This window comes from Carcharodon carcharias, chromosome 34, assembly GCF_017639515.1.
Source record: "Carcharodon carcharias isolate sCarCar2 chromosome 34, sCarCar2.pri, whole genome shotgun sequence".
Lineage (NCBI taxonomy): Eukaryota > Metazoa > Chordata > Chondrichthyes > Lamniformes > Lamnidae > Carcharodon > Carcharodon carcharias.
The window spans coordinates 3,609,647-3,753,825 of record NC_054500.1 but is presented as its reverse complement, the minus strand read 5'-3'; the positions used below and the strand labels follow the sequence as shown (position 1 = coordinate 3,753,825).

Below are 144,179 nucleotides of genomic sequence, written 5' to 3'. Positions count from 1 at the left end.
TGATCTCAATTTAGTGTTTGTTTAATACATGTACATTTGGTAAAATATACACTTCTTTTTAAAAAGGTTAATAGATTTTCTTTTATTAAAAACCAAAGCATGGCCGTTGAAATGAGAACAACACAAAACAGGTTAACAGCACCAAGTGCAGGTTAGCAATTTTGAATCTATTTATTACCCCACTAGTTTCACTGTTGTCTGTTACACATTGGCAGGTACAATCACTCAATTTCCAACAAGACCTCAGCATTAAAAGATCTGATAACTTTTGGCAAAACAGCAATTGGGACTTGATGTTCCCAGTTCAACAATCAGCAGTTCTGATTCATCTTTGACGGACTCCAGCAGACATTCCAGTGAACCACACACTTTGGCAATGCTCCAAGAACAGGTAACAGAAGGACTAATTCACCAATGATCCAGAAGCCTCAGGTAAGAAAAAGCATGGCCCATTTTAGTGGCTAAAAGGGTCAACTAGCTAAATATGCTCAACAACTTCCATTGCAAGACAATGGGATTATCTTATTCCCTTCAGATGAAATTAAAAGAGGGATGGAGTATGGGTTTTCATACAGATCGCAGATCGAGTGAAAACTAAACAGAAAACCGTTGGCATCGACATGTCATGGTACTGAACAGTTGGATTCCAGCTGTGTAAAGAGAAAGACTGACCAGACTGACTAGACTGCTCCACAGTGAGCCATTATGGCTCTATGATCAGCTCCATGTTGGATGGGTCTCTGGAAACGAGAAGGGTATAAGCTCAGTCTGGCTTAGGGCATATCCTTCAAAACCTCACAGGGTGAAGGAAATGCATTTTCAAATTCCTGATTCTGGGACCATCGCACCTTTTGCAACACCACCCGATCTTTGCCGGGTCTCATGTTTTAGGTAATGGAAAAAGGCTGCAAAGAAATCATAGGAAGCGATACTGGCTCTTGGTGCCATGGGATCATAAATTTGTTTATACATTAGAAATAAACCAGCAAGATCCAATAGCATTCAAACAGATGACAGCATTCCATAGATCAGTCCAGATGGATGACAGCAGTTAAAGCACCTTTACGATTCCCCCAGAGCACAGGATTGCAAAAATAAACTTGACCTTTCCAAAGCTCCAATTACTAGAGGGAGAGACCTGGTCTCAAACAATTATGCTCTTCCCCTTCATTAATGCTGCTTGGCACACAACATCCCCCAACAGTTTAAAAGAGATACGCAGCAATGCTTCAAAACTGGCTTCCCCACAAAGAGAGACCAACAAATGTTCAAATGTGAGAGGGGACAGGGTAAAACTACAACTTTACATATGACAAGTGACCTTTGCATTGTTTAAAAAGGTTGACTTCCTCAAAAAGGCATCGCCTTTTAGGCACGCGCACAGAAACGTTGAGGTTAGCAGATTCAAACAAGAGATAAACTACTGCAGTCGCTGGAATCAGAAACAGGAAATTCACAAGGAGGAGGGAAAAAAAAAACAGCAGGTCTACCAGCGTCTGTGGAGAGAACAGAGGGGACCTGATCTGTGTTTCCAGCATTCCCTGTTCCTTCACCTCCCATTTTCAAAGCTCTCACAGAAGGACCTTTCCCCTCAAACATGGTTTTTTTTTAAATTTTGGCAATCGCAGCCATCAGGAAGGAAGCAGTGCGGAATTTCAGAATGGTCAAGATTAGCCACCAGCTTCCCAACAAGCTGACATTCGCAGATATCTCCGTAACTATAAAAAGCCGACATGCAGAAAAATATAATTTCACCCCCACCCCCCCCCACCCAGCCAAACGAAGGACCGTTTCTCCAGCTCTCTGATAGATGAGTAGCAAATGAGGTCTTCCATTCTCTTTGAAGGGCTGATCCCGAGACGAGTGCTTTAAGAATACATGGTGAGCTGCAGCCACTGGAACAGAGAATGGGAAAAGTCGTTAGCCACCAGTGTCTATTTGTAACATCCTCAATGCTCATTTTCCATTAATCATGGTGGAAAACCATATATGCATATATGCTGAATAGTGTCGGTTATATTTACCAGATTAGCAATCAAGAGACCAGAACAAAAAAAAAATGCAGAGAATCCCACCATGGTAACTAGAGAATCTCAACTCAGTTTAAAATAAAAACCAGGAAATAAAATTCAAAACCTGGCAGAAGTCACCAAAGCTTTTGGATTGTTAAAGAACTAACTGGTTCACTCATTCCCTTTGGGAAGGAAATCCGATTTCCCCATGAGACTCCAGTCCCACCCCCACAGACTCTCATCTGTCCTCCAAAGTGCCTAAACAGCCACTCAGTTCTATCTAGGGTGAACTAGGGGGTGAAAAATAAATCCCAGCCTTACCCACACACAGAAAAGTAAATTAAAAATATAAAAACAAACTCCTATCCCTGAAGGAACAATCTCAATGTTATGGACAATTTGACACCAACTTCCTTCTGTCACACCCTAGTTTATCTTGGTCAGGTGTCTGACTGGCAGCAAACCCATCACCATGTTTGAGCCTTCAAACGGAGTTACCAAGAATTTTGTGTTTGACAATGTGGAATGCACACACTCCCCTAAAGAGAGGTTCCCTGTTTACCCTCCTATACAGTTTGATAAAGCCAAAGATTAGCAGCCTTTAATGCAGGAGGATCAAAGTTTAGAGCTGTGATAGGACAGTGAACAGACCAGTCAAATTCTATTGGTTGTAGATCAAGCACCTACACCAATGATGGCTGTGACAGTCCAAACTGAGTCTCCAATGAATGACTTGAGTCAAGGACGATCCATAGAAACTCTACACTTGACTGGGCAACATTCTCTTTGACTCCAGTGACTAAACACACCAGCCAAAATAGCATTTGCATGAGCTAAGCCAAGGTCTCATAGCAGAATCATAGAATAGAATCAGAGAATGGTTACAGCACAGAAGGTGGCTATTCAGCCTGTGATGTCTATGCCAATTCTCCGAACAAGTAACTCATTTAGTTCCACTCGGTGTTATTCAGTAGCCCTGCAAATATTTTCTCATCAGATAATTAACCAACTTTTTTTCGAACCCATGGTCGAATCTGCCTTCACCACACATATGCAGTGAATTCCAGATCCTAACCACACATTGCGTGAAAAAGATTTTCCTCATTTTGTCAAATCACCTTAAATCTGTGCCTTTCGTTCTTTCTGCCAATGAGATCTGTTTCTCCCTATCTGCTCAGTCCAGAACCCTCATGCTTTTGAATACCTCTAGCAAATCTCATTTCAACCTTCTCTTCTCCAGGAGAACAATAGGAGTGAAGGAGTCTAGTCAGGGTAAAATAGAACCAAAAACAGACAGGAAAATCTGTAACAGAACAATAGGTGTTCTTTAAGGAAGAGATGCTTCAGATACAGATTAGGTACGTTCCAACAAGGACAGAAGGTAGGGAAACCAAAACCAGAGTTTCTTGAATGATCAGGGAGGCAGAGATTAAGATGAAACAAAAAGAGGGTGCATGATGCATGTCAAGTGAGCTCTTCAAATGAAAGCCAGGTCAAAAGGAAAATGAGCATAACAAAGAGTAGGAGAATAGAATGGCAGTCAACATAAAATGGAACCCAAAAGTTCTCTACTAGCATGTAAATAATAAGTGGATACTAAGTGAGTGGAGTGGGTCCCATTCGAGACAAAGAGGCTGATATACTTAGAGAAGCAGGGCAAGGCTAGAATATTTACTGAATTCTTTATATCCATGTTTACTAAGTGAAGGAATTGAAGTATCAGTAGAAGGAGCGATAGAGGAGGCAATAGATAGTGTGAAAATTGGAAAGAGGTAGTACTGGAAAAGCTGGCTATGCTTATAAGTTACTCGGCCCAGATAGCTACATCCCAGGTTGTGGGGTTGGAAATAGCAGAAGGGTTTGCCGCCTTCTTTCAATCTTCCCTAGATATGGGGGAGGGCCAGATGATTGGAGAATGGTAAATGTGACACCCTTATACAAGGAAGGGTGTAAGGAAGTCCTTGCAGCCACGGGCCAGTTAGTCTAACATCAGTAGTTTCATCTCCCCCTCTGGAGTCTTTTATATTTCAGTCTGTTTCAATTGTAATATCCATCCAAAAGCTTTATTTTGCACTTTTCTCTGCTTTCATCTTGCATTCTCTTTCATCATCCAGGGAGCTTTGGATTAGTTTGTCCTACCTTGCCCCCTGTACTCGAGCTCTCTCCTCTTTAAAAGGCAGCCCACAGCACCTTTAATAGTTTTGCCTGTCAATCTTTGACTCTAATTTATCCTGGGTCAGATCAGTTCTCAACCCAATTCATTATTTTTACCCTGAATTGCTCCTTGTCCTTTTCCATATTACCTTATGATTACTCTCCTGGAAATGTTCCCCTTCACACTTTGACCCACCTTGTTCCCCAGAACCAGATCCAGCAAAGCCTCCTTTCTCATTGAACTGAAAACACACTGGATGTTGAAAATTCTCCTGAACACGCTCCAGGAACTCCCTACTCTCTTCCCTTCTGTCCTATTAATTTCCCAGTCTATATTAGGATAAGTCCCCCATTGTGACTACTCTAATTTTTGGATCTTTCTGTAATTTTCACTGCAGATTCATTCCTCCGCATCTTCCCATTAGTTGGTGGAATAAGCAAAGATCAGCTCCAACAGGTGCTAGGTGGTTGAATTGTAACACGGTAAAGGATGACCTTACCTCCACTATGTTAACTTTGATGGAGCCATTGTTGTCCTTATCCAAAGTTTTGAATGATCCTGCAAGTGAAACAGAAGAAGAAGTGAAGCCCAACCAGCTCTCCGCAACAGTGACTCACATTTAAGTAGCATCTTTAATGGAATAAGATGTCTCAAGGTACTTCACAGGAGCAATCATCAAACAAACCTGACACCGAGCCACGTAAGGAGATGACCAAAGAGGTAGGTTATAAAGAGCTTAAAAAGGAGGAAAGAGGGGTGGAGAGGTTGAGTGAGCTTAGGGCCCAGACTACTGAATGCAAGGCCACCAATAAAGGAGCAAAGCAAACCAGGGCTGCACAAGAGGCCAGAATTGGAAGGGCACAGAGATCCCAAGGTTGCTGGGCCAGTGGAGGTTACAGAGACTCTAAAGGAGCGAGATCACGGAGGAATTTGAAAACAAGGAGCGAATTTTAAAAATCAAGGCACTGCCTAAGAGTTGATGTCGGAGTCTTTATCTGTCAGTGAGGACAGGGTGATATATGAGAACTGGACTTTTGGTGTGAATTAGGTCAGACAGACAAAGTTTTAAATGAAACAAAAACAGAAAATGCTGGCAAAACTCAGCCGGCCTAACAGCATCTGTGGAGAGAAAAAGAGTTAACGTTTCAAGTCCTTACAACTCTTCTTCAGCTCTGAGTCATACTGACTTGAAACATTATCTTGTTTCTCTCTCCACAGACGCTGTGAGATCTGAGTTTTCTTCCAGCATTTTCTGTTTTTGTTTCAGACTTCCAGCATCTGCAGTATTTTGCTTTTATCTTAAAGTTTAGAATGAGCTCAAGCTTATATTTTTATTTTAAACACAGGGGCTAATTAGTGCTGTTCAGAAGCTTCTAAACCTGAAAGGTACAGTGATTTAAAAACTTTTAAAATGACCAGACTGGGGAGGGAAACGGGAACAGGGGAGTGAAATAGACGAAGAATTGTAGTTTAGTTTAAAAATTCTTTAAATTAATCTTTATGGAATGCACTGTTTGAAATGGAAGCAGATTCAATTATAGCTTTCATAAGAAAATTGGATAAATACTCAAAATGGCAAATTTTGCAAAGAGCAGGCAGAGGGACTGGGACTAATTGGAAAGCTTTTTCAAAGAAGCACAGATACTATGAACCGAATGGCCCCCTCCTGTGTTCCAGGATTAATAACCCAATTATTTTTAAAAAGCGACTGAACACAGCAGCTTGGACTGCTGCTGTTTGCAGATTTTAGAAGTTCTATCCTTCCTCTCTAAACAAATTTAGACAAAAAAAAAAGTTTGAAAAAAAGAGTCAACTCAAGGTTGCAATTAAGAGTACAGCTCACTGCAGAAAAATGTGTCTTTTTAACCACATACTTCCAGTAGGTTGGATAAAACTCAGAGCAGATGTGAAACAATGGCTCTGCTAACAAAAACAAAAACACACAATTCATTCCCATTTGGGGAAATCACATGCTTTGGATCTCAGTCAACCCCTAAAAAAACTCAACAAACAGGCAGGGTCCGTCACACAGCTTTCCCTCCCTTTGAACCGGGTCCCCAACCTTCAACCTATGAGTCCTACTAGAACCTCTGAACCCTGGCACCTATTGACCAGCCAAGGAATCCTATATATGATAGGGTTCTGTCCGATTTACAAGAGGAAAACTGGCTATTCGGGCCAACTGGTTTATATTCCACATGGTTCCTTCGATTCCTCCACACTTAACCCCATCAAAGCATCACAAACACCAAAGCAAAATACTGCCGATGCTGGAAATCTGTAACAAAAACATGAAATGCTAGAAATGCTCAGGAGGTCAGACAGCATCTGCAGAGAGAGAAACAGAGTTAGCGCTCCAGGTCGATGACCTTTCATCAGAACTCAGACCCGAGGCGGTGGGCAGAATCTCCTGCTCCTGGAGGTGGCGAGCTCGGAGGCAGGAAGGGCATTTAATTAGGCAGGATGGTGGTGTACCACCAGAATTAAGTTCAGAGTTAACACAGTGGAGGTAAGGTCATCCTTTACTGTGTCACAATTCAACCACCTAGCATGGCGGTAGGGCAAGAAGGTTGACCGAGACTCTTAAGTGGCCAGTTAGTGACCACTTAAATGGCCTCTTCCAGCTGCTGCTGGGGTTAACCCAGCTCCAAGCAGCGCTGCCGACGTGCAGTCTGGACAACCGGCAAGAGAGTGTGCAATACCTGCCACCTGGACTGGGGGTTCCCTCGATCAAAGGCACTCAATGCCTAATTGAGGGCAAGGGCATCAGGCAGGGAGCTAGCTGCAAGAGCACCTGCACAACCACCACCACCACCACCCCCACCCCCCCAAACCAACCCCACATCGCTTACCTTTCTCCTAGGACTCCAGCAGGGGGATGCTGTTCCAGCAGCAACCACAGCCACCTCTGTGGCGCTGTTGATCACAAGCTGCCAGTTTCTGACTTACCAACTGTTCTGGGTGAGCAGCACTTCCACCTCTGGGGACAGGATTCTGAGAGGAAGGCCCAGTGGTGTCCCCAGATCTGCCCGATTAGCATAAGATCCAACAGGCCTTCCAATGAAGAGTCAGTGAGCGCAGGTCTCCCACTGGCTCTCCAGCTGGCAGGGGGGGACCCTCGCCACCAACAGAAGATTCCGCCTGTTAAAACTCTTTCTTTCCAAACCTGCTGAATGTCTCCAGCATTTTTCTGTTTCCATCAACAAATCCTTCTATTCTTTTCTCTCTCATGTACGTATCTAGCTTCTCCTTAAATGCATCTATTCTATTCACCTCAGCCTGTTCCACGGTAGCAAGTTCCACATCCTTACCATTCTCTGGGGTAAAGATATTTCTATAGAATTCCCCATTGGGAATATTGGTGAGTGTCTCATATTTAAGAGGGTGCAAGGGGTGCTTTGGACACCTGCACAAATAGAAACTTGCTCAATAACTTTTAAAGACCTCTTTCAGGTCACCCTGTCTTCCCTTATTAGAGAAAAAAAAAGAGCACCAGTCTGGTCAGACTTCCCTGGTGACTATAACATCCCAGCTTTGGAATTATCCATGTCAATCTATTTTGCACTGAGACTAGCGTGCACAGTACCTGAAACAAAACAAACTAACATACATGTTTCGAACACAGCAATAACCCACAAATAGCTTCAATAATGCTGCCCTACAAAATCCAAAGACAATTTCACAAGACTTATTTCAGTCCGGATTGCCCAGCGCCCATATAATTACCAAATATTCAATAGGTGACAGAACCCCACTTACTCAGCATTGCGTCCAATCGGACTAAGCAGGCAATGTAGTTGTCAAAGTCCATGTCACCAGATTCATTGGCATATCGGCGATACAGCAATCGGTAAAGTTGATCATTCAGAGGATATCCTGAGAGGAGACAAAGAGAAAAAGGTTAACTGTCAAACCCACTTCAGAGTTCCAACCTGCAGTCATGATATATAAAGACACTTCTAAACCACATAGGTACATTTGTCAGTTTAGTCTTCACTGTTGACTGCACTCCTCTGAGAATCCATGCTAGGGTACACTGCCCTTCCAAACCTTATCAAAGCACAAGTTCTTTGTTTGGAAATTGACAGTGTGCAGACAAATATAAGTGGCATTTTTTCCGTTTCGGCTCGAGGGGCCGAATGGCCTACTGCTGCTAGTTTCTATTCACCTGAAGACACACCAACACCCTTTCCAATAGCAGTCATGTTTGCAAGAACCTCGGCCGTCAACTCTTCTCTGAACAGTACAACACAGATCATTAACTAGTCGGCAACCCAAGGTACAACATCCTGCAGGGGGTGGGGGGGCGGTTCAGCTTTTTATTTTAAAAATTCTATTCTCAGGATGTGGGATTCAATAGCAAGACAAGCATTTATTGCTCATCCCTAGGCTCCCTTGACAAGCTGGAGATGAAAGTATGCCCACTGTGCTGCTACGGGGAGGAAATTCCAAGATTTTGACCCAGCAAGAAGGAACAGCGATATGTTTCCTAGTCAGGATGGTCAGCGTCTGCTGCCCTCTAGGTGGAGGTTACAGGTCTGAGGGGTTGGGGGGTGTTGTTGAAGAAGCCGTTGAGAGTTTGGTACTAAAACAGCCAGATGGCTTTGGGGAAGTTTTTAATAGAATCCACTAATTTATCAAATGGCTATTATAAATACCTATGTTTATCTTAAGGGCAGAGGATAGCAGGCATTCAGAATGGTCACAAAGCAGTTATGTTGAATCTCAAATATTGCTGAGATATTTCAATTAGTAGAGGTGGGCTGCCTGTTTGATAATGTTTCAATTTACAGAAATCACTTAAGGTTCCACTTGAAAGGCTTTTAAAGGATTAGGGTACAGAGACATAATAAACTAGCTGGATAAAGGATCATTTGCAATTGAAGGTAGAGGATTCATTCATGTTACATTGGGAAGTGTTGAAAAATGCTGCAAAATGTGCCCTTGGTACCACCTTCTCCCCAATGCCCCATCGTGGAGCTGCTGACCAGCCGGTCACACATCTCACCTGCAGCTTTGAATGCCCCAGGCAGCTCCTGGCTGTTAATTGTTCCCGATTTGTCGGCGTCGAATCTTTTGTAGATACCCTGGGGAAGTGAATCACGCAGTTAGTTTAAACAGCACAAGTGGCCAGAGTAGCTCATCAGGGCACAGATTCAGTGGAAAAACAATTACATTATTCACCCTAAATCATACCTCAACCCAAATGTCTACACTTAACACGTTCTACCTCAGTTTTTGCACACGTGTAACGTGGCATTTGATTAGGGGATGTGCATGTCTCAGCAGGGCTCAGTGGACAGTCATTAATAGAAATGCAGCTCCATTTCTACCATTCAAAAACGCCTGGAAACATTTCTTTACAAAAGGGAAATGGAAATCTGGAACTCTTTCCACCCAAAGTTGCTGGGACTGGGGATAGTTGAAAATGTCAAAAACAAGGCAGAGATTTTTGTTGGAAGAGGGTTTTAATGAGATTTGGAACCAATGGAGTCAAGATACAGATCAGCCAAGACAAAAGTGAATTGTGAAGCAGTCCAGAGAGGCTAAATGAGCTCCTATTTCCATGCTCTCTTTGTAAAAATTGTGGTGTTAATTTTTATCAGAAACATGGTGCAGCTTTAAATATCAACACTTTGAAATAGTTAATCCATGTGAAATTTGAGAAATGGCACATTAAATTTAATGCAGAGAAGTGAGAAATGATTCATTTGGGAGGAAGAATGAGGCAAAGCAATATAAAATAAAGGGTACAATTGTAAAGGGAATGCAGGAGCAGGGGGACTGGGGCACAAGTCATTTAAAGGCGGTAGGGTAGGTTGACAGAATGGTTAGTAAAGTACAAGGGATCCTGGGCTTTATAAATAGGAGCACACAGTACAGAAACATTATGGTGAATTAAAACAGAAAATGCTGGAAAAACTCAGCAGGTCCGGCAACATCTGTGGGGAGAAAAACAGAGTGAAGGTGACAAATCTGTACAACTTCTTCAGAAGTAATGGCGAATCTTTATAAAACACTAAGTTTCAGCCTCAACTGGAGTAGTGTGTTCAACTGTGGGCAGTACACTTTAGGAAGAATGAGAAAGCGTTAGTGTGTGCTCAAAAGATTCACAAGAATGTTTCTAGGCATGAGGAGCTTCAGTTTTTCCTTGAAGAGAAGGTTCAGGAGGGATTTGATAGAAGTGTTAAAAATCAGGAGGGGTCTGAATAGAATAAATAGGGAGAAACTGTTCCCATTGGTGGAAGGATTGAGAACAAGAGCACACAGGTTTAAGACTATTGGCAAAAGAAGCAATGGAGCCACAGCGGCAAACTTTATTAAAATAACAACCCAGTGAATACACTGCCCAAGGATGTGAAGGAGACAGATTCAACTGAGGCCTTCAGAACAGAATTGGATCATTGTCAGAAAAGAAAAAAATTGCAGCACCATGGGTAAAGGCAGGGGAGTAACACTGGGTGAGCAGCTTTTGCAGAGTTGGCAAAGACGGTGGGCCAAACAGCCTCTTTCTCTGCTGTAACCACTGTACAATTCCACGTCTAGAACATTTAGTGATGGCACTTGAGAAAGAAGCCCATGGAGACAAAGATCGAGCGCCAGTAACCTGGTGGGAAGCACTGAGGTGGATACATGAAAGGGGACCTGCATATTGAAAGGATCTCAAAGACAAATAGTTATCAGAGGGAGAGAATGTGCTGGGTCAAAGACAGTTCAAGCTTTCAGATGCTAATTGCAGGGATACCAGTGTATTGTTAGGGGGCTGCTGACTGAACAAATTTATCAAGATTCATGTAGACCATGAGGAACAAGGGATTTGCAATGAAGCGGTAAAACAGAAGTGATGAAAAAGGGTATGAAAGGAGAAGTGCTACACTTAGATAGAAAACTGCAGCAAGTCCTCTACATAAGAAAGTTTGTATATTGTACTGTTTAAACTAACACATGCTGAACTGCAGGCAGCCATTATTGAATAACTTTATTTACAGAAAGTAACCTGCTTGACATGGTGCCCGTACAAAATCTGTGTCCCGAGTACTTTCTCCTACTGCTAGGGTAAAGCTTTGCCGATATATTTGAAATCAGCCTTTAAGATTCACTTAATTTCATTTTATGCCAATTGTGCACAATTAAGTGAGTCTGAGCCTAAGTTATATTTAAAAGCAAGGTGATTGTTTTGGTTACCCATCGAACACGGAGCTTTCTAATCCGTATGGCTTAGCAACACAATGTGCCCTGGTTATACTGTGATTGTGGCCAATGAGCCCAAGAGAAGCAATTGCCCAGCATATACCGAGCCAGATATAGACACATGTACATGGCCTTAGTTACTTACACATTCTGCTGACATATACATACCTGCCACATCTTAATCTTGTTCCAAAGGAACTTAAATTCTTCAAATCCCAGCCTCCCAGTGCTGTCAGCCTGAACCATTTTGTTAAGGCAAGCGTAACAAACACAATCAGACACTCAAACAAAGTTCAAACAGGCCTTGAGCTGGAGTTCTCCTGAACTTCAATACAAAAGACAGGCTTGCATTTATATAGTGCTCTTCACAACCACCAGACATCTCAAAACATTTTACAGCCAGTGCGGTACTTTTGGAAATGTAGTCACTATTGTAATGTTGGAAATACAGATACAAGCATATTCATACTTGAATAATACTAGCCCAGCCCCTTTCAGCACTCAATCTCCCTAGTCAGCAGTTCAAAAAGCAGATTTCTGAGAAGATCTCTTCACGGTTCTGAATGGATGCCCAATACCTTACCCATAGAAGCATTTACAGGTAGAACTGGACATCAAGTGTCAGCAAGCTATTTGATAAAGGGAGCACTGACTGCAAAGGGGTCAAGCTAATCACTGTCAAGTCCAATTCAGTCCCGGCGTCTGGATGCAAGTTCAGCAGAAATCATTACACAGAACTTGCATTTACATAGCAACTTTAATGGAGAAGGTACCAAGGTGAAAAGTGAGATAGAGAAGCAAAGAGGTTAACAGAGAATTCCAGAGCTTAGGGCCCAGGCAGCTGAAGACACAGCCACCAGTGGAGGAGTGATTACAATTCTGGATGCTCAGGAGTACATTAGAAACTCACAACAGAAAGTTGTGGGTTCAGAGGAGATTACGAGGCCATGAAGGGATTTGAAAACAAGGATGATTTTAAATTAGAGGCATTGCTTAACCAGGAGCTAGTGTAGGTCAGCAAGCAAGGGCTGATGGGTGAATGGGATTTGGTGCAAGTTTAAGACATAGATAAGGGAGTTTTGGATGACCAAAGGTTCGAACATGGAAGTATCAAAGACATGAAGAGGGGTTTGCACAGTACGTTAACGGAGGCATGGCAGAATTGGGTGATTTGAGAGATTGAAGTAGGCAGTCTTGGTGACAGCACGGATATGTGGGCAGAAGCTCATCAGCAAGGTCAAACATAACACCAAAGATAGCAAACAGACTGATTAGTCTTGCACTATTCCCAGGGAGAGAGATGGAGTTGCTAGGTAGAGAATGGAGTTTGGAACAGGAAACCTAAACAATAGCTTCAGGCTATCCAATATTTAACTGGAGGAAATATCTGCTCATCCTAAACGGTGTGATAATTTAACATTGGCAGAGCAGAGAGAGGTGGTGGCGAGGTAGAGCTGGATGTTGTCAGCACACATGAAAACCAACGGTGTTCCTGGATAATGTTGCCAAAGGACAGCACATAGATGAGAAATAGGAGGGAACACCAGAGCTAACGGTTCAGGATCAGGAAGAGAAATTCAAAAATCGAGGCGTTGCTCAACCAGGAACCAATGTAGGTCAGCGAGCACAGGGGTGATGGGCAAGTAGGATTTGGTACGTTAGCACCTCTCCAGCTACAATTAGAGAAGAATGGAATCAGGCAGATGCAATTCCACCAGCTGGACAGTGGTGAAGAGGTGTTGAAGGAGGTTGGTGTAAACAACTGGATTAAAAGCTGCAGGAAGCTCAAAGAGGAGATGGGTTAGCTTACTTTTGTCACATATGATATCATTTATGACTTTGGTTTATCCTAGTTAAACTACTCTAACCTAAACCAGCTTTGATTCTCTCTCAAGGAAAATTCCCCATACCCACCATCCACAACCCCCCACCCCCTACTTCCCCTGATGAAAATCAACTGGCTCAGGACAGGCCAGCAATGAAACATGGAATCATACATCAGTATTCAATCCCTCAGGGGAACTTAAAAACTGGGATGTTAGGAACAGGCGAGACTCTCGGCTCATTTTCTGGAGCTGAAAGTTAGTTTTGCTTTTTGCAGGAGGATACATCCATAACAGCAACCATGCTGCGGCAGGACTCCAGGCTGAAGCCATCAGTCTTTAGGTCGGCATCTGTGGCAGAGAACAAAACATCAAAATTAAAACCAGGAATCTGTTCCATCCAAAAAAAACAATTGGGCCCACAGGAAAGGAGGAAACCAGAGATCTAGCCAGATCAAAGATTGGCATCTCTGAATACTGCATTGTTCAAAAATAAACTCTGTTTATCACTTTACTTTTAGTGAATCCTTTGCCAAAATAACCAGTGTAATCAAACAAGTGTCCTTTTTCAATAATTTTTTTTAGAAACCAATTTAAAATCAACAGTTGGGCTCATAGTGTGGCTCAGTTACACTTGCTGGAAGCTACATATACTCATAGGCTGTGCTCCATAGGTAAAAGAAACACATCAGTCATTGTGTCTTTTTTTGAACTAAACAAATGCACAGGGTTGGGGGGGGGGGGACAATAATTCCCTTGTGCATTCGTCATGGCAACACCTCAACCAGAGTCAACTTGCCAGCCAGTCAGTGCCCTTCTCATGCAGTCTCAGTCGTTGTTCCCTTTGAAATTTGGCATTCTTGCATCTATCCCAATGAATGCAAGACAGAAAGCTTTGACAGCATGTTTCCTTTTTCAGGAACTTATTGTTCCAAGCTTTGGAGTAGCCTCCCTGAACCTTGCCACCCTCCTCTAAGACACTCTAAAATGCATATCTTCAGCTAAGCTTTCAGTCTTCTGAACTAATATCTCCTTCTGTGGCCTGGCATTACGCGTAGCTTTATGATGAGTCTGTGTACATTTCATCACATTAAAGGTGCTTTGAAATACAAGTTGTTCTTGTTGTTACTCGCGTCCACTATTCACTCCAGTCTCCACATTGAGAGGTGGAGTAAATTGGGTCTGTATTCTCTGGAGTTTAGAAGAATGAGAGGTTATCTCATTGAAACATACAAGATTCTGACAAGGTGGATGCTGAGAGGTTGTTTCCCCCTGGCTGGGGAGTCTAGAACATGGGGGGGGTGGGGGGCAGTGTCTCGGGATGAGGAACCAATCATTTAGGACCAAGATGAGGAAAAATGTCTTCGCTCAAAGGGTTGTGAATTTTGGAATTCTCAACCCCAGCAGGTTGTGGATGCTCGACCATTAAATATATATAAGGCTGGGATAGATAGGTTTTTGGGAGCCGAAGCCCAAGATCAGTCACCATCGTACTGATTGGCAGAGCAGGTTCGACAGACTATATGGTCTTCTCCTACTTCTACCTTGTGTTCTTGCAGATGATATCTAGTTCATGGTCATGCATTTTAGAATACATCTTTGCATTTTAGAATATAACTTGTAGTCAAAGAAATTTTAAGTAAGGGATAATTAATCTAAGGTCAGTTCAAGGAAATCCCAGAGCAGACGGTGTCATTTGGAGGTGAGTGGCACTTTGGAAGGTTCTCTGGTTTCAGTTTATCTGGGTGTTTGCTGAGAGCGCTTTTAGTTGCAGCTTGGAACTGGTGCATACAGTTTGCAGCTCACAGAAGAAGGTAGTCAAAGGAATCGACAGTTAGTCAGACGTGCATTGTAAGCAGAGTAAAACACTAACTTTCTCATTAAGCCTCGCCTGCCTTCAACACAGTGTGTCAATCTCAGTTTGAATCTTGAGGGGACAGAAGCTGGAAGATTGCTCAGTTTGAAATTGGTGGAAGAATCTACAGTGGTCCTCAGCATATTTTTACTTTCTTTTGCAATCAGCTGAATTAGCTTGCAAGTAGTGAAAGGTAACCAGGATAAGGGACTGAGGCTTCCACAGTCAAGTGAGGGTAAATGAAAGTTTTGCTTGCGAGAATAGCTGGAGTGGAGGAGAATTCTCCAGAGAACTATGGCATACCTGTGGGTGGTCCCTACAGAAGTAAATAAATTTAAGATTGATGTGTCTTAAGAGAATTCTTGGGGAATGTAAGAAGTAAACCTGAGTGCATAACCTATATAGTTATAAGCCATATTAAGTTAAGTGCTTGTTTAGTTTAACAATTTTATATTAAGTTTGCTGGGTTTTTTTTCGTCTAAAAAGTGAAATTTTGTGGCATAGTTCTATTGGTTAAAACAAGCTATTTGAATTCCTTTTAAATGTTAATCGTCCCTAACCGGATTGTAACATTATGTTCATTGGCCACTAGTTGCAAAAGATGAACCCTATTACATCAGCTATTCTCGAGCTGTCTTCCGGCCAAGTATTAGCCAAACTCTTACCCTGCTTAGCTTCAGATCAGGTTCTTTAAACATTGACACCATTGTGATCATTTCTCTGTACCACGCAAATCACTATTTTATAGTGTTTAGCTACTGAAATTAAAAGCACATTCTATCATGCCAGACAATCTGTTACCATTAATTAGCTTTAGAAATTAAAGAAATTTAATTTGTTGCCCATGACAATAATCTATTGTACTTCAAACACTGGCCAGAGTCCTAGCCTTAAAATTATTTTCTGAATAGTAATAGGTTATTCAACAACAATAGGCAGTGGGTTCTAAATAGTCCACAGTGCTCTTTTAGTCTACATATGAAATACTTTCAGGTTTGTCCTTCTTCCCTTATTAATGTTTCTTCATGAAACAGGCTACACTGAACATTTAATAGCCTGTCAGATTCAGGCTGACAAGCCCCATTTTCTTTCTTTTATTGTTTTCATGGGATCTGGGCATCATTAGCAAGACTGGCATTTGCTGCCCATCCCTAATTGCCCTTGAACTGAGTGACTTGTTAGGCCATTTCAGAGGCCAGCATCAACCAGTGTGGGTTTAGTGTCACATGTAGGCCAGACCTTGTAAGGATGGCAGATTTTCTTCCTTCAAGAGGACATTGATGTTATGAAAGTACAATAATTTTCATAACATTTTTTCTGGTTTATTGTAAAGTGGGTTTACGGAGGTAAGTATGGCTGGTTCTGTGTGTGATTTAATTACATTTGGAGTCAAGTAAACTGCAGGCTTTAACTCAAAAGAAGCTAGGTGCCTGACATGCTGAGCAAACATGGATGCTGGCTTAGCATGTAAGGTGTAAAGGGAATTTGCATTTTTAGATAGATGAAGGGAGATTTGGATTTCAAAGGAATTTCAGTCTGTTTACAACTAGCCAGCTAAGGAATGTGTTTACTTTCCCCCAAAGGTTATTGACAATAAATAGCAGTAACATTAAAGTTTTCATTTTGTGAGAAAGATAGTTTCAAAGACATATGAAACAATAGAATTTACATATTAAAAGAGAAACGTGTATAAAAGGAGAATGAGGCAGAGTGTCAGGAGAGGGCCATGTCAGATCAAACAGAAGTGCATGAAATAGCCTTAATGAAGCCTCCAGTATTTGTGCATAAGTCTGCTGTTTACCGAAACTGAAGCTGGAGAAAAGCCATTTGGAATTCCACTGTCCAGGATAATGCGTTAATTTGCTGGATCTGTTTAAAATATAAAATCTATGTTTTGACTGTTGGCTTAAAGGAGGTGTAACTGGGAGTCAGGTTAAATAGGAATTGTAGTCTTATGTATATGCTTGACACCTTTTATTTTGTTAATAAATATTTTAACTTAATTTTTTTAAATCTCAAGTCTTGGTGGACCAATTAGTTCTGAATTCAGTGCACACATCTCAAAATAGATACAAATTGCAAAACCGTTGTGATAGCACGACCAAGTTTCCCTCGTGGATTTGGTCTGCCTGGCACACATCATTTGTTATCGTCATAACAATTAGTGAACTCAGTGGATTTTAAAACAACAATCAGTGACAGTTTCATGGTCACTATTACTGAGACTACCTTACAATTCCACTTTTTTTTTTAATTAATTGTATTTAAATTCCACCAGATGCCGTGGTAGGATTTGAATCTGTGTTCCCAAAGCATTAGCCTGGGCCTCTATTATTAGTCCAGTGACATTACCACTATCTCCCTTGAGCATCACAGAAGTCAACTAGCTTTAGTGAAGCAAGCAGACACACAACCTTAAGGCTATGTTAATATGCTGGTCACGTAACTGGACCTGGAATGCAAAGATCTGGACTAATGATCTGGAGGCACGGGCTAAAATCCCACCATGGCAGAGGGCAAATTTAATTAAATCTAGAATAAAAAGCTAGTGTCAGTGAACCAGATGGGTTTACTAACACCCTTTAGAAAAGGATAGCCATCATTCTCATCCAGTCTGACCTACATGCTACTCCAGACCCACAGCAGTGTGGCTGATTTCAGGATTGGATGTGGCAATGGCACAGCTAGCCAGATGTAATTAAAAACCACTATCAGCCAAACATTCAAGGCTGCAGCTCATCACCACCTTCTCAATTAGGGATTGGCAACAAATGCTGGCCTTGCCAGTGACATCCACATCCAGTGAATGAATTAGAAGAAATCTGCTTCCAGAATAACTACCCTTTTAAAGCAGTGATAATTAAACACAAACTTCCCCCCAGAGACAGGGCTGTGAAGATCAGAGACTCCAATAGGGTGATGTACTGTGTACCCTATTCCCCACACTTCCTCTGCCCTAACAAAAACAGAAACCCTCTTAACCTTTTGAATATTGTAATTCTCGAACATGTCAAAATACTTAATTATTGCCCAATTAGGGTTGCCAACTGTGATTAAATGTATCCCTGGAGGTTTCATCACACGATGAGGGGGAGGTGGTGACATAGTGGTATCACTGGACTAGTATCCCAGAGACCCAGGGTAGTGCTCTGGGGATCAGGGTTCAAATCCCACCCAATTGATTGAATTTGAATTCAATAAATATCTGGAATTAAAAGTCTGATGATGACCATGAAACCATTAGTGATTGTCATAAAAACCCATCTGGTTCACTAACGTCCTTTAGGGAAGGAAATCCGCCATCCTTAGCTGGTCTGGCCTACATGTGACTCCAGACCCACAGCAATGTGGTTGACTCTTTAAAATGCCCTCTGAACAAGGGCAATTAGGGATGGGGCAATAAATGCTGGCCTAGTCAGCAACCCACACATCCCATAAGTGAATTTAAAAAAAATTGCTCCATGCTCCAACACTTCGATCTGTGTGACATACTGCCTTCCTATGCCAATTAGAAAATAAAACATTCATTATGCAATTGAATGATGCTTGACTATCAGCCAAATAGACTTCCCCCCCCCCTCCATTTTCATATTCGGTAAAGGAGAAATGCTCAAAGAAAATTGAAATGTCTTTTTGAATCTCCGGATGATTTTTCTTCAGGATTGCACAAACAGCGGTGTCCTGCAGATTGATCTTCAATCCTGGAGGGCTGGCAACTTATAGTAATTGCAGATACAGTCACCACATTCCTTAGAGCTACAATTACTGCACAACCCTATGCACAATAATGAGAATATTCATTACAATGAAAGCAACAGGTCCTCATCAAGCTCTGCTCTGAACTGCAGAGGCCAAAAGCCTCTGCCCATGACTAATTTACTCAGACAAGGTTTCAAACAAGATTTCAATTTTGTTTCTACAGAAAATCGTGCTTTTAGAACATTTTCAGCTAATGAATTTGAACCTCAGTCACTGTGGGCAAACAGTCAATTAAAACCCCACCATAAGCAATCACCAGTGATTCTGTTTGATGCTGGTTTGGGAACAAGTGTTGGTCAGGATGCCAAAAGGGCATTTGACATCTGATCTGAAAAACAACACCTCCAAAAATGCAGCTCTTCAAATGTAGTGTGGTTTTACTAGAATTATACCTGGACTCGAAGGGTTAAGCTATGGGAAGAGATTAAACAGACCATGGTTGTTTTGCATTTAGGTTAATGGGTGATTTGATCAAAGTTTAAGATATTAAGAGGAACAGATTGTGAGAAATTATTTCTGCTTGCTGGGAGGTCTAAGGCTAGAACAAAGAACAAAGAAAAGTACAGCACAAGAACAGGCCCTTCGGCCCTCCAAGCCTGCACCGATCATATCGCCTGTCAAACTAAAACATTTTGCACTTCCGGGGTCCATATCCCTCTATTCCCATCCTATTCATGTATTTGTCAAGCTGCCTCTTAAACACCACTATCGTACCTGCTTCCACGACCTCCTCTGGCAGCAAATTCCAGACACTCACTACCCTCTGCGTAAAAAACTTGCCCCGCACATCTCCTCTAAAGTTTTCTCCTCTCACCTTAAATCTATATCCCCTAGAAATTGACTCTTCCACCCTGGGGAAAAGCTTCTATCTACTCTGTCCATGCCACTCATAATTTTGTAAACTTCTATCAAGTCGCCCCTCAATCTCCCTCGCTCTAGTGAGAACAATCCATGTTTCTCCAACCTCTCCTCACAGCTAATAACCTCCAGACCAGGCAGCATCCTCTGCACCCTCTCCAATGCCTCCATATCCTTCAGGTAATGGGGTGACCAGAATTGCACACAGTATTCCAAGTGTGGCCTAACCAAGGTTCTAAACAGCAGCAGCATGACTTCCCAGCTTTTATACTCAATACCCCTGCCGATGAAGGCAAGCATGCCATATGCCTTCCTGACTACCTTATCCACCTGCGTTGCCACTTTCAGTGACCTGTGGACCTGTACACCCAGATCCCTCTGCCCGTCAATGCACTTAAGGGTTCTGCCATTTACTGTATAGTTCCTACCTGTATTAGACCTTCCAAAATGCATTACCTTGCATTTGTCCAGATTAAACTCCATCTGCCATTTCTCCGCCCAAGTCTCCAACCGATCTATATCCCATTGTATCCTTTGACAATGCTCTTCACTATCTGCAACTCCTCCAACCTTAGTGTTGTCTGCAAACTTAATTAGCCCAGTTACATTTTCCTCCAAATCATTTATGTAAACTACAAACAGCAAAGGTCCCAGCACTGATCCCTGCAGAACACCACTAGTCACAGCTCTCCATTCAGAAAAGCACCCTTCCACTGCTACCCTCTGTCTTCTATGACCAAGCCAATTCTTGCCAACTCACCTCTGATCCCATGCGACTTTACCTTCTGTACAGTCTGTCATGAGGGACCTTGTCAAAGGCCTTACTGAAATCCATGTAGATAACATCCACTGCCCTTCCATCGATCATCTTTGTCACTTCCTCGAAAAACTCAATCAAGTTAGTGAGACACGACCTCCCCTTCAGAAAACCATGCTGCCTCTCACTAATATGCCCATTTGCTTCCAAATGGTAGTAAATCCTGTCACGAAGAATCTTCTCCAATAATTTCCCTACCACCGACGTAAGGCTCACCGGCCTGTAATTTCCTGGATTATCCCTGCTACCCTTCTTAAACAATGGAACAACATTGGCCATTCTCCAGTCCTCTGGGACCTCACCTGTAGCCAGTGAGGATACAAAGATTTCTGTCAAGGCCCCAGCAATCTCCTCCCTTGCCTCCTTCAGTATTCTGGGGTAGATCCCATCTGGGCTTGGGAACTTATCCTTAATATTCTTCAAGACGCCTAATACCTTTTTTGATCTTAACATGATCCAGGCTATCTACACACTCTTCCCTAGACAAATCGACCGCTAAGTCCTTCTCTTTGGTGAATACTGATGAGAAGTATTCATTTAGTATCTCTCCCATTTCTTCTAGCTCCACACACAGATTCCCACCTCTGTCCCTGAGTGGGCCTACCCTTTCCCTGTCTACCCTCTTGCTTTTTACATATGTATAAAAGGCCTTGGGATTTTCCTTAATCCTGGTTGCCAATGACTTTTCATGACCCCTTTTAGCCCTCCTGACTCCTTGCTTAAGTTTCTTCCTACTTTCTTTATATTCTCCATGGTTAGGGGGCAGTCGTCTTATAAAATAAGAGTCAGACTTTTTAGGAATGAAATTAGGAAACAATTCTTGGAAAAGGGTGGTAGATGTTTGGAACTCTTTTCCATAAATGATACTAGATTAATTATTAATTTTAAAGGTAGATTTGTGTTAGCCCTAGATAACAAGGAATAACAAGTATATAGAATTAGATCACAGTTCTGGAGTAGCACTTAAACCGATAAATTTCTGTTTCAGACTTGAAAGGGCTACCACCTGAGCCATGTTGATACCTACAAGGCTGATTTGGTATTGTAACATATAACAGAGAAGCAGCTGTGAAAAACAAAACCGCTACTTACGTCTGCATACAATTTTGTTGAGGATGTTCTTCAGCTCCACTGGACTCACCTCCATGTCCTGCAAGGAACCAGATCCTTCTTAGATCACAACAGACACAATTTATTCCAAGAGAATATTCCGACTCTCATCGCTTTACAGGAGGGACACAAGGACCAGGTGGCAAGAATTTCTCCTAACCCCAGAACATTGCATTTTCAACACTAAATAAACATGAATATCCATATTGAGATATCTTGCTCTCTCTTCGCTTCCCTACTCCCAGTAACGTCTTAATGAGAAGTTATCGTTTAACTGGAAAAACTGAACAGGATCATTTCTCCTAGGCCTACAAATTTACAGGTTTCTTGTAATGAAATGTAGAATTAGTCCAGATGCTGCTATTGGATGTCATCTCGATGCGATAACTGAAATTCAACCCTACAGAAATCAAGAGTCTGGTTCGCTATTCCCTCAGGCTAGCTCCCTTACTAGTCAACCCTGACCACGACTCACCATCAGCAACTTTCTCTCAGGCATAAATCTTCTAACTTTGTTGGGTCACTAGGATGTGCAAAGAGAATCCAGTTTTTTCCCCACCCCCTAATCCTAACCAAAAGGAGCTGGGCCTCAGCTTAGTATCTTCCTGCAGTAATGCACAAGCAGCAAGGAACCCAGGCAGTGAGGGGGGCAAATAGAAGCCACTGGATTCATGGTAAATTATTGTTTGGGAAAAATGAGAAGTGGAAGCAAACTGGAGGTAGCCTGGGCGAGAAGATGTTCCTCACACACAGCCCCATGTGACTGTTCTCCAGACCTGCCAGCACGAGAATTGACCACAAGTTGCGATTTCAATCAAACTCAATCACATGAAGGGCTGTGAAAACTCAGGACTTCATCCCAGACATTGATTGGATCTCTCTCTTTCTACCCCCACCCCCGCACCATCCCAGGAACACAGCAAGTATGCTGTATCAGGGTTGCTTCATTAGATATGCAGCGCACCGGGAGGAGAATGAGATAGTCAGCGATACCACCACCAGCTCTTTCATTCCTTGCCCTGAGTTATACTGATAAAACAGCTCTAGCTGCACTCACACCCCCACCACCTCCTTCCTTCAGCAACAAACAGCAGAATTCCAAATCTGACATATGATGATGCCCAAAGTCTCACGCCTGGCGTCAGCAGGAGAAAAGTGCTGCTTAACCCTATATATGCCAGGCTCATGAAAACCCAAAGGCTGTTGCACTAATGCTGAAACCATAAATTACAGCATCTATGTTAATGCAGGCCTAGGGTTTCTAGTAGGTTGGCAATTCTGGTAGGAAATGTTGCTGGAGGTCAGATGGTGCAATGTCTAATCATGTGATACATATTACATGACACTTACAAATATTATTTTAAAAAGGGTGTTTTAGTACTCCAGTGCCTTTGCTCATTGTTTCTTTCCACAGGCAACTGAAATCTGTCTGCTGATAAGCAACTTGGTTACGGAGTTGCTGCCAGAGCTAACACTGACTCTTATTTCTGAGAGAGCCAAGCATCTCACAGGGGGAGGGCTAGAGGTGATGAGCCGAGGGTCAGAGGGCTGGGCACTGCATGTCTCTCTCTTCGGCTCAATCTAGGAATGTCTTGCAGCATTAACTGAAATTTCTGGCCTAATTTTCACGTTTCTGTACGCCTCTAACACCGAGCTTAGGAGTTTTTTTCCCCCACTTCACTATCGATGGTGCCACATTTAGTCACTATAGTCCTGCCCTCCCTTCAGTTTTCACCACACTCTCCTGTAAAAGATATTCTAAAACACTTCTCTATTGTGCCTTTCATTGCCCTACTCCAATTTTAAAATTTACCCCACCTGCTCAGTGTGCAATGTTTTGTACTCCTCAAAGTGAAGTTCTTTCAGGTGCATCTCTGCATTAGGAGCACTGTAGAATTGCAAATTGTCTACTGGTGAACAATTCTGCTGCTCCTTTGGTTATCAAGTATTTACTGTTCTACATTACCACGTCCATTTGTTAAATTATTTTGAGATGTCACAAATGAGAATAATGATTAAAACTGATCATTGAAATTTATAGGTGTGTAGCACAGTGATACACTGGGTATCACAAGTGTGAGAGACAGGTGGCTGGACCAGCCAGTTATCGTATTCACTTGACTGCCTTCACATTTTGATGAACTCCAGTTTGGAGGCAGTTACAGTACAAATAAAAAGTATTTTTAATGCATTAAGCTGGGCCACGTGGGTTAGGTTGCATAAGGAGGCAATGTTTCAGCCAGTAGTGACTGTGGGAGGGCAGCAGATGCCTATGTTAAAGGAAGATAACAGGTATATAGAGTTTTTTTTGTGTAAAGCATTGCCAGATGCAACAATAGTTTTTTTGAAAAGAGCTCTAACCCACCATTGAGATTTATGAACCAACTGTTAATCTATATTGGTTGATGTTTGAAAACAAAAAGCAACTTCATTTAAAAAAAAAATCAAATCTCTTCATTTTTAAACAGTTTGTCCCTCGATGTGAGGCATTGGCGTATTTAATTCTCTCAAATCACAGGAAAGCGATCCAAAACTAGGATCAGACAACTCTTTCAGCAGCTGAGGACCAATGGGTTTGTGACCACACCTTAGTGAGTAGATATTTAGGGCAGACCTGGTGGTGAGTCACCCACACACACACACACTTCCAAAATGCTTACCAGTCAACTATTGCTGCACTCCAGCAACATTCACCCCTCCCTCTTGAAGTCGATGCCCTAACTATTGTTGAATATCTCAATTAATTTTGTAATATATGTAAAAGGCGAGGGGAAGGCACTGACTGGGTCAACTGCAATGGTCGACAGGTCCCCCTGAGGTCTCTACTTTCTAACAGAAGAAAAGGGACATGCAATTGGAGCCCATCATTTCCTCTCCTTCCTGCTGCCCCTCATCCTCACTAACACGAATAAGAATCGGACCAAAAGTCTGGCAGCTCAACGCAAAAATAGTTGAGTTGGAACCCCGAGATGATGGGCGTGGAGGGGTTTGCTGAATGCCATCACCACCCCCTCCTCCACCACCCCACAAAAACTCTCAACATGTCTAACAGCAGCCGACATTCCCCTTTTTAAACACCAGGCCTCAACACTCCTAATCTGGGAACCAATACTCCAAAAGGTATAGGTTCGAGATTTTTTAAACACAAAGACTTTATAGAGATACATTTTAACATAAGGGAACTTGCAAAACACAACCCAGAGTGACATCAAAGTGAAATTACATCTCACTGCCCAGCCTAAGTGACCAGAAACTCAGGTCAAGATCAGTACAAATGTGCATATATTTCCATATTGTTTGATGCACTGCAGTCAAAAAAAAATAACCCTGACAATCTAAAAAGAAAAGAAATGAACAAGGAAATATCTAGTTTTAAAGGTGGATCTTTTGAGAGAAATCCAGCACAGGAGAACCCAAGGGATACTCTAGAAGAGGCAGGGATTAATACTCATTCAGAAGCACACCAGCAAGTCTGGGTGGGGCTTCGAAGCAAACCAACAAAATTGGTTCAATCACAACTGTAGATAATGGGCGAGGCCTTAAATCTCTACCTCGAGAGAGAGTGAAAAACAGACGAGGAGAAAGAGAGAAGGTGCTTTAATTTACACAAGGAGACCAATAAATTAATTCTTCAATGTCATAGGTCAAGGTGCCAAGACACAACCACCACCACTCCCTCTCCTTAAAAGCAGACCATTCAAAGATAAAATCCACCCCTGCTTTAGACTGGCACACAAACTCAAGGTATGAAATTGAAAGACAAATAAACCCTGGTATCTTGCACAGGGGGTCATTATTCATGCTTAAGCCTCAGTAAGTGCTGGCAACTTGCTGCACCGTATAGGGGAAGCTGAATCATCACAGCTGGCCCCAGTGTGCCCCACACACCTTTTGAGCAATGGTGATTGGACAATTTTGAGCCCTAACCAATTTCTCTCCCCTCTGAACCTTTGGGGAGTACAACTGTAGAACCCTGGACCAATATCTCCCCACGCCTATCCTGGTCCATGCAGTTCAAGTGAAGATACTGGCTGAGTCTCCCAGGTGTAAGAGTTATTTAACAGAAACTTAGTATCCAAAACTTTCAGTTAACTACAGGAAGTTAATTTGGGAGAAACCTCCAAATGCACAAATAGTTCACAAATACGCTTTTAACGCTTACATCTCCAGCCAGACTTTTGAAGATCTGACGAAACTTTCGTTCTTCATCGTTCTCATAGGCCTCAACCTGTGAAACATGGCGCGGCTGCTCAGCCTATAAAAAAAGTCAACAGATTGTCAGAAAGGTCAGAGCCCAACTCATAGGCCCTTTACATAATGTCAAAAAATTCCAGACTAGAGTGTCATTACAAGAAACTTAGTTCCCCATTGTCAATAATCAAAGGTACAGTTATAGTTTTTTTTTTAAAAACCTTGAGAAATTTACTTAGGCCCAAGGCTAGTGACTGCCAGCTCTGGTTTGATCTCTTCCTGGAGACTATCACACGACCTGCCCACATGCACCCAGTTAAACTTGTTTTTTATTTTACCCATCTATAGTATTTTGATAACAAGTGTTCAAAAATTAATTAATGGCCCATCATGGATTTTGCAGAATAATCTTTAATTCTTGGACAATCCTAGAGAGTGTTGGCAGCCTTAAATGCAGGACAGGACAAGAGCTGAATTACCAGCATCAGTCAATGGAAAACAGATTCTCCCTCGCTTTATCAAAACCATTCGTAGTTTTGAACATCTTTATGAAATCTCAAGCTTCCCTGCTTCAAAAACAATCCCAGCTTCTTCAAGTAACTAACATCCTTCATCCCTGGCATTATTTCCAGAAGGAAGAAAAGTCCTTCCAGGATTACTGGCCGGCTCTCCAAACATGGGGCATGGTTGCTAGGGATGGGGCAGTGAAGAGGATTGGCCATCAGTGCTTCTCATTTCTCACTGTTCTTGAAGATAATTGAATCTGTTTCCAGGCATCTTGCCTGCAGGCCGCTAACCAAGTCAACAAAAGTCATCATTGAGGACCCCATCCAGTCTGGCTTTCACTATCTGTGGTAGGATTCACATAAATCTTTCCTTGAACAGTACAGACAAGTGAACCACAGGCACAAGTGTGGGTAGTGGCACTGCACAACACTGACACTGTGCCCTCCATTGCACATAAACCCTCTGAAGACTGATATCCAGTGCAGCTGTTCAACATGCATTTATACAATTCCAGGTGCTGTCCCCACTTCTCAGCATCTCAGATTTCCTGAAGGCACTAACTCACATCGAGACAAGTTCATAGCACCAGTTGTTCTCAAAACAGCTCAAACATATTTGAGCATGGAAGTGAAATGTTGGTGACATCAGTCAATACTTGAACTTTAAAAAGGGACACTGGACAGAAGGCAATGGAACAATCCTGGCTGAAATAGCAGCGTAGATAATTTTTTTTAAAGCTCTGATCAGAAGCAGAACCCAAGGCTACAGCAAACTACTGAACTTAAGTAAAATATTTAACATTTAATTTGTGTACAGTCTTATTCAACTTAAAACAGTTAAGGAAGATTCAAGCTACTTACCGGACCACTTGCCATTTGGCTGAAGGCAGAACATGGAAAAGAAAAAAGAATATATTTAAATGCAGCAAACATTAAACACATTTAAATATGTAATTTTAAGAGATTTACATAGAATGGACAGCACAGAATCAGGTCATTCAACCGTGTTTATGCTGCACACAAACCTCCCCCAATCTCTTTACTTCATCTCATCCCTTTGAGATATCCTCCGGTACCTTCTCCCTCATGTATTTAATATCTCAAAGCACTGAAGTGCATCAAGTTCTGGAGGCAAACACCCTGCACAACTAAAATGACAGACCCCTTAAATCATCAGCTTGCCCAAATAGCCTAATCATATCAATTGTTTCTTTGGGGAGAAAAAGATGCATGAATGCTAGCTTTTTGTGATTCATTCAAGTACAGCAGGTAATATGGAAGGCAAATGGAATGTTGGCCTTTATTTCAAAAGGAATGGAGTATAAAAATAGGGAAGTTTTGCTAAAACTATACAAGGCACTAGTTAGACCACACATGGAATACTGTGAACAATTTTGATCCCCTTATCTAAGGAAAGATATACTGGTGTTGGAAGCAGTCCAGAGAAGGTTCACTAGGTTGATCCCAGGTATGGAAGGATTTTCTAATGAGGAGAGGTTGAGTAGGTTGGGCCTGTACTCATTGGAGTTTAGAAGAATGAGAGGCAACCTTATTGAAACAAAAGATTCTGAGGGGGCTTGACAGGGTAGATGCTGAGAGGTTGTTTCCCCTTGTGGGAGAGTCTAAGACCAGAGGGCATAATCTCAGAGTAAGGAGTCACCCATTTAAGGCAGAGATGAGGAGGAATTTCTTCTCTCAGAAGGAAGTGAATCTGTGGAATTCTTTAGAAAGAGCTGTAGAGGCTAGGTCATTAAGTATATTTCAGGCTGAGATAGACAGATTTTTAATCAGTAAGGGAATGAAGGTTATGGGGAAAAGACAGGAATGTGGAGTTGAGAATTATCAGATCAGCCATGATCTCATTGAATGGCAGAGCAGACTCAATGGCTGAATGGCTTAATCCTGCTCCTACGTCTTATGGTCTTAGAGGTACTGGCCAATGTGTTTATTGCTCGAGATGGTCTGGACAAGTAATCATTGGGAGGAGAGGGGAGAGATTGTAATGGAAGCAAAAGGGTAAAAGGGGTGAAAGAGAAGATTGAAATTCAACCCTGTTATTTATGTTAAGATATATAGGTGAAGGGCATTGTTTAATTAAGTACTTATGAAGAGAAGAGATACTGGGGCTATCACTTTTATTTAATTCTGTAATTGGTTAATTTGATTAATTGATTTGTTTTATTTACTGATTTAGCCAAAAGAGTATAAAGATTGACTGCTGGGACACAGGTGTAGGTGGTCAGATACAGACATGTAATGCTGTAATAAACCTATTATCAAGAAAAAAAGTGTTAGTGTCCAGTTTCATACTTAACTGGCTTGGGGGTCAAATTAACAAACTCTCCTTTCAAACAATTGTGCACATTCCAGAGATTCTACCTCAGGGTCAACCAGTCAAAACTAAAATTTTACACCTACTTGAACCAGTTCTGTAGAAACTAACTGAAGTAGTAAATTTCCAGGGCGCAAAATGAAGGAGGTGAGAAAAAAAAACTTGGGAAAGTTGTTCAGTCACTCCTTCAGTTCCACAGTGGAATCTTAACCTCAATTGTGTTCAGGTCTCTGGAATAGACCTTAAACCGAGACTCTACAAATGCAACCAAGCCCAACACCTCAAGGTGTGATCACTATGGTCTTCCAATAGCCTTAATTGTTGTGGGTTGAAGTCACACTCGACAGCTAGACTGACACTTCACTGCAGCGCCGAGGGAGTGCTGCACTGGGCGGTACACCAAAACTGGGGCCCTGTCCTTAGTTGCTCAGAAATGAGGAAATGAGAGTATTTGGAAGAGCAGGGCAGTCTCTGTGGTGTCTTAGCCAACATTCATCCCTCAGCCAGCATCACTAACACAGGTTCCATATTGCTTTGCATTGTCTGTGACATTCACTTATCAAGTGACTTACACTCTGACAGTAACCCATAGGCTGACTCACTGGAGACTGCAAAAGGCATGCTTATTTATTCTTCCATAACCTCAAAATGAAGTTTGTATCAGCAGCATGCAGTATCCAGAGCTGGATCGTTAGGCAATAATTTATTACACCTCCGAGGTTCAGGCAGAAAAAAAACCTTCCAGTTACTTAAAGCCGGGCACTGCCTGAAGTTTACAAACGTTTTCCAAACCTGCACAGTTCCCTCACAAAGCTAAATTGATTAGACAAATGAAGCAGTGGTCACTTAAAAGGATGCACGTCCATCACATGGTATAAAGTTCTAGTTTATTAAAACAATGGATTCTTTGCCTTATTGTAGACAATGGCGACAGTTTGACTAGTGCTGCCCCAAACTCCGAGTGACAAGGCTGTCAGAACTTGTTCTCCATGAGGTGTGATGTAACTAACCTGAGGGAAGGGCTAGGCAGCTAGTGACAATGTAATGCAGGAGAACCAACCCTGGTAATAGCCACAAAAACAAAAGTAGCTGGAAAAACTCAACTGGTAATAGTCACACCTGCTTTAAGGGACTCAAACAATTATTGAAACGCACACACCTTCAAAACTGAGATTCAGGTATTCCCAGGGAGGAAGATGCACAAGACAACAACTTTCCTGCCAATTTCCTCACTTCCTATCATTGAGCCTACCCATACACACCAACACAATCCTCCAGTCCTCTGTTCAAGTGTCTATTTTCCAAACATGGAACCCAAAATGTAGCAGCTGGATTTTGTCAGAGCCCCTCCCCCACCAACAGAACAAATTTACTTCCCAATGGAAGCAGATGGCCAGGAGCTGTCAGGAGACAGTGAGCAGGAACCTTGGTTAAATTTCCACCCCTCTATTCTGGGGACCTGAAACCAATCCTACTGTCGCCCAAGCAAAGACCAGCTAACAGTATAAGATTAGGAATTAGTCCTGGGAGAACTAGCCACTGAGCCACAGGGAATGCTATTTTCTCCTTCACTGGATTTCACCCCACAATGTATTATTCCATCAGGTAGCAGCCTCCAACATTCCTTCGTATGGACTCTTCTACAGGAGCTAAAGCTCTTTAGCTCTGAAGAGGAGTCATAAAGACTCGAAACATTAACTCTTTCTCTCTCTCCACAGATTCTGCCAGACCTAAGTTTTTCCAGCATTTTCTGTTTTTATTTCAGATTTCCAGCATCGGCAGTATTTTGCTTTTATTCCACATTCCTTCTCTAGTGTAAGCTCTGTATCCAATCATTGGGGAGTATTGAAATTGCCCAAATTTTACTGTAACAAAAAACTAAAAGCAATACGTCCAAACACTATTCAGTAGGCAACTTATACACTGAACTACATAAAAGAAATTCCCCATTTAGCTTTAAATATGACCAAAACTCTCCTGATATGGTTGTAGTTTACACTATCCCTTAAGTCTATTTCATTCTCCAGGAACCAGTCCCAAACTACTCCCAACTCCAAAGAACTTGCTTCCTTTCTTTTCCCAGCTGGGTGACTTCTAATCACAAACTGACTTTTAATACAAGGGTTACACTGAAAATTGCTTCTCTCTAGCCTAAGCTAGGCAAATCTCCCAGCCTCCTTTAAATTTCAGGAACTTGGTCTCTTGAATCTGAGCATGAGCTCTCACCCACATTCTAATGGTGAATTTTCTCTGCTTCAGGTACGGGACTGGCTGCCTCTGCCTCCTTTTCTCAGATTGCTGCAGATGGATGGACCTGTGTCTGAGTTTCAGGGATATCTTAGAAAATCTATCACCCAATATTACAATGGCTTCCTTATTGGCTTTTCCCTTCCCAAAACCTGGCTTCCTTATTGGCTTTTCCCTTCCCAAAACCTGGCTTCCTTATTGGCTTTTCCCTTCCCAAAACCTGGCTTCCTTATTGGCTTTTCCCTTCCCAAAACCTGGCTTCCTTATTGGCTTTTCCCTTCCCAAAACCTGGCTTCCTTATTGGCTTTTCCCTTCCCAAAACCTGGCTTCCTTATTGGCTTTTCCCTTCCCAAAACCTGGCTTCCTTATTGGCTTTTCCCTTCCCAAAACCTGGCTTCCTTATTGGCTTTTCCCTTCCCAAAACCTATCTCCATGGCAACATGAATCACATGGGGCTTGTATCCAGGTAGAAATACTAATTAGCTATATTCTAGATTCCCCCACCTCCATTCTATCTTGGAATTAAACAGACAGCTTAAAGTTTAAATGTGACATTCCTAACAGCTCCCTGCAAGACTAGGAGACTACCAGTCTACCCACAGTCAGCACAACTGCTCCTGCTATTGTCTACAAGTGTGAACATCTTGTGCTTTCTTCCCAATAAATCAACCTCCCTATAGTGACTAAGCCACCCAGACTTCATGTCAGGCAGAGGTCACATGACCCCCTTCACTCCATTTTACCTTAACTGGCAGACCTCACTGTGTGCAAATTGGTTGTTGCATTTCCCAGATTTTAAATAAATCTGTAAAATGCTTTGGGATGACCTAAAGTTGTAAAAGGTGCTATATAAATGCAGGCCTCTCTTTTTAAGGAGACTGTGGATATAAATCTGCATTGAATCACACAACACATTCAGTGAACAGTTCACAACATCAAATGATCTGGTGAATCCTGTCTAATGGTCTCCATTCATAATTATCAGGAATAGAATATTACCAAACGGGAGGCATCTCCCACACTGCTGCTACCCCAGCTGTCCCAAACCATAATGACAACATGAAGGTTCCATAAAACACATTTCACTGACAAACTACAGCTCCAGTTTCTTACCTTTGTAACCAAACAAACTTGGCCAAACTGACCTTCCAAGCCCATCCTACTAATACAATGTATTTTGATTTGTGTGCAGCAAGGGGTTAATCAGAAATGAACTATTTGTAAAATGTAACAAGAAGCTGACACCTGCTGTTTGCTAAAGTCCTCAATTCAGTGGATCAACTGATTGGACTAATGATGGGAAATAATCTTTAGACTGGATCAACCTAAACAGAGTTGGTGTATCTGGTGACCGCTTTCATGCCTTTGGAGACGGCGTGTTTGGCCAGTTTCCCTGGCAGCATGAGGCGGACGGCGCTCTGGATCTCCCTGGCCGCGATGGCATGACACTTGTAGTGAATCAGGTGCGAGGCCTCAGAGTTGATGCACTCAAAAATGTCAACAATGAAGGAATTTATAACAATCATAACCTTGTACAAGATCCTGGTGGAAGGGTGGACTTGGGTTAGCCCTCTGTACATGCTCTGCTTGCCAGATTTTCTCCGCTTCTTGGTGACTTTGGTCACTGACTGCTTCGAAATCTTGCACAGCCCTTAGCTGCAGCCACCACCTCGGGCACTCCACTCAGCTCAGATGATAGTTAATGATGAGAGTCTTAACCGGGCACCCACCATTGGCATGTGGCCCCAGTGTAATTCAAGGCAATTGGGCCTTCGCAGGAGTTTGAAGTTCAACAATATTTTTTAATCTCCCCATCAGGTTAAAAGTTTAATTTGTAAGGTTTTCATTTGTGAGTGAGCACAACCTACACAGGGAAATGCTATGAGGTGGCTTATACTTCACACAACTGGCTGTTATCATCTTTAGAATGATCGACCCAGAGTGGGTATACTTGGTGACCGCACTCTAAACTGGGAGGGACCAAGTGTTCAGATACACTCAGTACCACAATCTGCCAAATGAGAACTATCTTAGTTTAAACCCCGTGATCCCAGGATGGAACCTGCAGGGCCGGTGATTAAAAATGTCCTTGGGGTTGATCCACTGACGGATCTGAATATTTTAACAACTTCTTCAGCAACCCTTTCACACTATTGGGTGATGGAGCCATAGTTTGAGAGTTGGCGAACCGCGCCCATTGAGCACAATACGGAGCGAGTGAAACTCGGAGTCTAATGGATACAAATGAGTTGGAACGGGATGCGGACAAGTTAACACCAAGTGAATGAATCTTATCGAGACATTAAGTACAGACTTTATTCTGTTGAACTTATTTTACAAAATAATCTTCAGAAAATGGAGGGGAGAAGTGAAACAGCTCGGGAGAGGCGCTTTCGTTTTTTTTTAAATCCCAAACCTAACTAAGCGAGGCGTTTAATGAAATAATTTACCTGATAACGCCGGACAGTCCCTGCAGTAGTAGGCCAGCCAAGCCGCCGCCCCCGCCGCCTCCACCCAAGATGTTCTTCATGTTAAACATGGTGAAATGTGGAGATTCAAACAAATAGAAGGAAAGAGCTGCGGGAGAAAAAAAGGTTGGATCAATTGCAGATCAGAGACCAGCTCCTCGTCAGTTTCAGGCCGAGTTTAACTCGATACAATGTTACGATCGCGTCAGTTTCAGGTTTCAGGCCGAGTTAATTCGATACAATGTTACGATCGCGTCAGTTTCAGGCCGAGTTAACTCGATACAATGTTACGATCGCGTCAGCGTCAGGGTTAACTCGATACAATGTTTCAGAGGATTCTAAAAACAATTCCCCCCAATGTTCAGAATATTGCACAAATGAAAAAGTCACCAAAGGATTTCCTCCTTACCGATAAGAGTCCAGCTGGAGATAAATGGCGCAGTCTCTCCGCTTCTGCAACCGGATTTGTGCGTGGAAAGCTGTCAATCCGGTTCTGCTGCTTGTGTCCACTCCCTTACTGCGCAGGCATATCCGCCACTGGGTCCTAACGCACCCTCACTGTGGATTGAACTGCACTCCTCCAGGCAAGTGCAAAGTATTCCCTCACACTCCAGACTTATGTCTTGTAGGCTTTGTGGCATTCTTTGTAACAGTGATACAACTGAGTGGCTTGCTAAGACGTTTCAGTCAACCACATTGCTGTGGGTATGGAGTCACATATAGGCCAAACAAGGTAAGGATGGCAGATTTCCTACCCTAAAGGGGCACGAGTGTTTCTGATGGGTTTTTACTGAGACTAGCTTCCAATTCCAGATTTTATTTACTGATTTTTAAATTCCACCAGACGCGGTGGGATTTGGACCCATGTCTCCACAGCATTAACCCTGGGCCAATGATGCTAGCACTATGCCACCCCAAAAAATTGCTAGATGGTACTGGAACTGAGAGCTTATAGCCGTCAGGCTAGATTAAAGAGGCTGGAACTCTTCGGAGAAGGGAAGACTGAGGGGTGACCTAATGTTGGCCTTTAAGATTATTAAAGGGTTTGATAGGGTAGACAGAGAAGATGTCTCCAACTGTGGGGCTGGGGGGTTGGAGAGACCAAAACTAGAGGCTATAAATATAAGACAGTCACTAATAAATCTAATCAGAAATTCAGGAGACACCTCTTTACTGAGAAAGTGATGAGAACGTGGAATTAACAACCACAAGAACTGGTTTGAGGTGAAGCTTCAATACATTTAAGAAGTGATTAGACAAACATGAGGGAGAAAGGAATAGAAAGATATGTTCATTGAGTGAGACAAAGAGGGGTGAGAGAAGACTCAGGTGGAACATAAACACTGACATGGACCTGTTAAACCAAATGGTGTGTTTCTGGACTAAAAATGCTATGTAATATTATGTTATGTAGGCAGATGCAGTATCCATTCTGCAGACACCAATCAGATCACTGGATAGACAAAGCTTTGGTTGAGGGAGGCCAAGATATGAGAGTCAACTCTGCTCCTGAAAAAGTGAGATGGAATAGTTAATATCAAAGTGAAGCATCTAACAGATAGACATCAGTTTGAGGTGTGATCCATAGAATGGTAACTCTTACTGTGATCTTGCTTATTCACACCAATTCCTAAATAACACCAAGTGCTGTTCATCCATTTCACCCTGTGCTTATTGACTTACATTGTCTTCCAGTTCAGCAAAGCCTCAATTTTAAAATTCTATTTCTGTGTTCAAATCTCTCCTTGGCCTCACCCCTCCCTAACTCTGAGAACTCCTTATGACCTGAGACCTCTGCGCTCTTCCAATTCCAGCCTCTTGTACATCCCCAAGTTTCAATACTCCACAATTGTTGGCCAAGCCTTTACAAGAACATAACAAATAGAAGCAGGAGTAGATTATATGGTCCATCGAGCCTGCTCCACCCTTTAATACCATCATGGCTGATCTTCAGCCTCAATTCTACTTCCCCACCCACTCCCCATCTCCCTCGATTCCAAGAGATTGGGAATCTGTCCATCCCAGCCTTAAATGCATTCGATGATGGAGCATCCACAGCCCTCTGGGGTAAGGAATTCCAAAGATTCACAATCCTTTGAGTGAAGTAATTTCTCCTCATCTCAGTCCTAAATGATTGGCCCCTTATCCTGAGACTGTGCCCCCCCCCCCCATGCTTTAGATTCCCTGATCAGAGGAAACAATCTCTCAGCATCCACCCTATTGAGCCCCTTTAGAATTTTGTAGGTTTCAATGAGATCATCTCTCATTCTTATAAACTCAAGAGAATATAAACTCAGTTTACTCAGCTTCTCATCATAGAACAACCCCCCTCATGCCTGGGAGCAATTTAGTGAAGCTTTGCTGCACCATCTCCACTGCAAGTATAGCCTTTCTTAAATGTTGAGACCAAAACTGTACACAATACTCCAGCTGCAGTTTCACCACAACCCTGTACAACTGTAGCAAGACTTCTTTATTCTTGTACTCTAATCTCCTTGCAATAAAGACCAACATTCATACAAAAAATTCATACATAGGCTAAGTAATCAGGTTAAAAATATGTAAACTTGTGACAATAACATATTCACAACCCTTTGAGTGAAGTAATTTCTCCTCATCTCCATCCTAAATGATTGGCCCCTTATCCTGACACTGAGCCCCTGTGTTCTAGATTCTCCAGCCAAGGGAAATAATCTCTCGGTGTCTACCCTGTCAAGTGGTCTGCAGAATCTTGTGTGTTTCAACTAGATCATCTCTTCTTCTAAACTCCCTGGAATATGGACCCAATTTACTCAGCTTCATGTCACAGGAACCAATCTAGTGAACCTTTGCTGTACCACCTTGTAAGATCTTTGATTCAAGGGTCACAGATACCCAAGATAGGCAGAGGACTATTAGTAAATTATGTTAAGATAGTTTATTAAGAAGCAACCGTTTAGATATGATACATTAATTAATTAGACAGAAAAAGTATATGGCCCACGACAGTTGAGTGGTTTACTGATCTTGGAGGATTAACGGGCATTGACCCAGTGTGTGTTGACCTCAGTAGCTTGTGATAGCAGAATGTTACTCTCTAGTCACAGTGTTAGGGAACTCTTCCCTCGGCCTTCCGCCTCCTCCTCTTCCTCTTCCATCTGAATAAGCAGCTGCTTGACGAGCACTGCCACCTCACAGGGACCCGAGGACTTGTTAATATACCCTTTTTCTGGGAGCTGGTAGCTTACCTAGTGTCACCCTGCTCAAGGTCAGCTTTTTAGTTTATGTCATGCTGAGGGTCATTTCCTGGCCCTTTCTAAACACTTGCATAGAGAAGGGGGGTACACAAGATACCATCCTACCAACTTAGGAGTATCAACATGGGAGCCTGAACCAAGTGATCCTGATGTTTCCAGAGACTGTTCGAATTCTTGCTTTTTAAGAAATTGCTTTTCCAAATAGAGAATCAATGCCTTTAAGCTAATCTCGTGAGTTCTATACTATGCAGAAAATACCAGTTTATTAGGAGCCTTAATTTCTTACAGCCTCCAATGCAAGTATATCCTCCCCTAAATATGGAGGCCAAAACTCTGCACAGCATTCCAGGTGTGGTCTCACCAAAGTCATACACAATTGTAGCAAGACTTCATTATTCTTGTACTCTAATCCCTTTGCAATAAAGGTCAACATGCCATTTGCTTTCCTAATTGCTTCTTGTACCTGCATGTGTGTGTTCCTTGTATGAACGTAACTAAATCCCTCTGAACATCAACATTTACAAGTTTCACATCTTTTAAAAAAATTCAGCTTCTCTATTCCTATTTGTTCTTTGTCTATTTTTGTTACAACATTATTGTCACAAGTTTACATGTTCTTAACCTGATTGCTTAGCCTATGTATGAATTTTTTGTTTGAATGTTGGTCTCTATTGCAAGGGAATTGGGAGAAAAAGAATAAAGAAATCTTGCTACAGTTGTACAGGGTTGTGGCGAGACCGCACCTGGAGTATTGTGTACAGGTTTGGTCTCCACATTTAAGAAAGGCTATACTTACATTGGAGATGGTACAGCAAAGTTTCACTAAATTGCTCCCTGGGAGGAGGGAGTTGTTCTATGCTAGAGGCTGAGTACATTGGGCTTATATTCTCTTGAGTTTATAAGAATGAGAGGTGATCTCATTGAAGCCTACAAAATTCTGAAGGGACTCAATAAGGTGGATGCTGAGAGGTGGTCAGGGAATCTAAAACATGGGGTTGGGGCCAAAGTCTCAGGATAAGGGGCCGGTCATTTAGGGCTGAGATGAGGAGTAATTACTTCGCTCAAAGAATCTTTGGAATTCCCTACCCCGAGCGTTGTGGATACTTCACTATAGAATCCATTTAAGGCTGGGATAGACAGATTTTTGGTCTCTCAGGGAATTGAGGGATATGGGGAATGGACAGGAAAATGTAGTTGAAGCCCAAGATCAGCCTAGATCGTATTGAATAGTGGAACTAGCCCAATGGGCCATATGGTCTATTCCTGCTACTTCTTGTGTTCTTTTCCATGCAAGCTATACTGCAATACAGGCTTTGGGCTGTGATCATGTTTCTTGAATAAAATACCTTTATTATTACCACCAAAGTAAATAACCTTACACTTCCCCACATTATATTTCATTTGCCATCTTATTGCCTCTCTGTCCTTCTCAATCTCACGCAGTTTTTATCGTCAGCAAACATGGATACATTACTCTCAGTCTCCTCATTTAAGTCATTAATATAGATTATAAATAGCTGAGGCCCCAGCACTGATCCTGCACCACTCCATTAGGTACAGCTTACCAACTTGAAAATACTCCGTTTATCCCTACTCTCTGCTTGCTATCTGTTAACCAATCCTCTATCCATGTTAATATGTTATCCTCCACTCCATGAGCCATTATCTTACCTATTAACCTTTTGTGTGCTCCCTTCTCAAGGTCTTTTCAAGGCCAGTTGGGATGAGCAACAAACATTGGCCTTGCCAGTGACACTCACATCCCAGGAAAGAATTTTAAAAACCCTTGGAGTATCTCTTGGAAACCCAAGTTTACTAAATCTTCTGTGTCTCCTTTATCTACCCTATCAGTTACATCCTCAAAAAACTCCAATAAATTTGTCATACACAATTTCCCCTTTGTAAAACCTTGTTGACTTTGCCTGATGATGGTATGATTTTCTAAGTGCATTGTTAAGACCTCCTTAACTATAGATTCCAGCATTTTCCTGATGACAGATATCAGGCCTGCTTTCTTTCTTGAATAGCAGGGTTAAATTTTCTAATTTCCAATCTGCTGGGACCATTCCAGAATCCTGGAACTTTGGAAAATCATAACCAGTGCATCTTCTAGCTCTGCAGCTACCTCTTTTCGAAGCAAAGATGTAGGTCACAAGGTACTGGTAATTTGTTGGGTTTTCACCCCTTAAGTTTCTCCAAGATTTTCTGTGCTCATATTAATTTCCTTCAGTTCCTCACTTTTATTATCCCCTTGGTTATCCTCTAATTCCAGTATGTAATTTGTGTCTTCCACTGTGAAGACAGACAAAATATTTGTTCAGCATCTCTGCTATCTCTGCTCATTCTCCACGATAATTTCCCCTCTCTCTGCCTCTAAGCACTAACATTTACTTTAGCTACTTCCCTCCTTTTCAAACCTTGTAAATGCTCTTACAATCTGTTTGTATATTCCTGGCTAGTTTACTCTCATATTCTATTTTTTCCCTTTTTGGTCACCCTTTGCTGGTTTTTAAAACTCTGCCAATCCTAAGGCTTATTAGGATGCTTCATAACATCATAAGCTTCATCATTTATTCTAATCCTATCCTCAATTTCCCTTGTAATGGATGGATCTTTCTTGCTTTTTTTTAATGGAATGTATTTTTGTTGAACATTTTGAATTTTTCTTTAAATGCTTCTGGCTATTTATTTACCACCACACCTTTTAGTCTATTTATCCAATTAATCTTAACCAACTCTCCCCTCATATCTGTGTATTTTTGTTTAAGTTTAAGATTTTTGTTTGGGATTGGAGTATGTTGCTCTCAAACCTAATATGGAATTCAATTGTATCTTTCACTATTAGATTACTATTCACCCTGGCCCAATGCACAATACTAGATCTAAGATAGCGTTATCTCTTCTGGGTTCTGCAATGTTGGTTCTAGTAAATAGTTGCAAAAGCATTCAACAAACATCTTCCAGACTAATTTTGCTATTGACTTACCTGGTCTATGAAGATTGAAGTCCCCATGATTATTACATTGCCTTTGCTCCAGCTCCAATTATTTATTGCTTAATGCTGTGTCTAGCAAGATAACCACAATTAGTGGTCTACATCCAACTCTCACTAGTGTTTTCTGGCTGTCATTTCTAATCTCAACCCATACTGATATGACTTCATGACCTTGTGAGCCAAGATCCTTTCTCACTGGTCCCCTTTTGTTGTCCTTTTATTATCAGGGAAACTCCTCCCCCTCCTCCATTCTGACTGTCTTTTCAAAATGTTGAGTAGCCTGGAATATTTATTTTCATACCCTGGTCATCTTGTAACCATGGGGTTGATTTTACCATCCTGCAGGTGGTGGGAATGGAGATAGGGGCGGGGGGGTGGGGGGCTGGTAATAATGGGGAGCTGTGTTGCGTTGACTTCCCAATGCTGTCCTGCCACCAGGGAAGTTTCCCAGCAGGTGGACCATGACAAACTGTGCTTTCCCTGGCTACTGTCTGAACCTAAACCTGAGTGTTTGCAACTTTAATGTGATATTTGAACATGAGGTGATCTTCAACCACACCTCTGTCATGAAGACTGTATATTTCCAACACTGTAACGTTGCCCGACTCCACCCCTGCATCAGCTCATCTTCTATGGAAACCCTCATTTGTGCCTTTGTTATCTCTAGACCTGGGGTAGAATTTTCGGGTCAGCGTGCGGGTGCACACCTGACGCGCTCGAGTGTGAGACAGCGCGCAATGATGTTGAGCGAGCGTCCCAGCATCACTGCGTACTCGGGCGGTATTTCAGTCAGCGGGCGTGCGCAAGAGTCAGCAGCACGCCTGCCAACAATTAAGAGGCCCATTCAGGCCATTGAAGCAGCAATTGACAGCAATTTTTCACTGCCCATCCAACGTTACAGTTGGCAGGTGGACAAATCGGCCGGGCAGCCTTTGCATTCTTGAGGAAACCTCATCCAGGGGCAGGATGGTGTTTCCATGATTCATTTAAAAAAGATTAAAATATCTTGAAAAAGTTTTCATCATCCACATGTTGAGGTGACTCATTGAGGAGCGGACATTTTTTCCAGGTTTTAAATTCCGTCTTTATTGATTTTAAATTTGTCAGCTCCCGGAGGCAGCTCTCTGCCTTCAAGGAGCTTTCCTTCCACCATCCCCCACACCCGTGCTGACTTCAGCTCTGGCCCTCCTCCTGCCCCCACTCTGGCAGCGCTGCGCCTTCCAGTGCGCGCTTCATGCTAGCTGGCTGTTAATTGGCACAGCCAGTGTGGAATCGCAGGCGGGGGCTGATCACCGTCTGTTCCCCGGCCACTCCCAGGCTCGCCAATCGCAGCCACCCGCTGACCTGAAAATTCTGCCCTTGGTTATTTGAATGCACTCGAGACTGGCCTCACTCATCCTACCCTCACCTGTAAACTTGTAATCATCAAAAACTCTGCTGTCCATGTCCCAACTCCCACCAAGACTTGTTCACCTATCCTCCCTGTACTTGGTGACCTACACTGGTGCCCGGTTAAGCAGCATCTTCATTTTAAAAATTGTCATCCTTGTTTTCAAATCTTTCCATGGCCTTGCCCCCTTCCAACCTCCTTTATCCCCACAAACCTCCAAGATATCTACAGTCCTTTCTTGGGTATCCCCTGAATATTATTGCTCCACCATCGGTGCCTGTGCCTTTGACTGCCTGGGCCCCAAGCTCTCTAAACCTCTCCGCATCATCTTCCCCTCTCCTCCGTTAAGACTAAGATATAAAATCTATCCCTTTGACCAAGCATATATGCATTAATATCGATTCATGCAGCTTGCTGGCATATTTTGATTTATAGAGCAGAATTTTCTGCTTGAGGGGCATGTTAGTGGGGTGGTGAAAAAGGCATATGGGACACTTGCCTTTATCACTCGAGGCATAGATTACAAAAGTAGGGAGATCATGTTGGAGTTGTATAGAACCTTGGTGAGGCCACAGCTGGAGTACTGTGTGCAGTTCTGGTCGCCACATTATAGGAAGGACGTGATTGCACTGGAGGGGGTGCAGAGGAGATTCACCAGGATGTTGCCTGGAATGAAACATTTAAGTTATGAAGAGAGGTTGGATAAACTTGGGTTGTTTTTGTTGGAGCAGAGAAGACTGAGGGGCGACCTGATCGAGGTGTACAAGATTATTAGGTGCATGGACAGGGTGGATAGGGAGCAGCTGTTCCCCTTAGTTGAAGAGTCAGTCACAAGGGGGCATAAGTTCAAGGTGAGGGGCAGGAGGTTTAGGGGGGAAGTGAGGGAAAACTTTTTTACCCAGTGGGTGGAGACGGTCTGGAATGCGCTGCCTGGGAGGGTGGTGGAGGTGGGTTGTCGCACATCCTTTAAAAAGTACCTGGATGAGCACTCGGCACATCATAACATTCAAGGCTATGGGCCAAGAGCTGGTAAACGGGGTTAGGTAGGTAGGTCAGTTGTTTAGCACGTGTGGGTGCAGACTCGATGGGCCGAAGGGCCTCTTCTGCACTGTGTGATTCTGTGATTGACAGGCAGGTGTGCGCCCGACCCGAATGAGCAGAGAATGATGCGCGAGCGAATTAAATCATCGCGTACTCGCGTGATATTTCGGTCGGCGTGCAGGCGCGGTAGTCGGCAGAGCACCTGCTGGCAATTAAAAGGCCGATTTAAGGCCATTAACAATCTAATTGAATCACGTGAAGGGACGTGTCTTTTAACATCTAAAAATGCTCTGTTAGTTTTTTATATCTTCGTCTGCCTGAGGCAGCTCTGTGCCTCAGGGGGATTTTCAAACTCATGCATGGACTTATGCGCCCACCCTCTTCCCCATCCACCGCCCCCCCCCCCCCCAACACACAGGCGGTGCTGAGTGCTGTAGCGTGCGTTTCATACTGGGCGGGGCTTAATTGGCTCACCAGCGTGGAATTGCAGTCTGGCCCCGATCGCAGGCAGCGGTCAGCTTCCCACCCAACGAGGGCAACATTCTGCCCATAATACTTCTGTGACGTCTTGGGGCGTTTCATCACATTCAAGGCACTATATAAATATAATTGTTTGACAGGGTAGAGGTCTCTCTTTCCAGAAACATGGGCACAGCTAGGAGGAGGCCATTCAGCCCCCAGAGACTATTCCGTTTTTCAATTAGATCATGGCTGATCTGTACCTCAATTCCAATCTAACTGGTGAAAGGGAAAGAATTCTATAACATCCAATATCACATCCACATAAACAGGCCTTGAATTTCCCAGGTGCTGATGTTAATGCACAAACACTTAACACATTCATACTGAATTCGCTGATATGCTGTGTTCATGGAGGTATTAACCCATACATTGTTAAAGTAAAGAATTTCAAATCAACACTTCTTTAAAGTCTCGATTTTTAAACACTACATATAATGATTTGGGAGGAAGCCATTATTAACAGTGAATCAGCCTCATGGTATGTGTTAATAGGCAGGCACGCCTTCATCACAATTACTCATCTGGTAATTCATTGCTTGAATTCTTTAAAGTGATTCCCCTGGTTTTTTTTTAAATATACTTTATTCATAAAATATCTGGAAGAACATCACAAAACATTTCAAAAAGTACAATCAGATTCAACTTTTATACATGGATCACGAGGTGCTTCAATACAATCAATGAATATTACAATCATTTCAATATGGTCATTATAGACTATCAGACAATGGGATTGGAGTTATCAACGTACATCATGTTGCACTCTGAGTGGCTTCGATACAATTATAATACAACTATTATTCAATGCAGACATTCATTTTGAGCTGTACAGCCCGAGGGGTCTAAACAATTTCCAGCCCCTTGGTGCACTATGGCAGAAAGACAGCGACCCTTCCCCATTGCGCCTTTGCAGCGGCTGCCCCAAGCTTTAGTGCGTCCCTCAGCACGTAGCCCTGGACCTTGGAATGTGCCAGTCTGCAACACTCGGTCGGGGACAACTCTTTGCACTGGAAGACCAATAAGTTTTGGGCAGACCAAAGAGCATCTTTCACCGAGTTGATGATCCTCCAGCTGCAGTTGATGTTTGTCTTGGTGTGTGTCCCTGGGAACAGCCCGTAGAGCACAGAGTCCTGTGTCACAGAACTGCTCGGGATGAACCTCGACAGAAACCACTGCATCTCTCTCCAGACCTTCTTTGCAAAGGCACAATCCACAAGGAGGTGAACAACAGTCTCATCCCCACCACAGCCACCTCAAGGGCAACGTGCAGAGGGGGTGAGACTCCTGGCGTGTTGGAAGGATCAGTCAGGGAGGGCCTTTCTCACCACCAGCCAAGCTAAGTCATGGCGCTTGTTGGAAAGTTCTGGCGATGAGGCATTCTGCCAAATGACTTTGACAGTCTGCTCGAGGAACCATCCCACAGGATCCACCCTCTCCTTTTCCCGCAGGGCCTCTAAGACATTGCGTGCCGACCACTGCCTGATGGACTTGTGGTCAAAGGTGTTTCTCTGCATAAATTTTCCCACGAGGGACAGGTGGTACGGCACATTCCAACTACTTGGAGCGTTCCGCGGCAGCGTGACCAGACCCATCCTTCGCAACACCGGGGACAGGTAGAACCTCAGCACGTAGTGACACTCGATGTTTGCGTACTGAGGATCTACGCACAGCTTTATGCAGCCACACACAAAGGTGGCCATCAGTATGAGGGCGATGTTGGGCACGTTTTTTCCCTGTTTATCTAGAGGCTTGTACATCGTGTCCCTGCGGATAAAGCGAAAGATGGCTTGGGTGATCGCCATTGTGCAGGAGTCTAGAATGGGCCAGACCTGCACCACGTACAGCAACAGCGAGAGTGCCTCACACCTGATGACCAGGTTCTCACCCACAATGGAGAGGGAGCGTCGCTCCCACATGCCCAGTTTCCTTTGCACCGTAGACACTCGCTCCTTCCAGTTTCTAACCCCTGTTAATACTTTAATCTGCACAAATAGAACATGTACTGTTATAGCAGAGATTCACATTCACTCTAGGATTAGTCAACAACTACATTTTAACACAGCTACTGTGGAATCATAGAAATTTATGGCACAGATTGCATCCTTGTACAATAAAGGGTGTAAAGATAAGCCCAGCAATGACAGGCCAGTCAGTTTAACCTCAGTGGTGGGGAAGCTTCTGGAAACAATAAAATGAAATAAAATTAATAGTCACACATACAAATGCAGGAGAGCCTGCATGGATTTGTTAAGGGCAACTTGTGTTTAACTTGCTGGAGTTTTTCAAAGAGGTAACAGAGAGCGCTGATGAGGTAATACTGTTGATATTGGTGTACATGGAGTTCCAAAAGATATTTGATACAGTGCCGCACAACAGACTTGTGGGAAGTTATAGCTCATGGAATAAAAGGGACAGTAGCAACGTGGGTACAAAATTGACAGAAAGTAATGGTGAATGAATGTTTTTAGGACTGGAGGAAAGTTTGTAGTGGAGTTCTCCAGGGGTCAGTGCTCATACCCTTGCTTTTCCTGATATTTATTCATGATCCAGACCTTGGTATACAGGGAACAATTTCAAAACTTGCAGATGAAATGAAACTTGGAAGTGTTGTGAGCTGTGAGGAGCATAGTGCAGAACATCAAAAGGACATATACAAGTTGGTGGAATGAGCGGAAAGGAGGCAGATGAAGTTCAAGGCAGAGAAGTGTGAAGTAATTCATTTTAGTAAGAAGGACAGGGAGAGACAATATAAAATAAAAGGTACAATTTTAAAAGGGTACAGGAGCAGAGGGTGTATATGTGTGTAAGTCACTGAAGGTGGCAGGACAGGTTGAGAGTGCAGTTAACAGTGTCCTAGGCTTTATCAATAGGGGCATAGAGTACAAAAGCAAGGAGGTATTTTGAAATTTTATAAACACTGGTTCGGCCTCAACTGGAGTATTGCATCCAGTTCTGGACGCTGCACTTTAGGAAAGACGTGAAATCATTAAAGAGGGTGCAGAAAAGATTGATCAGAATGGTCCCAGGGATGAGGAACTTCAGTTATAAAGACTGATTGTAGAAGTTAGGACTGTTTTCCTTAGAGAAGGTTGAGAGAAGATTTGATAGAGGTGTTCAAAATCATGAAGGGTCTGGATAGAGTAGATAGGGAGAAACTGTTCCCATTGGTGAAAGGATTGAGAATGAGGGCACAGATTTAAGGTAATTGGCAAAAGAAGCAATGGTAACATGAGGAGAAACTTTTTCACACAGTGAATGGTTAAGGTCCGGAATGCGCTGCCTGAGAATGTGGTGGAGTTAGGTTCAATCGAGGCATTCAAGAGGGAGTTGGATTACTTTCTGAAAAGGAAGAATGTGTAGAATTACTTGGAGAAGGTGGGGAAGTGGCATAGGTGAATTGCTTATTTGAAGAGCCGATGCAGACACAATGGCCTCCCTCTGAACTGTAACAATTCTGAGAAGCAGGCCATTTGGCCCATTGTGTGTGCCAGCGATATAAAACCTACCCACCCTAATCCCACTTTCTTGTTGAGTGTTAATGGTAGTGATGGAGACTAAAGAAGGCGCAGATAGCGGTATAAAGGTTAGAAAGTGACACCCTTGTCCACTCCTTCATCATCCCCAACACCTCATTCCCTTCCCACAGCACCTTCCCATACAATTGCAGAAGGTGCAACACCTGCCCCTTTACCTCCTCCCTCTGCACCATTTAGACTCCCTTTGTCTTATGTCCATGACGTCTTTGTCAATCTCTCCTCAGCCCCCACCTATCACTGACCTTCTGTACTGCTTTACCTGCTCCACCCTCCCTTAAACAATATAAATTCCATCACATTTCCACTTCTCTTGAGCTCTGAAGAAGAGTCATACAGACTCAGAACGATACCCGTTTCTCCTCAGATGCTGTCAGAACTGCTGAGTTTTTCCAACATTTACTGTTTTTATTTCAAATTCTCCAGGCCTGGCAACATTCTTGTAAATCTTCTCTGTCCCCTTTCGAGTATGACCAGACCCTTCCTGTAATGAGGGGACGAAAACTACACACAATACTCTAGTTGTGGCCCAGTGTTTTATACAGTTCCAGCATAACCTCCCTGCTCTTATCTTCCATGCCTTGGTGAATAGAGGAAAGTATACCGTTATGCCTTCCTTAACTACCTCAACTAGCTGCCCTGCTACCTTCAGGGACCTGTGGATATGCACTCCTACAATGTTCCTCTACAATTCCCAGTATCAACCATCATTCATTGTCTATTCCCTTGCCTTGTTTGCCCTCCCTAAATGCATTACCTCACACTTCGCTATATTAAATGCTACTTTGTACTTTTCTGCCCTTTAGGCCAGTCTTTTGATATTTTCCACAGAGATAAAAACAAAAAACTGCGGATGCTGGAAATCCAAAACAAAAACAGAAACAGAAATACCTGGAAAAACTCAGCAGTTTTCTTCCTCACTATCAACCACACACATCTAATTTTTGTATCGCCCACAAACTTTTTAATCATGTTCTCTGCATTTAAGTATAACTCATTGAAAAATATACATACATACATACATACATGCCCTGCAGAACTCCACTGAAAACAACCTTTCAGTCACAAAAACACCCATCGACTATTAGCCTTCATTTCCTGCCACTGAGCCAATTTTGGATCCACTTTCCCTTGGATCCCATGGGCTTTTCTTTCCTGACCAATCTGCCATGCAAGAATTGTCAAAAGCCTTGCTGATATTCAATAAAGACTCGATCAAATACACAACCTTCATGGATCTTCCATGTTACCTCCTCCAAAAATGCAATCATATTAGTCAGACACAACTTTCCCTTCACAAATCCACGCTGTCTGTCCTTCATTAATCTGTGTCTTTCTACATGACCATTTATATTGTCGCACAGAATGTTTTCCAATAATATGCCCACTTCCTAAGGTTAGCCTGACTGGTCTGTAATTACTCAGCCTATCCCTTTCTCCCTTTTTAAAAAACGGTACAGCCTTAACCATCCTCAAATCAGTTGAATCCACATCCTTCCTGAGTCAGAGGAGAACTGCTCCATGAGTCATGGCTAACGCCTTTAGATAAAGTAACTGGAAGTGACACACCCTGACATGAACTGATATCTTGCGTGGGAACTGTTTTCATTAACAAGAGTTCCCAAATCACTTTTTGATATTATTTTTCTTTCAGGCCTCCTTATGTCTCCTTCCTATGTCCATATACAGATACTTTATTCCTGAACGATATAGGAATCCCAGTTAATGTAGGAACAATAAGAACTTTCACATGAGCCTACATATACACCGAACAAAACAGCTACACAAAGTTAACACTCTTGTCCCTGAGTCAGAGGGTCATGGATTCAAATTCCACTCCAGGAACTAAATGCACAAAAATCTCAGGCTGACAATCCTAGTGCAGTATTGAGGGAGTGCTGCTCTGTCGGAGGTGCCATCTTCGGGATGCAGATGTTAAACCCTAACTCTGACTGCCTTCTCAGTTGCATATATAATGTCCCATGCCGACTATTTCAAAGTGGATTTTTCCCTCAACTCCTCGTCAAGTTCACTAAAAAGTCAGATTATCTGGTCGTTATCACATTGCTGTTAGTGGGATCTTGCTGTCTGTAAATTAGGTGCCCTCTTTCCTAAATGACAACAATGACTACATTTCTAAAGTACCGCATTGTCTGTAAAGTGCTTTGGGAGGTCCTGAGGTTGTGAAAGGCGCTATAGAAATGCAAGCCTTTTCTTACCAGCTGCCGTGGGCTAAACTCCATTCACAGCATCGCATTTAATTGCTGCTTTGTACCCCCTCCTCAGAGAAAAAATCAGTAAATATTCAGTCAGATATTTACGATGTACAATTCAGGCACAGGATTCTACCCGTCCTCTAGGTTTCTGCGCATCGCTCAAGTCACCAGCTACACTTGTCTTCCTCACTTTCACAAACGATCACACCCGCAGGGGTAACTGAGACAGGCCTTCAGACCAGCCTCAGCAGCCGGCAGCCTCCGCACTGGTTCTGGTGCTAGCGGGACCCTTCAGCCCGATTCCTGCTGCAGCTGGCCAACTCTTTAATAGTCGGATTCGCTGAGCCAGGAATTCTCCCATCTCTACACACCCAACTCGGGAGTGAAAATTTGGGCCCCTCCCTCTCTCTCTCTCACACACACACACACACACACACACACACACACATCCCGACCAGAGCATGTGAATACCCGGTACAGGTTGTGAATGAGGAAGGGGAGAAATGGAAGGAGAGAACAGAAACAGAAACAGAAATACCTGGAAAAACTCAGCAGGTCTGGCAGCATCGGCGGAGAAGAGCAGAGTTGACGTTTCGAGTCCTCATGACCCTTCAATAGAACCTCATGAGGACTCGAAACGTCAACTGTGCTCTTCTCCGCCGATGCTGCCAGACCTGCTGAGTTTCTCCAGGTATTTCTGTTTCTGTTTTTGTTTTGGATTTCCAGCATCCGCAGTTCTTTGCTTTTATCTCTGTATATAATGGAAGGAGAGAAAACTGGCAAAGCAAACAACCTGAGGCTCAGGTAGCAGAATGAAACAGAAACCAGTTAAACGTATCTGATGTAATCTCAGTCGCTTTATGGTACAAGGAAATGTTAAAAGGGTCAGTGTTAAAACAGTAAAAATGAAGGTTCATGGTGACCTTGACCTCAGGAACCAAAACATGGATCTCCAAATCTGAATGGGAATTCTGTGGGATTATGGAGAACGACACTGGGTGAAATGAAATAAGTGAAAGGGGAACAGTGTCCAGCAATTAGGTGGGTTAGAAGCCCAATGTTGGTTAAAGGCCTTCTCTGATCCTGCCCTAGAAACAACCGATATACTCAGGATTGTTGATTTTTAAATCTTCGGTGGGATTTTTCTCATCGGCCGCTGCTGGGATCTTTCGGCCGCGCCGCAAGTCACCGGAATCCTAGCTGGGCCGCCACCTCTCCCACTGCGGGTCCCACCCACAACAGGGCTGGAGAATCCCAGCCCTCGGTCAAGTGTGGACCGTTAGTAGCCGTGATGGAACTGCTTAGAGACAACTGCCATGAAAGGAAGCAAGAACTTGCATTTGTATAGCACCTTTCACAGCCTCAGGACATCTCAAAGTACTTTACTGCCAACAAGGTACTTTTGAAATAAAAACAGAAAATGCTGGAAAAACTCAGCAGGTCTGACAGCCTCTGTGGAGAGAGAAACAGAGTTAACATATCGAGCCCGTATGGCTTTCCTTCAGAGCTAAAGGGAAGTAGAAATGTGATGGAACTTAAACTGTTTAAGGGGGGTGGAGCAGGTAAAACAGGATAGAAGGTCAGCGATAGGTGGAGACAAAGGACATATTGACAAAGATGTCATGGACACAAGACAAAGGGAGTGTTAATGGTAGTGTTAGAGCTGAAGAAGGTGCTGATAGTGACATAAAGGTAAGAAAGCAGAATGTGTGAATAGCAGAACAAGGGTCAGCGCCCTGTGGAAGAACAACATGGGACAAGTGATAGGTGGCCCTTTTGGGGGTGGGGTTGGGGAAGAGGCAGTGGTTCAGGATAAAGGATAGAAAAAAGGATAAAAAGGGATAAAACAATGAATAAACTAATAAAACTAAAATTAAAAATAAACAAATGAAAAATAAAAAATAAATATTAAAAAAGGGATAAAAAGGGTGAAGATGGAAGAGAGAGTTCTGGTCTGAAGTTGTTGAACTCAATATTCATTCTCGAAGGCTGTAAAGTGCCTAGTCGGAAGATGAGGTGCTGTTCCTCCGGTTTGCGTTGAGCTTCACTCATTGCAGCAGGCCAAGTACAGACATGTGGGCATGAGAGCAGGGTGGAGTGTTGAAATGGCAAGCGACAGGGAGGTCTGGGTCATGCTTGCGGACAGTCTGAAGGTGCTCCGCAAAGCAGTCACCCAGTCTGCGTTTGGTCTCTCCAATGTAGAAGAAACCGCATTGGGAGCAGCAAATGTAGCAGACCAAATTTAAGGAGGCGCAAGTGAAAAGCATCTGAAAGATACTTTTGAAGTGAGTTACTACTGTAATGTTGGAAATGTGGCAGCCAGAGTGTGCACAGCAAGCTCCCACAATCAGCAATGTGTTGATGACCATAATCTGTTTTAATCATATTGGTTGAGGGATAAATATTCACTCGGGCACCAGGGAGAACTCTACAACTCTCCTTAGAAATATTATCATGGGATCTCTCATACCCACCTGAGAGGGTAGACTTGGTTTACCGGAATCCAAATTCAGGAATGAAGAAACCACTCAGTGAAGAGGCCAGATGTTTGTTATGGAGGGACAGTGTAAAGGAGCACAATGTCGGGTCTCAGAGATTAAACAAATTGCCCGATTACCCATTAGACATTGTTAAAAGTGATATTTTCCTACATATTCATTTTGCCCCCCAAACCAACGTAATTAGTTAGAACATGATTTTTTTCTAATTGAAAGCTTTGATGTTAAATATCATTGTGACTCCCGGGATCTCTCACATAAGCCATGATAGTAATTAGAAGGCATTGGTTAAGGGAACATATCTGATTAGAGAACCACAGGCAATGTGAAATTATAATAAGATTCTCTGGGGTGAGAAGAGCTTTTGTCAGTTAAGTCAATTGAATCATTGCTAAATTGAATAGATCCCTCATAATAGCAATTAAGATAATTAATACATTTGTCAATCTCCCTTGACGGTTCGACAGGTTCAGCTGCTGAATCATTCAGGCCCAAAGGTTTCAGCTTCAACCCCAAATCAGTGTGGGGATAATGAGGCAGTGGGAGAGGCAGTCCAGTTAGTTGCAGTAACCTCGGCTCCCAGGTTCATCATCTGTAAACTTGAGCTCATCCAAAACTCTGCTGCCTGTATCCTAATTCACACCAAATCCCGTACCTCTATCACCCAGTGACCCACATTGTCTCTCCAAATTAAAATTCTCATCCTTGTCTTCAAGGCCCTCCAAGGCCTCACCCCCCACCCCCCACTATCTCAGCAACCCCTAACAGCCTTACGATCATTCCAGCACTCTGCACTCCTCCAATTCTGCTGTCTGACTTCAGGCACCTCTTGTATGTTGGATAGTCTGGCTTCAGAATGATTACTGTAGTAATTATGGTTTTATTTAGGCGTAATGAAACTTTAAGAATAATATTTGATAGGGAAGATCACATGATCTATAGTAACCAATAGCAGAGTAGCGCAGGCTACCTCAGTAGTTGGTTGTATTGATACAGAGTTGGAGTTGAAAGCACATATGTAGTTGCTGCTGAGCACCACGTAAATAAACTTAAAGGGAAAAATGTTCTCCCCGTTGTGGGGAAGGAGTGCAGGAACAGGCACTGGCATGCACGTGAAAGAGCGCACTGATCTCCCTGAGGCTACGTGCTGCCTCAGGGAGATCGGCTCCAAATTAAAAATTGTTAAACGAATGATAGAAAGATTTCCCTGACATCCTCTCATGTGACACTGTCACATGAGTTGGGACATGTCCATAACTTTTACTGAAACCTTAATTAAATATTTAAAGACCCTCATGAATCCTCGTCCCGCCCGTGGATGAGGTTTCATGCTTTTTCCGAAGCCCACCAGGACTTCCAGCCTGCCAACCCTAAGGTTGGACGGGCAGGTCCATTAATGATGTCAATTACTTTTTCAATGGCCTCAATAGGCCGATGATAGGTCGGCGGGCGCACAGCTGATTCGGCCACGCCCCCGCTGACCTCCAAATGGAAATGACGCGGGGTGATGTCGGGAATTCCACCCAATGTCATCCCGCATCATTTTACGTGTCGGTGAGCAGAAGATCCTCCACAAATTTTCCACCCAAGAAAGGTCTGTGCAGGTCAACTCTATCAATAGTACCAATTCAGCCACCATTCACAACAAGCACTGAGATGTTGATATGTCCAAACAATAACTGGTTTATTTTATACAACTGAACCATGTACAGCTACCCACAACTAGGTGTCACACTGCTAAAGCCATAAACATCCTCCCTCTCGATCCTTCTCATTTATTCTCTTACATCATCAGTATGGGAGGTGCTATTTACACAGTCCCACACATTAACCCTTACAAACCCCAACACTACACTGCCGAAGTCTTCATTTCCGGAACTCCCTCTTCAAGTCTCTCCATCTCTCTACTGCATCCTCCTTTTTTTAAGACGCTTTTTAAAACCTGTTTCTTTGGCCAAGTTTTTGGTCACCTATCCTAACATCTCCTTCACTCCGCTTGGTATGAAATTTTGTCTGATAATACTATTGTGATGTGCCTTGGGACATTTGACCGTGTTGATGGCACTATATTAATGCAATTTTTTATTGTTGTTGAAAGTGTCCCTCTGTGCATGGACATCAATTGAAAGCAGTGTTGAGTTTGAATTTGATAGCTCCCTGACCAAATAGTTCCCTGATGCTCATTGTTAAGCGCTATGTATGAAGAATACAAGGGGGCAGTCGACATCCATGAAACAACATGGCCTACTGCCATATTCCCATCCCTGGCCTAGGATTTCCCCCTCCCATTCACGTTGGTGTGAAGCACTCCTTCTCAGCTGTGGTGGGATTGTGCTGGGAACCTGCCCTATCTTGGCAATGATCCCGAAGCCAGGAAATGAGTTTAGTCATGAAGGCCTTCAAGCCAGGGGTCAAATATCACATCACCACCTTCCTTTGGCGAGAGAAGGGAAAATACAAACAAGCAAACATACAAAAACTGAACATGAAACGGCTAACTGGCCATTCTGTCTGATCCATTATGTCCTGATGCTTTATAGATCATGAATGATCAAACTTTAGGAATCCAATCAGAACATCCTGCCACTTCCAATCAACCTTTCAGATTTGTGTCGGCTGTGATTCTCACCTCTGCAGAGACCTGGACATAAAAACCCAGGCTGACAGTATTGAGAGAGTGCTGCATTGTCAGATTTACCTTCTTTTGGATGAGAGGTTAAACTGAGACCCCCTCTGCTTTCTAAGGTGGGTGGAAAAGTTTCCTTGGCATTATTTTGAAGAAGAGCAAGTGAGCTATCCCTAGCATTCTGGCCAATATTTATCTCCTAACCAACATCATTAGAAACGGATATCCAGCCACTATCACATAGCTGTTTGTGGGAGCTTGCTGTGCGCAAATTGGCTGCCATGTTTCCTCCATTCCAACAGTTCAGGACAGGCAGTGCAAGGCTCAGCTGAGACATGTTAGGAAGCCTCAAATGCCAATTGAAGGATTTGGGCACAAGAGTAAAAAAAATAAAATCAAGGTACAAGTAAGTAAACTAGGAAATAATTGCACAGAACACTTAAAATCTTGGATTATATGTCAACCAAGAAAATTAACAAAAACTTGAACAACAGATTCCAAAAACCTGTCCCCGACAAGCTGATAACTCAAAAACAGCCTATTCTGACTTTCCTGATAGTTATAACCTCTCTACTGTGAGAATCTCGTAAATCCTTTTTGCATTGTCTCTGGTACCTCTCTCTTTATTCTTTTTGTAACATGGGGAACTGAACTGTGTACAGTACTCCAAGTGTGACCTAAACAAAGTACCACCACAAGATTAATGTTTCGTCCAAAAGACAGCACCTCCAATAGTGCAGCACTCCCACTGGGGTACAAGGGAATTAAGAGATATGGGGATAAGTGCAAGAATGTGGAATTAAGGTAGAAGATCAGCCATGATCTTATTGGATAGTGCAGCAGGGTTGAAAGGCCAATTGGCCTACACCTAGGCTCTTGTGGGTAAACAAGTAGCCTACAGGTCCAGGTTAGACTTGGGTAGTGAGCATCATAGAGACTGACATGAATAGTGGTTAATAATAACAATACCATTATTTAAGCTGATAGATTTCCTTTGACTTTGTGTTTAAGTTAATTAGTTGTACCTCATTTGGTGACAATGGGTCAACCAACTGCAGATTTGGAAAATGGAAAATGATGGAAACACTCAGCAGGTCAGGCAGCATCTGTGGAGGGAGAAATAGAGTTAACCGGCAGGATTTTCCAGTCCTGCCAACAGTAAGAATCATGGTGGATGCGGGGACAAAATTTAAAGCGATGGCAAGAATCCGTTTTCCGCCAGCAGGAAAGTTGTTTGGAATTTTCCCCTCTGACTTTCCTGTTGGGTTGGATTTCCTGCTGTTCCATGTCAGGAACCTCATTTGCATCTCCTAAATGCTCATTAAAAACCCAGCTTGCCAGAATCACGTCCGCACTCTGAATCTCACTGCCTCACCAGCGGGTAATTAAACCGGTCTGTTTCACGACTGGATATAAGCGGCATGCACCTGGCAAACTGCACCACTCGTGATTTTGACGTTCAGACGTGTAGCATTCACCTACCTTTCACTGTGCTGTACTCACTGTTGCTCCCACTCCATGTCAATGTGTCCGGTGGGAAGTGCAGGGATGGGAAGGCAAGGGAAGGGGTTGGAAGGCACAAGCTTGACCAGGGGTGGTGGGTGGAGGGGAGGGTTGACTGGACAGAGGCAAGGGAAGGGGTTGGAAGGCAAACACTTGACTGCAGGGGAGTGGGGTGGTGGTGATTGGAGGCCAGGAGGTAAAGGGTGGACAGAGACACATGGCTGGGAGGTGGTGCAGTGGTTTCAAGGAAGAGGGGGGATAAGTGTAAGGCAGGCCTGGGGCTGTGTGCACCATGCTACCGGGCTATGCCTGTCATGCATGTCCTGGACCCAGTGCAGGGAGAAGGAGGCCCTGTCCATCCTGTGTGGGTCGTGCACAGCATTGGGTGTGGAGGGTTGTCAATCCCTCACACATTTGGATCCTGGGGGCTGGTGGCTTGGTACGGGTTGGCAGATGGCACAGTCAGATTCAGGAGAGGCATCTACAGCCTGTCAAAGGGGAACATAAATAAGAGGGGGGCATTTGAGGGGGTCTCGGTAGGTCACTGGGCATTGGGCCTCGAGGTGGGGGAGGGCACGGTCGACATGGGGCATGGGGACGTCAACAGAAAACAGTTCGGGAGGAGGGCAGGGATATCGACTAGAATAACAATGGGCTCCAGTGTTAAAGTGGGAGGCAGGAGAGTGATCGGAGGGAGGGAAATTTGCACATGATGCTCTTCCAGGACAATGGGAGGGACAGGATGGGGGAAGAGGGTGTGGTTTGGAAGTTGGAGCCACACCATCTCGACAGTCGGTGGAATGATGCAGGAGAAATAAGCTTGGAAAATAATCGCCAGGGGAGGGGTCTGGGGGTTTGTGGGAGGAGCTGATGACTGTGCTTGTCTGCTGATTGAAGGGGCACCGTAATAGTTACCGCTTCAGGACAGGCAGAGCAAGGCTCAGCTGAGACATGTTAGGAAGCCTCAAATGCCAATTGAAGGATTTGGGCACATTAACTCATGGTGCACACTCTTGTGAGAATCCAATTGGCTTGGGACAACGTTTGATTTGGTCTGATTGACCATTTGCCCCTTACAGGGGAACATGAAAAGGTCAGAAGGATTAAACTATTAAGGGGCCACAGCCACTGTATGTATGCAGCATGCTCCAGACAACCCTACACATTGCAGTTGGGAGGTTCAGTGTTTACATGGGTCAGTGATTGCAGTCATTAACTTAGCGCAAGGCTGGGCTCTAGTGTATTCCAAAAGGAGGCAGTCTGACAGTGCCCTGCCTAAGGTTGATAGCACCTGGCTGCACTCATCCAGATCCAACCCCTATGTGAATGCACTGTCATGCATGGGGCTGGGTGGGGAGGGTGCAGAGTGGGGTGTGCATGGGAAACTCAGCTGCAAGGGAAGACCTGGGGATGGAATGTCCGGAATGAGGGCAGCCCAAGGGTTCACAACGACTCCCGAGCTTGGCGGAGTGCAGAATGCAGGCAGCAGGCAATGCTGTCTTCTTCATAGCTTTCATGCAACTGAGGAGGAGGAGAAGGGCCCATCACCATCTGACAGGGCAAAGGGAAGAGCCTCACCCTGAGGAACATGGGCCAGCAGGGACCCATGAAGACCCAGAAGCTAAGGAGAGACCAATTACACAGAGGCATTTGGCGTGACCCAGGATGTACCAAAGATGCCTCACGTACTTAAGGACCAGCGAGAGAGTGCCGCAGGCACCTTCGTTTGTGAAGTGATGCGGTGGCTCACATCTGCCATGTTCTTCAGGAGGATCTCACGCTGCAGGGACTGGGAGACCATCCATTGCCAGTGCCTCTAAAAGTGACCACCACCCTCAACTCTTTTGCAAGCGGCTCATTCCAGGGCTCCATTGAAGACCTCTGCAGAATATCACAATCCTCTGCTCATAAATGTTCCCAAGAGGTCACTGCCACCCTATTCAGTGAGGTACACAATTATGTCCAGTGGATGAAGTCAGCCGGGCTGCCAGAGCATTGGGATTTGCAGCAATCTCCAGCCTCCCACAGGTGCAGGGTGCTATTGGCTGCACACATGTGGCCTTAAGAGCTCCCTGGCAGCAGCCACTAAGGTTTATCAATAGACAAGGCTTCCAATCTCTCAACATGCAGCTGGACTGTGATCACCAAAAGCAGGTTATGCAGGTCTATGTCTGTGGTACCCTAGGAGCTCACACGACTCTTACAGCTTGAGTCACTCGCAGGGACCTTGGATCTTTGGGGGCCCTCAGCATATTCAGGTTGGCTCCTCGGTGATAAAGGCTCCCCAAAAGATGTGGCTAATGACATCCATTCGGCCGCAAAAGAGTGCTTCAGAGGAGAGGTACGATGCGGCTCATTCTGCAACATGATCCTTGATTGAGCAGACCATCAGCATGTTGAAAATGTGTTTCAGATGTCCGGACCAGTCAGGTGGCACCCACCAATACTCTCCCTGGAGGGTGTCCCGAATCATAGCAGTTTGCTGCGCTCTACACAATCTGGCACTCCTAAGGGGGATGAGTTGTCACATGGAGAGATGAAGGAGCTGCATTGTCTCCTCCGATGAGGGATGGCATCGAAGAGGGTGAGGATGGTGTCACCCCATGGGAAGAAGTCCTTGCACAGGCCAGACACAGCACACGTGCCTGCGCAACTTTATAGCGATAAGGTTCCAGAGCAATGAAGATTAGCTCCTACAAACCCATTTCACCGGTCCATTCGATGTAGCAAAGACATTAATACCTTCTTTGTTATCCTCAACATCTCAATGAAGGACATCAATCTCAGAAAGAGTAGTCACAGTCTTGCTTGAAGATGGATCCATCACTGTAAGGCTAGACAGGCTCTGGAGCATGTGGCCGTTCTGTAATGGGATAAGAACTCCTTCAGTGTTCACTGTGAAGCAAGTAGACAAGGTGCAGTCCTTTCAATCATTGCACCAGCATTTCACCACCTATGGCAGCCTTCAAGAGGCAGGAACAGCACTGCAAACATCAGTACACTCATTGTACTATGCCTGAGTGTTGCAAGGCACCTCAAGGAGGACAATCATCAAACACTGGTTGTCACTTGACTGTCTGAGAACTGATCTAAACCTGGAATGCGGCATCTCTCCACAGACCATCTCTCAGGCAAGAGTAATACTCTGGCCCTCATCCTCTGACTGAATCTCCAGCATAAGGTCACTCTTTAGGATGCAGTGATCTATTGGATTCAATCATGGATGCGAGCGTGTGAGTTAGGTCACCTTTGTGTGCGCAGAGATAGCTTCAGCAGCACCATCGTCTGATCATTGACAAGCTCTCATGACCCAGCCTTAGTCTGGAGCTTCCCAAGTTCACGTCCAACATTACCATGGCATCTGGTTGTGACATTGCCCAGTCAGTCTCGGCATAGGGCATAACATTTAAGGATTACTTAGTAACTTTGTTGATCCTAAAGACCACACAGCAGATGTACTGAAGCTTCACTCTCATCCCAGTAGAGGCCTCCACTTTTTACTCTAGCACATTGAGATATGCATGAGGAAGCCTGGGACACTGATGGCACTATCACCATCTGATGACCATGTCAATTGCCCATATGAGAGCTAGCTCAGGGATTCTGTCAAGCCACACCAGCCAGACCTTCAGGTGCAAACCAGCATCCTCACATGTAATAGGTCAGCATCATGAGGCTATAACGCTCCTATAACATTACATCATTGTGGCCACCTGATATTTCAGGAGTCACAAAGTGCTAACTAGGTCCATTGCTCTGCATCATGTAGATGGAGAATGGGAACTATTAAAGGGGTATTGTTTAGTCGTAAACGTGGTCACGGCATTACACTGCAGGTTGCTATAAAAGGCTAAAGTCCCCGACGATTACTTACACTGTAACCCACACCCAAACGTGGCAGACATTACACGGAGGTCATTGAAAAGTTCATTTGGTTGGAATGACTCCAAGGCAGATCGTGTTTAAAAACAATAACCTTCATGGAGAACAGACTTCAGTGCTGCAGCATCAGGATCATAAAAAACTTTCCAAAATCTATACTCATGAGGCCACTTTATATGACCCTCTGTCCAATCACCATGTTCATAGAGCAACTTGCTTTGTTCATATCACTCTGTGGACACAAAGGCAACTGACTGAACTGAGATTGAGTGAGACACCATATATCTGAGGGACATAATGGGAGATAAGTGAGGATGAGGGGACATCTGTTCCGATTGGATACCTCGGAGCGTTGCATCACATGGAAGAGCCATTCACTATGAGACTTTGAAACATGTGCGAAGTATATACAGCGAGTGAACACCCATGACACCATTGCACTTTCAATACTTACTAATTTTTCTAACCCTACCAATACTTCTAAGTGCATCCCCAACATCTGCAGCAGAGGTGGAGGCAGCCTGCTGCCTGCTACACCCTGTTGTCTGCCATGACCTTGGCAGGCATCCTATGGAGGGCTGGGGCCTGCTAAGGGTCTCCTGCTGTGGGGCTGGGGCTGGGGCTGGTGCGCCCTCCTTGGCCAAGCAGCTGGAGTTGCTGGGGTCATAGGCCGAGGGGATTTGGGGCAGCTGCACAGCCCTGGAAAATTCCCACGGGGTGTCCATCTGAGTCTCCTCCTCCTTGTGGGGGCCTGAGGGCCCCTGACCCCTTGAGGAGGAGGGGTACCTAAGGGAGTTTGAGGTGTCCTGCAGCAACCCCACCCCCCCCGACTAGCCACTGATGGATCCCACTCACGGCCACAGCGATGGTGTGCAGGTCTGAGCGCATATCCGGCACAAACTGCTGTTCCAGAATGTCCATCGCAGACCCCAGTCTTCCAGTGGTGACTTCGATGCACTCGCATGTCGGAGCCACAACATCAGACAGGTTGTGGACGGACTGCTCCGTTCTTCGTTCGAATCTGGTGAATGCATCTGACAACCCCGCCTGCTAATCCTCGGCCTGTATTTGGAGTTCCAACATCTCTCTGAGGGCGGATTCCAGAGGCTCACCATCGGACTCGCAAGGTCCTGGTCTCCAATAGTCCTCCACGTGTTGGAGACCTTGGCTGTCACTGCCTCCGCCTGTAATGTTCTCACCAGATAGGGACCCGGAGCCTGCTCCAGAACTAGGACCCCCTGGAGTCTGTGTCTCTGTGCTGGTGGAGGGTGCAGTTGAACGCACTGATGGGTCTTCCTCAGATGCTTCCTCAGCCTCTTCATCTGAGGAGTTCTGGGGACTGGGGCTGATGTGCTGGCTGATGGTGTGATGTTGCCTTTTCTTGCTCGTGGGTATAATAGAGAGAAGGGATAATTAGTCATCTACTAGACAGTCACCCATATTAAAGAGCACTCACAGTGTTGGCAGGCAGGTGATGACTACTGGATGGACCAACACTGGCTTGTTGGGAGACACCAATCTTGCCTTCAACACAGGAACGATGCCTGTCTTCACCAGCCAGCTCTGCTCCTCGAAGGGATGAGGGGCCTCAACTCCGGCACCCCATTCTGATTTGGTTCCTCTCCCTGTTGCTGGGCGATCTTGTCCTGCATAAATCAGGCAAATGGACTGTGAGCAACACGGTTGCAAGATCAGATATTAAGCATGCCTCCCTGCTGTGTGTGCTGAGTGGCCGTATGTAAGGACTAAAGATACAATTTGTGCCGGATGTCACAAGAGATGATGATGTTAAAGCGTGTGTGAGAGGATCAGTAATGAGGCTCCTTGTACTGGTAATGTGTGAGATCCCTGTAGACTGTAACCCTGCAGTGCCTGATGGCTTTATGAGTGTGTGAGTTGACAGCGAGGAGAAGGTTGACTTACCCTAGTGGAACGGGTGAGATCATTCATCCTCTTCCTGCACTGGATAACAGTCCTCTTCTGAGGCCCACATGCGCTGACCTCTCTGGTGACCTCCTTCCAGGTGGTGAGGTTGGTGGACCTCCTGCTGCCATCTCTAGGGTAGAGCACCTCCTGCTGGTCCTGGACTGCCCTGAAGGAGACTCTCGGGGCACTTGTTGCAGAATCTTGGGGCAGAGGACTTGCTTCTTCCCGGGGCCATCACTCTTAACAACAAGTGCTGGGCTGCAGAGAGTGAATGTGTGTGTGTGTGTGAGTGCTGCTTAAATATGGCTGCCGGACCTTGGGCCCCATGACCTAACAGCTGGGCGGAAGAATTGCAGCCCACCACGAGATTTGGTGAGTAGCTCATTTATGTATAAATGATGAGCTGAAAAGCAGACAATCTGACGTGGCACCTCACCCCACCCCACCCCACCCAGCAGCAATCACACTGACTTTCCCACCCACCAACACACTTAGTCTCCAGAATGGAAAATTCTGCCCATTGTTTCGGGCCGGTGACCTTTCATCAAAACTGGGAAAAGCTAGAAATGCAATAGGTTCTAAGCAAGTGAAAGGGGAGATGGTGGAAAAAGTACAAAAGGGAAGGTCTGTGATAGGGTGGAAAATGGAGATTAGATGACGAAAGGGTTAATGATGCAAGGCTAAAGGGAGTGGGGATCGGACAAGTAATGAAACAAAAGTAACAAAATATGTGTCGAGGAGGTGTGAATGGCAGAACAATGGGGACGGCTGCTGTCCAAAATCAAAAACAAGAGCAAAACCCAAAACATTCAAAGAAAAGGAAACAGAATAAGGGCAGAGTTTACCGTCGGAAGTTGTTGAACTCAATGTTGAGTCCAGAAAGCTGTAAAGTGCCTAATTGAAAGATGAGGTGCTGTTCCTCAAGTTTACACTGAGTTTCATCGGAACACTTCAGGAGGTCGAGGAGAGAGAAGTCAGCAATAGAGCAAGGACTAAAATTTCAGGTGACCAGCAGCATAAGGTCATGCTTGGAGATATTCCGCAAAGCAGTCTGCGTTCAGTCTCCCCAGGATACTGCATCGTGAGCAGTGAATATACTATATTCAATTGAAAGAAGTGCACATAAACCACCGTTTCACCTGGAAGGAGTACTTGGGGCCTTGGACAATGAGGAGAGAGGAAGGGCAGATATTGCATCTCCTGCGTATACATGGAAAGTTGCCGTGGGAAGAGGATGTGGTGTTGGGGGTGATTGAGGAATGGACTAGAGTATCGCAGAGACAACAGTCCCTTGGAATGCTGAAAGGAGAAGGAAAGATGTATTTGGTGGTGGCATCACGCTGGAGATGGCAGAAATAGCAAAGGATGATCCATTGAATACAGAGGCTGGCGGGGTCGAAGGGAAGGGCACAGGAAACACTATCATCCTGGGAGGTAGGGAAAGAGTGAAAGCAGAAGAGTGGGAAATGGGTCAGGCATGGTTGAGGCCCATGTCAATCATGGTGGGGAGGGGGTGTTATCCTCAATTTGAGGAAAAAGGAGGACATATCTGAAGCATTGATATGGAAGGTTAAATTTTCAGAACAGAATGGCATTAGAGAAATTGTGAGAATGGAATGGAGTTGTTTTGTTTTGTGTTCGGGATCTAGATGGGGTTTCTTTAGGGTTTGCCTGTTACCTCAAGCATGGTACCATAGTCTGTTATCTGTAAAAACCATTCTTGTTTATTTACAGGTTTATGTACACCTCAGTACTCTACACAAGATTGCTTCCCACCAGATTGCAGTCTCTTAGTCATGTGACATTGCATCACAGTTACATCAGTATCAGCTGCCCCTAATATTAACCCTTTACATTTCCTCCCAAGTCTTTATTCCAACTGTATACATACTCCTACATCTCCCTCCAAAGTCTCAAACTTCATAGCGTTAATATCAGTGGCACCTTGACCAATCTCCTGATCTGTTCCTGAATTCATTTCGAGGTTAAGGATAAACTGTACTCTCTTGCTGTTCGATAGGAGTATCTTGCACCTGGGTGATTGTAGAGTTTCTATTATTCCTTGTCTCCATCCAGATCTATATAGAATGTCCAAGGTTCCATTGGTTTCCTTCCCAATAATGTCAAGGCTCTTCGGTTCCTTCTGATTTCCCTGCTCTGTCTCAACTCTGTAGGATCTTGGTTGTGGAGCTCTTTCTATTACGCTGCTTTCTTGCTGTTGAATTTGAATCCACACTCTCTCCCTGGGCTGTACCACTTTCAAGTCTCATGCTTTGTGCTTGACTAGCTCTTTGTTGCTCCTTGTGCTTCCTAACATTCTCATGATCCTCTGAGGTAATGTTATGTTGTAGTGTTCATTGTAGAGCTAGAAGTTGTGTTTGCAGCTCTCTTCCCATCAATAGTTCTGATGGTGAGAACTCGGTTTTTAGAGGTGAGATTCTGTAATTAAGAAGGCCTGAATTAATATCTTTGCTCTTTTTCATCAACTCCTCCACTGTTCAAACTCCTCGTTCTGCTTCCCTGTTTGACTGCCTTTCTGCACCATGATGATGATGCCTGGTTCTGTGTAATGTACAGAAATTCCAAAATTTCTTTATCCTTGTATCATAGTCTTGCCAAGTGTTGACCTATTGTTTTTAGTATACTCCCTCCTAGACCCTGTACCTGGGTGGAGGGAGGCTGTAAGTTGATATTTTTAAACCACTTAACTTCATCAGATAATATTGAAAAACCTGGCCCAGTATTTAGTTTGAATTCTGTGCAATGACCTCCTTCTAGGAAGATTATTTGTGTTTCCAGTGGCTCTTTCACTTCCTGGATTTTACTTGGTTTTGTTGTTATGTTCTCTATCTTCCCGTGAGCTTTAGGAGCTTTGGATCTGCAGACTATTTTAAAGTGTCCGAACTTCCCACAGTTGTGGCACTCAGCTCCCCCTGCTGGGCATCCCTCCCACTTGTGCAGGGTTTTCCTGCTACACCGAGAGCATCTCAAGATGGTGGGTGGTGCACTTTTTCCCAATTTTGTGGGCTTTTGTTTCACTGCACTTTCTCTTTCTCATCCAACATATTGAATGGCTTCACTCATTCTTCTCCAGGGGACATCACTTTCCCCATGAACAACCGCTCTGTTTAGCTTCCTAAGCTGAGTCTGTCACGCTATTTGTACTGTCTCCGTGAGGGTTAAATCTTCCTTCGTTTGCATAAGATCTGAAAGGGTTTCATCCAAGACCCCAACCATTATACGATGGTGTATTAATTAATCTCTGAGGATCCGCATCATCACAATCCTCTGTGAGTCTGTACAGGTCACTTATAAATGAATCCAAGGATCTGTAGGTCAGTCAGACCTGCCGTCTTCTCTGTCATTATGGTAACTGGAGAGATGACCCCTTGTAATGTGTTCAATCTCGTTCTGTTGTTGGGTTTGCTGCCATTGCCACACATGCACAGTTCTAGAGTTTTTTTGCCATGTTTACTGATCTACAGACTCGCAAAACATTTCTATCTGAAATCTGCAGCGATTACAACAGGCAAGGGAGGGTTAAATATAGGGCTTTTTCCGGTTTGCTGGAACTCCCTGAGTGTGAGATTAATACTGCCTTTCTCTCTGATGCACTATCAGTAAGACCAGACTTTGAGATTCTCAGGAACTGATACTTTATCTAACCACCTGTGCCTCACAGCCCTAACTCACTCTGACTCTCACTCCGCCCTCTCTTTTTATTCTCCCTTGTATTGTATAACAAAGTGTGATGCTGTTAATGAAGGGCCAGAGCAGTATTTGTTTTCATTTTAATATTATCTTATTAATTAAACATATTTCCATTTGGCTTTCTAGCAGGCTGGACACATGAGCAGCTGGGCGCAGCAGAGTGACATCTGCGTGGGCCAGTGCGCATGCACAGATGGCCATATTGTATTGGCAGGAGATACGGTGGGCAGAATCGTCCGGTCCCGTTGGCGTCGGGTGTCATGGCGGGCGTGAGCGGACAACAGGGCGAGAAGGCTAAAATCGGAATTGCAATGTCGTGAAACCAGTTTGTGACCATCCACTCCGCCCGTCAGTAGCAGGCTGCTTTTCCCACTGTCACATGTCGGGAAACTAATTTCAATACTTTCGCAGCTCACTATAAGCCCTGCTCACCTGAATCATCCCCCTGACACTGGACCACCCGGGCACGTTGGTGTGTATGCACGCCGACGTGTTTCACAACTGTACATAAGTGACCTGCACCTGTCGAGCTGCACTTCACTCGGGACTTCGAGGTTTGTTTGTCTACCTTGCTTCAGGCAGCACTCGTGGTCATCAGTACGAGGCTTCACAGGCAGCACCACATCACTTTTAGGGGGGCTCACAGGCAAGTCTCCACCTACCAGATCAACTATAAGGCAGGGGTGGCTTTTCAAAGGCTGCAGGGCTGGGGCTTGCTTGGGGAAGGGGGAGAAGTGGCCTCAGGCAAGGGAAGAGGCTGCAGGGTGAGGGTTGTACTGGGGAAGGGGGTATCCCAGGTTGTGTGTGGGGGGCACATGCTGATCTGTGCGAGTGACCTCAAGAGGGTGAGGGCTGAGGAGGCTGTCTCCAGAGGAGATGAGACCAGATGGAGATGTGAGGGTGTGTGTGAGAGAGTGAGTGGTGATGTCCCTTGAGATGCCAGTGAGTGTGTGATGGCCTTATGAGTGTGTGAGTTTAGTGATAAGATGGTTGCCTTACCCTGGGGGCACAGATGAGATCATTCATCTGTTTTCTGCACTGCATGGCTGACCTCTTCTGTGCAGCATTGGCACTGACCACCTCTGTCACCACCTCCCAAGCCGGAGTGATGAGACTGATGGTCCTCCTGCTGCCAGAGGGAGGGTAGAGGACACCGTGGCAGGTCTCCATGACATCCAGAAGGCGATCCAGGGATGCGCCACTGAATCGGTGTGCTGCACTATTCTTGGCTTTTGGGCCATGTGTTTACCTGACCAGTCCTGGGCTGCAAGCATTGAGAAGTGTGTGCACGGCTGAAGTTTAAATATGGCGCCCTGTGTGAGGAAGCAACAAATTTGAGGCTGCCCATCAGCGAGACGGCATGTTTCCTGAGGTGCGAAGGGGATGAAAATGTTACTTGGTCTTTACACTCTGTCTGCTGCCACCATGTTTCGTCTTGGGTTCGGAGTCTAGATGGTGTTTCTTTAGGGTTTGCCTATTACCCTAAGAATGCTACCATAGACTGATATTCCTGAAAACCATTCTTGTTTATTTACAGATCTACGTATATCTCAGTAGTCTACACAAGTGTACTTCTGCTTCCCACCAGATTTCAGCCTCTAAGTCATGTGATATTGCATCATAGTTACATCAGTATCAGCTAGGTGCTCCTGATCACAGAATCTTTACAGTGCAAAAAGAGGCCATTCAGCCCATCGAATCTGCACTGGCTCTCTGAAAGAGCATTCTAACTAGTCCCACTCCCCTGCCTTATCCCTGTAATGCTGCACATTCTCTCTTTCCAGGTAGCAATCCAATTCCCTTTGGAATGCCTCGATCAAACCTGCTTCCACCACCTTCTCAGGAAGTTCGTTCCAGACTCCAACCAACCTCTGGAGGTTACCCTTTACTCTACAGGACTCCTCACAGCAAGCATTATGTGAGCAAGTGTGAGCATGTTGCAGGAGTCAGTGGGCGTATAATGAATATCGGTTGATAGCTTACGGCCAGAAATCAGGATGGAGAAATTGAGGAAGGGCAGAATCGGAGAGCGACCAGGTGAAGGTGAAAGGAAGGTGGAAATTAGCGGAAGGAGTGAATATTTGTGCATAGGACACCAATCGAGTGGGTTGCTTTGTCCTGGGTGGGGTCAATCTTCATGAGTGTTGTTGGAGCTGCATTCATCCAGGAAATTGGAGAGTATTCCATCACACTACTGATTTGTGCCTTGTAGATGGTGGACAGGCTTTGGGAGTCAGGAGGTGGGTGACTCATCACAAGATTCCTAACCTCTGACCTGCTCTTGTAGCCACATTATTTGTATGGCTAATCTAGTTCAGTTTCTGGTCAATGATAACCATTGGTAGTGGGGGATTCAGCAATGCTAATACCATTGAAAGACAAGAAGATGGTTAGATTCTCTCTTGTTGGAGATGGTCATTCCCTGGCACTTCTGGGGCGTGACTGTTATTTGCCATTTGTCAGCCCAAGCCTAGATATTGTTCAGATCTTGCTACATTTGGACATGGGCTGCTGAGGAGTCGTGACTGGCATTGAACATCGTGCAATTATCAGTGAACATCCCCACTTCTGACCTTATGATGGAAGGAAGGTCATTGATGAAGCAGCCAAAGATGGTTGGACTGAGGATGCTGGGCTGAGGATGCTGCCCGGAGGAACTCCTGCTGTGATGTCCTGGAGCTGAGATGACTGACCTCCAACAACCACAACCATTTTCCTTTGTCCTAGTTATGACTCCAACCAGTGGAGAGTTTCCCCCCTGATTCCCATTCACTCCAGTTTTGTTAGGGCTGCTTGATGCCACACTTGGTCAAATGCTGTCCTGATGTCAAGAGCAGTCACTCATGTCTGGAGTTCAGCTTTTTTGTCCATTTAACCAAGGCTGTAATGAGATCAGGAGCTGAGTGGCCCGGGTGGAACCCAAACTGAACATCATTGAGCAGGTTATTGCTAAGCAAGTACCACTTGATAGCACTGTAGATGATCACTAGGCTGATGGAATGATAATTGGCCAGTTTGGATTTTTCCTGCTTTTTGTGTATGGGACATACCTGGGCAATTTTCTACATAGCTGGGTAGATGCCCGTGTTGTACCTGTACTGGAACAGCTTGGCTAGGGGCGCAGCAAATTCTGAACACAAGTCCACCACCAACACACAGTAGCAGCAGTGTGTACCATCTGCAGGAACTCACCAAGCCTCCAGAGACAGCACCTTCCAAACCCATGACCGCTACCACCTAGAGGGACAAGGGCAGCAGATACACGAGAACACCACCACCTGCAAGTTCCCCTCCAAGTCACTCACCATCCTGACCTGGAAATATATCGGCCATTCCTTCACTGTCGCTGGGTCAAAATCCTGGAACTCCCTCTCTAACAGCACTGTGGGTGTGCCTACGCCACATGGACTGCAGCGGTTCAAGAAGGCAGCTCACCCACCACCTTCTCAAGGGCAATTAGGGATGGGCAATAAATGCTGGGCCCAGCCAGCGACACCCACATCCTGTGAATGAATTTTTAAAATTTCCAGTTGAGAAGGAAAACAAGACATGGAACAGATACAATCACCAATGTAGCGGAGAAAACGAGGTGAGGGAAGGGGGTTAGGGTTAGGGTTAGGGTTAGGGTTAGCGCCTGAGCAGGACCTGGAACAAAGGATATTCCACATACCCACAAAACAGCTAAACCCATACTGGTTTCCATAGTAACACCGGAACTGTCCCTTTAAGCGATGGGCGGGGTTTAATGGCGATATGATTGACATCTGGCGTGATGACATCACAATGGAAGACATTTCCGGCGTCTGGGCAGTGATGTCAATGAGCGGACGTTTTGTGCGTGATGAGGTCACAAAGAGGGGGGTCACGGAGCTGGCGTCAAAGCCGAATGAGGGGGACCTTCCGGCTAGAGTGTAAACAAGATGGCGGCGGGGAGGCGGATGATCGGTGACTACTTAAACTTCCTGTTGTTAGTGACCGTGGCCTTGGGGCCTGAGCTGACCCAGGGTATTTACGAGGCCGGCAAATGGAGACTGAATATCGGCTGGGTGAGTGAGTGGCGGGGTGAGCTGGTGGCTCAGGCCCGGCAGCAGCTGCTGGGACCACCGCCTCCTAGACGGGCAATAGCCGCCCCGGGGCCCCAGTGAAGCCGGTTCCCTGGAGAGGAGAATGGGCAGGTTCGCTGGAGGGACCCGCACTGGGATTGAGCGACCCTGCAGCATTCTGGGCCTGGGTCAGAGATGGAACCGGCTCTGGCCCAGAGAAGGCAACTGAACAGTGTCCACAGGCGAGAGCCGTCATCGTGAAACTGGACCGAGCACCCAAACCACACAGACCCCCACACACACCCCCCCAAACCCCACACGCCCCCCCCCAAACCCCACACGCCCCCCCCAAACCCCACACGCCCCCCCCGAACCCCACACGCCCCCCCGAACCCCACACGCCCCCCCCGAACCCCACACGCCCCCCCCGAACCCCGCACGCCCCCCCCGAACCCCGCACGCCCCCCCCGAACCCCGCACGCCCCCCCGAACCCCGCACGCCCCCCCCCCCGAACCCCACACGCCCCCCCCCGAACCCCGCACGCCCCCCCGAACCCCGCACGCCCCCCCCGAACCCCGCACGCCCCCCCCGAACCCCGCACGCCCCCCCCGAACCCCGCACGCCCCCCCCGAACCCCGCACGCCCCCCGAACCCCGCACGCCGCCCCCGAACCCCGCACGCCCCCCCCGAACCCCGCACGCCCCCCCGAACCCCGCACGCCCCCCGAACCCCGCACGCCCCCCGAACCCCGCACGCCCCCCCCGAACCCCGCACGCCCCCCCCGAACCCCGCACGCCCCCCCCCGAACCCCGCACACCCCCCCCGAACCCCGCACGCCCCCCCGAACCCCGCACGCCCCCCCCGAACCCCGCACGCCCCCCCCCCCGAACCCCGCACGCCCCCCCGAACCCCGCACGCCCCCCCAAACCCCGCACGCCCCCCCCAAACCCCGCACGCCCCCCCCAAACCCCGCACGCCCCCCCAAACCCCGCACGCCCCCCCAAACCCCGCACGCCCCCCCCAAACCCCGCACGCCCCCCCAAACCCCGCACGCCCCCCCCAAACCCCGCACGCCCCCCCAAACCCCGCACGCCCCCCCCAAACCCCGCACGCCCCCCCCAAACCCCGCACGCCCCCCCAAACCCCGCACGCCCCCCCAAACCCCGCACGCCCCCCCCAAACCCCGCACGCCCCCCCCAAACCCCGCACGCCCCCCCAAACCCCGCACGCCCCCCCAAACCCCGCACGCCCCCCCCAAACCCCGCACGCCCCCCCAAACCCCGCACGCCCCCCCCAAACCCCGCACGCCCCCCCAAACCCCGCACGCCCCCCCCAAACCCCGCACGCCCCCCCCAAACCCCGCACGCCCCCCCCAAACCCCGCACGCCCCCCCAAACCCCGCACGCCCCCCCAAACCCCGCACGCCCCCCCCCAAACCCCGCACGCCCCCCCCAAACCCCGCACGCCCCCCCCAAACCCCGCACGCCCCCCCCAAACCCCGCACGCCCCCCCCAAACCCCGCACGCCCCCCCCAAACCCCGCACGCCCCCCCCAAACCCCGCACGCCCCCCCCAAACCCCGCACGCCCCCCCCAAACCCCGCACGCCCCCCCCAAACCCCGCACGCCCCCCCCCAAACCCCACACGCCCCAACCCCCACCCTATCCATTCTTGATGTATGAACCGTGATGGTGTCTGATGTGAGACTACTTGATTATGGAGAGGATCACAGCTGGACTTGGTTGTAACACTTCCATGCACACTTTGTCGCTGGATAGCGATCCTGCTGACTTACATTCATTTCCCAAGTGTGAATTCTAGGCCGTTCCTGGATTGCAAACCTAGTTTTCACATCAGCCAAGGGGAATGTTTTTCTATTTTAAGAAAAAAATCTCTTTGAATTTCTCACTCCCGTTTAGTCCTCCCCACAATCTAATGTGCAACAGCGATGCTTTTTGGATTCCACCATTTCCAGGAAGTAGAAGCAGTGACTGCTGCTGTTTTTACACAGCTCCTTTGGGAGGATGTCAGCTTCTGTGACCAATGCTTAAAAGTACAAATGGCGCCAGTCAACCTCACAATCTTGACCACTAAACTAAAAAAGAACAGTGGCAATGCATTCTATACACACTTATATTCACACTGGCAGTGCACAAATACTTCTGCATTCTTGTGCAGCTAACTATATGAGAGATGGCAGGTTACATGCACAGTGTGTCTTAGGCCTTGTGATTTTTATTCTCCATGTGGTTAAGAATTAAGAGTTTAAAATGAGATGAGACCATTTTGGTTCATGGAGCCTGTGAAACCTGTTGATCAGTAATAACCTTGGTTTTCAGTAAGATCACGGCTCTGTATTACCTGAACTTGTGCATCATCACTGCTGCTACAGGTCAGTCTTTATTAAAAATCAGACATTGGGGCTCTTCTTCACGATGTTCGTTATTAGAAATGGTTCCTTTCTCCATGTGCATCTATACAGTATAATTTGATTTGCATGTGTTATGACCAGCAGTTTGGTAAAGTTGAGTTATTAAAAAACCCCAGAGGGAAACTTTAAACAACTGTCATAACCTATAATTTTAAGTGTTATGTTTGAGATGCAGCTCTAAATTCAAGAATCAGACCACCGATTCTCAAGAGGTTTTATATGAAACTATATGCAACATTTTATTATGTTACAACACATAAAAACATACATGGCTACAAACTACTACCATCATAACTTTTAGCAAATTCCCAAACTAATTAAGGCAACAACAACCCATAGACTTAACCAAACTCCAGGCAAAGCATTTTCACCTTACAAATTCAAAATGAGGTTCTTTTCACTTTGGTTCCTGTGGAGACAATGGTGGGCTCACACTGCTTTGATGTTACATTGCCTCTGCTCTACACACACACCACTGCTGAATTTATACCCAGCACAATCCATTCAATGTAAATCCTCATTGTATCACCAACCTCTGAACTAAGCCTCTCTAACAATGAAACTCCTTTCATAGCACCATTGTTATTTGTAATATAAACATATTTCTTGGTATCTGCTAGATAGCTGTCAGTTTCACTTTTTGAATGCTCTATTCAAAAAAAATGCAAATGCACGCTATCTCTTTTACATATCAAAACTAGTACATACCAAAGCACCTGGACTAGCTGGCTTTAATCCAATTAAGACACCCACACAGACTAAACTTATATTTGAAAATAAAAATATTTTCCAATAATATATACATAAATAGCTTCATGACACATTACTTACTGTACATTATGAAAATGCACGAGCTACAATCAATTATCTGCACTTACAGCAATATTTACTGCACGTGTAATCATTACCTTTGGTGAAAATATGTTTGATTAAGCAGGGAGAGGAGAAAACAATGTTTCCACTAGGCTGCACAGGCATATAGCCTGGAAGATACCACACAGGCCTTGTTCCAGAATAAATGCCATGTGCAAAAAAATGGTTTAAAGGGAACACCCACTTGGAGGGGAAAAAAAACTGCGCACACCCAGCTACTAAATTTTAAAGGGAACATTGTCCTCAGGGCATTGACTTACCACTGGGATATATTTCCACAGGCACTGACTTTTTGAGGACCTAGCATGAAAGCGATCATTCTGGTCATGAGTTAAGATGATATGTGTTGGTGCAGGAGCACCAACACATGAATGCTGTCCTGGGACTAATGCTGGACAGCTCTCTGTTGCTTGGTCCTCATGATGCGCAGTTGAAGAGCCTGTGGACACTGTCTAGGTTAATGGAGGAGCACTGACCACTTGCTCAAGTACCCTTCTATTTTAATTATGGATGTGGAAGCGTAGTGGCCATGTTACTGGACGAATAATTTGAAGAACAAGAGTTTAAATCCTATTGTAGCAGTTGATGAGAATTTGAATGAGTGCTTTTTAAATCTGGAAATTAATTTTTAAAAAAGCACTGGTTCCTGTAAAAATGAGCATGACAAACACAGCCGTGATGAGCCAAATGGCTTCCTTCTGTTCTACATATTTATGTGCTGCAATTGTTTTATCTCTTTCCAGAATCAATCACAGACACAATTTCTACAACGAAAGACATTGTTTAACAACTCTTACGTTACCCTGAAATGTGAGTAGCTGGGTTTCCACCCTGATTGTTGGTGAACAGCTGTGTTTTTGGGGGTAGAATTGTTTTGGGCTCAGCTCGGAGGTCCCTGGTGCTGCAGTGTGTGGATGTACTCTCACTGAGCTACAAGAGTCTGATGCAAACTCTTCTCCTCATACCCAAGGTTCCACTTTTCTATTGAGGGTGTTGAAATTGGCTACTTCCCACAGGGTGGGGGGAATGGTGATTTGCATTGACCCCTATCATACCCCCAATCACCCATTTACAAAATGGAAGCAGCTCCGCTGCCTTGTGACTAGAGAATGATGGAAGTTCTGCAGGAGTATGAGGGGAGAAAGGATGAGGATGGGCCAGAAATCGGAGTTCTAAACTGGGGGAAGGCCGATATTCATAAGATCAGATATGATTTGGCCAGAGTGGACTGGGAGCAGCTACTTTTAGGCAAATCTGCATAAGAGCAGTGGGACTCATTCAATAAGGAAATAGGGAGAGTACAGGGCCAACATATTCCAGTAAAGACAAAGGATGGGACCAACAAATCCAGGGAACCCTGGATGTCAAGGGATATACAGGATTAGATAAAGAGAAAAAGGAGGCTTATGGCAGATACCGAGGGCTCAAAACAGCAGAAGCCCTAGAGGAGTATAGAATGTGTTGTGGGGAACTTAAATAGGAAATTAGGAGAGCAAAAGGAGGGCATGAAAAAACATTGGCAGGTAAAATAAAGGAAAATCCAAAGTTATTTTGCAAGTACATTAAAAGCAAGAGGATAACTAAGGAAAGAGGAGGGCCCATTAAGGATCATAGTGGTAATTTGTGTGTGGAGCCGGAAGATGTAGGTAGGGTTCTAAATTAATACTTTGTGTCGGTGTTCACAAGTGAGAAGGGACGACATGGGTATGGAAATCAGGCAGAACGACTGTGATATAATTAAAGAAATTAGCATAGAAAGGGAGGAGGTTCTAAGTGGTCTGGCAGGCTTAAAAGTAGATAGATCTCCAGGCCCGGATGAAATGTATCCCAGGCTGTTGAGTGACGCAAGGGAGGAGATAGCAGGGGCGCTGCAATAATTTTCAATACCTCCCTGGTCACAGGAGAGGTGCCAGAGAACTGGAGGGACAGCCAGTGTGGTACTGTTATTCAAGAAGGGAGGAAGGGATAAACCAGGGAACTACGGGCCAGTCAGTCTAACCTCAGTGGTGGGGAAGCTATTGTAAGCAATTCTGAGGGACAGAATTAATCTACACTTGGAGAGGCAGGGATTAATTAAGGACAGACAGCATGATTTTGTTAAGGGGAGGTCATGAATGACCAATTTGATTTAATTTTTCGAAGGGGTGACCAGGTGTGTAGATGAGGGCAATGCATTTGATGTAGTCTACTTAGACTTGAGCAAGGCGTTTGATAAGGCCCTGCGTGGGAGGCTGACAATGAAGGTAAGAGCCCATGGGATCCAAGGCAATTTGGATTCAGAATTGGCTGAGTGGCAGGAAGTAGAGGGTAATGGCTGAGGGCTGTTTTTGTGACTGGATGCTTGTATCCATTGGGGTTCCATAGGGATTGGTGTTGGGTCCCGTGCTGGTTGTGGTGTATATATAAACGATTTAGGCTTGAATGTAGGAGGGTTGATCAGTAAGTTCGCGGATGACACAAAAATTGGTGGGGGTGGTAAATAATGAGGAGGATTGCCTTAGATTACAAGAGGATATAGATGGGCTGGTCAGATGGGCTGATCAGTGGCAAATGGAATTTAACCTGGATAAGTGTGAGGTGATGCATTTGGGCAGGACAAACAAGGCACAGGAATACACGATGAATGGCAGGATCCTGGGAAGTACCGAGGATCAAAGGGACCTTGGTGTGCATGTCCACCAGTCCCTTAATGTAGCGGGACTGGTAGATAAGGTGGTTAAGAGGGCATATGGGATACTTGCCTTTATTAGCTGAGGCATAGAATATAAGAGCAGGGAGGTTATGCTGGAACTGCATAAAATGCTGGTTAGGCCACAGCTAGAGTATTACATGCAGTTCTGGAATCCACATTATAGGAAGGATGTGATTGCACTAGAGAGAGTGCAGTGGAGATTTACCAGGATGTTGCCTGGTCTGGAGAGTTCTAGTTATGAGGAGAGATTGGATAGATTGACCGGTGCAGACTTGATGGGCCGAAGGGCCTTTTTCTGTGCTGTAGACCTCTCTGACTAATTGTTTTCTGCCAGGAGTTGTGTGCTGTTAAATGACCACAGTCCCGAAACCTTCCTTAAAGCAGTAACACAAATCATTTAGAGAGCTTGCTTTCATTTTTCAGACATTTGTCACAAGTCCTAAGCATCTTCTGTGGGTTTATCGCAGCTTTGAGACATCCTGCAATGTTCCCATGCTAAGTCCCAGCAAGGCCCAAGAATGTTGTGCCAGCTGTGAAGATGGGGAGGGGAGGATGGGGAAAGGGTGGGTGAAGGTGATTCATTCATTTTGGACTATGACCGTTGCACAGAGGTAGGTAGCAATTGCTGTTCTCTTGCATTTCAGGGTCAAAGGAGAATTGTGGCTCCCTGGTAAACCTGAGCGTCACATGGTATTTGAGAAGTTTTCACTGTTACGATGAATATTCTGGAGTGACTGTAAGTGATGCTTGGCCTGGATTTTTAAAGAAATCGCCAGCTGTGTTTTCCGTTTAGTGGTGATTAAAACTATGGATGTGAACTACAAATGAAAAATGCTGAAAGTACGCAGCAGGCCTGAAAAGGGAAGGGTTATCAATTTTCACCAGCAGAACTGATGGGGCTTACACCCAACGTGTTCATCTGTTCCCTTCCACACATTGCTTGACCTTGCAATGCCTCTATAGCATTCATGCTTTTGGAGCGCGAGGGGACTTGCAATGTTATTTTACAGAAAATTATGCACGCTGGTTGTGAATGGGAGGGAGTCCATTTTCCCCTCAAATTATCCATTCAGAAAGGATAAACTATTCCCGTTAAAACGGCTAACTGACCCTTAAAGCTTCTTGATGTCGTTGCTATATTTCTCTTCTATTTTGAATGCGTTCTTATCTGACTCCCAATTTAATCTGAAATGCTATACAGTTTGAGATGCCGTCTTTTAGATGAGACATCTGTGCTCTGTTTTATAATCCCATTTGTAATGTTTCAAAGAAGAACAGGGGAATCCTAGCCTACACTTATCCCTTGACCAATCTCACTTCTTTAAAAAAAAATAAAAAAATAACTCCTGGTCAGTATCATATGGGATCTTGCTATGCACAAACTACCACAACTGCTGCCATGCACAGCATTGACTACACTTGAATTGCTTTATTGGTTGTAAAGCTCTCCTGAGGTTGTGAAGGGCGCTATAGAAATGCAAATTACTGTCCACGCTCTGGCAGCATTGCGAAAACTATATTCTTTCGAAAAAGTAACTTTATTTTATCCCAATGAAGTTATGGCCTATATAATTTTAAACTAATGATGGACAAAGCCCCTGAATAAGATTTTTTTTGCAGGAATAGTACTGGTTTTAATTAAAGAAAAATAAACTAAATTCTGCTCAACTCAAAGGAAATGGATGAATTAAAATTATTTTAAATTTTGAACACTCCTGCATTATACCAGCCATTGCACATATACCAGGTAAATTGCATTCGCTTGAAAGTGCCTGCTATAAGCAGTGAGCATTGTATTTATCTGAGTACCACCTTCCAGGCCACGTTCAACTATTAAGTTTCCAGCTTCAGTTGCTGAGAATTGGGAAGCTACTCTTTGTCACAAGCAGCCAGTGGTATCTTCTTGGTGCGGTGTAGCACTACTTTGTGCAAGAAAGTCTGTATTGCAGAATTTCATAGCCGATGCAATATTTTTCAGGCATTATTCTTTTTCAAATGAATAATTGGCGAGAACCTCCTAAGAACTGGTGGTAACAGACCTCTCTGTGAGGACATTGTTGGATCGCTCTCCCCTTCTTTTGGCCCCTCTCCACGCTCCTCTTCTGGGGAGATCACCGACCTGGGATCCTAACTTGGAGAATTTTGTGGAATATAAACTACACAGCGGAAATTAAATTACTGAATACCCTTGTGTAGAGTAGAGGTGTGTACTGATGGAATGCAATGTGCAAATACGGCCCTGTGCTCTGAGCCAGAGATTATTGCCATTGTCATTAGTAATTGGTAGTTCTAAGCAAAACTGTAAGCAACTGTTTTAGGGTCATCTTCCCAAAGTAACTTTTTAAAGAGGATTAAATATGTTCCCTTGGTATCTAATAATTCACATTTTCCTCCTGCAGGATGAGACAGCAGTAAAATATTTTGGTTCTACCTCAAAGCAGCGTGAAGATGGAAGTGGCTATTACATACTACATGAGTACAATTCCTTTGTGTGTCAGAAAAGCACCATTAGTGGGGAGGTAGGCAGTTTTTCATTTGAAATGTGGACCATGTATTACAATACGAGCCTAGGATTTATTATTACTGAAAGATGAACATGTCCAATCCCTGCATGCCCCCACCATCCCCATCTGCTGTTTTAACTGAACCTGATCCTATGGTAAGGTAATGAACAGAGGAATGTCATGGGAATGTGTTCATTTGTCCAGTGCAGTACCCACAAGGTAGTACTGGTAGCTTGGCTGGGTTTGTATCATAGGATAGCTACAGTCGGGAAAGAGGCCCTCGGTCTATTGTGCCCATGCCAGCACTCTGCAGAAGCAACTAAGCCAAACCCTAACCGTGCCATCTCCCTGTAGCCAAGCAACTTCTTTCTCTTTGCTTTTCTCTTATCCAATTCCCTTTTTGAAGCCACAGCTCTGACACTGATTTACCTTTGTGCAGCTGTTTCCAGTCCACTTTTACCAACTCGCCTCTTGGCTTAGTAAAATTGACTTTTTTCCAATTTGAAACTTTTACTCTTGGCCTTTCTTTGTCCTTTTCCATGATGATATTAACCTTAACTGGATATGATCACTGCATCAAGCATCTCTCCCACTGATTCCACCTTTTTCTAAAACTAAATCGAGAGCTGCTCCTTCCCTTGTTGAGCTGGCTACATACTGAATCAAAAAGTTCTCCTGAATGCATTTTAAGAATTTTGTGTTCTCTATACCTTTTCCACTGATTTTACCTTAGTAAATATTAAGGTAGTTGTAATCTCTGAATATTACAGTAAGCCCTCACTTAAAATTGTAGTTGCATTCCTGCAAATTACGACTTTGTGAATCATAGATTTCCATAAGAATGAATGTTAAAACCGGAGTTGGTTTCCTTTGGGTGTTTCTCACCTGGAAAAACCAATTCCAGGTTGAAATACTGTATGGCACATGTGCAGCACTGTGCGTTCCGAGCTAGGATAGCTTGCAAATAAAATCATTGAATATAAAAATGCGACATGCAGTAAATGTAAATAAATGTTTTAAAAGTAGCTACTCACCTGGTTTTGGATTGACCACGCTCCATCTAGTGGCAGAAGTTGGTTTGTGCCAATAACAGCTGGAGAAGTCCCAGGACACCAGTGAGTGGTGCGGGGGGAGGGGGAGTGGGAGTGAGGTGAAGAGGAGCAGCTGATGTCATCCCCAGTAGTGACAATGGATACAGGGGACTTGAAAAGTAAGAACAGAGAGCAGTAACAGGAGTTGTGGGTGGTGGGGTAAGGTGCGGCTGGTCGTGGTGGTGGAAGAATGACTTCGGGACTGAGGGCAGGAGTAAGGATGTGGCAGTGGAATGGCAGGGAGAAGATCAACTGAAGAAGTTACTGGTGGCAATGGGGAAAACATTATGTGCGTGTGCGGGCACAGAGCAGGAAGTCTGTGACAAATGACGTCATAGTGAACCTCGCAATGTTAAATGGATATATTGTCCCTATTAATGACTAACCAAGTCACCGCTAAGCGGGGTTTACTGTACTGCCCTACTGATTCTGCACTTGTCAATAACTTGCTGACTTACTTTCTTATCTTCTTCCAACTATTTAAGGTTCTATAGTATCATACCCAGCACTGTTATTGTACATTTTATGATCTTCAGTTCAACCAATATGGCCTCAGTTGATGATCCTTCCAGCATTGTATCCCTCCTCCCAGCTGTAATTGTTTATTTAACCAACACTGAGGCCCAGACCTCCTTATACCCTCACTAGCCTGGCTGTAAACCTGTCCTTCAGCCATGCCTCCAAGTGCCATCAGCTCATGCTGTTTTATTCATCAGACTCCTTCCTTTGAAATATTTACCATTAATCACTAAACAACTCCTTTGTCTGTTTTGTTTTCTCTGCTTCCTGTACTCTCTAATTTCCTGCCTTCTATTTCCAGTTTTGCTTCCCTCCCTTCTGAGTCTACACAGCTTGGCAGAGGGGTGGGAACCTGATTTTAAACCTTTCCCAATAGCATTAGCAATCACCCCTGCCACTATATTAATCTCAGCCCAGTGAGGTGGTGCCTGGGTCGTACTGATCCAAACCCCACCCCCCTTCGCACCCAGAACTAAACTCAGTGCCCCAGGAATTTAAAGCCCTCCCTTCTGCACAATTCACCCAGCCATGTGTTCATCAACACAATCCTATTTCTGTACTCACTTAGCACAAGGCACTGGGAGCAATGCAGAGATTTCTACTTAATTTATTATCTATTATTTTTTAATTTATATCCTAGCTTGCTGAAATCTGCCTGCTGGACTTCATGACTCATTCTATCAATGTCATTGGTACTGATGTGGATCATGACCCCTGGCTGTTCACTCTTCTTAGCTCCCCACCCCCCACCCCCAACCACCACCACCACCACCCACCCACCCACCCACCCACCCACCCTCCCACCCTGAATGCTCAGTGGCTCCTTTGATGCTTATCCCCTCGAGGCAACATACCAACTCTCAGAAATGCCTGTCTGTTCCCTTAGCTATTGCTATTCTGATCTTCCTTGCTCCCCTGCAGCAGCCCCCTCCCCCCACACAATAAACTGTAGCATGCATCAAACGGCAAGGTTTAAAAAGCTGAGGTGCCAGCCTGAAACAAAAATAGAAATGCTGGAAAAACTCAAGATCTAACAACTCTCTTTCTCTCCACAGAGGCTGTCAGACCTGCTGAATTTTTCCAGCCTTTTCAGTTTTTGTTTCAGATTTCCAGCATCCGCAGTATTTTGCTTTTATCTAAGATGCTAATCTGTTGTAACCAATGCTTTCACAGCCCTGGCTGTCCAAATCTTTTCAAGTGTCAGACTAAATTCCAGTAGCTGAAGTTAATGGAAAAACTCATAGGCCTCTGCGTTAAGTGTCACAAGTTGGCATCACCAGAGTGAAGAGAATTCAGTGAGATTAACAAGAAGCAGTGGTTGGCCAGCACCAAGTTTGGTTTTCAAAAGTCTAGATATTGTAGGAGGCAGCTCACAGTTGGGATGACCTGGAAAAAGATGAGTTAATATGAGGGCTTGTTTTCAACATAGCACAAACTCTGAGGGGAGGATCAAAGGGCTAGGGTTCAGAGGAGCTCTGACAATAGTGTTATGCAGATAAAGCAGAGATTTTCTGTACAAATGTTTAAAAGAAACTCAGTGTACAGTACATGTGTAGCCTTGGTGTTGTGATGCCTCGATTTGATAAATTTCCTGTGAAGCGCCTTGGGGCATTTTATGTTAAAGGTGTCTCTCAGAGCTCTGCCTAATATCTGAATTTCTTTCCAGCTGCAAGTAAAACCATTTGACCAACCAAAGCCATTGGCAAATAAGACTCTGGTAAGCAATCATTTTTTTTTTAAGGTTAGTGGTTAACCATTTCTCATTCCATGCTTGACATCAAATGCACATAGTTAGTGTTTAACCTTGAATAACTTTGTTTTTTGAGAAGTCTGTGACACGATATTTATCCATCACTCTAGTTGCTGTGGAAGCCCCTCTCATTTTAACAGAGTGGTATCACCCAGCCAGTTCAGCTGATGCAGCCAGTGCGTTATGGCCTCGCGACAGGGGAGCTTCTGTACTGAGTTACTTGGACACAACTGTTGTATCTGTATCATTATTGGCTCTACAGTCACTGTCCATGTCAACAGCTGAGCATTATTTTGGCCTCCCTAATACAGATGCAACGATGCTAATTGTCAAACTCCAATTACTTGCTTGGCTGTCAAGCCACGGATTGCACCCAAAGACTTCCCAGTTTATGCTTCTCACTGCCTTAACCAGCTGTGATATTTGTGTTGTATAACGTGAGTTGTATCTAGTGACTCTGCTAAATGTTGCCTTAAATTAATCTTTACAGCACATTGAACCTGAACCCAACCCCAAACCAATATCCAAAAGAAATGCAGAGAGCAAGAAGGTAAGACTTGGGTGCACAATATGTAAGATGGGGTGAAGGAGAATACCAGATGTATTTGTATAAAAGCAGTGTTATGCATGGTAACACATAGGGGCAGAGTACATTTTTAGTGATGAGTGCTTCTTGGGTTACATTTTCTGAGACTGTCTGATATTGAATTAAATCTGGAAAATTAGGCAGCATACCTGCAGTTTTTCAATCTGCAGTTGTGTGCCAAGCCCTGTGCAGGGCCTTAGAAAATTGACCCCATGTTCGTCTCTTATATTTGCCCTCCTCTCCTGAATGTGCTAACCAGTCTTCATTTACCAAATTAATGAACTTGAACCTGTCTCTGAGTTTCTGACCCACTGCCGTAACCACTACACTTCCTTGTGGGTCCTAGGACTAAGCCTTCAGTGGCTGGCCCAAGAAGTGATACACCTTCCTGCTGACATTTTTCTGTTATAGTCCATAATTGGTTAGGTAGAGAGATCTATGAGTTCCACAAAGTTGGTAGGATAAGAGCTGTGAAAATCAACAAAATGTATTTTCTTCCAGAAAGAAAACAAGCAACCAAAGAACGAACAGAAAGTCACGAATAAAACCACGGAGGCAGTGACTCCTCCGGTAAGTTTGTTTTCCCCTCAGCCATTTCAGGTTGCCCTCCTTCGTGCCAATTAGTAAGTCGTCACTCGGGCTGAAATGTCGATTATTCCCATCCGCCTTTTTGCTTTGCTTTCTTTCCCTCCCCTTCTCTAGAGTTAGAGATATGTTTGCATGGGTTTGCATAAAATTTGCAATGCTGAAGCAGGCACTTCAGGTCATCTATCCCGTGGTTCTGCTCCACACAATTCTCTTTCTCCTCCCCATCCCACCCCACCTCCCTCCTCAGCTAGTCCTAACTCTATTTCTTTCTTCTTGTGTTTATCTAGCTTTCCCTTCAATGCAGCATGCCTGCTAGATCCTGGGTAAGCTGTGAGCTGGCAGTAAAGGTTTGCATTATGGAAAGAAGGAGGCTGTTTGATTATGCCTGCGCTGCTGCTTTGGAGCAATCCAAGATCATTCCTTGTGCTCCTTGCTCTCCCATTGCCTGTACCTTCTGCTTCAGATAGTTATCAGCGTTTCTCCGAATATCTCTTCACCCTGTATGCCTCAGGCTTAAACTGTTGAAATTATTCAGGATCAATATTCAGTTAAAATTCAATTTTTTGCTAGATTTTTCCCCTAATCTGAAGGCATTGACTTGGTGGATGGATTTTATTACATTTGTCTGTAATTACTCAAGATAAGAGTTCAATGGCATTTCATGGAAGTTAAGCAAGCGGTGATATCTGCTAACAGACTAGTGGGTCATACTTACAGTACTGGTAGTGGAGAATTCACCATATCACACGTTTCAAGCAAGAACAGGTCTTCTGTCCATGCTGAAGTGAAATCTACCCTAACTCCCTTCCTGTCTTTTACTTTGAGAATCCACTTGTTCCATGGTATTACTGCATCCAATAAGCTGGACTTCAATTTCAACAAGAATCCGCCCACCCCACCACCCACCCCACAACTTGACCCTCACACTATCCAAATCTGTGGCTGGTAACTTTTCACGTTTTTAGCTAACAAAGTCATTGCCTCTGCTGAATCTCTCATCCTCTTCCTGCTTTTTCTGCATCCATGCGGTAACATTACCAGCTAAAGCTCTCTGGCTGGAATTCCTTCCGACTTAATATGTCCTTCAAATGGAAACTTATTAAATGTTGAGTGAACCCCTTCCATACAGACTCCTTGCTGGGGTTATGCCCCTTGGTGCGGGTCACGAGCAAATATTTCACCCCAATATCTATTCTTATGAGCCAGACTTGTCAGCAGGTAATTTGCAGCCAAGTCCACGTTATATAGTGCACACAACTTTTCCGTAGAGCACAGCCATTACTACACAACAGGCCAGTTCCCATCACATGGTATCAATGTCCTGTGTAATTTTTACTAATTATTTGCTGAAGTGGGTTTGATGCTAGCTGTTCATCTCTGTAATCTGGGTTTGAACACAGCCAGCCTAGGGGGACGGGCAGCTCCTCTGGCAGTAAGGTTAAGTGATTGCGGTTCATTTTTCAGTGTGTATGTTTCTCAGGCAAAGGGTTGTACTCAATGCAGCACTCTTAATCTGAGGGACTGGTGGGGAAAAAACAACATGCCCTACGACTAGAATACAGAATAATAACTAGAGTGCAGTAGGAGACCACTCGTATTTAAAATAAAAGCTTTTCCTCATGCCGTCTTGGTTTTTTTTGCCAGTCACATTAAATTTGTGCCCTCTGTTATCGATCCTTCAACGATTGGAAACAGTTTCTGTTTATTTACTATTATCTAAATCCTTCAGGCTTTTATACTTTTTTTTATTCTTTCATGGAATTGGGACATTGCTGGCTGGGCCAGTATTTATTGCTCACGTCTAATTGCCCTTGAAAAGGAGGAAGTGAGCCGCTGCCTTGACCACAGTGCTGTTAGGGAGGGAATTCCAGGATTTTGACCTAACGACAGTGGAGGAACAGCGATATATTTTCAAGTCATGATGGTGTGTGGCTTAGAGGGGAATTTGCAGGTGGTGGTGTTCCCATGATTCTGCTGCCCTTGTCCTTCTAGGTGGTAGAGGTCATGGGTTTAAAAGGTGCTGTTGAAGGAGCCTTTGTGAGTTGCTGCAGTTCTTCTGGTAGATGGTACACATTGCTGCCACTCTGCGTCGATGGTGGAGGGGGTGAATGTTGTGGATAGGCTGCTTTGTCCTGGATGGTGTTGAGCTTCTTGAGTGTGGGAGCTGCACTCATCCAGGCAAGTGGAGAGTATTACAACGCACCCCTGGACTTGGGTCTTGTAGATGGTGAACTGGCTTTGGGGAATCAAGAGGTGAGATCCCCTCTGCAGATCCAATGACCATCTCCAACTTGAGAGAATCTAACCATCTCCCCATGACATTCAAAGGGAAGACAGTAGAGTAGTGGTATTGATACTAGATTGGTAATCCAGAGACCCGAGTTCGAATCCCACCCTGGCAGATGGTAGAATTTGAATTCAATAAAAATTTGGAATTAAAAGTCTAGTGGTGACCATGAAACCATATCTGCAGCAAGTAACTCACGTCCTGACTCCCCAAAGAATGGACAGATACAGAAATTAATTGAAAAGGTTTATGGAATGCTGAACTTTATATCTAGTGGACACATGGGTAGAAGCCTTGTTGAGCAGTTCTGGACGCCACATCTTGAGAGAGAAAGCTGGATTCCAAAGGGTTATATGGAGCTACGATTGTATTCCTGAACTTTAGAAGGATGATATATCAAAGTTTCCAAGGTATGAAGAGCTGATAGAGTAGACATACAGCAATTCACCAAGGCTTATTTGACAGCACCTTCCAAACCTGACCTTTAGAAAGGCAGCAGACACATGGGAACACTGAATCTCCATCCAATTCCCATACCATCCTGACTTGGAACTCTGTCGCCATTCCTTCACTGTCGTTGGATCAAAATCCTGGAACTCCTTTCCTAACAGCACTGTGAGTGTGTACCTACACCACCTGGGCTTTAGCTGTTCAAGGCGGCTCACCACCTTCTAAAAGGCATTTAGGGATGGGCAATCAATGCTGGCCTAGCCAGTGGTGCACAAATCTTGTAAACGACTAAATAATTTTAAGAAGCGCATAGAGAAACTCTTTTCACTGGGTGAGGAGTCTTGGACTAGTGGGCATAGTATAAAAATTAAAACTAGGCCTTTAAGGAATGAAGTTAGGAAACACTTGCGCAGATAGTGGTAGAAGTTATACTTCTCTCTCTCAGACAGTAATGTTATATCAGTTAATTTTAAATCTGGATCAATAGTTTTTTTATTAACTAAAGATTTTGAGGAATATGGAGCAAACGCAGGCACCAGGGGTCAGTTTTTTTTGATGAGGGCTCCTCTTGAGATTTTCTTGAGCGTTATTACTTGGTTTTCAAGGGCTCTTTATTGATTCTCACTAACTCCTTTATTAGGTGAGGCAGTCAGTGGTCAGCCCCCCACTCCCATCTTGTGGCCTCGAGGGACTTCCCACCCTTTGTGACCTTTCAGCCCCCACCCCCTCTTCTCACAGTCTCTTTCTCTCCCCACCGCCGCCACCCCCCCCCCACTTTTGCAACCATACACTTCTCTGTATTAAATTCCATCTGCCACTTCTCCATTCTTCTAGCCTATTTATGTCCTGATGCAGCCCGTTGGTGCCTGCCACACCTCCAGGAGAAGGGAGAAGCAGAGAGATTTAGGGAACTAATTTCAGAATTTAGAGCTTGGGGCAACTGAAGACACTCCTGCTGGTGGGGCAGTTAAGATCAGAAAGTGCAAGAGGCCAGAGTTGGCGGACAGGGAGCACAAAGATCTCTGAAGGTTGTGGCAGGACACAGTGGTGAGAAAGTCAATGTACAGAATATTAACTACATGGTCTTTATCCACTGTTTGTTACCTCATCAGAAAATGCAGTCAACTAAGTTGAGCATTAATCTCCCATAAACATGTGCTGATTCTTCTTTATTAGCCCATACCTGTCCAAATGGCTGTTCATTTTCTGCTGGATTATTGATGTTGCAAATGAGGCAAATGATTGAGACAGGGGAGGGTACTTCAGTTTGTATGTAGCTGCTGTACCTAGCTGTGGGAGGGGGTCTTGGTACCAATGCCTGAAATGGAAAGTATTCCATTTCCCCATCAAGTAATGTACGTGGAGTTGTTCCATGCTGTGCCATGATGCTGAGTAGGTACATGTCCACACATGAGGTGAAAAGTTTTCAGCCTTGCGGTAATATCTCGGGATGATGGTGAAGAGAGGAAAAATATTCAGTGGGTCACCTAGACTGCACTTGTACGTTATCCCTTGCCATTTGGCGATAGTGAACGGTTGGGGGGGTTCTCGCCCAATATAGGAAGCTGAAAAGGAGTGCTAATTTTAACAGGAATGGAATAAATTGCATTGTTACTGCATGCACACATTTACAGATTTGATGGAAGTATCCTGACCCCCCCATACTGAGGTCGTTTATTGTCCAGTATCAGTATAATGCATCGGTTTAGCTCGTGGGCAACATTGACTCATTTTGATTTTTGTCTTACTGAAGAGGATTTCTTGATGTTGTAAATGTTGGTTGACTGAATTTATTAATTAGGTAAGTTATATATATATTTTTAAAACCTACAGATGTGTGTTAAAATTGTTTCCCGTTGACATGTTTTGCAGGGTTCGGTGGTACAGACCTGGGAGGACGCACCATACATTTTCATCATTGAGGTCCGAGACACGGGACCAAAGGCCGTCTCCCCTAACGACAGAAATTGGAATTTAATCTGTAGGTTTTCAGTACAGCAGTAAAATAATGCACTAATCCCTGAGTTCAGCCAAGACCAAGGCAGCAAAGAGCTACCAATGGACTGGGCTATGCCAGAGCAAATCAATTTGATATCAGTTCTGTACTGGCTCCACCCAAAACCATTGCAGGTGGTCATGCGAATCCTGTTGCAGCCGAGAAGCAGTGGAGCTAAGAACTGAGGAAAGCATGTTGGAACATGAGCACCAGTCTTTGATACTCGATTAGTATTGATCAGCTATAGGAGATTGATCTGCAAAACCTAGGGGGTGATGGGCTAAGGCCTAGAGTGCAGGAACCCATGGGAGCTTTGATAAAAGTGGGAGGGTAGACTAGATAAGGCGAGAAGTGATGGTAAGGTAATTCCAAGCTTTATTATATTGGTTCAAAAGCAAAATACTGCAGCTGCTAGCAATCTTAAAATAAAAAACGCAAAGTGCTGGAAATACTCAGTAGGGGTCTCGGCATCTGTAGAGAATCAGAGTTAACCTTGCGGCTTGATGACCTTTCAATTTTTATCCTGCTCAAATGTTGTAGGGAAGCAGCATAACTAGGGCATGGAATGTGCTTTGACATCCTACTAGAGATCCCATGTGTTCAGAGTTATCGCGCATGATGTGATTTGCTGCCGAGTGCAATAATTTGTGTGAAAGCCCCCCAGAGCCTGTGAGCATACTAGTGTCCAACTGGTGAAAGGTCACTTGCCCTCAGTGTAACTTGTGCATGTTAAATAGGCCTGTCCACACTTGCAGCTGCTGAACTGATTGCCATCCTGTGCTCTATCTCTCTTTGCAGTAGAAGTGGAAATGTTGGGACCCTATGGATACATTTCTGCGACAGATTGGCCACTAATGATCGTAAGTATTGTATTAATCTTGAAGGTAGCGATTTGCTAATAAATCTGATTCTTTCAACTGGTGGCTCTATCCAGTTACCTCTGTGGGCCAATGTGTTGAGAATCCTCAAAGCTGAACTGCACAATTAATTAAAAGATACACATGTGCAAAACAAGTCCGCTACATATTTCCAAATGAGCTGGCAGGTTTTTCCATTCGCATTGCATGCAGGTTTAATCTTCTCTCTCTGGAAACCTGCAGTTTTTACCCAGTTTTCAAATTTCACAATTATTGAGAGTACCCCAATGAAGTGAACAAGCCTATTCTAAGGTTACCACAAGTCATGCCTTCTCAGGATTATGTTTTATCTGTCATTGTAAAGGGAATTGGGGGGTTGGAGGAGGGAATTATGTTTAGCCAAGGTTTTCCCATATGGAGCTGATCCAAGAAGAGATGGCCTGAGGAAGGAATGATTCAGGGTGCCTTGTGGCCAGCAGTCTGCCATCACTAGCAAAGCAATTTTATCACTACCATTAGTCCTGTATTTACTGTATTCAAATGGTGGAAAAATTGACTTTGAAATGCATATTTTTAACTTTGCTTGCAGCATACTGTCTGCAAGAACCTGTTCATCATGAAAGCAGGTTTTGACATGCATTGAAAGTGCATTATGTACATTCTACAGTCTGTTTAGTGTTTGTCATTAGGATTTCAGCAATTGAGGCAGGTAGTTACAAATTTTGTGCTTTACCCACTTGAACCAGCTTTTTGAACTGACCGACAGGTTTACATAACATTTTATGATGTTGCTTAAAGCGCCACAATTCAAAAGGTGAAGTTACATTTTTTTTTATTCTTTCATGGGATATGAGCGTCCCTGACAAACAAAGCAGCCATTTTCTATCCAAGCAGACCCCGTAAACAACAATGAAAGGACTAATTGGTTTTGCTGATGCAAGCACTCTACCACCAGCTCCATGCCCAAAATGTTAAATTCCAATAGTCATTTAGAAACGAAGACTGAAACCAAGACAGACTCCTTCAGACAGAGTTTCATTGCTTGTCATAAAACTCTCCGCAGGTCCCACTGGTCCCAGCTGTTATCCCTTTCGCACGACCAAATGGGTGCTTGGTTAAACAACCTAATAATTAGCAATTGAACTTCTTTAACTGTTTCCTTCCTTAACACAAAACTAGGGGACATAAGTATAAGATAAATACAAATAAATCCCATAAGGAATTCAGGACAAACTTCATTCCTAAGAGTGGTGGGAAGGTGGCACTTGCTACCTCCCTAGCAGTTTTGTTTTGTTGTTGTCCTTGACATGGGATGTGGACACCACTGGACAGGCCAACATTTGCCCTTGAACGGAATGGCTTGCCATGCCATTTCGGAGGGGGGGTAAGATTCAACCACATTGTTGTGGACCTGGAATCGCATAAAGGCAAGGATGGCAGATTTCCTTCCCTAGAGAGCTTAGTGAACCAGATAGGATTTTATGACAATCTACAATGGTTTCTTGGCCACCATTGCTCAGACTTTTCAATTCCAGATTATAATTGAACTCAAATTCCATCAGCTGCTGTGGTATGATTTGAACCCTTGTCCCCAGAATATTAGCCCAGGCCTCTGGATTAGTATTCTGGTGACATTACCAATACACTACTGTCTCCACGGTGAGGTCTGTAGCATAGATGCATTTAAGGGGAAGCTGGAATGGAAGGGGTTAATTTAAACAATGCTAATTTCTTCTCTCGCCACCTGTCCATAAACAAAACTGTTTTGATTTATTTCCCTCTTTATAAGTGGTGGCATTTTCTCAAACCCTCAGTTTGTTTTTGTAATCTAATTTTCTATTACTAACCCTGCAGCAAACGAGATAGGATGAACTCAGATGGTTAGTTTATTTGCACACACTCAAAATGCAGGAGGAGGGCTCACATTGTCATCTCCACACTCAGACAATAAAGATAGGGATAGAGAAAAGAAGGATTTACAGTACAGAGACCACAGAGTAAACAAATATAGGTTCACGTAGTTTCCAGAGTCCAGAATCAAAGTCCAATGAGGCATTCCTTCAGGGTGGTCAACAGGTTGAAAACTGATGCTGTATTATTCATTTTTCTTCACCTAATGAGATAGGCAGGCAGAGATGAATCATTCTTGTAGGTGATAGCACAGAACACCCAACAGAAGCATTGTAGATGAGGCCAGGTGTCCAACCTGAGTAAAGCTCCTTTGTGTGTGTGGCTGCTAGTCAGATGCTAAAGAGCAGACTGAGTAATGCAGCTCAGCAAAGCATTATTAACTTGTTCAGTAAGCCAGAGGCTTAGGTCACGTGACATTACCTCTCCACAAGGCCTTCATCAAAGAAAGTTTATCCAGAATTTGGAATTTGGCTTGGTCTTCAAGACTGCTAACTTTCCCTGCCGTTATAGGTTGAAAGGAGGAATGGAGGAGACTAAGGGGTGACTTAATGAGATGTACAAAATTATGAGGGGCCTAGATAGGGTAGACAGGAAAGACTTGTTTCCGCTGGCTGAGGGTTCAATTACCAGGGAGCATAGATTTAAGGTGATTGGTAGAAGAATTAGAGGGAACATGTGGGAAAACTTTTTCACCCAGAGGGTGTTGGGTGCCTGGAATTTACTGTATAAAAAATCAAAGTTTAAGGAGAGGGTAAGAATGCAGGTTAGTGATGAGGCTGATTGTTTCCAAAAAGTGATGAAAGGAAGGGTCAAAGTTTGTGAACGCCATATTGCACCAAAGAATCATATAAGAGTAGGGAAAATTGACAATAGGGCAAACTTAAAGGCTTTGTATCTGAATGCACGTAGCATTCGGAATAAGACTAATGAGTTAACAGCGCAAATAGAGATAAATAGGCATGATTTGGTGGCAATTACTAAGATGTGGTTACAGGGAGAACATGTTTGGGAGTTGAATACCCAAGGGTACTCAGTGTTTTGGAAGGATAGGCAGGAAGGAAAAGGAGGTGGTGTAGCTTTGTTAGTAAAGGAAGGGATCAGTGCTATAGTGAGGAATGATATAGGCACTGGAGAGCAAGACGTAGAGTCAGTCTGGGTGGAAATAAGAAATAGCAAGGGAAAGAAGTCCCTGGTGGGAGTACTCTATAGGTCCCCAAACAGTAGTTCAGCAGTAGGGCAATGTATAAACCAGGAAATACTGGGAGTATGTAAAAAAAGGCACGGCAATAATCGTGGGTGCTTTTAATATGCATATAGACCGGACTATTCAAATTAGCAAGGGTGGCCTCAAGGGAGAGTTCATAGAGCGTATTAGAGATTGGTTCTTGGAGCAATATGTTGTGGAACCAACCAGGGAACAGGCTATTCTGGATTTGGTTTTGTGTAATGAGATGGGATTAATTAATGATCTCATAGTAAAGGATCCTCTAGGGAAGAGTGATCATAGCATGCTAGAATTTCAAGTTTGGTTTGAGAGCGAGAAACTTGAGTCCCACACTAGTGTCCTGGAGTTAAACAAAGGTAACTACATAGGCATGAGGGCAGATTTGGCCCCAGTGGACTGGGCAGGAAGACTACAAGGTGGGGCAGTTGATGAACAATAGCAGATATTTAAGGAGATATTCAATTCCTGCCAAGTAAAATATATTCCAAAGAGGAAGAAAGATGGTAAGAGGGGGAAAAAGCATCCATGGCTAAGCAAGGAAGTTAAAGATAACATAAAGGCAAAAACTAAGGCATACCAAATTGCAAACGTCAGTGGCAGGCTGGAAGATTGGGAAATTTTTAAAGATCAACAAAGGGTTACTAAAATAATAATAAAAAGAGCAAAGGTAACTTATGAAAGAAAACTAGCGCAAAATGTAAAAACTGATAGTACAAGCTTCTACAAGCATATAAAAGGAAAGAGTAACTAAAGTGAATGTTGGTCCCTTGAAGGATGAAGCTGGGAGTTAATAGTGGGGAACGCAGAAATGGCAAAAACGCTTAATATTTTGCCTCAGTTTTCACGGTGGAGGACACTAGTACCACCCCAATAGTAACAGGTAGTGCAAAGGATATAGAGAAGGAGGAACTCAGAACAATCATCATCACTAAAGAAAAAGTACTGAGCAAACTATTGGGATTAAAGGGTGACAAGTGCCCAGGACCTGATGGCCTACATCCCAGGGCCTTAAAGGAAGTGGCAGCGGAGATAGTGGATACATTGGCTGTAACATTCCAAAATTCCCTGGATTCTGGAATGGTTCCAGGGGATTGGAAAAATGCTAATATACCCTTATTCAAAAAGGAGGGGAGGCAGAAAGCAGGATACTATAGACCAGTTAGTTTAATGTCTGTTGTTGGGAAATTGTTGGAATCCATTATTAAGGAAGTAGTAATGGGGCATTTGGAAAATCAAAATACAATCCATCAGAGTCAGCATGGTCTTATGAAGAGTAAATCGTGTTTGGCTAATTTGCTAGAGTTCTTTGAAGATGTGACAAGCAAAGTGGATAATGGGGATCCTGTAGATGTAGTATATCTAGACTTCCAGAAGGCCTTTGATAAGGTGCTGCACAAAAGATTAATACACAAGATAAGATCTCTGAAAGTTAGGGGTAATATATTAGCTTGGATTGAGGATTGGCTAACCAACAGAAAGCATAGAGTCAGGATAAATGGGTCTTTTTCTAGATGGCAAGCTGTAACTAGTAGGGTGCCACAGGATTTGGTCCTTGGGCCCCAACTATTTACAATCTATATTAATGACTTGGATTCAGGGATAGAAGGTACTATAGCTAAATTTGCAGATGACACCAGAATAGGTGGGAAAGTAAGTTGCAATGAAGAAATAAATTTACAAATGGATATAGACAGGTTAGGTGAATGGGCCAAAATTTGGCAGATAGAGTTTAACGTAGATAAGTGTGAGGTTATCTAATTTGGTCAGAAGAATAAAAAGTTGACTTATTATTTGAATGGAGAGAAACTTCAGAATGCTTCAATGCAGAGGGACCTGGGTGTTCTGGTGGATGAATCACTGAAAGCCAGTATGCAGGTACAGCAGGTGATAAGGAAGGTAAATGGAATTTTGGCATTTATTGCTAAAGGAATAAAGTATAAAAATAGGGAAGTGTTGTTGTAACTGTACAAGGCATTGGTGAGGCTGTACCTGGAGTACTGTGCACAGTTTTGGTCCCCTTACTTGAGGAAGGATGTAGTTGTACTGGAGGCAGTTCAGAGGAGGTTCACTAGATTAATTCCAGAGATGCGGGCTTGTCTTATGAGGAGAAATTGAGCAATTTAGGCCTATACTCGCTAGAGTTTAGAAGGATGAGAGGAGATCTAATTGAGGTATATAAGATGCTAAAGGGGATAGACAAAGTAGACGTGGAGCGGATGTTTCCCCTTGTGGGGCATTCTAGAACAAGAGGCTAAGGGGTGGTAGATTAAAATCAGAGATGAGGAGGAATTACTTTTCTCAAAGGGTCATGAAACTGTGGAATTCACTACCTCAGAGTGTAGTGGATGCCGGGACACTGAATAAATTTGAGGAGATATAGATTTTTAATTAGTAACGGGTTGAAAGGTTATGGGGAGAGGGTGGGAAATTGGAGTTGAGGCCAAAATAAGATCAGCCTTGATCGTATTGAATGGTGGGGCAGGCTCGAGGGGCTGAATTGCCTAGTCCTCCTTGTTCTTATGTAAGTTAGTGGTTGAGGCTGAAATGTTCAACTCACTTAAAAAGTACCTGGATCTGCATTTGAAGCATTGTAACCTGCAAGGCTGCAGACCAGGTTCCAGAAAGAGGGATTAAAATGAGCAGCTAGTTTCTCTTTAGCCAGTGCAGACACAATGGGCTGAACATCCACTCTCTGCACTAACCTTTCTATGGTGCCATGGAATGTTTGCAAGATCATTGTCTTAGTAGATGTTCTGTCCCCACTTGGCAAGCCTGGGTTAACAATTACAAAAAGCCCTCAGTGTGGCTCCCTTTAAAGTTGGGCTGTGCAGTTCCCAAGTGACCGTTAGTAGCTCCTCTGAGATAATGAGATGTGAGATTTCTAAAGCTGCAAAGTGGCTTCTTTTGTCCTGGGGTCACAGACAAAAACTCAGACAAAGCCATCTTAATGGTCTTTGTTCAGCCAAAAGGTCTAGCTCAAAGTGAAGAAATAGCATAAGAATATATTTTTAAAATATATATTCTTGAGGTTCTATTTCATCACAGTATGCTGATAGGGTGAGCTGAAGGAGGCTTGTGCGGAGCACAAACCCTGGCATTGACCCTTGTTTCAAGCAAAGTAGGAACAGGGAGAGGCCATTTAGCCCCTTGAACCTTTTCCACCATTCAATGAGATATAGATCATGGCTGATCTGTGACATAACTCCATATACTGGCCTTTGCCTCATATCTCAATATCTTTGACTAAGTATCTATCTCAGATTTAAAACTAACAATCGATCTCGCGTTCATTGCCAGTTGTGGGAGAGAATTCTAAACTTGTGCCACCTTATGCATGAGAAGCGTTGCCTAATTTTGACTCGCCTGCCATAGTCCTACACTCCCCAACCAGCAGAAACCGTTCCTCCCAATCCACCCTATTCCTTCCATTTAATATCTTGAAAACTTTGACCAAATCACCCCTCACCATTTCAATCCAGGAAATATAGCCCTAATTTGTTTTATCACTCCTTGTAGCTTAACCCTTGGAGGCATCATTCTTGTAAATGTACACCTGAACTTCCTCCAAAGTGAATGTATTCTTAGTGTGATATAAGGAATTGCTCACAGTACTCAAGGTGTGGTCTGTTCAGGGCTTTGTAGAGCTGAAGCATGACTTTAATCCCCTTGTATTCTATTTCCCTGAAAAAAAGGCAAACATTCCATTAACATTTATTGATTATTTTCTGCACTACTTCGTGTAGATTTTAATGATCTACAAACTAGAGCTATATTTCCTGGATTGAAATGGTGAGGGGTGATTTGGTCAAAGTTTTCAAGATATTAAGTGGAAGGGATAGGGTGGATTGGGAGGAACGGTTTCTGCTGGTTGGGGAGTGTAGGACTATGGCAGGCGGGTCAAAAAATTAGAACCAGACTTTTCAGCAGTGAAATTAGGAAACACTTCTCATGCATGGGGTGGTACAAACTTAGAACTCTCTCCCTCAGGCCTCTTTGGACCTCCACTTTTCTTCTCATCCTTTTTAGGTCCAAAGTGCATGACCTCACATTTTCCTACGTTGAAATCCATTTGTCACAGTTTTGCCCATTCACTTAACTGTGAAAATTGCTTTATAATTTTATGCTTCCATCTACACTGCTTACAATGTTGTCCATCTTTGTGTCATCTGCAAACTTGGTTTTCTATCTAACATCTAAGTCATTAATGATTACAGTGCATAGTTGAGGCCTCAAGACACATCCTTATCAATTTGGCTACATGCCCATTATCCCTAGTCCCCATTTCCTTCTGTTCAGATAATTTCCTAACCAGTTCAATAACTTTCCCTCAGTTCCTTGCGCTTCAATTTTAGCGAAAAGTCTTTTATGAGGGACTGCATCCAATGCGTTCTGGATGTCGAAATAAATTACATCCATAGACATTCCCCTGTCCAACACTTTAGTCACCTCATCAAAAAATTCAATCAGATTCGTCAGGCATGACCTCCCCTTTGCAAAGCAATGTTCTGTTCTACAAACTTGGTATAACAGTGGCAGCATGAAGTATTGTTTGTTACCGACAGTGAAAACAGTGGCAATGAAAAGCTATCACTTAGCAAAGTACAGTCAGTTCAGTGCATTGCCTCTTCCCCCATTGTGTATCAGTGCCACCTCTGATGTTTACACCTGTAGTTTTTAATAAGTTCATGTTGCAGTGGCATGTGGAATCATGCAGTCTCACTTGCTGTTTTTCTTTCTGCAGTTCTACATGGTGATGTGTATCATCTATGTGCTCTACAGTGTTGTATGGCTTTTCCTGTTGGCCTGTCACTGGAAAGATTTGCTCCGGATTCAGTACTGGATTGGCGGGGTCATCCTGCTAGGAATGTTGGAGAAAGCTGTCTTCTATGCAGAATTCCATAGAATCTCTCAGCAGGGTGTATCAGGTAAATCAAAAACAAAAACAGAATTACCTGGAAAAACTCAGCAGGTCTGGCAGCATCGGCGGAGAAGAAAAGAGTTGACGTTTCGAGTCCTCATGACCCTTCGACAGAACTTGAGTTCGAGTCCTAGAAAGAGTTGAAATATAAGCTGGTTTAAGGTTTGTGTGTGGGGGGCGGAGAGAGAGAGAGAGAAGTGGAGGGGGTGGTGTGGTTGTAGGGACAAACAAGCAGTGATAGAAGCAGATCATCAAAAGATGTCAACAACAATAGTACAAAAGAACACATAGGTGTTAAAGTTGGTGATATTATCTAAACGAATGTGCTAATTAAGAATGGATGGTAGGGCACTCAAGGTATAGCTCTAGTGGGGGTGGGGAGAGCATAAAAGATTTTTAAAAAATTTAAAAAGAAAATTTTTTTTTATTTTTTTTTTAAATAATGGAAATAGGTGGGAAAAGGAAAATCTTTATAATTTATTGGGAAAAAAAAAGGAAGGGGGAAACAGAAAGGGGGTGGGGATGGGGGAGGGAGCTCACGACCTAAAGTTGTTGAATTCAATATTCAGTCCGGAAGGCTGTAAAGTGCCTAGTCGGAAGATGAGGTGTTGTTCCTTCAGTTTGCGTTGAGCTTCACTGGAACAATGCAGCAAGCTAAGGACAGACATGTGGGCAAGAGAGCAGGGTGGAGTGTTAAAATGGCAAGCGACAGGGAGGTTTTGCGGACAGACCGCAGATGTTCTGCAAAGCGGTCGCCCAGTTTACGTTTGGTCTCTCCAATGTAGAGGAGACCGCATTGGGAGCAACGAATGCAGTAGACTAAGTTGGGGGAAATGCAAGTGAAATGCTGCTTCACTTGAAAGGAGTGTTTCAGATAAATGTTAGCAGGTAAATGTTGAAACAAGTGAATCTGGTAAGATGTCCACCTTCTTTAAATTTAAATTGAAGCGGATAGAGGCTGGACTTGCAGGTGGTGGGAGGGAATCAGCCATGGGTTCCCAGTCCTGATTGACTGCAATGTTGTCGGTGTCGGGTGAGGATAGTATTGAGCTTGGCTGTGACCCCTGCACAGCCATAGCCTCCTGACGTTCAATGTTGAACGTCGCATGAAGAATTTGGGAAAGCCCCAGAGCAATGCCAGCCCTCGTGGGCCTGTACCCCAGCACAAGTCCCCAGCTACTTGAGGGGCAAGGGGTGCAAAATCACTTCCTAAAAATTTGCGTTGGGCTTCTCTGGTTTTTAAGCCATCCATAATTCCTGCAATGTCAGAAAAACAATTTAAAATTCCAGTTTATTCATAAATGTATTTCAGGCAATACAGTTTCTTTAAGATCAAGCTACTCAGTTACGTGTTAAACCCAGTTCTCATTTAACACTCTCTTGCAGTTCATGGAGCAGTGATTTTTGCAGAGCTGCTGTCAGCTGTGAAGCGCACCCTCGCTCGAATCCTGTTCATTATCGCTGGGCTTGGCTATGGTATTGTCAGGTAAGATGTATTGTGTACCTGTTGCTTCTTGAGCTGCTGTGCGGTTGCCTTGCGTATTACAGGTTGCAACTAGTGTGGAACTGAATTTACATATTCTAGAAAAGCCCCTCTTGCAATTCCCTGTCTGCACCAAATTGCCTGGTCTTGGGTGGGTACCATTAGCAACTAAAATTTGGTTTCTACACCCTGTGGCCAAGGAAAGAATGGGAGTGGGAAATCAGCTAGGGTTCCCACTCTGAATGTTGTGGATGACTCCTGAAAACATCAGGGGCCAAGGGAAGGTTCAAGTCATGGCTCAGTTGGTAGCCTCTGAATCAGAGGGTTGTACGTTCAAGACCCACTCCAAATCCTTGAGCACATGATAAAAAGTGCAGTCCTCAGGGAGAGCTGCATTGTTGAAGATGCTGATGAGATATTAAACTTAGGCTCTCATGTCAGCAGATGTTAAAAATCCTCGGGTCACTATTCAAAGAGCAGGGGAGGTGGTCTCTGCACAAAAGCAAAATATTGCAGCTGCTCTGAAATAAAAACAGAAAATACTGGAAATACTCAAGTCAAGGAGCTTCTGTTGTGAGAGAAACTGAGTTAACATTTCAGTCGATGACCTCTTATTGGAACTGGAAAAAGTGTTTGATTTGTGCTTTGGGAAGTCCTCAGGTTGTGAAAGGCGTGATAGAAATGCAAGTTCTTTTCCAATAGCCTGCAGATGCTCAATGTCTAGGCTCAAACAGGAAGAGTAGGCTCCAAGGGAAAAGCTAGTTCCCTCAGCCTCTCTGTATCCCCCTGACATAGAGGTGCCCAAAAGCAGCTGAAGTATTTTGTGAAATTGAAAGCCATTCTTCCTAACAGAACATTGTTTCCCATTTTTAAACAGACCACGGCTGGGAACCACTTCAAGTCAAGTAGTTGGCATTGGTCTGCTCTACCTGCTGTTTTCCTCAGTAGAAGGAGTCCTGAGAGTGGCTGTGGTAAGAACATCAATAAAGATATCAAACTAGAATTTTTCGGCGTTGGGGGGATCAAGAAGGAGGTGGCTTGTGTGGGGAATGCTTACAGCAAGGTTTGCCGACTGTGGCGATTTTTACTTAAACAAGAACTTGTCAAGAGGGAAAACAGCTGGTTTCGTAAGCCAGTCCTTTGACCAGGGCAAACCTGTAATTAACCCAGCATTCCTGTGTAACCCATGGTAGAAACCGGCAGTGAAACAACTCTGTGGTTCTGGGTTCTGCAGAGCCAGACTATTGTTACACGTGACTAAAGCGGAGACTTTTTGCCCAAGAGTGTTCAATGAGCTATTGAGCTCCTGGCGATGTCTGAGCATCACTCTGAAATAATTGGTGGGTTTGTATCCCAGTCAGTGCTTCAAAGTGGCACTGCTGAATTTTTATGCCCTCTTCTTCACATGGCCTCCCCACACCCCCCTCCAGACCCAGCTTTTTCCCTGTCTCTTATCCACCCAGCTCCCCTTATGTTGCCCGTTATTCTCTGGCTATGTAAAATGATCTGCCAGATCTCTACCAGTATTGGTCTTAAATTGGCCAAAAGGGGTTGCATGCGAATTCTGTGTTTTGACCTGTCGGCTGAGGTTTGGTGTGAGGAACTGTGGGCATGAAACCTGTCCCCCTAATGGTGGCACTGTGGTGTTTTAGATTTTTTTAGGAAAATAAATTAATTACTTTCCTTGATAGCTTGGAGGCCAAGTGCAGCACTTGGTGTTGTACTGAGTTATACAGGCCAAGTAAGTATCATATTTGAAGATTACCATGCTGGGTAAATGTCATTGGGTGCTATGGGTGATGGTACCACAGGCTGGCAAGGAAGAGCATGAGAATGAATCAGCCATAGTACCTACTCTTGACCCTTAATCCTTTCTCCTGAATCCACTGCTCCTTGACCACTAGAAAATTGTGCATTTGTGGATATTGGGCAAAGACGGGACTAGGGTTTGCTGTGATGCCTTGTCCTGCCAAATAGTGTGCCAACGTTTATTGCAGCTCAGGGGAGGAATGGTGAATTTGGTGAAGTACCGGAGGGCTGCTGGTATACATGGGACCCTTCATTGGCTTCGTACCAGTTACTGCAGTGTGCACTGTCAAAAGGATGCACTGCAGCAAGTTATCAAGACTTTGACAGCACCTCCCAAACCTGCAGCTTCCACCACCTAAAAGGATCAGAGCAGCAGATACATGGGAGTACCATCACCTCCAAGTTTCACTATCAAGCTTTGGCATACACAGTTTTTGTATGGTCAAAATCCTGCAATTCCCTGCCTGACAGCCCTGTAGGAGCACCTTCATCACATGACTTGCAGCAGTTCCAAAACAAAAGCCCACCTCCACTTTCTCTATGCCACTGCCTCCCCCTGCCCACCCTGCAAAGTCCTCCTCACTAACATCTGGGGGCTTGTGCCAAAATTGGGAGAGCTGTCTCACAGACTAGTCAAGCCACAGCTGACATAGTCATACTTATGGAACCATTCCTTCGAGATAATGCCCCAGACTCCTCCATCACCAGCCCTGGGTAACTCCCACTGGCAGGGCAGACCCAACTGAGGTGGGGGCACAGTGGTATAGAGTTAAGAGGGAGTTGCCTGGGAGCCCTCAAAATCGCCTCCGGACCCCATGACACCTCATGGCATCGGGTCAAATGTGGGCAAGGGAGCCTCTTGCTGGTTACCATGTACTGCCCCACCCCCAGCCCCCTTAGCTGATTAATCAGTGCTCCTTCATGTTGGACACCGTTTAGAGGAAGCACTAAGGGTGGCAAGGGCACAGAATGTACTCGGTGGGAGGCTTCAATGTCCATCACCAAGAGTAGCTCGGTAGCACCACTACTGACCAAGCTGCCCGAGTCCTAAAGGACATAGCTGCTAGACTGGGTCTGTGGCAGGTAGTGAAGGAACCAACAAGAGGGAAAACATACTTGACCTCGCCCTCTCAATCGGCCTGTCGCAGATGAATCTGTCAATGACAGTACTGGTAGGAGTAACCATTGCACAGTCCTTCTGAAGATGAAGTCCCGTTTTCATGTACCACCATGCTAAATGGGATAGATTTTGAACAGATCTAGCAACTCAAGACTGGGCATTCATGAGGTGCTGTGGGCCATCAGCAGCTGCAGAATTGTACTCAACCACAATCTGTAACTTTATGGCCTGGCACATCCCCCACTCTACCATTACCATCAAGCCAGGAGATCAACCCTGGTTCAATGAAGAGTGCAGGAGGGCATTCCAGGAGCAGCACCACGCTTACCTAAAAATGAGGTGTTAACCTGGAGAAGCTATAACACAGGACTACTTGCATGCTAAATGTGCTAAGCAGCAAGTGATAGAGCCAAGCAATTCCACGACCAACAGATCAGACCAAAGCTCTGCAGTCCTGCCACGTCCAGTAGTGAATGGTAGAGCTCAGTTAGGCAACTCATTGAAGGAGGCCCCACAAATATCCCCATCCTCAATGATGGGAGAGCCCAGCACATCAGTCCAAAAGATAAGGCTGAAGAATTTGCAACAACCTTCAGCCAGAAGTGCCGAATGGCTCCTACTGAGGTCACCGCATCAGAGATGCCAGTCTTCAGCCAATTCAATTCACTCCACGTGATATCAAGGAACAGCTGAAGGCACTGTTTACTGCAAAGGCCCTGACGATATTCCAGCTGTAGTGCTGAAGACTTGTCCTCCTGAACTTGCTATGCCCCTAGCCAAGCTGTTCCAGTACAGCTACAACACTGGCACGTACCTGGCTATGCCCAGGTGTGTCCTGTACACACAAAAGCAGGACAGATCCAACCTGGCCAGTTACTGCCCCATCAGTCTACTTTCCATCACCAGCAGAGTGATGGATGACCTCATCAACAGTGCTATCAAGCAGCACTTGCTTAACAATAACCTGCTCACTAATGTTCAGTTTGGGTTCCACCAGGGCCACTCAGCCCCTGACCTTATTATAGCCTTGGTTCAAACATGGACAAAAGAGCTGAACTCCAGACGTGAGGTGAGAATGACTGCCCTTGACATCAAGGCAGCATTTGACTGAGTTTGTTATCAAGGAGCCCCAGCAAAACTGAAGTCAATGGGGGAAACTCTCTGCTGGCTGGAGTCATACCTAGCGCAAAAGAAGATGGTTGTGGTTGTTGGAAGTCAATCATCTCAGCTCCAGGACAACACTGCAGGAGTTCCTCAGGGTAGTGTCCTCGGCCCAACCACCTTAAGCTGATTCATTAATGACCTTCCTTCCATAAGGTCAGAAAAGGGGATGTTCACTGATAATTGCACACGTTCATCACCATTCGCGACTCCTCAGATACTGAAGCAGTCCATGTCCAAATGCAGAAAGACCTGGACAATATCCAGGCTTGGGCTGACAAGTAACATTCATGCCATACCAGTGACAGGCATTGACCATCTCCAACTAGAGAGAATCTAACCATCACCCCTTGGCATTCAGTGGCATTGCCACCACTGAATCCCCCACTGTCAATAACCTGGGGGTTACCACTGACCAGGAACTGAACTTAACTAGCCATATAAATAAAATGGCTACAAGAGCAGGTCAGAGGCTGGGAATCCGTGGTGAGTAACTCACTTCCTGACTCCCCTAAGACTGCCTGCTATCTACAAGGCACAAGTCAGGAGTGTGGTGGAATACTCCCCACTTTTCCTGGATGAATGCAGCTTCCACAACACTGAAGACCATCCAGGGCAAAGCCCGCTTGATTGGCACCCCTTCCATCAACGTTCACTGCCTCCACAGTAGCAGCAGTATGTGTCATCTACAAAATGCACTGCAGAAACTCACCAAGGCTCCTTAGTCAGCACCTTCCAAACCCACGATCGCCGCCAACTAGAAGGACAAGGGCAGCAGACACACGGGAGCATCACCACCTGCAAGTTCCCCTCCAAGTCACTCACCGTCCTGATTTGGAAAAATATCAGCCGTTCCTTTACTGTCGCTGGGTCAAAATCCCAGAACTCCCTCCCTAACAGCACTGCGGGTGTACCTACACCACGTGGACTGCAGCGGTTCAAGAAGGCATCTCAGCACCACCTTCTCAAGGGCAACTAGGGATGGGCAATAAATACTGTCCTAGCCAGCGAAGCCCACATCCCATGAATACATTTTTTAAAACTTGGATTGGGAAATAAATGCCGGTTTTGCCAACAGTACCCACATTTAATGATTTTTTTTCTTTAAATGCCACAGATCAAGTTGTGGTTTGCTGTGGAGGAGGGAGGAAAATTTGTTGAGGTGGATGATGCTGCTTTTTACTGCGATGTACAAGCCCAGATAAATGTTTTTCTGATGCAGTTTATCCACCTCTGAATATCAAGATTGATGATGATAATTGGGGCAAGTGATCAGTTTGTATCATTCCATGGAAAATTGCAAAATCCGGACATCAAACTCCACTGTGGTATGGAAATTCTGAGATTTTGTACAGCGCTAAATAATTTGTCCTGGTTACAGTGCAGTTAGAAACCTGCCACTACCAAAAAAATGATGCACTGTACCCTAGAAGTGAATCTAATCAGGAGTATGCTAGCTCCTCTGTGCCAGTTACCCTGTTCCAATGTCTCAGACAAGTGCTCAGGTCCACTTTGCTGCTGATGCAGTGAGAGTCTGGAGATTTGTCTGCAGTATCTGGCATCCTAACAGGTATACGGCGGGAGCCCCTATTGGTGTGTGGTAGTGCACTGTTGCTCCCTTGGGCAGGTGGAAGACTGCTAACTTCTTGTTTCAGAAATACAATATAGAATTCCTCAAGGTTACTGTACTAATTATGTTAACTAACATTGATGTCCCTCTTTAGGAGCATTCTGCAGCAGCCATGACCATCTGTGAGATTTCTCTTGCATTAATAGACTCCTGTATTGTGTGGTGGATATCCTTTTTTGCCCCCATCTCCTGTGTTGTCATTTGTTTGGAGTTATTCAACCATATTCACAACATGGCTTATACACTGCATGGTGACTGGTGAAAATCTGTCCATTAAACTAGTGTCTAGATATGCACAGCCTGGATGATCTTGTCTGATGCTGGCTGGAAGTGGCATCCCTGTTGGATTGTAGACAGCACCACAACGCAGAGTGTTTAGATTTCCAAATAGCATTCAACAAACTTCACCTGAAAGGCTTATATTTAGTTTCAAGTCTGTGGAGATTCAGGGTGAATCTTGAAAATAGATTAGAGATTAGCAGAAGGACAGAAGACAGTGGATACTTGATAAAGGAGTTGTCAGTATTGGCAGAAAGGAAAGGAGCACTGCACAGGGATCACCATTTCTAATTTCCAGCAGTGACATCCACTCAAAAACTCTAAGCGCATGGATGAATTTTGTTGCTACTAAATGAAGAAGCTCAGTTGAATCTGAACTGACTTCTTGGGAGATAGAAAACAAATTGAATAAGGTATGCAAGTGGACAGAATGGTAGATGGAATATAATCACTAATTATAAAGTGGAAAGCACACGAAAGGGTGATAAATTCCATGGATAGTCTTCAAATAACCAGGGTTGAAGCTAAAAGAGACCTTGGCTGCCTCAACTGAACCTGTCCAATCATTGCAGAGCAGCAGTCAACAGAATGCTAAGTTTTATTGCGTCGAATTTACAGCACAGAACGTTCAACAGAACTGGCCTGTGCTGGTGCTTATGTCCCACTTGAGCTGCTGCCCCCCCCCCCCCGCCCCACTTCCCCTAAGTCTATCAGCATTTACTCTAACTATAAGTTGCACATTTTAAACACTGTCTGGAAAGGAAGTTGAAAACAGCCCAAAATGTCACATTAAAGTACAAGGAACTGAATGCACTTCTTTCATTCGAATGATAGAGCCAGTAGATCTTTGGCAAGTTTGGTGGGGAGGGAATGCGAGATCGTTAAAGGACATGATTGAGGTAAATCCAGAAGAGAATAAGAAAAGGCAACATTGGCTGAAACTAATAACAGCAGGAAACACTTTTATTCAACTTCCAGTAGAATAATGAGGGCAAATGTTGGAATCATTTAAAGATGCTGCACTTGGAAGAGTGTAGAATCTGTTTAGATGGATGAAACTTTTTTTGTGGGCGTACCTACTTTGGGATCATGTGAATTACTGCTGTCATTGTAACTACCAACGATGGGCATCTGACCATTAATGAGGCAGCTCAAAAAAAGACTAACAGCTTTAAAAGTGCAAAATCCTGTGACTGTACTGCAGGATGTTCTCTTCATATTGGAACAACACGGTAACCTCAACATAAGATTATACTTTACTGAATGCTTAATGACATCACTAGAGTACTTAACAGATTGAGGCTGCAGTGAAATACTGAGCTTGCCTTGTGATCTGAATGGCTTTGTGTGCTAGTGTACTGTATGTGATGCTTTTATCTCCCACTCTTGTGTATTCTCTCTGTCTTTGTTTCTTAGAATCAGGATGATGTAGTGCTGCTGGCTGCCATCCCTCTTGCTATATTTGACTCTTCACTCTGCTGGTGGATATCCTGTTGCTGTCTGATGCTTAGCTAGTCACGTTGAGTCTGCTAGAGAAAAAAGAAATTTATCTTTGGCTTCATTCCAAGAACTAACCCATCTCTGCCTGAAGCCATTGGAAATTTCAAGATCCCCAAAATAGCTTCAATCATTAAGGATCTATCTTCTGTCTAATGGCAAACCTTCTAGTAAAAAGCCAAGTTCAAACATCAGTTTAGATTCAATCTTCAGGCAGGTATTGGGTTTTATGTCAAACCCTGACTTTTCCCTCCGTGCTATCAAAGATTATAAAGAGTGTTACAGAAAGGGCCATACATTAATGTACAATTCAAGTTAGTGGCTGTTTTGCTCAACAAAACTTGAATTCCCTTCATTTGGTTGGCCTTCCAAGGACTCATACTGTAACTTAGCAGTCAGAAGCAGTTCCCCACTGAATTGTGACAGGCCATTGCAAATAAATATGGTGCTTCAATCACTTTACTCATTGGACTGGTCTATAATGGAGGCTTCAAGGCATGGCTGTTGGCTGCCAGACTGAAAGAGTGAGGTGCTTGCTTTAGTAAAGCTACTGAGAGGGAAGAAGTTAATTTTGCACTGCCCATTCAGCTTTGTCTCTGCTTGCTTCACAGTGCTGTGATTACAAATTCCCTCCCTGATCCCAATCCTGGTTCATTCAAATACTCTTCAAAAGAAGATTAAATATAAGCACTGAAATGGTGGTAGATAATCAATCATATATAGAAATTATCCCAATTCATATTTCGAAACTCAAAGCAGCCCAAGCTTATTATTAACAGCTTATGTGCTGTTTGCTATTACGACACTTCTTCAAAATGTAGGTTATCTGCATTGATGAAAGTACAAAGTCTCAATCTTGGCTGCCCTAGGGTCAGGACAGATAACTAGGAGAGGCTAGGCAATTCCTCAGAGACTCAAGTGGGAGGAAGAGATCCCCAGGGAAATGTCCCATGCCTTTGGGTTGCAAAGAGGCCATTTTGTTCAACCCTTGAGCAAAATAATGTGCTGGTGGGGGGAGAGGCAGACCATTTTTTATAAACACTCGTATTGCAATTGAAAGCTACTTAGTCACTAACTTTATAGATTGCTGACTCCATCAATATATCTAGAATTTCACACTGAATTGCAGACTTCTGCTACTTCAAGGAATTCTTCATGGACAAGTTTAAGATTACTTAATTTTCAAGACCCCACTTCAGTCCACCTCACCTCCCAAAATTGTAAATAAAAGTATTTGGTGTCACCTTCTTCATCCTGTTTTCAAGACTCAATGTTGACCTGTCGCCTTTCTGCACTTTATTTCACTTTCTTTGCCCTTCTCTTCTACAGCTGTATCATGAGCATTAAGTGAGGTGGGGGCATTAGGAGCCAAGGCTGAGTGCAGAACTGTAGCATTATCTAACACAAAAAAAGGTGGCTGTCCCTATAAGATCAGTCATCACCATAAATGACAGAGTTTTTGGGACGTAGCCCATGTTTGCTGACAGATTAATATTGTGAGAGCTCCTTTCAACAGCATTCCTAATGGGAATGCAAATGGTTCTTACATGAACAGCAGCCAGAGTCAAGTAACCAGTGTTTGGATAGCAACAGCATAGAGGAAACTGAGCTGAAAGGAAGAGGGCAGGATGAATGCTTTGTGGATGTGGAAGGGAATGTATCACTTTACATTGGATGGAAGGGGGGAATAGAGGAAAGGGGCAGCAATGACTTTTGGAGCAGAGTAGAGGAGAGTGGCATTATTAACTCTAGGCAGGGGAGAGGAGAGTGCCAGTGTAAGCTTTGGATAGGATGAAACGGGAGTGTCAGTATTAACTTTAGACAGGGGGGAGGAGAGTGGCTGTATTTGGTGTTGGGGCTATTATTTTTCTTGCAAATACTTCAGACCTATAGTAGCTTAGTTCTTAATATCCCTTTCAGCTGCATACAGCAAGCTTAAGTGGTACTTGCACATTAAAGTATCCAATGGTCTAAGTGACCACTTTCAATGTACCCATCCTATGATATGTTTGATATTCGAACTGTATTGTGAAATGTTTCTAGCAAAGATATGGACTTACAAAGGGCCTACTGTACAATAATGCTTATAATACCGGGTTCTTTGCTGAAGGGGGGCTCTCCATATAATACAGGGAAGCCTGGGTAAAAGTGTGCATGATTTGAGTTGACCTCAACTCAACTGTTGACCTCATTTACTGTTCTGAAACCATGAAGCAAGGTTTATGAGATGCTGGTGTCATAAGAGCAGGTCTTTTTGCCCATTATCTATCCCAGCACCAGTTTCCTCCACCAAATCTATCTACTGTAACACTGCTCCCTTCTTCCCTGTGTCTTTAAAGATTTTCTTCAATTTATCCATTCTCTCTTAAATGTTGTGATTTACTTAACTTCACTTATGAACATATGAAATAGGAGTAGAAGTAGGCTATTCGGCTCCTCGAGCCTGCTCCACCATTCACTAAGGTCATGGCTGATCTGTTTTTGTTTCGAATTCCACGTCTCCATCTACCCCAGATAATCTTAGATTCAAATATTCAATGACCCGGCCTCCACTGCCTTCTGAGGCAGTGTGTTCCAAAGTCTCATGACCCTCAGAAAAAATTTCTCCTCACCTCTGCCCTAAAAGGGCAAGCTCCTAATTTTAAAACAGTGCCCCCTCGTTCTGTACTCACTCATAAGAGGAAACATCCTTTCCACATCCACCTTGTCAGTACCGTTCAGCATCTGATATATTTCAATCAAGTCACCCCTCACTCTTCTAAACTCCAGTGGAAACAAACCCAGCCTATCTAACCTTTCCTCATAAGACAACTCGCTCATTCTCAGTATAAATCTAGTAAACCTCCTCTGAATTGCCTCCAGTGTATCTACATCCTTCCTTAAGTAAGGAGACCAAAACTGCGCGCACTATTTGAGATGGGACCTCACCAATGCTCAGTATAGCTGAAGCATAGGATCCTGACTTTTATGTTCAACTCCTCTCATTATAAAAGATAATATTCCATTAGCCTTGTTAATTACTTGCTGTACCTGCATACTAATTTTTTGTGACCAAGGCACTAGAACACCCTCTGCATCTTGGAATTCTGCAGCATCCTCCTTTTAAGTAATACTCTGCTTTTTTTATTCTTCCTGCCAAACTGAACAATTTTCCCACATTATACTCCATCTTTACCCACTCACTCAACCTATCTATATCCAACTGCAACCTCCTTATGTCCTCTTTGCGACATACTTTCCTACCTATCTTTGTCATCTGCAAATTAAGCTATCATGCCTTCACTCCCCTTACCTAAGTCGTTTATATAAATTGTAAAAAGTTCAGGCCCCAGTACATACCTTTGCGGAACCCCACTCGTCACATCCTGCCTATCAGAAAAAGACCCATTTATGCATACTGTTTTCTGCCAGCCAGGCAATCTTCTATCCATGCTAATATGCTAACCCCTACACCATGAGCTTAATTTCTGCAATAATCTTTGATGTGGCATCTTATCAAACGCCTTCTGGAAATCCAAATACAGTACACCTACAAGGCTCCCCATTATTCACAGTGCCTGTTATTCCTTCAAAGAACTCCAGTAAATTGATTAAACACAATTTCCCTTTTTCAAAACCATGCTGACTCTCCCGATTACCTTGAGTTTCTCTTAAGTGTCCAGCTTAACCTCCTTAATCGATTCTAACACATTCCCTGTAACAAACATCAGGTTAACTGACCTATAGTTTCCTGTTTGCTGCCTCCCTCCCTTCTTCAATAGAGGGGTTATATTTGCTACTTTCCAGTCTGATGGAACCCTTCCAGAATCTAGGGAATTTTGGAAAATTAACACCAGCGTATCTCCTACCTCATTGGCCACATCTTTTAACACCCCAGGATGAAGCCCATCAGGATCTGGAGACTTGTCAACCCGCAGCTCCATTTACTTGTAAACCACTGTATTGTCCAAATTACCATTTGATAACTAAAAGAATATCCCATCTTTTAGTGGAGTCCTCGCCCCTTGCCATCTATTTTATGATTAAATCCCTCAGATCACCACCTACCCTGAGGAAGTTTTCTCCTTCACTTTTTTTCTTTGTTTTGGTGCTGATCAGTGGAGCAAAAAACACTGTTCCCCCAGCGCCAGAAATCGTCTCATTCTTGTTAATGTACTGGATTGATTTTCCATTCTGAATTTTCCAACTCTTTCCCCCAATGACAGTTTTACAAATGAATGTTCTTCATTCGCTAATGGATGTGCTGTGTTTGGTTAAGAGCTGGTTATAATGTGATAACTAACCTGTTTGTGACTCAAGTGAGGGACTGTCAAGCCAAAAAGAAGTCTTAATTGCCTTTTCAAACAAATTGTACTTTCCTTGACCCCCTGCACATCTTCGTTAGCCTGTCCCAGACAATGAAGCAGTTGAAACTCCGAAGAGCTGTGGTGAAACTCTCATTGTATCGGCACTTCACAAACACTTTAATATTTGCTGTTTTTGGTAAGTTTCCAATTGTTGCGCAACATTAAATTGTGGGATGGTTCGGGGTGAAGAGTAATGTTTACAGATGTTCATTAAGTTTCATGTATTTGTAATCCAGGTGGCCTTGTTTATGCCTATTGTTGAGAACTATCAACCCCAGGGTCACACCTCATTTCATCAATATTGGAAATTTCAGGGCAACTGGTTATTCTAATTATGAAAGCAGGATTTGGAAAGGTCTGATGGTTTAGTTAATAACTAAACCAAGAGAACAAGAGTGATGTATCCGAATTTGCTAACAATGCAAAGCTGGTGGGAATGTAAGCTGTGAGGTGGGGACACACACAAGACTGCATAGAGATATAGAGAGGTTAAGTGAGTAGGCAACAAGGTTGTAAATGGAATATAATGTGGGAAATCTGAAGTTATTCAACTTTGGTAATAATAGAAAAGCAGGATGTTTGTTTTTTTAAAAGGTGTGAAACTTCTAAATGTTGCTCAGAGACTTGTACAAGGCACACAAAGTTAAGCAATTGGGAAGCAAGAGTACTGGAGTAAAGAACAATTGCTACAATTGGGTAGGGTTTTGGTGAAACCACACCTGGAGTACCGTGTGCAGTTTGGCCTGCAAATCTAAGTAAGAATGTACTTGCCTTGGAAAGTGGTACAGCAAAGGTTCCCTAAATTGGTTCCTGGGATGACAGGATTGTCTTATGGTAAGATAGTAGGTAAATTGGGCCTATACTGTGAAGTCTAGAAGAATAAGCCGTCATCTAATTGAGACATACAAGATTCTGACGTGGCTTGACAGGGTAGTTCCAGGTAATTGGAACTACTGTACTATGGTTGGGTAAAGAGTTATTTCCCCTGGCTGGGAAATCTAGAACATGAGGGCACAATCTCAGGATATAGGTCAATTATCCAGAACCAAAATAAGAAGAAATTTAAAAACAAAAAAACTGCGGATGCTGGAAATCCAAAACAAAAACAGAATTACCTGGAAAAACTCAGCAGGTCTGGCAGCATCGGCGGAGAAGAAAAGAGTTGACGTTTCGAGTCCTCATGACCCTTCGACAGAACTTGAGTTCGAGTCCAGGAAAGAGCTGAAATATAAGCTGGTTTAAGGTGTGTGTGTGGGGGGCGGAGAGATAGAGAGACAGAGAGGTGGAGGGGGTTGGTGTGGTTGTAGGGACAAACAAGCAGTGATAGGATCACTGCTTGTTTGTCCCTACAACCACACCAACCCCCTCCACCTCTCTGTCTCTCTATCTCTCCGCCCCCCACACACACACCTTAAACCAGCTTATATTTCAGCTCTTTCCTGGACTCGAACTCAAGTTCTGTCGAAGGGTCATGAGGACTCGAAACGTCAACTCTTTTCTTCTCCGCCGATGCTGCCAGACCTGCTGAGTTTTTCCAGGTAATAAGAAGAAATTTCTTCACTCAGAAGCTTGTAAATCTTTGGAATTTTACACCGGAGAGTTTTGTGGATGCTCTATCTTTAAGCATATTCAAGGCTGCAATAGAGTTTTGAACTCCAGAATTAAGAACTATACCCTAGGACGAGAGCCTTCAGGAGAGATGGGAAATCATGAGAGAGTTCCATTTCTGATATTCTAACATAAAGCCATGTTAAATATTTGAGTCAAAAAGTAGCAGTTAAATTTGATACAATTTTTCCCGAAAAGTTGGGACTACTGGTACTATGGTTGGGTAGAGTGTGTTAATGAAGTTTGCAGAGTTGCAGTAGTGGGACTTGCAGGCATCTCACATCATGTGGTGGCTCCCCTAACATTTTCTATATATTCAAAAAGACAATAATTGGGGTTCAGGATTAATTGAAAGAGTGGCATATTGGGCAGTCAGTTAAACCAGAGCTTTCCTTGAATCTCCTGGGAGATGGCCATTGGCATTAGCAGGGGCTGAGAAGTAGGTCAAGTACCACATTCTACCTGTCCTCTCTGTGCGCTCCAGTTGAAATGCTATATGTCGTGGGTGGGAGGATTGGGGTAGAGGGTTTGAAGAGCTAAAAGACAATTATATTGTCAGTTTTTAAATTGAGGGATAGGAATTAAATCTCAATTGGAAAATGTCAAATTGACTGATTTTGTTAGTTATGTAAGGATATTAAAGGTTGCGGAACCAAGGGTGAGTGGATGGATTTATGGCGTACAGATCAATCATGATCTAATTAAATGGCAGAATAGGCTTGAGAGGCCGAATGACCTGCTCCTGTTTCTGCATTCTCTTCTATGCCTTCTTGTGCTTTACCTCGATGAAGAATTGTTCTTGCAGTCTACTTTACTAGTTCACAATCCTTTGCCAGTAGCTGGAAGGCTCCAGAAACAGCTGAGAAGTTGGTCCAGGTTGCAAGTTCCATTAAAATCAGTGAAACTGCACCAGCTTTCAGTCAGTTACTCCCTGTCAATGTTGGCACTGGAAAAGAGATCGGACCTGCTCTTCAAACCCTGTTAATGCTCTGAGTTGCAAGAACAGCCCACGTTGACTTACTGCCCAATAATTTTTGATTAAGCTCCTGGACTCCAGTTATTGTCTTTCTGAATGTATAGAAAATATTAATGGAGCCACCACATGCTGGCATCACAGAGGGAATTTGACTTTTTACTCCTGACTAGCTGTAGACATTATTATGATCATTCTTTACACACAGACACATTGGCAGATTACTTGATTGACAATTCCTTTTCAGTTGGTACCGTGCATAATGCCGCCAAATACAATGTTTTAGGTTCATATCTTGTTTTGACTGATCTCTGCAGCTTAGCAGCTAACATAATGGTTTCTCGGGATTAGTGTCCATAGTTAAGATGAGGCTCGTCAGCTGGATGGACTACTAAGCAAGATGCTGTGTGAAAACTGTTCTTCCTCAGTGAGGAGGAAAGAACACTGAAAATCTCAGCCTCATCTGACTGCATTCATTTGGACTGTCCTGCAATCCCTCCCAGCTGGGGGTAAAAGGGTAAAGTTACGTTGCCAACTCCTTTTAACTTGCAGCTTATATAATGTGGCCTGCATATTCATGCAGTAAATTGCCAGAGTACAGACTTGCTGAACTCTTATGGTTTATTTTCAGAATAGATATTGCAATATTGTCCCAGTCCCTGTGCCTAGTACGAACTCAGCAGACTGGCTCGGAGAGATCAGGAATCTGATCCAACTTATTGTCCCTGAATATGTTTGAGAGTGAAACACTTCCAGCCTCATCACAGTCCCTATCCTGCTTGTTTATCAGGTCGGTTGGGGTAGAATTGGAGGATAAAGCTTCATCTCTGTAGTGTTTGTGCCCTCCTGCAGTCTCAGTTTACAGGTTGTTGTGGGTAGGGTAATAGGTAAACTGCCTGCCCACTTGTTTGGGGAAGAGTGTGTGACCCAAATGGACCCTTGAATGCTGAGGATCTTAAAATGTAATGATGGGGTGGGCAGGGTTGGGTGGGGGGAGGAGGAGAAGATCATAAACAAGTTTCTGTATCCTTTAAGGCCATTCATATCTTCAGCAATGCTCTTAAATTGGAAAGTTGGATCTTCTATTTCCTCATAATTCGTTGCCACTCTTTTGATTTGCTTGCTGTAAGTGGAAAGATTTTTGACATTATCTGTTTCAAAAGTGTTTGTGTTCCTTCCTCAGCTTCAGTGATTTTTATCATTTGGGTGACTATGACATTCAGACTTCCAGCCTGTCAGTCGGTGAGTGAACATTGCAAGCTGCATTTGCCTGCACAGAGTCTGTTCTGCTATCTTCCCTTTGTGTTTGTGATTGTTTGTTCTGGGTGAAGGGCAGCAAGTCTATTTATAAGGTTCTTGTAACGATTACCAATGCAATAAAGAAAGCCCATATGATAATTGCGCTTCAGGCTGCCTCAGTCAAGTTAATAAAGGAGTTTGATCCAAGACCATTAACTAGCCATAGTACTTGTTGTGAAATGTCTTTCCCAACCTCCACTGCCCTGCTGTACAGGCATCATGAATCCTCAGAAAGGTTTCTGTTTTTACTGGTGTATCAGACACAATCAGTGGCATGCTGTCTCCTTGAGACTGAAGGTCATGGCTTCAAATCCCACCACAGGATTTAAGTGCATCATCCAGGTTGGCACTCTGTAGTGCTAAATGAGAGCTGTGTTTATTGGAGGTGGCATCCCTGAGGTTAAATCAAGGTCCCATCTGGAATATGAGAACAGGAGTAGCTCATTCAGCCTGTCAAATTAGACCATGGCTGATTTGTACCTTGATACCGTCCACCCACCTTAGTTCTATATCCCTCATGACATCCTTGCCTAACAAAATTCTCTCAATCTTGGACTGAAATGTTAAATTGACCCCAGGCCTCAATCTTTCTGGGTGAGAGTTCCAAATTTCCAATGCTTTTTATGTGAAGTGCTTCCTAATATCATGCTTACCTTTTCAGCCAGATACCAAAGGACCAGTGATCCTATTGGAAGAGCAAGGAGTTCTCCTGTTGTCATTGTCACCATTCCTCCTAATCACTACCCCCAAAAATCATTGAATGGTTACAGCACAGAAGGAGGCCATTTGGCCAATTGTGTCTGTGCCAGCTCTCTGTAAGAGCAGCTCACCCAGTCCCACTCCCCTGCCTTTCCCTTGCAATTATTTTCTCTTCAGATAATTATGCAATTCCCTTTTGAAGGTTTCTTTTGAACCTGCCTCCACTCCTCTCGGGCAGTGCATTTCAGGTGCTAACCACTCTGCATGAAAGTAATTTTCCTCATATTGCCATTGTTTCTTTTGCTAATCACATTAAATCTGTGCCTTAATCCTTCCACCAATGGAAACAGTTTCTGCCTATCTACTCAGTCCAAACTCCTCATGATTTTAAATACCTCTCCAATTCTTCTCCAAGGAGAACGGCCCCAGCTTCTCCAATCTGTCCACATTACTGAAGTTCTTCACCCCTGGGACCATTCCTGTGAATCTTTTCTGCACTCTCCCTGATGCCTTCACATCCTTCCTAAAAAGTAGGACCCAAACTGGGCAAATAAACTCCAGTTGAGGCAGAACTGGTGTTTTATACAGGTTTATCATAACTGAGATAAAAGCAAAAAACTGTGGATGCTGGAAATCCCAAATAAAAATACCTGGAAAAACTCAGCAGGTCTGGCAGCATCTGCAGAGAGGAACACAGTTAAGTTTCAAGTCTGTATGACTTTTCAACAGAACTAAGTAAAAATAGAAAAGAGGTGAAATATAAGCTGGTTTAAGGGGGAGTAGGACAGGTAGAGCTGGATAGAGGGCCAGGGATAGGTGGAGATGGCCAAAAGATGTCACAGACAAAAGGACAGAGGTGTTGAAGGTGGTGATATTATCTAAGGAATGTGCTAATAGGTGACATTAAGGGTAGAAAGCAGGACAGTCCCTTCCCACCTACATCCATGATTCCTCTGACACCCTACACCATATCAACAATTTCCAGTTCCCTGGCCCCAACCGCTTCCTCTTCACCCTGGACGTCCAATCCCTCTACACCTCCATCCCCCACTGGGATGGTCTGATGGCTCTCCGCTTCTTCCTCGAACAGAGGTCCGAACAATCCCCATCCACCACTACTCTCCTCCGTCTGGCTGAACTTGTTCTCACACTGAACAATTTCTCCTTAAACTCCTCTCACTTCCTCCAAATAAAAGGTGTGGCTATGGGTACCTGCATGGGTCTATGGGGTATGTGGAACATTCCTTGTTCCAGTCCTACTCCGGCCCCCTCCCACAACTCTTTCTCCGGTACATTGATGATTGCTTCGGTGCTGCTTCATGCTCTCATCTGGACCTGGAAAAATTTATTAATTTTGCTTCCAATTTCCACCCCTCCATCATTTTCACATGGTCCATCTCTTGACACTCCCCTTCCCTTCCTTGACCTCTCTGTCTCAATTTCTGGTGATTGACTGTCCACCATTATTCATTACAAGCCTACCGACTCCCACAGCTACCTCGACTACAGCTCCTCACACCCCTGTAAGGACTCCATCCCATTCTCTCAGTTCCTTCACCTCCGTCGCATCTGTTCTGATGATGCCACTTTCAAAAACAGTTCCTCTGACATGTCTTCCTTAACCGAGGTTTTCCACCCGTGGTGGTTGACAGGGCCCTCAATTGTGTCCGGCCCATCTCCCGCGCATCTGCCCTCACACCTTCCTCTCCCTCCCAGAACCATGATGGTGTCCCCCTTGTCCTCACTTATCACCCCACCAGCCTCTGCATTCAAAGGGTCATCTTCTGCCAATTCCAGCATGATGCCACCACCAAACACATCTCGCCCCCCCCCCACCCCACCGCGGGATTCCGCAGGGATCATTCCCTCCATGACACCCTGGTTCACTCCTCCACCACCCCTTACATCTCAACCCCCTCCCACAGCAACTTCCTATGCAACTGCAGGAGGTGCAACACCTGCCCCTTTACTTTCCCGCTCCCCACAGTCCCAAGGGCTCAAACACTCCTTTCAAGTGAAGCAGCATTTCACTTGCACATCCCTCAATTTAGTCTACTGCATTTGCTGCTCCCAATGCGGTTTCCTCTATATTGGAGAGACCAAATGCAGACTGGGTGACCGCTTTGCAGAACACCTTCGGTCTGTCTGCAAGCATGACCCAGACCTCCCTGTTGCTTGCCGTTTCAACACACCACCTGCTCTCTTGCCCACATGTCCGTCCTTGGCTTGCTGCAATGTTCCAGTGAATCTCAATGCAAACTGGAGGAACAGCACCTCATCTTCCAACTAGGCACTTTACAGCCTTCCAGACTTAATATTGAGTTCAACAATTTTAGATCATGAACTCTCTCCTCCATCCCCACCCCCTTTCTGACCCTCCCCCTTTTTTTTCCAATAATTTATATATTTTTTTCTTTTCCCACCTATTTCCATTATTTTTAAATGTATTTCCATCCATTTGTTTTATTCTACCTTTTAGCCTATTTCGACCCCACCCCCACTAGGGCTATCTGTACCTTGCTTGTCCTGCTTTCTACCCTTAATGTCACCTATTAACACATTCTTTAGATAATATCACCACCTTCAACACCTCTTTGTCCTTTTGTCTATGACATCTTTTGGCAATCTCCATCTGTCACTGGCCCTCTATCCAGCTTTACTTGTCCCACCCCGCCCCTTAAACCAGCTTATATTTCACCTCTTTTCTATTTTTCCTCAGTTCTGTTGAAGAGTCATACAGACTTGAAACGTTAACCGTGTTCCTCTCCGCAGATGCTGTCAGACCTGCTGAATTTTTCCAGGCTTATCATAACTACCTTGTTTTTGTACTCTGTCCCTGTTTCTAAAGCCCAGGGTCTCCTATGCTTTATAAACTGCTTTCTCAACCTGTCCTGCCACTTTCAATGATTTGTGTACATATATACCCCCAGGTCCCTCTGCCCCTGCACCCACTTTATAAAAAAAACTAATTGGTTATTCATCTCTTTGACGCACTTGCCTGTAAATTGGCTGCTGCATTTGCCAAGTCTTTGTAATATTTCTAAGTGCACTATATCAATACACAAGTCTTTTTTTGTTCTGCACCAGGACTGGAGGGAGCTGTGGATTGAGGACGCATTCTGGCGATTTCTTTTCTCCGTTTTGCTGCTTGTGATAATGTTCTTGTGGAGGCCGTCTGCAAATAACCAGAGGCAGGTTTTGTATTGTTCATTGTTCACAGTCCTGTAACTAGCGTATTTAGTGTCTAATACCCTATAGAATAAAACTAGGCACACTTCAATACTATTTAGTGTGCGATTTAAGAATCTTGTGCAGCACTCAGAATGTATCCCCTCGATTCGCTTTGGTCACCAGCCCTTCATCTAAACCTTGCTTAGGACACCAGAAACAAACTGTATGAAAGAGCGGAATTTAAACCTGCACAGCCTAGGGTTTCTTCACAGCTTGAGTGCATACCATATAAAGACTTCATTACTCTCTGAACTGATAGTCTGATGAATGCACCCAGCCAAAATGTTAAACTATCCTTTTCAGTTGCTGACTAACCTGATCAGCATTTCCAGAGGATGCAGAATGTTTCCAGGGATAAGTTATAACATAAAAACTAAGAGCAGGACTAGGCAATTCAGCCCCTCGAGCCTGCCCCGCCATTCAATACGATCATGGCTGATCTCATTTCAGCCTCAACTGCAATTTCCCACCCTCTCCCCATAACATTTCAACCTGTTACTAATTAAAAATCTATCTATCTCCTCAAATTTATTCAGCGTCTCGGCATCCACTATACTCTGAGGTAGTGAATTCCACAGATTCACGACCCTTTGAGCAAAGTAATTCCTCCTCATCTCTGATTTTAATCTACCACCCCTTAGCCTAAAGCTAGGGCCTCTCGTTCTAAACTGCCCCACAAGGGGAAACATCCACTCCATGTCTATTTTGTCTATCCGCTTTAGCATCTTATATACCTCAATTAGATCTCCACTCATCCTTCTAAACTCTAGCAAGTATAGACCTAAACTGCTCAATCTCTCCTCATAAGACAAGCCCCGCATCTCTGGAATCAATCTAGTGAACCTCCTCTGAATCGCCTCCAGTGCAACTACATCTTACCTCAAGGGGACCAAAACTGTGCACAGTACTCCAGGTGCAACCTCACCAATGCCTTGTACAGTTGCAACAACACTTCCCTATTTTTATACTCTATTCCTTTAGCAATAAGTGCCAAAATTCCATTTGCCTTCCTTATTACCTGCTGTACCTGCATACTAGCTTTCAGCGATTCATGCACAAAGACACCCAGATCCCTCTGCATTGAAGCATTCTGAAGTTTCTCTGCATTTAAATAATTCACCTTTTTATTCTTCCTTCAAAAATGGATAACCTCTCACTTATCCACGTTAAACTCCATCTGCCAAATTTTGGCCCATTCAGCTAACCTATCCATATCCATTTGTAAATTTCTTATTTCTTCATTGCAACTTACTTTCCCACTTATTTTAGAAGCTGAATTCTCCTTAAAGCAGGGAAGATTAAGGGGAGATTTAACAGGGGAGTTTGAAATACTGAGGAATTTTGATGAGAGTAAATAGGTAGAAACTTTCCACTGGCAATAGGGTCGTAACCAGAGGACACCGATTTAAGGTGATTGGCAAAAGATCTGGAAGGACCAGTGGAGGGCGATGTGGTTCTGAATGTGCTGCCTGAAAGAGTAATGGAAGCAGATTAAGTGGTAACTTTCAAAAGAGAATTAGATAAACACTTGAAAAGGAATAATTTGCAAGGAAAGAGTGGGACTAATTGGATCGCTGTACGGTGAGCTGGTACCTTATGATTCCATGTTCATATGAAGATGTGGTTTTCAGTAATGTTGCCAAGGGGTTGGGTTGCTGCATTATGTCTCTTCTGTCCTGTTCTAATCAATGTAAAGTAACTGCCTATGTTTCTCTGGGTTGTAGATATGCTTATTCTCCATTGATAGATGAAATTGATAATGAAGAGGAAGAGGAACAGTTGATCAATGAGGCTTTCGGTGAGTTTGGCTAATTCATATGTCCTCATACATGAAGAAAAAAATTGCATTATTCAGTTTTCTTTCACGGCCTCTGCTTCAATGCACCAACAACCAATGAAGTGCTTTGTATTGTTTCTTTCGTAAGGTTGAGAATGGTGATGCCTTGAGACTGTGAAAGACTCTATATAACTGCCTATGTGCCTCTTATTTAATTTTAAAGGACGTCATAGTCTTGGCCTTGATTCCTCCCTGCAGCAAAGCTTCCCATATTTGTAACAGCTCTCCTGCCTGTGACAATTGAGTTGTTGCTTGTTCCTTGTCACAGAACCTTAAGGCAGAGGAAATTGATTTTCTCATTTGCATCTTTTTTAATTTATTTCTCATAATACCACCCATGATGTCCTTATGGTATGATGAGAAGAAATGTCTTGTCCACTTTATATATTTGACCCAGAAAGATCACTTGAGACTGATGAGATGCTATCATAGTCACGTGGTTACCAAGAGAATGACTAGTGGTTACCAGAGACTAAGCCAATCAAGATCAATAGATAATCTGATCATTATTCCATTGACATTTGTGGGAGTTTTCCGTGTACAAATTGGCTGCTACCTTACAAGAATGATATCACCGAAAGGACTTTATTGGCAGTGAAACATTTTCGGACATTGAGGTTGTCAAAAACTGCTGTATTACTGCAAGTCTTTAATTTTCAATCATTGTTTCCATAGACCAATCACAGCGCTTTAAAAAAACCCTCACTGGTCACTATTTACTATTAACTAATGATAGTGCTAGGTTATCATGTTTGAAATGGCTGGCTGATGACTACTAGGTTACCCAAGCAGGGCAACTGGGTTACCCAAGCAGGGCAACTGGGTTACCCAAGCAGGGCAACTGGGTTACCCAAGCAGGGCAACATTTTAAATTGAAGCTATTCAGTAATGCTTTTGTCATGTATGCTATTTTATTCTGTGAACAATATATCTTAAATTCTCTGGTGCTGTTGATGTTAGTAATCCCTTTCATCTTTTACAGAGGGAATGAAGATCAGACCCATAAAATCAGAGTCTAATGGCACAGTCAAACCCAACAGAACGGTGAGTGAGCTTTCAATGTTACCAGGCAGGCAGCTATTAGTAAAATCTTTTGTTTTGAAGTCCTAATTGTTGTCATGGTGCTTTCATCACAACTGCTGACGTATGAATTAATCAGGCTTTAGTGTTGTTTGTTTCTAACATCATGAGAGGAAGGCAAGATTTGCCCATTTTAGTACATTTGAAATGTTGACCATTGTTCTGGATGAATTGGTGATGTCAGCATTGTGTCTAGCAGGCTCTGGAGACTTGACATTCCAAACTGACTCACGAAGAAATCACACTGAGCAGGCTCTGTGTAGAATTAGAAGCAGTGAGTGCACCCTGATATTGTGCCAGATTTCCTCTGGTCACCATGCATTAGTGATGTAAACATAGTGAGATGATATTTTTTATATTGTTGTTTCAATGAATTCAAAAAGGCAATTGAAAAATTAACAGGTTTAGTATTTCTTAGAAAGTAGCATTCAGAAAAAATCTTCCTGCAATGCTTAATAATGCCTCTAACATACAGGGACTGAAGAAAGTCTCATTTGCCCCTTCTCCATTTCCTCTACACTCAAACCCATTTGGGGCAACCTGTCATTACTGATCCCACTTTTATACTTCAAATTCAGTATTCGTTATATTGGTGCAAATGAGCTCTGTGGAATCGGAGGCAGAGTTGTGTCTGAACTATAAGGCACTGTTACTTTTACAGGATTGGAAATGCTCCAGTGCTCATTTTGAGAGTGGCTAATAAATCAGCCTCACCTTCCTGAGACCACTAAGGGGTAAACCACAAAAAACACTGACAAACAAACCTGTTTGGTTCAGGCCACTTGTTCCTCTAAAGCACTGTAATCTCAGGATGGTCATGTGCCTTTATACTTTGGGTCTTTGTAACGTGGTAAGCTTCACTGAGTAATACAGAGAATAAATGTGTAAAAGTTGGAAACCAGCTACCAGGTCAAGCTCCAAATAAAAACAAGGAAAACGTAGCATTGGATTAACAAGGCCAGAGGGAACTTAGGGGGAGGCGATGGCAGAGAGGCATTGTCGCTGGAATAGTAATCCAGAGGCCCAGGGTAATGCTCTGGGGACCTGGGTTCGAATCCCGCCACGGCAGATGGTGGAATTTGACTTCGATAAGTTTAATGGTAATGATGACGATTGTTGTAAAAACCCATCTAATGCCCTTTAGGGAAGGGAACCTGCTGCCCTTACCTGGTCTGGCCTACATGTGACTCCACATGTGATTCTTAAATGCCCTCCGAAATGGCCGAGCTGGCCACTTAGTTGTAACAAACTTACAAAGTCTCAAAAAAGGAATGAAACCAGGCGGACCATCCAGCATCGACCAAGGCACCGGAAATTACAACGACAAACTTGGCCCTTTCAACCCTGCAAAGTCCTGTTATTGTAAAAATTGGGAGAGCTGTTTCATAGGCTAGTCAAGCAACAGCCTGACATAGTCATACTCACGGAATCATACCTTACAGATAATGTCCCAGACACCACCATCCCTCCAGCAGAGGTGGCGACACAGTGATATACATTCGGGAGGGAGTTGCCCTGGGAGTCCTCGACATCGACCCCTTACCCCATGAAGTCTCATGCCATCAGGTCAGACATTGGCACAGAAACCTCCTGCTGATTACCATGCTCCCACCTCTCTCAGCTAATGAATCAGTGCTCCTCCATGTTGAACACCACTTGGAGGAAGCACCGAGGGTGGCAAGGGTGCAGAATGTCTCTGGGTGGGGGACTTAAATGTCCATCACCAAGAGTGGCTCGATAGCACCACTACTGACTGAGCAGGCCGAGTCCTAAATGACATAACTGCTAGACTGGGTCTGCAGCAGGTGGTGAGGGAACCAACAAGAGGGGAGAACATACACCTCATCCTCAACAACCTGCCTGCAGCAGATGCATCTGTCCAGGACAGTATCGGTAGGAGTGACCATTGCAGTCATTTTGGAGACTAAGTCCCACCTTCATGTTATGTAGCACTACCACCTTGCTAAATGGGACAGATTTTGAACAGATCTAGCAACTCAAGACTGGGCATCCATGAGGTGCTGTTGGCCATCAGCAGCAGCAGAATTGTACTTGAACACAATCTGTAACCTCATGACCTGGCATATCTCCCACTCTAACATTACTATCAAACCAGGGGATCAATCCTGGTTCAATGAAGAGTGCAGGAGGACATGCCAGGAGCAGCACCAGGCATACCTAAAAATGGGGTGTCAACCTGGTGAAGCTATAACACAGGACTAGTTGCATTCCAAACAGCATGAGCAGCAAGTGGTAGACAGGGCTAAGCGATCCCACAACCAACAGATCAGACCTAAGCTCTGCAGTCCTGCCACATCCAGTCGTGAATGGTGGTGGACAATTAATTCACTGGAGGATAAGGTTCCACAAGTATCCCCATCCTCAATGATGGAGGAGCCCAGCTCATCAGCGCAAAAGATAAGGCTGAAGCATTTTCTACAATCTTCAGGCAGAATTGTCGAGTGGATGATCCAGCTCAGTCTCCTCCGGAGGTCCCCAGCATCACAGATGCCAGTTTCCAGCCAATTAGATTCACTCCACGTGACATCAAGAAATGGCTGAAGGCACTGGATACTGCAAAGGCTATGGGCCCTGACAATATTTCAGCAATTGTACTGAAGACTTGTGCTCCAGAACTTACCGCACCCCTAGCCAAGCTGTTCCAGTACAGCTACAACACTGGCATCTATCCGGCTATGTAGAAAATTGCCCAGGTATGTCCTGTATACACAAAGCAGGGCAAGTCCAACCCGACCAATTACCGCTCCATCAGTCAACTCTCCATCATCAGCAAAGTAATGGAAGGTGTCATCAACAGTAGAGTCAATCAGCAGTTGCTTAGCAATAACCTGCGCAGTGATGCACAGTTTGGGTTCTGCCAGGGCCACTCAGCCCCTGACCTCATTACAACCTTGGTTCAAACATGGGCAAAACAGCTGAACTCCTGAGGTGAGATGAGTGACTGCCCTTGACATAAAGGCCACATTTGACAGAGTGTGGCATCAAGGAGCCCTAGCAAAACTGGAGTCAATGGGAATCAGAGGGAAAACTGTCCACTGGTTGGAGTCATACCTAGCACAAAGGTTGTGGTTGTTGGAGGTCAGTAATCTCCGCTCTAGGAATCACTGCAGGAGTTCCTCAGGGTAGTGTCCTGGGCCCAATCATCTTCAGCTGTTTTATCAGTGACCTTCCTTCCATCATAAGGTCAGAAGTGGGGATCTTCACTGATGATTGTACGATGTTCACCATTTGCAACTCCTCAGATACTAAAGCAGTCCATGTCCAAATGCAGCAAGACCTGGACAATATCCAGGCTTGTGCTGACAAGTGGCAACTAACATTTACGCCACACAAGTGTCAGGCAATGGCCATCTCCAACAAGAGAGAACTTAACCATTGCCCTTTGCTCAATGGCATTACCATCACTGAATCCCTCACTGTCAACATCCTGGGAGTTACCATTGACCAGAAACTGAACTGGACTAGCCATATAAATACTGTGGCGACAAGAGCAGGTCAGAGGCTGGGAATCGTCCGATGGGTAGCCCACCCCCTGACTCATCAAAGCCTGTCCACCCATCTACAAGGCACAAGTCAGGAGTGTGATGGAATACTCCCCACTTGCCTGGATGAGTGCAGCTCCCACAACGCTCAAGAAGCTTGATACCATCCAGGACAAAGCAGCCCACTTGATTGGCACCACATCCACAAACATTCACTCCCTCCACTACTGACGCACAGTAGCAGTGGTGTGTACCATCTACAAGATGCACTGCAGGAATTCACCAAGGCCCCTTTCACAGCACCTTCCAAACCCACAACCACTACCATCTAGAAGGACAAGGGCAGCAGACACATGGGAACACCACCACCTGGAAGTTCCCTTCCAAGTCACTCACCATCCTGACTTGGAAATATATCGCCGTTCCTTCGCTGTTGCTGGGTCAAAATCCTGGAACTCCCTCCCTAACAGCACTGTGGGAGTACCTACACAACATGGACTGCAGCAGTTCAAAAAGGCAGCTCACCACCACCTTCTCAAGGGCAATTAGGGATGGGCAATAAATGCTGGCCCAGCCAGCGAAGCCCACAGCCCATGAATGAATTAAAAAAAACTCCTGGACTAGCTCTGATTACCGAAGGGATTCAGAGAGAAATTTCCTGAGTTTTTATCTGTTTTGTCTGTCCTAGAAGATCACGTGGTTTTGAGCGGGGAGCATATGTATCAAATATCACAATTGTGTAGAACATGCTGGCTGGGTCAAAGGATCATTCCCTTGTCGTATATGAAACCTGGAAATAGGTCTCAAAGATGGGAGACTGAACAAGGGGACGTGGTTTAAGAATCAGTTTACCTTTTAAGACAGATGAAAATTTTTTTCTGAGGGTTGTTAGTCTGGAATTCTCTGCCCCAGAAAGTAGTAGAGGCGGAGTCTTTAAACTCATTCAAGGCTGAGTTGGATAGATTTTTGGTAGACAGGGAGTCAACATTTATGGGGGGCAGACAGAAAGGTGGAGCTGAGACCACAACCTGATCAGCCATGATCATACCTACTGACAAAGCAGGCTCGAGGGGCCAAATGGCATACTCCTATGTTCCTACATTTCACCCTAAAGTCTCAGACCTCACAGGGCTAAAGACCAGCAAGCAGTTAGGAAGGCAAGAGGATTTGAGTACAGGAGCAAGGACGTCTTACTGCAGCTGTACAGAGCCTTGGTGAGACTACACCTGGAGTATTGTGTGCAGTTTTGGTCGTCTCACCTGAGAGGATATACTTGCCATAGAGGGAGTGCAGTGAAGGTTCACCAGGCTGATAACTGGGTTGGCAGGATTGTCATATGAGGAGAGATTGGGTCAGCTAGGCCTTTATTCACTGGAGTTTAGAAGAATGAGAGGGGATCTCACCGAAACATATAAAATTCTGACAGGGATGGCGGGTAATGTTTCCTCTGGCTGGGTGGGGGTGTCTAGAACAAGGGGTCACAATCTCAAGATATGAGGTGTTATGACCGATGCAGTTAGCCAAGCTGAGTTATTTAAAAATCCCAGAGGGAAACTTAAAAATTACAGGTTATGAACTGTTTGAAGTGTTATGTTTGAGATGCAACTGTTAATTCAGGAATCAGGCCACCAGTTCTCTAGATAAAAACAAAAAACTGCGGATGCTGGAAATCCAAATCCAAAACAAAAACAGAAATACCTGGAAAAACTCAGCAGGTCTGGCGGCATCGGTGGAGAAGAGCAAAGTTGATGTTTCGAGTCCTCATGACCCTTCCACAGTTTTGCATTAAACTAATTGAAACATTTTATTAATTTACACAGGTTATAAAGTATATATATAATATATATATATACACACACACATGGCTACAAATTATTGGCTTACAGCTGCCTTTTGATCTTACATTGATTCTGCTCTGCACACCTGAAAACTGCTAAAGTTATACCTCCCGCCACTGAATGCAAATTCCCATTGTCTCACCAGCCTCTTTGAACTGCACCTTTTAACAATGAAGCCCCTGTCATGGAACCAATTTTATTAGTAACCATAAACAGATTGCTTGGTAGTTAAAAACAAAAAAACTGCGGATGCTGGAAATCCAAAACAAAAACAGAATTACCTGGAAAAACTCAGCAGGTCTGGCAGCATCGGGAAGCATTGCTCTCTTGCCCACATGTCTGTCCTTGGCTTGCTGCATTGTTCCAGTGAAGCCCAACGCAAACTGGAGGAACAACACCTCATCTTCCGACTAGGCACTTTACAGCCTTCCGGACTGAATATTGAATTCAACAACTTTAGGTCTTGAGCTCCCTCCTCCATCCTCACCCCCTTTCTGTTTCCCCCTTCCTTTTTTTTCCAATAAATTATATAGATTTTTCTTTTCCCACCTATTTCCATTATTTTTAAATATTTTAAAATCTTTTATGCTCCCTCTACCCGCACTAGAGCTATACCTTGAGTGCCCAACCATCCATTCTTAATTAGCACATTCGTTTAGATAATATCACCAATTTTAACACCTATGTGTTCTTTTGTTCTATTGTTGTTGACATCTTTTGATGATCTGCTTCTATCACTGCTTGTTTGTCCCTACAACCACACCCCCCCCTCCACTTCTCTCTCTCTCTCTCTCCGCCCCCGCCACACACCTTAAACCAGCTTATATTTCAACTCTTTCTTGGACTCGGACTCAAGTTCTGTCGAAGGGTCATGAGGACTCGAAACGTCAACTCTTTTCTTCTCCGCCTATGCTGCCAGACCTGCTGAGTTTTTCCAGGTAATTCTGTTTTTGTTTTGCTTGGTAGTTGCTAGCTGGGTGTCAGTTTTCACCCCACTTCTTGAATGCTTTATTCAAAAAATGCAAATGCTCTCTACCTCTCTGTTTGCATCTCAAAACTAGTACATATCAAAGCACCTTTACTTGCTGGCTTTAATCCAATTAAAACACACACATTCGCACTCACAGACTAAACCTCTATTTTAAAAGAAAAATATTTTCCAAAATATCATAGCTTCATGACATGGGGTAGGCAATTTAGGACTGAGATGGGAGAAATTTATTCACTCAGATGGTGGAGAACCTGTGGAATTCTCCACTACAGGAATGTGTAGGCCAAGTCACTGAATATATTTAAGAAGGAAATAGAGTTCTAGACTCTAAAGGTGTCAAGGGATTTGGGGAGAGCGGGAGTATCGTGTTGAGATAGAGGATCAGCCATGGTCATATTGAATAGCAGAGCAGGCTCCAAAGGCTGAATAACCTACTCCTATTTTCTATGGTTCTACGTCTCTGAGGGTGCAGAGCTGTGACTATGAAATATATCTTAAGATGTAAATTATTACTGATGAACACTTTTGGATCTCTCAATTAAACTGGCCTGTCTCTCTCATCATGAGAGCGTTCAGTAAAGAATTGGCCTTGAAACGGACAATGCTGGTGTTTAAAATTCATTTTGACCACTTTTTATTCTTTCACAGGATGTAGACGTTGCTGGCTAAGCTAAATCTCTATTTGTTGCCCATCCATAATTGCCCTCAAGAAAGTGGTGCCGAGCCAGCCACCTTCAAGAGCCACTGCAATCTGTGTGGTGTAGGTGCCCCCATGGTTCTGTTAGGGAATAAGCCCCCACAGTGCAAAACTGACCCAAAATGAACATTAAACTGTAACATCAGCCCACAGAGTGACTGGTATGGGAAATTCAGTGTTATATTCTCCTATTTGGGGCCTGAGAAATTTAAGGGAGATTTAATTTGCATCGAACTGTGCCCTACCCCTCCCCTTTTGTGCTTGGTGCTGAGCGCTCCAATTATTTCTGGCACTAACACCCTCACTTTAGCTAAAATTCACAGAATCTATATTGTTTTTAAGTGTTTGCTGTTAAATCTTTTACTTGAACTGCTGAGCACTGGGAAATAAAGATAACTGAAATGTGTGCTGTAATGTGAATGTTTTTTTGATATAGGATGAAGACCTCAAGTGGGTTGAAGAGAACATCCCATCCTCACTAACTGATGTGTAAGTCACTGGAAGCCTGTGTCCCCCAACCCCTCCCCCCAGTAGAACTGCTTTTAGGAATCAGGCCATTTTCCTACTTGTGTCGTTTTGTTTTTGAGCAACCTTGTTAAATATTGAGAAATGATTATATGCAAGCTTCAACTATAGTTCGGTGTATCAGTCTGCCCTGAGTCTGGAGGTTATGGAATCAAGTCTGCTAGCAATGTCATAATATTTTTCAAATGAATTTACAGATTGGACTTTGCCCGCCATGGCACTGTGGGTACTGGTGCCAGCCACTGTAGCATTAAGCCATACAGACTAGAAGGTCCTCTGCCTTGTTGCCCATTTATTTAGGGTTGTCTGATATTGGTCAGCAAAGTAGTTGGGAAACTAAAGTTGGACCTAATGTCCCTGGGAGCAGAGGACAAAAAATTGCCAAAGTTTCTGGTCTGGATAGCTATCTGGTGATTGGCTGGAAGATGCACATGTGAGAATGGGATTGGGCTCAGCTGTGATGCTGACCACAGTCACTAAGCCTGCAACTCTCAATCCTAGACTAGCCATGTAGTGCTTGTGGAGTGACACTCCATAGTGCCTATACCTTTCTGAGATCACCTGAAATCTTGGATTTTTGTGGTGAAAACTCCCTTAGGTTATATGTTTTGCATTTGTACTAAATTTCCATGTAGATGAATAAAACCATTCTCCACTTTAACAAGAGGTCCATTTACTTTGCTTATTCTCTAAACAAGATGTATTGATATTAAAATTTGTAATTCTGAATTTGATCAAATGTGTGCCAGCTGTAGTTCAGTTGGTAGCATTGTTGCATCTGAATCACAAGGTTCCGGGTTCAAGTCTCACTCCAGGGCTTCAGCACAAAAATCAAGGCCGACACTCCAGTGTAGTACTGAGAGAGTACTGCCCTGTCGGAGGTGCCATCTTGTGGAAGAGACATTAAACCCATCTACCTGCTTGGGTGGATTTAAAAGATCCCACGACATTATCTTAAAGAAGAGCAGAGGAATTATACACTGTTCTGGTGTCTTGAGTTTTAGTCATCACTATCTGACAGCTGAAGTAGAATATTTATGATTTATCATGATAATGGCCTCTAACAAAATGAATGGGATTCCTACTTCTGTCAGTTTTATTTGCATTCAATTCATGATCCAACTCACACCCAGTTTGTATGCGATATGGCTTGAGTAAAGAAACCAAGCAGTATCTGTTTATCGGGAATCTCAGATATCCTCTACATGAAACCTGCCTGCACCAAGACAGGGATCAGCTATCTCCTGAGACCTGGGTGGCTCTGAGAAGACCCTTTGGGTTCAGATGTTTGCAATTTGCTCGAGCTATTTCACTTCTTTCCTTTCTTAGGATGCTTTCTTTGCCTTTGCTGCTTTCACTTTGAGCTTGGTCTTCGATTTTTTTAAAAAAGCTTCCTGGGAGGCTGAGTGCAGCAGAGTGCTGTCTGCACGGACCAGTGCGCCTGTACAGCAGAGTGCTGTCTGCACGGACCAGTGTGCCTGTACAGCAGAATTATCCCTGTTGTCCTGGCCATTAATTATTATTTAATCTCGTTTTTTGTGATGTTTATCATCTGGTCATTATCACATGTGGGAGTCTTATGTCCGTGAGTTTTCTACTGCGTTTCCTATATTGCAACAATGATAATACTTCAAAAAAAATATTTCATTGGCTCTAAAGTGTGCTGGTCATCCGATGTTTGTGAAAATCGTTATTTTAATGCAAATATATTTTTGTCAAATTTGTACCCTGTCCTTCGTACAACCTGGTTCTGTCCTTCTCTACCAACTATTAATGATTATTAAGTAAAGATTTATTGTCTTTTTTTCTCACCCCTGCTTCATCTTAATTTATTTATTATTTTCCAGTGCATTGCCTAACCTACTGGATTCAGATGAGGTAAAATATAACTTAGTTTGTAACTTGACTGCATGACCTTTAACTGTTCCATTTAGAGCTTTCTCTCAATGCCTTGGTGCTAGATAGTGTCTCCCCCGGGGTGGGGTGGGGGGGCTACTTGTGAAAGACAATGTGTGACTGGCCCCTATTGACTGCAAGACTTCCACACCTCAGCCAAGTTGATGCATTCAGACCATTTGGGGTGGGGAAACAGTGAACAGCTACTAGGAATTACTGTGTCTCCTGGAGGAAGGTATAACATTTGGGCCCCTCTAGTGAGAGCAGAATTGGATTCTGTTGCCCTCCATGGCAATTAGCCCATCGTTCCTGGCCTAGTCTTTCACTTTAAGTAGCAAGGTGTGGCCAGGGGTGTGTTAATCTTTTAGGTGGGAGGAAAGAAACATTCTAATGTGTAGAAACAACAGGGAGTTAGAGTTTAAGCTTTGGCAGTCAGAATGCAAACTGCCACCATTTTGAGAGGGTTTTTGATTTTGAACTTCTGTTTGAACTCGGTTGCATGTTGCCGAATGCAAAAGCTGCCACCGACCAGTGCAATTGGGTAGCACTTGAAAATGTTATTTCTTGTTAAATATGGATTTAAAAAAAATAATTCCTTGATGTATTTAAGAGTTGGTAACTCAGTGCAGTTTGATTAATACAGTTGAAAATGGGTTTATCACAAACGATAATCAGATTAAATCCCAGTCTCAGCCCTGTACCTGTGAATAACGTGGTTTTAAATGATTGATTGACAATTATTTTTTAAAATATGCAGAACCATTTGTTATGTTGGAGAACAGTGATCAGATTCATAGTAAATTAGAAAATTACATTTTAAAGCCTTTAAGTGTTCCAATTAGTATCGTTGCTCTCAAAAGAATGAGCTTAAACTATAGCGACAACTCAGAGGCCTGGAAACAGCTACAATTAGTGCACCACCCTTGGGCGATTCATTTGATCCCTTGGTGTGGTCAGTTTTGTGGGTGTGGCCACAGTGCAAAAAAAATGCTGAAACTCTATGCCGATTTCAGATAAATTGTGTCGCAGAAACAAGCATGACTAGGGGGAAATTTGTTCATTCTCATATTTCACTCAATTTTTTTTGTCATGTTGCAGGAAATAATGACGACCAAGTTCGAAATCTCCAAAATGGAATAATTGTTTGGAAGCATGTTACAGGCAAAACTTTACTTTTGAAAGCCAAATCCTCTACTGCAGCGAGTTTGAACATTGGACCCTTTTTAGTTAAAAGAAAATGAAGGAACATGTGGAATGTTCTTTGTGGTGTGACATTTTGAAATGGCATAAAAGCATTGTTTTTCATTTGGGATACTTTCAGCCGATCACTTTATTGAAACTTTTTTAAAGCTGCCTTTTTATACCATTCCCCTTGAGACGGTGAAATTGTGTTTGAACCCTGTGAAGAGCCACTAGCAGAGTCCACTGGAGAAGAGGTGTGTTTTGTGTTGCGAGTGCAAGAATTGTAGATGGAGCTGAGCAAAGTAGTTGCGATGCCAGTTAAGCCAAACCAGGGCACTAAAATATGGCACGTGCGTAAAGGTTGTTGGGCTGAATATTTATATAATATAATGGTACGCCTGTGCTTGTATATATGCAAACATCTTTTTGTCATAATTTAAGGCAAATAGTAAAAAGGAAGAAAGCCAATTATTTTCAGCAATATTCAATGTACCAAAAATAATCGGTACAGAATGTCTGTATCCTCTATCCTTGGCAGTGATGCATCCAGTTTTGAAATGTTCGTCAACTTAGCTGTTGGGTGCTCCTGACCTGTGGCCTGATACACGAGCACTTTGCAGTCTGCGTTTTTGCCCAAAGCAACAGCTAAGCTCTGACCCGAGCCGGTGTTTACTTAACAGCAGTTAGACTTTGTGGCCTTAAAGAAGACTTCTGCACCTTAACAGCATTATGTGTGTGCTGTAACGTCCTGCAGTCCTTCTAAAATAGCCCATCATCTGAACAGTGTTGGGTGAGACCTAGTTTTACTGGTATGTAGTTCGCTGGATAACATGTCAGGGGATCGCTGCCATTGTAAACTCTAAGATGGATGCTGGTTTGCTTGTTTTAGTCTCCTCCCCAGGACAGATTGAGGACTTGTAACACAAGCTATGCATTAATCAATATATTAATGAGTATTTTCCATTTTTTAAAAACTTCTTCCTCTTGGGGATTGATGGTAGACAGCAGTGACTGTGTGACGCTTGCAGACAAATATTGCAATTTAGTACAAATAAAAGCACAAAATGCTGGAGAAGCGCAGCAGGCCGGGCAGCACCTGTAGAGAGAGAAACAGTTAACGTTTTGAGTCCATTGACTTTTCAGAGCTCTGAAGAAGAGTCATACGGACTTAAAACGTTAACTCTGTTTCTCTCTCCACAAATGCTGCCAGACCTGCTGAGTTTTTCCAACATTATTTGTTTCTATTTCAGATTTCCAGCATCCGCAGTGTTTTGCTTTCCTGTTACAGTTTAGTGTTGCTTCAAATATTGTTTGACTTCAAGCTCTTAGGAGATTTAAGTGAATGGTACAGGAGTAGATCACAGCTCATTTTAATTCTGCTCTCTTCACTCACCCCCACCCCCCTTCCATTCCTATAGCCAGTCCTCTCATGGCTTTTGTGGAGAATCCCAGAAAGTAGGTAAGGAGCTTTCTCCCAACTGTCCCTGGAAACCTGAGTGCAACTGGTCAATTTGTGCTTTGATTTATTTTTACAACTCTCCATTGCTCTTGTCTTATCACTCTCACTTTGGGATTTGCCTAGAAATCCTATGGGAGGTCACTAGCCAGTGATCTGTTGTTGAGTGCGTGAATGTGCACAGTGGGCTTGGCTATGATGCCCATCCTGGTGAAATTAGCCAGTCAACACAATCTAAGCTCATCCATGAAGGATAGACACTTTGAGGTGGGACACCTCAGCCAAGACCAATACCTTTTAAGTTTACTTTTTAAAATATTCCAATAGGGATATTCCAAATACTCCATTTTAATTATCCATTTAAATTGAGGTTTGCTAATTAAACATCTCAACGAAAACAGAACCTCATTCTACAACTTGGTCATGGAAAGGTCATTATTATTCATTGCATGGTTTAAAACCAGCCTTCAATTACGTAAAATCAGTTTTTAAATTTCATATGAGTTTAAACAAGCTCCAGTTTGCCCAGCACTAGTCATGATGAGGGTAGATTTTTGCTCCCGATGCCTAATCTGTGCATCACCATTCTGGAAACTTGAGTTCTAAATTATGCCCCTTATAGTGACCTGTCCCATGTCTTACATTAACTTCATTTCACTCAGTTTCATTCAAACCTAGTTTGAGTTGTAGTTCATCCTTAATCAGAGGTGCAAAGACCAGTGGTTAATGCCTATTGCCAAGCTAGCAGCAATAATGCATTTACTGGCAATAGAGAAATCACCAGAACAGCCCCTCCCCAATCTGAATACAGCTTCTGCCCAACTTAAAAGTGTGAATTCCAAACACTGTTGTCCAATATGGACCTGGACTGGTTCTTGATTGGACAGAGTAGTTCAGTTAGCATCAAAAACATGTACATGTGAACTGCTTCCTAAGTGTTTCCACATCAGACGAGCACTGCATTCTACAATGAAAGTATACTGTAAGGTGACTTGTGCTGTTTCTGTGAAGAATCAAATCATTATTAGTAAAACGAAGTCTTATTTAAAGAAATGACAGTTGTGGCTATATTTAGTATTGCTTTTGGAAACAAGTTAAGAGGTTCCTATTTTGTGCAGCTGTCACTAAAATGCATAAGATTTCTTGTGTGTATAACAGAATTTTGCTGTTCAGGGCAAAAGTAATTCAATATTATTGTACTAGCAGTTACATTTTTGTAAAACAATTAGTTTTTAAGATGCTGTTCCAATCAGGTTTTCATTGGTTCAGGGCGGGGGTCTGGAATACTTGGAGATCACGTTTCACGTTATCCCAAAGCGAGTGCTTACATAGCGGGGAGATGGTGATGTAGTGGTAATTTAACTGGATGAGTAATCCAGAGGCCCAGGCTAATGTCCAGCGAACACAGGTTCAAGTCCTACCATGGCAGCTGGTAGAATTTAAAGCCGCTCAGTTCAAGGGCAATTAGGAATGGGCAACAAATGCTGGCCTAGCTACTGATGCCCGGATCCATGAAAGAATAAAGGGCTATCTGTGTGGATTGTAGTGCACACTTGCTATTGCATGTTGGAACAATGTACTTTCAGACCCTATGAGTAACCTATCCTGGGACTAACAATCTAGCCAAGAGAGCAGAATGATTTAGATAAGACTGTCATTGTGTGACATCAGGAGGATTGGGAATAGCAGGATGCCAAATTTGGACGATTGAGCCATGGTGGGTCTGGTGATCTGGATGTCAATGTTGTCAAGTACAGTCCCTGACTCATCCAAGTAACTATGACTTTGATTCGGATCAATGCAGGTTACCATATTTCAGTTAACATTAACAAGTGTGAGTGGCACACCCTTGTTGGCCCTTAAACAGCTCAAACCGTTTCAAATGGAGTCCCATCACAAGGTTAAACCTTGTCATACCATTGAGCAGTATAGTTCGTGTATGCAATGTAGTTTTTTTTCCTTCTCTCACTCTTCCCTTCCACCACTTCCGCTGTTTGTGTGTATCTTTCTCATCCTTCTGTTTCACTTGCACCCCTCTTGTGCCCCTGTCTCTCGCGCTTTCCCCCCTCCCTCCCTCCCTCTCTCACCGTGTATTTTTCTCTCGCCCTCCCCACTCTCCCACCCCTTAGCCGTCATGCTCTCTTACCCCCTCTTTTCCAGGCAGTGCGTTCCTGACAACGTGGAACAGCAAGAGCTGGGGAATGAGAGCTGGGGAATGAGTAATATTGTAACCTTTCCATCCAATTCCCTATGGATGCATGTCTTCTTGAAACAGATCCAAAATCAAACAGGCCTTAGTTGAGATTTGTGTGCACTATTTATTTTCTGTACTATTTATGGGACAGGAATATTTGGGAGTTTTCCTGGGAAAGGGGCCAAACTTGCACAAACAAGCACCAACAGTAAAGGCGTCTCTGACATTAGAGACTTTATTTGTATTTGGAGTAGGGTGGGGGAAGCGGGTGCAGGGGGTAACTTGGTTTGTCTGTTTGTGGAACCGGAAACCTTTGGGTCTGCCCTGCACTTGGGTATATTTTTCTATTCAACTACAAAGCCCATTACTGTGCTGAGGGGAGATTCTTTCAGCTCCCAATGCTTTCGGAAACCGGCTGACCGTAACCTGACAGCATCCTGCTTTATAAGGGGACACACATAGCCTGAAGTCTCCTGAATCGCCTGTAAATAATGTTTGCAATACAGAAATGTTTTATTTCCTCCAGCATTAAAAGCAAAACAAACCTGCAGATAGAGGACTAGCTAAGCAGAGACAGAGCAGCATTGTACGTAATTATTGTTGGGTGGGTTAAGCTGTAAATACTTATCTTTGGAGTGGGTTCTTAAAGTTTTCTTTTGCTATTTCAGGATTTCAAGGGTGAAATTTGAAGAAAAATGTTTGTGCACAAGGTTAGCGCTGTTGACACAGAGTGGAACATCCCAGTTCAGGTACCCAGTATTGGGTATATCATAACCAGGTCCCTCTAATCTGTTGCAGCAACCTGCAACAGCCCAAAACTCAACAGAGCAATCTTTACTGCGTCAGTCTGATATTGTTGACCATCCGCCCCCTCCCTCAAACAATTCCAAACATACGAATTAGGAGCAGGAGTCGGCCATTTGGCCCCTCGAGCCTGCTCTGCAATTCAATAAGGTTGTGGCTGATCTGTTTGATTCGAATTCCATATTTCCATCTACCCCTGATAACCTTAGATTCTTGTTAGGCAAGGGAATCAATCTACCCTCTACCTTAAAAATATTCAATGACCTGCCTTCTGAGGCAGAGTGTTCCAAAGTCTCACAACCCTCAGAGAAAAAAATTATCCTCATCTCTGTCCTAAAAGGGTAGCCCCTAATTTTAAAACAGTGCCCCCTAGTTTTGGAGGAACCCACAAGAGGAAACATCCTTCCCACGTCCACCTTGTCAAGTCCATTCAGGATCTTATATACTTCAATCAAGTTACCCCTCACTCTTCTAAACTCCAGTGGAAACAAGCCTAGTCTGTCTAACCTTTCCTCATAAGACAATCCGGCCATTCCAGGTATCAGTTTAGTCAACCTCCGCTCAACTGCCTCCAATGCATTTACATTCTTCCTTAAATAAGGAGACAAATCTGCATACAATATTCGAGATGTGGCCTCAACAATGCCTGGTACAACTGGAGCATAACACCTTTATTTTTATGTTCAATTCCCCTCATTATAAAGGATAGCATTGCATTAGCTGCCTTAATCACTTGCTATACCTGTATACAACTTTTTGTGATCATGCACTAGAACCATCCGCCATATTTTTGCCCACTCAACCTATCAATACCTGTCTGCAACCTGCTTATGTCCTCTTCACAACATACTTTCCTACCTACCTTTGTGTCATCTGCAAATTTAGCTATCATGCTTTCACTCCTCTCTAAGTAATTGATATGAATTGTAAAAAGTTGAGGCCCCAGTACAGCCCCCTGCGGAACTCCACTCATCACGTCCTGCCAGCCAGCCAATCTTCTCTTCATGCTAATAAGTTACCCCTACGCCATGAATTTTTATTTTCCATGGTTACCTTTGTTGTGGCACCTTATCAAACGTCTTCTGGATATCCAAGTACAGCACATCTACAGGTTCCCCTTTATCACAGCACACGTTACTCTTTCAAAGAACTCCAATAAGTTGGTTAAACATGATTTCTCTTTCACAAAACAATGCTGACTGTACCCAATTACTTTGAGTTTTTCTAAGTGCCCGGCTATAACCTCCTCAATGATCGACTCTAACACCTTCCCCATGACAGATGTCAAGGTAGCTGGACTATAGTTTCCTGTTTTCTGCCTCGCTCCCTTCTTGAATAGACGGGGTAAATTTGCTGCTTTCCAGTCTGATGGAACCTTTCCAGAATCTAGGGAATTTTGGAAAATTAACACCAATGCATCTACTACCACATTAGCCGCCTCTTTTAAGACCCTAGGATGAAGCCCATCAGGACCGGAGACTTGTCAGCCCACAGCTCCATCAGTTTGCTCAGTACCGCTTCCCTAGTGATTGTAATTTCACCAAGTTCCCCTCTCCCTTCCACTTCTGGATTTACAGCTATTACTAGAATGTTTTTTGCATTCATTATAGTGAAGACAGAAGCAAAATATTGTTAATTTCACCCGTCATTTCCTTATTATCTTCTATTAACTCACCACTGTCACTCTGTAGAGGACCAGCACTCACTTTACTTACCCCTTTCCTGTTTAAATACCTATAGAAACTCCTGCCATCTGTTTTTATAATTCTAGTTAGCTTCCTCTCATACTCCAATTTCTTACCCCGTTTAACTTTTTAGTCATTTGCTGCCATTCTTTATATTCTGACCAATCATCTGACCTGCCACTCATTTTTGTGCAGTTATATGCTTTTTCCTTAAGTTTCATGCTATCTTCTTTAGTTAACCACAGATGGTGGGTCCTCCCTTTAGAATTTTTCTTCATAGTAGGAATATACTTATTCTGAAATATCCCCTTAAATGTCTGCCACTGCTTCAATATTGATCTATCCCTCTAGCCTAGTATCCAGTTCACTTCAGCTAGCTCAGCTTTCATGCTCACATTGTTGCCCTTATTTAAGTTTAAAATACTAGTCTTAGACCCACTCTTCTCCCTTTCCAATTGGATTTAAAATTCAATCATATTGTGGTCACTGCTACCTAGGGGTGCCTTTACCCTGAGGCCTCCTGTCACATTACATAATATCAATGTCACTAGGAGATAGCCAAAGTTGCCGCCTGCTGTGCTATAATTCAAAAGAGAGCAGGTTATATTAGACTTGATATTGTGTAATGTCAAGCATGGAGGAAGACATTAATGTGTTGATCTATTTGTGCTGCCAATTTGCTTCAATCTTGAGTCACCAAGTTCTATAAAACTGTTCAAAATACTGCAGCTTGCAATCTGGACCGGCTTTATTGTACTAAATCAACTGAGACAGTGGGGATCAGATTGATCACAAAAGTCTCAGCTTCCATTGCAGCACTTAGGGAGGTGGTGGTATACTGGTAATGTCAATGGATGAAGCCCAGGTTAATGCTCGGGACAGAGGGCCAAATTCCACCTTGGCAGCTGATGGAATTTAAATTCAATTAATAAAATCTGGAATTAAAGCTAGTCTCAGTAATGTGACAACAGAGTCATTGTTGTAAAAACCCATCTGGTTCATTAATTTTCCATAGGGAAGGAAATCTACCATCCTTACCTGGCCTTGCCCATGTGTGACTCCAGGAACACAGCAATGTGGTTGACTATTAAACGCCCTCTGAAATGGCCTAGCAAGCCACTCAGTTATATCAAACCGCTAGAAAGTCTAAAAGGAATGAAACCGGACAGACCACCCAGCATCGACCTAGGCACCAGACACAATAATGGCAAACTCAGCCCTGTTAACCCTGCAAAATTGTCTTCATTAACATTTGGGAGCTTGTGCTTAAATTGGGAGCGATGTATCACAGACTAGTTAAGCAACAGCCTGACATAGTCATCCTCGCGGAATCCCAAACACACCATTGCACCTCGGGGTATTGCAGCTCAGACCCACCAGAGGTGACAACACAGTGGTATACAGCCAGGAGGGAGTTGGCCTGGGAGTCCTCAACATCAACTCCGGACCCCCTGAGTTCTCATGACATCAGGTCAAACATTGGCAAGGAAACCTCCTGCTGATTACCACTTATTGTCCCACCACAGCTAAGCTGATGAATCAGTACTCTGTGTTGAACACAACTGAGGATGGTAAGGATGCAGAATGTACTCTGGGTGGGGTACTTAAACACCCATCACCAGAGTAGCTCAGCAGCACCAAGAGTGGCCGAGTCCCAAAGCACATACCTGCTAGACTGGGTCTGCGGCAGATGGTGAGAGAACCAGCAAATGGGAAAAATCTACTTAACTTTGCCCTCACCAATGCAGCTGCATCTGTCCATGATAGTATTGGTAGGAGTGACAACTATACAGTCATTGTGGAGATGAAGTCCTGGCTTCACACTGAGGTTACACTCCATCGTGTTGTGTGGCACGACTACCGTGCTAAATGGAATAGATTTCAAACAGATCTAGCACCTCAAAACTGGGATTTGATGAGGCACTGTGGGCCATCAGCAGCAGCAGAATTGTACTCAAACGCAATCTGTAACCTCATGGCCTGGCATATCCCCCACTCTACCATTACCATCAAGCCAGGGGAACAACCCTGGTTCAATGACGAGTGTAGGAGGGCATACCTAAAAATGAGGTGTCAACTTGGTGAAGCTATAACACAAGACTACTTGCATGTCAAAGAGTGGAAGCAGCAAGCAAAAGAGCTAAGCGATCCCACAACCAACGGATCAGATCTAAGCTCTGCAGTCCTGCCACACCCAATTGTGAATGGTGGTGGACAATTAACTCACTAGAGAAGAAGGCTATACAAATATCCCCATCCACAATGATGGGGGAGCCCAACACAATACTGCAAATGACAAGGCTAAATCATTTGCAACCATCTTCAGCCAAAAGGGCCGAGTGGATGATGCATCTCAGCCTCCCCTGGAGATCCTAGCATCATAGATACCAGTCTTCAGCCAATTTGATTCACTCCATATGATCAAGAAATAGCTGAAGGCACTGTACACTGCAAAGGCAATGGGCCCTGACAACATGTCAGCAATATTACTGAAGGCTTGTGCTCCAGAACTAGCCATGTTTCTAGCCAAGCTGTTCCAGTACAGCTACAACACTGGCATCTACATGTCAATGTGGAAAATTGTATCCATAGAAAGCAGGACAAATCCAACCTAGCCAATTACTGCCCCATCAGTCTAGTCTCGATCAGCAAAGCGATGGAAGGGGTCATCAACAGTGCTACCCAGCGTCCCTTACTCAACAATAACCTGCTCACTGATGCTCAGTTTGGTTTCTGCCAGGGTCACTCAGCTTCTGGCCTCAACAGCTTAGATCCAAACACGAACGAAAGAGCTGGACCCAAGGGGTGAGCTGAGAGTGATTGACTTTGACATCAAGGCAGCATTTGACTTGAGTGTGGCATCAAAGAGCCCTACCAAAATTGGACTCAATGGAAATCAGGGAGAAAACTCTCCACTGTTTGGAGGCGTACCTAGCACAAAAGATGATGGATGTGGCTATTGGAGGTCAGTCATCTCAGTTCCAGGACATCACTGCAGGAGTTCCTCAGGGTAGTGTCCTAAGCCCAACCACCTTCAGCTGTTTCATCTATGACCTTCCTTCCATCATAAGGTCAGAAGTGGGGATGTTCGCTGATGATTGCACAATGTTGAGCATTATTCACAACTCAGATAATATTCAGGCTCAGACTGATGAAGTTATAATAGTTTTCATAATATTTTTCTGGTTTATTGTAAAGTAGGTTAATGGGGATAAATAGTTAGGTCTGTGTGTCTGATTTAATTACATTTTGGAGCCAAGCAGACTAAGTTGGAGTTATCAAAAGGAGTAAGGTGTAATATTGTCTTTAAAATGCTAAGTAGGTAAACATGGTTGGGGTCTTAGTATGTAAGGTGTGAAGGCAATTTGCATTTTTAGATAGATGAAGGAAGGTGTGAATTTCAAAGAGGTTAATGAGAATATTGGCAACATGACAAGATTTATATTATGAGAAAGGCAAAGTTTTAAAGACTTATGAAATAATAGAATTTACATATTAAGTGAAAAACATATATAAAGGAGAATGAGGCTATGTGTCAGGAGAAGGCATTGTAAGATCCAAGAGGTGTGAGAAATAGCCTTAATGAAACCTGCAGTATTTGTGCATAAGCCTGCTGTCTACAGAAACTGGAGCTGGAGAAAAGTCATCTGGAATTCCACTGTCCAGGGTATTGTGTTAATTTACTGGATCTATTTAAAATCTAAAATTTATTTTTGGACTGATGTAACTGGGAGTCAGATTATAAAAGGAATTTTCAAAGTTATTATAGAAGTAATTTGTAGTCATATGTATGTGCTTGAATTTGTTTTTTTTGTTAATAAATATTTTTTTAAAATCTCTAAAAAGTTTTGGTGGACATTTTACTCCTGAATTCAGTGCACACATCTCAAAATTAAATACAAATTGCAAAACCATTGTGATAGCGTGATCAAGTTTTCCTTGTGGGTTTGATCTGCCTTTACCTGCAACTTCCTAACATTGATAAGTTGCAAGTAACATTGGTGCCACGCAAGTGCCAGGCAAGGACAATCTCCAACAAGAGAGAATCCAAATATTTCTCCTTGACATTCAATGGCATTACCATCACTGAATCCCCCACTATCAACATCCTGGTGGTTACTATTGACCAGAAACCGAACTGGCCTTGCCATATAAAGACACTGTCTACAAGAGGAGACCAGAGGCTGGGAATTCTATGTAGAGTGGCTCACGCCCTGACTCCTCAAAGCCTGTCCACCATCTACAAAGCACAAGTGAGGACTATGATGGAATACTCTTCAATGGCCTAGCCACCACCTTAAAATATTCACTCCCTCCACCACCAACAAATAGTGGCAGCAGTGTGTGCCATCTACAAGATGCATTGCAGCATCATCTCACCAAGGCTCCTTCAACAGCACCTTCCAAACCCGTGACTGCTATCATCTAGAAGGACAAGGGCAGCAGACACCACCTCCTGGAAGTTCCCCTCCAAGCCACTCACCATCCTGACTTGGAAATATATCATCATTCCTCCACTGTCACTGGGTCAAAATCCTGGAACTCCCTCCCTAACAGCATTGTGGGTGTACCTACACCACATGGACTGCAGCGGTTCAAGAAGGCAGCTCACCACCACCTTCTCAAAGGTAATTAGAGATGGGCATCAAACTGGTCTAGCTAGCGACATGCACATCCTGTGAACCAATAAATAAATAAAATAGAAGCTGCGTTGCTGTTGCTTGTGCTGCAATGGAAGCTGCAACATCAGCCATCAGAAGCTGCATCGTCGTTGGGTCCGCAAGTGCCAATGGCCACCACTCATGCCAGGAAGGATGGGCTTCAAGTTCAGTGTGAAACTGGTGCTGAACTATCAACATCACCCCTCACTCCCTCCACCATCCCAACCCAATACTCCTGGGCATTGATCACATGCTTTTTGGCAAGTTTCTCAGCCATCAGCGTCTTTCTGTAGGCTACCCCATCAACCTTTTCCACTGGAGTTGGCACCTGTAAGTCCTCGCTGCAGCATGCCCAGCTCCCAGCTCTAATCTCTTCTTGAAGACCCATGATGTGTCAGAATCTAAGCTGATGGTTGTGAGTGTGAGATAAACTGTTCCTTCACTGCCCCCAGGTTTCCTCTCTCAGGTATCTGAAAGGAAAAAGGCACAAGGCTCAAGATGCAGTGTGGGGAGGGGAAGAGTAAGCGATGCACACTCAGACCATCAGCAGCATGAAAATCGAAAGTGAGTGTGGGATGAGGGAAAAGTGGAATGAGGGTACCATCCTCTTCGATGGCCGCCACTGGTTGCCCCCTTAACAATGGGCATCCCAATAATAAGCAGCACTGCCTCTTTCATGAGAGTTAGGACATACAGCCGAGCCTCTACCCCTCTGGTTACTGCTGGCTCCATGTCCAGCAAGAAAGAGGTAAATGTGTCAGTGAGTGTTGTGCAACCTGTCTGGCTTGTGTGCCTGTAATGGTTTGTTTTCATTGCTGTGTGTGTGTGCAAGCTGAGAGGTGGATGTGAAGCTTGCAGCCAGGCTAACTATGTGAGGTTCTGGTGGAGTGTGTGACTGTCAGATATGAACCTAGTTAATAGAGATTATGTGATGGGAGGTTAGTGAATTGAGCAGTGTCTGAGGCTGGTGTTGCAGTTGGTATGCTACCACATTTTACATATGGTGCATTCACTTACCTTGACTACTTGTCTTATGTCATTAACCTTCTTGCGCCATTGCATCCAGGTTCTCAAGGCTTGACGCCTGGCATTGACCTTCATGGTTATTTGCTCCCTGGCATTGACCTTCATGGTTATTTGCTCCCAGTACCCTTTAAGCATGTGTCTGGAGGGCCTTCTGGCCCCTACTGATAAACATCATTCTCCTTTTCTACCATGGCCTCACCATGCAACATCCATAAACCATGGAGCCCGCGCTGTCCCATCTCGTTTCATTCGTCACTGTTTTCCAGGCCAGATTGACTTTCTGCATGACTGCCAGCACCTGGTCCAGTCCAGCACCTGGTCCATTCTTCACTGTTTTCCAGGCCAGATTGACTTTCTGCACTGACTGCCAGCACCTGGTCCAGTCCCAATGCACTTTCCCCTTCCCCAGAAAGCTGGCTTTAATTGGTGCCGCAAGTTACGATGTTGGGTGCAATGCAGCATTGTGCAGCGAATGAACTGCATGCCTAGTGCTGGTTGTGTGCAGCAGACATTCAAATGAGCAGACAGCACAAAGATAGCTTATGTTCCATTGAGCAGGAATGGGTTAATTGTGCAACATGTTACCTGTGCCAGTTTTGAGGGACTATCCAATTTTGGCCCCATGCTGTTGTACCTTTTATTTTAGATCCCTAACTCCTCTGGCACGGCTTCCTCATTTAGCATACACTCGTCACTTGAGTAGCATCTTTTGGAAAAGTGCATGTCCCGCCCTTGAGAATCCTGTGTTTACAGAATTAGTGGTTGTGTCTCTGTTGCAACTCAAAAACATGCACATTTTACAGACCATTCAGAGCACTTGCCAGGTATTAGAAAGTAGTGAGGGCTGTGTTTGGGTGCCATTCCCTCCAGGGGTGAGTATCCTGCCAACAGTCATTGCCAAAGCCACTTAGATGAGGCACGGGAAGGAGCTTACAGTCATGCCCAGAAACAGTCTGCACCTACGGGAGAAAGGAACCCTTTTGGGGGGGGGGGGGGGGAAGCGGGGGAATACCCAAAAAAAAATACTTGTTACAAAAGAGTGAGTTTGGTTTTAACCCAGCGTCAGCTGTGGGTCCATTGCTTTCACTATCATCTCAGAGTCAGGAGGTTGTAGCTCCGAATTACAATTCAGAAACATGAGCACAAAAATGAAGGTTAATACTTCAGGGTGGCAGGGAGAGCACACTGCACGGTTAGAGTTTCCATCTATATAAAAACAAAAAAACTGTGGATGCTGGAAATCCAAAACAAAAACAGAATTACCTGGAAAAACTCAGCAGGTCTGGCAGCATTGGCGGAGAAGAAAAGAATTGATATTTCGAGTCCTCATGACCCTTCAACAGAACTTGAGTTCGAGTCCAAGAAAGAGTTGAAATATAAGCTGGTTTAAGGTGTGTGGGGGGGCGGAGAGAGAGAGAGAGAGAGAAGTGGAGTGGGGGGGGGGGTGTGGTTGTAGGGACAAACAAGCAGTGATAGAAGCAGATCATCAAAAGATGTCAACAACAATAGAACAATAGAACACATAGGTGTTAAAGTTGGTGATATTATCTAAATGAATGTGCTAATTAAGAATGGATGGTTGGGCACTCAAGGTATAGCTCTAGTGGGGGTGGGGAGAGCATAAAAGATTTTAAAATATTTAAAAATAATGGAAATAGGTGGGAAAAGAGAAATCTATATAATTTATTGGAAAAAAAAAAGGAAGGGGGAAACAGAAAAGGGGTGGGGATGGGGGAGGGAGCTCACGACCTAAAGTTGTTGAATTCAATATTCAGTCCGGAAGGCTGTAAAGTGCCTTGACTTCTCTGTCTCAATCTCTGGTGATAGACTGTCCACCAATATCCATTACAAACCCACCGACTCCCACAGCTACCTCGACTACAGCTCCTCACACCCCGCTTCCTGTAAGGACTCCATCCCATTCTCTCAGTTCCTTCGCCTCCGTCGCATCTGTTCCGATGATGCTACCTTCAAAAACAGTTCCTCTGACATGTCCTCCTTCTTCCTTAACCGAGGTTTTCCACCCACGGTCGTTGACAGGGCCCTCAACCGTGTCCGGCCCATCTCCCGCGCATCCGCCCTCATGCCTTCTCCTCCCTCCCAGAAACATGATAGGGTCCCCCTTGTCCTCACTTATCACCCCACCAGCCTCCGCATTCAAAGGATCATCCTCCGCCATTTCCGCCAACTCCAGCATGATGCCACCACCAAACACATCTGCCCTTCACCCCCCTTATCGGCATTCCGTAGGGATCGCTCCCTCCGGGACACCCTGGTCCACTCCTCCATCACCCCCTGCTCCTCAACCCCCTCCTATGGCACCACCCCATGCCCATGCAAAAGATGCAACACCTGCCCCTTCACTTCCTCTCTCCTCACCGTCCAAGGGCCCAAACACTCCTTTCAAGTGAAGCAGCATTTCACTTGCATTTCCCCCAACTTAGTCTACTGCATTCGTTGCTCCCAATGTGGTCTCCTCTACATTGGAGAGACCAAACGTAAACTGGGCGACCGCTTTGCAGAACACCTTCGGTCTGTCCGCAAG

General features: G+C 44.1%; 2 protein-coding genes across 2 annotated transcripts; one reads left to right on the top strand and one right to left on the bottom strand.

Annotated features, from left to right (window-relative positions):
* Nucleotides 1-5: 5 nt before the first annotated feature.
* On the bottom strand, nt 6-33,873 carry capns1b (calpain, small subunit 1 b). The gene is made up of 11 exons (XM_041179286.1): nt 33,734-33,873; nt 33,307-33,433; nt 27,139-27,157; nt 25,743-25,835; nt 21,563-21,620; nt 13,468-13,532; nt 11,527-11,595; nt 9,176-9,254; nt 7,927-8,043; nt 4,667-4,725; nt 6-1,895 (listed from the first exon to the last, which is right to left on the bottom strand). Exons 2-11 carry the CDS (start codon nt 33,393-33,395, stop codon nt 1,869-1,871), a joined length of 675 nt encoding a protein of 224 aa, XP_041035220.1. The 5' UTR covers nt 33,396-33,433; nt 33,734-33,873; the 3' UTR covers nt 6-1,868.
* A 34,376-nt stretch (nt 33,874-68,249) lies between these two features.
* Nucleotides 68,250-130,263, top strand: zgc:162698 (uncharacterized protein LOC560165 homolog). Its single transcript, XM_041179332.1, has 21 exons — nt 68,250-68,449; nt 72,494-72,560; nt 75,087-75,178; nt 76,842-76,961; nt 80,223-80,273; nt 80,797-80,856; nt 81,394-81,462; nt 86,090-86,198; nt 87,012-87,073; nt 94,948-95,131; nt 96,511-96,610; nt 97,485-97,578; nt 102,422-102,493; nt 108,477-108,585; nt 112,214-112,272; nt 116,116-116,219; nt 117,984-118,057; nt 119,079-119,140; nt 126,642-126,694; nt 128,578-128,608; nt 129,725-130,263. Exons 1-21 carry the CDS (start codon nt 68,324-68,326, stop codon nt 129,764-129,766), a joined length of 1,740 nt encoding a protein of 579 aa, XP_041035266.1. The 5' UTR covers nt 68,250-68,323; the 3' UTR covers nt 129,767-130,263.
* The last annotated feature ends 13,916 nt before the right edge of the window (nt 130,264-144,179 follow it).

Bases quoted from the DNA above. Each gene is read 5' to 3' on its own strand.
- capns1b (XM_041179286.1), bottom strand. From the start codon at position 33,395: ATGTTTAACATGAAGAACATCTTGGGTGGAGGCGGCGGGGGCGGCGGC. The intron at 9,255-11,526 runs GTATGTATATGT...TCACTTCCCCAG, and splicing joins ACAAGATTAAGATGTGGCAG to GGTATCTACAAAAGATTCGA. The intron at 1,896-4,666 runs GTAAGGTCATCC...TCTCTGTTCCAG, and splicing joins TCAAAGTTAACATAGTGGAG to TGGCTGCAGCTCACCATGTA.
- zgc:162698 (XM_041179332.1), top strand. From the start codon at position 68,324: ATGGCGGCGGGGAGGCGGATGATCGGTGACTACTTAAACTTCCTGTTG. The intron at 72,561-75,086 runs GTGAGTAGCTGG...CTTGCATTTCAG, and splicing joins CTCTTACGTTACCCTGAAAT to GGTCAAAGGAGAATTGTGGC. The intron at 96,611-97,484 runs GTAAGATGTATT...ATTTTTAAACAG, and splicing joins CTTGGCTATGGTATTGTCAG to ACCACGGCTGGGAACCACTT.